The 121,896-nt window shown below is 43.2% G+C and overlaps 6 protein-coding genes and 2 non-coding genes across 14 annotated transcripts; 1 reads left to right on the top strand and 7 right to left on the bottom strand.

Annotated features, from left to right (window-relative positions):
* Positions 1–203: 203 nt before the first annotated feature.
* Positions 204–276, bottom strand: trnaf-gaa (transfer RNA phenylalanine (anticodon GAA)). Its single transcript has one exon. It is a non-coding gene; the product is annotated as a tRNA-Phe (tRNA).
* Positions 277–2,509: 2,233 nt separating this feature from the next.
* LOC135507462 (type-1 angiotensin II receptor A) lies at positions 2,510–3,616 on the bottom strand. Its single transcript, XM_064926995.1, has one exon. The coding sequence runs from the start codon at positions 3,614–3,616 to the stop codon at positions 2,510–2,512; it is 1,107 nt and encodes a 368-aa protein (XP_064783067.1).
* Positions 3,617–4,492: 876 nt separating this feature from the next.
* On the bottom strand, positions 4,493–40,080 carry mgaa (MAX dimerization protein MGA a). Of its 4 annotated transcripts, none has more exons than XM_064927797.1 (25): positions 39,998–40,080; positions 32,222–34,359; positions 30,247–32,137; positions 29,152–29,239; positions 28,962–29,072; positions 28,624–28,749; positions 28,366–28,479; positions 25,975–26,723; positions 25,491–25,767; positions 25,115–25,266; positions 24,891–25,005; positions 24,162–24,724; positions 22,156–22,459; positions 20,571–20,870; positions 15,204–16,159; positions 14,896–15,024; positions 11,805–11,916; positions 11,225–11,604; positions 11,010–11,117; positions 10,784–10,909; positions 9,673–9,784; positions 9,224–9,592; positions 8,912–9,079; positions 8,732–8,815; positions 4,493–8,618 (listed from the first exon to the last, which is right to left on the bottom strand). In XM_064927797.1, exons 2-25 carry the CDS (start codon positions 34,285–34,287, stop codon positions 7,795–7,797), a joined length of 10,224 nt encoding a protein of 3,407 aa, XP_064783869.1. In that variant the 5' UTR covers positions 34,288–34,359; positions 39,998–40,080; the 3' UTR covers positions 4,493–7,794. The 4 variants fall into 4 exon arrangements, with proteins under 4 accessions (XP_064783869.1, XP_064783868.1, XP_064783872.1 ...); XM_064927796.1 differs by having other exon boundaries at positions 39,900–40,068; XM_064927800.1 differs by having other exon boundaries at positions 20,571–20,711; positions 39,900–40,068.
* Positions 40,081–44,495: 4,415 nt separating this feature from the next.
* Positions 44,496–75,049, bottom strand: LOC135507957 (tyrosine-protein kinase receptor TYRO3-like). 2 transcript variants are annotated; one of them, XM_064927792.1, is made up of 19 exons: positions 74,525–75,049; positions 69,061–69,244; positions 65,023–65,123; positions 63,736–63,906; positions 60,879–60,965; positions 60,553–60,668; positions 59,832–60,012; positions 56,069–56,211; positions 55,188–55,326; positions 54,923–55,049; positions 54,300–54,394; positions 54,075–54,170; positions 53,715–53,795; positions 52,745–52,837; positions 52,402–52,523; positions 51,474–51,583; positions 51,092–51,251; positions 50,597–50,733; positions 44,496–50,330 (listed from the first exon to the last, which is right to left on the bottom strand). In XM_064927792.1, exons 1-19 carry the CDS (start codon positions 74,577–74,579, stop codon positions 49,904–49,906), a joined length of 2,625 nt encoding a protein of 874 aa, XP_064783864.1. In that variant the 5' UTR covers positions 74,580–75,049; the 3' UTR covers positions 44,496–49,903. The 2 variants fall into 2 exon arrangements, with proteins under 2 accessions (XP_064783864.1, XP_064783865.1); XM_064927793.1 differs by lacking the exons at positions 63,736–63,906; positions 65,023–65,123; positions 69,061–69,244; positions 74,525–75,049 and adding an exon at positions 62,445–62,524.
* A 156-nt stretch (positions 75,050–75,205) lies between these two features.
* Positions 75,206–86,349, bottom strand: LOC135507959 (leucine-rich repeat-containing protein 57-like). Of its 2 annotated transcripts, none has more exons than XM_064927794.1 (6): positions 86,127–86,349; positions 85,566–85,799; positions 85,255–85,390; positions 84,788–85,056; positions 78,855–79,040; positions 75,206–78,333 (listed from the first exon to the last, which is right to left on the bottom strand). In XM_064927794.1, exons 2-6 carry the CDS (start codon positions 85,647–85,649, stop codon positions 78,292–78,294), a joined length of 717 nt encoding a protein of 238 aa, XP_064783866.1. In that variant the 5' UTR covers positions 85,650–85,799; positions 86,127–86,349; the 3' UTR covers positions 75,206–78,291. The 2 variants fall into 2 exon arrangements, with proteins under 2 accessions (XP_064783866.1, XP_064783867.1); XM_064927795.1 differs by having other exon boundaries at positions 84,788–84,966.
* Positions 86,350–91,039: 4,690 nt separating this feature from the next.
* haus2 (HAUS augmin like complex subunit 2) lies at positions 91,040–95,359 on the top strand. Of its 2 annotated transcripts, XM_064927790.1 has the most exons (7): positions 91,040–91,148; positions 91,439–91,563; positions 93,576–93,671; positions 93,893–93,962; positions 94,129–94,261; positions 94,431–94,539; positions 94,852–95,359. In XM_064927790.1, the coding sequence occupies exons 2-7, from the start codon at positions 91,477–91,479 to the stop codon at positions 94,966–94,968; spliced, it is 612 nt and encodes a 203-aa protein (XP_064783862.1). In that variant the 5' UTR covers positions 91,040–91,148; positions 91,439–91,476; the 3' UTR covers positions 94,969–95,359. The 2 variants fall into 2 exon arrangements, with proteins under 2 accessions (XP_064783862.1, XP_064783863.1); XM_064927791.1 differs by lacking the exon at positions 91,040–91,148 and having other exon boundaries at positions 91,476–91,563; positions 93,599–93,671.
* A 2,958-nt stretch (positions 95,360–98,317) lies between these two features.
* trnat-ugu (transfer RNA threonine (anticodon UGU)) lies at positions 98,318–98,389 on the bottom strand. Its single transcript has one exon. It is a non-coding gene; the product is annotated as a tRNA-Thr (tRNA).
* Positions 98,390–106,902: 8,513 nt separating this feature from the next.
* On the bottom strand, positions 106,903–115,745 carry LOC135507955 (HHIP-like protein 1). The gene is made up of 11 exons (XM_064927789.1): positions 115,115–115,745; positions 114,335–114,721; positions 113,825–114,084; positions 113,196–113,339; positions 112,853–112,999; positions 112,461–112,642; positions 111,921–112,047; positions 109,821–109,966; positions 109,515–109,596; positions 108,214–108,296; positions 106,903–107,868 (listed from the first exon to the last, which is right to left on the bottom strand). Exons 1-11 carry the CDS (start codon positions 115,403–115,405, stop codon positions 107,249–107,251), a joined length of 2,469 nt encoding a protein of 822 aa, XP_064783861.1. The 5' UTR covers positions 115,406–115,745; the 3' UTR covers positions 106,903–107,248.
* Between the last annotated feature and the right edge of the window lie 6,151 nt (positions 115,746–121,896).

The following is a 121,896-nucleotide window of genomic DNA, read 5'->3' as shown; positions in this document are numbered from 1 at the left end:
CCTTTAAGAATAAATTATTATTTACAATGATGGCCTACCCAGGCCAAACCCGGACGACGCTGGGCCGATTGTGCGCTGCCCTATGGGACTCCCAATCACGGCTGGATGTGACACAGCCTGGATTCGAACCAGGGACCCTAGTGACACCACTTGAGATGCATGTCTTAAACCACTACGCCACTCGTGGCCCCAAAAATATTGCCTGCCGAAACCCGGGATCGAACCAGGGACCTTTAGATCTTCAGTCTAACGCTCTCCCAACTGAGCTATTTCGGCTGGTTATCAGAACGCTCATTAAACTGTGTCCATAACACGTGGAGACACGACAATATCATTTGAATTATAACAGTTAAAAACGTTGCTGTGAGATAGGAACGTTAATACGTTTAGTAGTGGGTGTATATTTAGTTTCAGAATTTAGACACGACGCGAGCTAGCCATTTTTGACAGATACTACAGTCAAAGTCAAAATGTGAAAACGGTTTCGTCTTGACAAAAATAAAACGGTTGCTGGAGAAAATAACTGACGAGTTCCAATAGTTGCGTAAGCTTTGGAATGAAGGACAGCTGCGAGGTTAATCAAATCAGATCTCATTGAGCTCTTTTTCAATCGCTTTGGTGCCATTTTCACAAGTATTCGGTGAATTTTAAAAACCTTTAGTACAAAACTCCTTGTAACACATTCGGTCTTGCATTCAAAACCTTTCATTGTGCATTAATTTTGCTTGTAGACATCTTTCACCACATACAGTAACCATTGATACAAAATATAAGTTCACTGTTGAAATATAACAAACATTGGTTTAAATCACCAAAACACAACATTATGATTTCTTCTCAATGTAGTTGGTTTTAACAACCCATTAATCCAATGAAAAAAAAAAAAATGCAAGATACATGTTTCAAAATTGTCCCTTGAAGGGCTGACAGTAATATGCTACAGTACTGTAAGTCACAGTACATTGCACTGTTTTCACTTGCACTACCCATCAAAATTGACTGAAAATCAAATGTCCATTTTTTTCTATCCCATGTGTGGGCAAACAAGGTGTGCAGACATCTTCCACAATCATATGGTAACCATGTATTGCGTTTTAAAGTATCGTAATGTTCTTGTGTGGCTCAGTTGTGAATGACACTCGTAACAACAGGGTTTGATTTTAAGCATTTACTGTAGTCACTTTGGATGAAAGAATCTGCTACATAAATGGCAGGGAACATAGTATACTCCTGGCCAATGCAATTTTACTGTAGTAAAGCAGTGTGAAAAAAACCCAACGCCATTAAGAGACTTGCTTAGGCCAAGAAACATGAGAAATAGACATTAGACCGGTGGAAATCTGTCATTTGGTATGATGAGTCCAAATGAGAATTTTTGGTTCCAACCGCAGTGTCTTTGTACGAAGCATAGTAGGTGAATGAGTGATCTCCACATGTGTGGTCCCACCGTGAAGCATGGAGGTGGTGGTGTGATGGTCTGTGATTTATTTAGAATTCAAGGCACACTTAGCCATGCTGGTTATCATTTGTTTTTCACCTCCAGACTGTGTAAGGACTATTTGGCCAAGGAAAAGCAGCCTTCAAGTACTCAGCATATGTTGGAACTCCTTCAAGACTGTTGGAAAAGCATTCCAGGTAAAGCTGGTTGAGAGAATGCCAAGAGTGTGCAAAGCAGTCATCAAGGCAAAGGGTGGCTACTTTGAAGAACCTAAAATATATTTTGATATGTTTAAAAACATTTTTGGTTACTACATGACTCCATTCCATTTACTTGCTATATTGTATTTACTTCGCCACCATGACCTTTTTTTTTGTTGCCTTTACCTCCCTTATCTCACCACATTTGCTCACATCGTATATAGACTTGTTTATACTGTATTATTGACTGTATGTTTGTTTTACTCCATGTGTAACTGTCGTTGTATGTGTCAAACTGCTTTGCTTTATCTTGGCCAGGTCGCATTTGTAAATGAGAACTTGTTCTCAACTTGCCTACCTGGTTAAATAAAGGTGAAATAAATAAAATAAAGTGTTATTTCATGACTATTATTCTACAATGTAGAAAATATTAAAAATAAAGAAAACCCTTGAATGAGTAGGGTGTGTGCAAACTTTTGACTGGTACTGTATATAAGTATGGTATATATTTGTATACTTTACAAACATACAATTCCATTCTATAGACTTCAAAATCTGTATATAGTAGACAAACCAAAATAGTTTGTCAATTGATGTTTGTTTTTTTAACTGCCTTTTTGATGATCTGTTTTGAGTCTTGTATTATGAGTTGTGAAAATGTACCACATACTTGTAAAAATGTCACCAAAACATAAATGATTGAAGAAAAAAAACAGATGTAATATGAATATTCTAAGAAAGCCCAGTCTCTGGAGTGGAATGTAATAGCTGAACAGACTGGTAACCAGGCTAAATGCATGCATCATTGCCTACATTTTCTCTGCATCACTCTAGCAGCAGACCGCAGACAAAATGCATCTAAAAGCCCATCTCAGCTCAGTTGGACTACACTGACTGAAGGAGGTCCTCCAAAATGTTTCTTTCCACTCCATGCATAATTATCCCAACAGACTCTACAACCAACAGACTCCAATGCTTTACTGACCAGCTCCCAAAGCCCCTCTTGGATGTGGAAAATAAAGGGATCCAGAATAGCATTGAGGCAGTAGAGTAACTGGGATGACTCCACTAGGAGGTTCACAACATTGGCCACCCTACACGTATTAGTGTGGTCATACAACGTGAAGAAGATGATGCATGCTATAATATGGAGCAACTGCCCTGGTACCCAGCACACAAAGAAATTGGCTATGAAAACGGCAATCAGCCAGATGGTCTTGTCCCCCCGGCCCTGCATGTTGCCTGCAGCCCACTGCTGCCGCGAATGCCTCATCCGGGCTATAATCTTCACATAGGAAGGGATGATGAGGAACAAGGGAACAGACACCTGCACAGAGTAGTAGGATAACAGATTGTAGGTGGCTGCGCTGTACCTGAACCTTGAGGTCACCACAGTTCCACAGTAGCGGATGCCGCTCTTCCGCTCCCTGTAGTTGATGTTAGGATAGCTTAGGTAAATGAGCAGGACGGTGATGGCCCATAGGAGCAGTGAGACCAGGGCAGCGTTGCGGGGGGTGCGGACCATCCGTGACTCGAGTGGGAAGACAATAGCCAGGAAGCGGTCGGTGCTGACAACACAGATAAACATGGTGCTGGAGGTCAGACCTACAAAGTGGAGTATGTTACTCAGGATGCACAGTGAACTGCCCATGCTCCAGTCATAGTTCTCACTTACATAGATAGCCCTGGGCGGTATGGAGGCCAGGTACGCTAGGTCACACAGAGCTAGGTTCAGTACTCCGATGGAGCCGATACTCCAAGGTCGAGACGGTTTGAGGCAGATCACCAGGCTACAGACGTTTCCAAAGATACCGAGCAGTGAGAGGGTATGGTAGAATGGAGGAATGATGGTTGCAGCGTAGTTGCGGGTTGAGCTGCAGTCCTCGAAGGGGACTAAGGGCAGGGAAAGGTCTTCAATAATTGACAATGTGCTGTTTCTTCGCAATAACCAGCTGGGGACGGAGTCCTTTTCAGACATATTCTTTTGAACAGAGTTCCTGTATCAACTGATAATTGAACAAATGTGTCAGATCAAACAATTACAAATTCAAATCATCAGTCAAATGTATAATAAAATGGCAATACACTGGGAAAGACATACTCTAGAGTAATATTCTAATTTCTGTTATGAAATAACACTTTTGTAACAATAACAAGCATAATAAATGTCTTCATTCTAACATTCCTAAACAACTTTGAGCAAACTTTCAGACAACATAGAAGAAATAACTGAAACATGTATGATAAAACTGAAGTAACATGGAGATAGTTCTGATCAACACTTACCCTTGAAGAACGCAGCTGTACTTGAGAGAACCTTTTAAGTGTTCTGCAACTTTGTTCCCAGCTTTTTATCACACCATGGCATCATTACTTCAGAAGATCATGGCTACGTCCCAAATCGCACCCCATTAACTTTACAGCGCACTACTTTTGACCGGGGCCCATAGGGCTTTGGTCAGAAATAGTGCACTATATAGGAAATGTGGTGCCATTTGGGATACGCATTTGCTACGAATTCAATTTCGCATGGGAAATTAAAGATATTGCCCGGTAATGAATAAGGTCATTAGTTTGCAATTAGATCCCATGGGTCAATTGGGAAAATGTCAGAGCTCTCTCTTCCCACATATTTAAAAAGGGCAAATGAAACCAACATGAGAAGATTACTTAGCGTTTTAACGATCAGCTACCCATGCATGTTATTTCACAATATTCCTGAAATACCTTTTCATATATGTTCGAAGTAATATGTACAGTTACAGTAAGTCACTCAATCTTTAGAGTAATATTACTGTTCAGATCATATAACACAATGTAACTGCGTCCGAAATGTATATCTAGGCAGCCCACATTCATTATTAGATTTTATTTCAAGGAGTCTTCATTTCTCTTATGCCAACATCCTAAACATAACGGTTATTGACACCATATAAAAATATCAGAAATACATTTACAAAAACAACTCCATTATCAGAAGAAGAAAAACAGTCTTAAAAGTGGGGGGAAAAAAGTAATTATTTACATGGCCTATTATTATAAAAACATGTATTTTATAATTTATACAGAAATTAAATCTACACTTCATGCTTCTAGCAAAAAAAAGTATTGATGCTGTTTAACAAGAGGGTTGGCTTTTAATTCTGCAAGCTTACCTCTTAGCAGCATAAAAATAATTACAGCAAATGTATTTCCCTCAATTTAACACCAAATACATTCTCCCTCAAATTGCACCCTATTCCCTATAAAGTGCACTATTTTTGACCAAAAGTAGTGCACTATATAGGGAATAGTGTGCCATTTGGGAGAGCCTTCTCTACTCCTATTATATAGTGAATGTCAGGGTCCGATTATTACATACATCACTAAACAAGTAAAGTTGCTCTTAAAAAGGTCACAAGGACTGCAGATTCAATGACCTATTCATCCTACAGGGACCTATTAGGATATTGCTTATTAAGTTTAGGTTGAGATTTGTCTGCAGTGCACACAGTGGTTAGTGTAGCAAACAGCGTGCCATACAAAAACAGATGAAAAATGTCCCTTAACCTTTAAGGCTTAATTCACTACGACCGAGAACTTTCCTTGCAACAAACACAAAGATATGGCAGACAGGGCCTACTCTACTCCAATATGGAGACAGGGCCTCTGAAACAGTCATATACACTCAACAGTACTATGAACACAAACAGCATCAGCACTATCGGCTATCTGTCTACAGATCATCTTGCTCTGATGGTAGATATATACTCTAAAACCAGAACATACTGGACACCCTTAAAATGTAGAGTTCCTGGTAGCTTAATATTATGCGAAATTCACTGCATCTCCTCTTTAAAATAAGGGGAAGAAAAGCAACAGATCGGGGTCCGATTTTAAGCTTATTCCTTATGATCTAAAAGGCTAAACTGATTCTAGATACACTATGTGACCAAAATGACAAACCTTAACCCTTATAAGTATGCATATACATGCTCTCCTACATACACAAACATACCCTCATATACTACATGACCAAAAGTATGTGGACACCTGCTCGTCGAACATCTCATTCCAAAATCATGGGCATTAATATGGAGTTGGTCCCCCCTTTGCTGCAATAACAGCCTCCACTCTTCTGAGAAAGCTTTATTTTTTATATATATATTTTTTAATGTAACCTTTATTTAGTCAATTCAGTTAAGAACAAATTCTTATTTACAATGACGGCCTACCCCAGCCAACGCTGGGCCAAATGTGTGCCGCCCTATGGGACTTCCAACCACGGCCGGATGTGATACAGCTTGGATTCGAACCAGGGACTGTAGTGACGCCTCTTGCACGGAGATGCAGTGCCTTAGACCGCTGGCCACTCGGGAGCCCAACTAGATGTTGGAACATTGCTGCAGGGACTTTCTTTCAATCAGCCACAAAAGCATTAGTGAGGTCGGGCACTGATGTTAGGTAATTAGGCCTGGCTCGCAGTCGTCGTTCCAATTCATCCCAAAGGTGTTTGATGGGGTTGAGGTCAAGGCTCTGTGCAGGCTAGTAAAGTTCTTCCACACCGATCGACAAACTTTTCTGTATGGACCTCGCTTTGTGCACGGGGGCATTGTCATGCCGAAACAGGAAAGGGCCTTCCCCAAACTGTTGCCACAAAGTTGGAAGCACAGAAGAATGTCATTGTATGCTGTAGCGATAAGATTTCCCTTCACTGGAACTAAGGGGCCTAGCCCAAATCATGAAAAACAGCCCCAGACTACTATTCCTCCTCCACCAAACTATGCAATGGGGTAGGTAGCGTTCTCCCAGCATCCGCCAAACCAGATTAGTCCGTCGGACTGCCAGATGGTGAAGCGTGATTCATCACTACAGAGAACGTGTTTCCACTGCTGCAGAGTCCAAAGCGGCAAGTTTTATACCACTCCAGCGGACACTTGGCATTGCGCATGGTGTTCTTTGGTTGGGGTGCAGCTGCTCGGCCATGAAAACTAATTTTATGAAGCTCCTAACGAACAATTATTGTGCTGATGTTGCTTTCAGAGGCCGTTTGGAACTCAGTAGTGAGTGTTGCAGCAGAGGACTGATTATATTTACACGCAACGCGCTACAGCGGTCCTGTTTGAGCTTGTGTGGCCTACCACTTCATAGCTGAGCCGTTGTTGCTCCTAGACGTTACCACTTCACAATAACAGCACTTAGTTGACTGGGGCAGCTCTGGCAGAGCAGAAATTTGACAAACTGACTTGTTGGAAAGGTGGCATCCTGTGACGGTGCCACGTTGAAAGTCACTGAGCTCTTAAGGCCATTCTACTGCCAATGTTTGTCAATGGAGATTGCATGGCTGTGTGCTCGATTTTATACATTTGCACCAACTGGTGTGGCTGAAATAGCCAAATCCACGAATTTGAAGAGAAAAACATGACTCCTGACTGTCAGAACAGTGTCATGTCAGTCTGCATTTCAAGTCAAAATAATGTATATATTGATACAAACAAACATCTTTGGATATCCAATAGGCACGTTAGGTAGTGCCGCTTATAAAACAAAACAAATGTGCAGAAGACATAAATAAAAACAGTTTTTTTACAAGGATCTCAAAAGGCCCTGTGTTTTAGATATATTTACACACTATGAGGTTGGATTAATACTGTGAAATTGTGAAAATTCTGATCATGCGCTTTTAGTGTAAGAGTGGTTTGAATATACATTTCTACCCATTTTGGTAGGATGGTGTTTTGGCCTGCCTGTTGACGTCCCCAGGAAATAAATAAGTTAATATACCAATAACCGCTCGTTTTCCCCTAGCAAATTTGCATAAGAAATTGCTCTTTGCTAAGAAACTATTTTTGACCATGTTAACTGAAAACAATCATTGTAAGCTACTTAATTGTTACCAAGAAATTATTTGACAGAGATAAAAATGGCTACATTGTACCTTTAAATGTAGTTATCCCTGATTGGTTGAGCCACATAAGGGTCATATTTATTACAGCACATCGTGGCAAAAATTTTTGCAACAGAAAAACAAAAATGAACATTTCTTATTGGACAAGTTCAGGTAAAAGTCCAACCCTGTTTCAGTCAGTTTGGTGACAAATGATTACGACCCATGCGAGTAAGGGTCTTGAGGAGAGATGGCTACAACATTGACCACGAGTTAGTTGGTGCTTAGTTCTACGTCTGAGGGTTGCTCTTTAGTCCTAGTGGGGCTAGCCTCGGCATTGGCCTCATCTGCAGTAGCGGGGGCGGGGCTAGGGCATCCCCCGGCATATCATTGGTCTCCAGCACCTTGGCCACGCCAACTTTCATCTGCAGCAGTGGAGGCGGGGTCAACGCCTTTTGAAGTACACCGTGACCTTTTGCAGTGCATGTTGGTCCTTGTGGGCTGTGCCCATTGACAATCGGAGCAGGAGCAGAACCTGTGTCTGATGGTTTCTCGTTGGATCCAGAACCCACTTTAAGGTCCTCTGCCTGTGGCACTGGCAGGCCTGGGCCTTTGGAAGCCTCATCCTGGCCTTGTCTCTCTTTCAGCCCCAGAAGGTCCTCGTCAAGTCTCAGAAACAAGGGGCTGAGGGAGCGCTCGTCATCTCCATCTCTGATGATTTCCTTCTCTGCCTGCGGTGGTGGTGGTGGTGAGGACCGGTCCGTACCAACCTCCCCAGGCTCAGTGGCTGGTTTGTGGGTGACCACTGGAAGACCACTGGGGCTGATGTTGTCTGTGGTCATCTGCTGATTGAGGAAGACGATCTCGTTGAGGAGAGACGTCAGACTCTCGTCTTCAACGTCACCTTCTTCGTTGTCTTCGTCCTCCTCATCCGAGTTCCTGTCTGCGCCGTTGATCTTTACACCGTATCCAGAGTGGTCCAGCTGCTTCCCCAGCACCTCCCCGTCCTCCAGTCCACTTCCCTTACCCTTCACTGGAGATGGCCTCCTCGGAGCTCCCCCTGACACACCTGGAGGGGCTTTGACCAGTGAAATCACATTGGCGATATGAGGAACTGAAAAATAGGAAACAAAATAAAGGTTTTTGTCTCAATGGCATAACATTCAGCTAACCTAATCAGATTCACAGATATCTACATCCAAGCGGTAAAAACGTGTCGGAAGTTACCTCCCCTGTTGAGGATATTACGAGGTGGAGTGAGAGAAATGGGTTGTGACATTGAGGGGATACAGATGGTAACTGAAGCGACACCTAAAAAAAGAAATTTAAGAAGAATCAGAATCAAAATCAACAAAAAAAGTGGTATGCACTTTGTACTTTGAGTACATTGAGTCACTGAAAGCCTACCTGGTATTAGAGACTGTTGCATTTCGATTCCAGTGACGCGTCCTACCGGCAGCAGAGAACTGGCAGGCTGCATTGTGCTCTTAGTGATCCCCTGCGGAGATGGTATCACTCCCCCCACTATAGACAGCATTTGAGGAGGGAGAAACCGAGCATGAACAGGTGGGGAATCTGTTGGGGAGGAAGAAAAACAAAATGCAAATGATTGACAGTGCTTTATTTCTTCCCATGGAAGTTCAGTTTCTAGATCTGCAGTCAGCCTGACCCATTTGGTGCAGCAAGACAGCAACACGGTCAGAGAGAGGGGTGACTTACCTAAGGGAGGTTGTGGTTTCCTACGAGACAGGATGTTAGGTCTTGTCCTTTCACCTGGAGAACGACACGTTGAGAGGGTTTTCCTGGATGGTGGGGAGATGATGGGACTTGTCTTGGGTTGTTTGGGTGCAGGCTGTGGGGGGATAGAGTGTGGGACAGGGGTGGGTACCACCTTTAACTTCAGACCGGGAGCCAGGGATTTTGGCTTAGGCTGTTGAGTGCTGCTGGGTGAGATGGCTTTATTGGGTAAAACTGATGACGAGGGGGCTGAGGACGCCGCTCTCCGCTTCCCTTTGAACATCACGTCCATGTTCTTCTGTTTGGTAGAGATGTCCTGAAGTTTCCTGAGGATGAGCTCCTCTGTCTTTCCTGTAGAGAGAGACAGCAGGCCAGTGTTACCGGAGGAAGAGACTGGAGAGGAGAGGATAGTCAAATGTAAGGCCCATTACCAGATTTCTGGGAGATTTTCTTGATATAAGCAGCTCGTTCTTCGGTCAGCGCACTCTTCAGTTTTTCCAGGCGTTCGCATTTGTCTCTCAGGTCAATGACTTGTTTTTGGGCCTGTTAAATAACAGACAATACTTGGTATCATTTAGTGAAGAGGTTACTTGCTAAATAAAACTCAATGCAGTTCTGGGAGGTACTGTATGTCACAAGGCAGCGTCAATGAATTAGTCTGCTAACTTCCCTGAATATGACAATAATTTCCTAAACAAAAGCATAAAGAAAAATTGAAATGGGCATAGCTTATTTTACTTAACACTCCCAACAATCAATATTGAAAGTCTCACTCCAGTCTCCTTTTCAGCTCATTGATCACCTAATTTACTTAACAAAAGGCACATCTTAATAAGTGGTCCAAGTATCATCATGACATGGCAGAAGAGGGGTGAGCTTTTCCTCGTTTGTTCTCTACTGCTCCTCTGTTGTTCCTCAAGCAAGGAGGGAGGCCGATGACAACACGAATCCCCATCAGACCATCTCCTTGAAGTTTGCAGTTGTGTCCCAAAAATATATAGAATTTGGCGCAAAACATTTTTTTTTCTTTACTGGAAATGTTTTTTCAACAGTAAAAGTTTTAAAAAGTAAAACATTTATTTTAAAAAATGTAAAAATAAAATTGCTGGAGGACGTATAAGTTTGATTAAAGTTGTATCATGTTTTATTGAACCTTTATTTAACAAGGCAAGTCAGTTGAGAACAAATTCTTATTTACAATGATGCCCTACACCGGCTAAACCCTCCCTTAACCAGGACTCCAAATCACGGCCATTTGTGATACGGCCCAGGATCGAACCAGTCTGGAGTGACACCTCTAGCTCTGAGATGTAGTGCCTTATACCGCAGTGCCACTTGGGAGTAATGTAATGGCATCCATGTAATGTGGATGCCTACACCACCTATTGAAATGTACCGTATGGCATGGTAAATCATGTGATACAAGATTTCTCTGGAGAGCGTAGGCAAGCTCTGAGGTGTTATGGGTCCTATGGGCACTGGTCAAAAGTAGTGCACTATATAGGGAACAGGGTGCCATTTGGGATGCATCAGTAGTCTTACCTGCCCTAGGATGAAAACATTAGTAGGTGCCGGGTTGCCAAGGTCCAAAGTCTCTATCAGGGCTTTAAAGCTCTTCCGAAACTCAACACAGCGTTGTCTCTCATATTTGTTGTGCAAGTCCCAGTGCTAATGGCAACATTGAACCAAAAACACCGCAAATTACAACCATGGACACTGAAATCACAGCATAACCATATTTGAAGGAAGGAATAAAAGGTCGTTCCACCTCTTTAGTGCGTTTTTCGTTCAATTGTGGAGTGGTGTTCTTCTTTGCATTGTCCTCCACACTCTCAATGTCCACAGGCTCATCCTCTAGCAAGCTTTCCTCCACATCCTGAAAGACAGATGAGTCGTAATGAGATAAAGAAAACGGTAAAAAAAAGACAATTCTCAAGGGAAGAGATCTAATCCACAGAAACCGAATAATCAATTATTTCTTACACCGATGGTATTGATGACATGCCCTTTAGCGTTGTAGTTTTTGTCGTCGTCAACGTCAGAATCCTCGGTCTCATCCGAGGAGTTGTCGGTTTTCTCGTCCTCCGTGTCCTCCAGAAGGTCCACCACCTCATCCCTGTCCTCCTCTGTTTCTGCTGTCACTCCTCCCATGTTCTTACCCCCCTGAGCATCTTCTGTGGTCCTCTTTGACAGGGGACCAGGCCTTGGCCTCTGCTCAGACTCACCGCAGGTGGAGACAACTGAGGAAGACGAGACAGCAGAGGAGACTTTCCCTTCTTTCTTCCAATTGATGTACAGCTTCTCGATCTTCTGCTGGGAACCGATGTACTTGATGTTCGTCAGTATCTGTTCCTCAGACTCTCCTGTGGAGGAAACACGTTGGTTGAATGTACAATCAATCAGTCAAATGCATTCATCCACAAATACCTTCTTTTTTTTTTTACATTAGTTGTCGCAAACCCACAGAATACAGAATGTTGACATGTTACAGGAGGAGAGAGGAAGTACATAAGAGGAAATGGAGAGGTGGGGGGGGGGGGTCAAATGTAATGTCCATTATTACCAGTTAACTGGGACATCTTCTTGACGTGGACTGCTCTCTCCATGGTCAGCGAACTCCTCAGCATCTCCACATTGGTGCTTTTCTTTGTCAAGACCTGGATCTCCTCCTTGGCCTGGTTAAATAACAGAGTTGACTTGTTATCTATTGAGCATGGTCGCTTCAACGAAAACAAAACTAGAGCACTGCTCTGATAGGCCACAATAACAAAATACACAAATAATACCTTTTATGAGTCCCAAATCGCAACCTATTCCATATACAGTGGGGCAAAAAAGTATTTAGTCAGCCACCAATTGTGCAAGTTCTCTCACTTAAAAAGATGAGAGGCCTGTAATTTTCACCATAGCTACACTTCAACTATGACAGACAAAATGAGATTGTAGGATTTTGTAGCACATGGTAGGATTTTTAATGAATTTATCTGCAAATTATGGTGGAAAATAAGTATTTGGTCAATAACAAAAGTTTTTCTCAATACTTTGTTATATACCCTTTGTTGGCCCATTCCTCCATTCAGATCTCCTCAAGAGCAGTGATGTTTTGGGGCTGTTGCTGGGCAACACAGACTTTCAACTCCCTCCAAAGATTTTCTATGGGGTTGAGATCTGGAGGCTGGCTAGGCCACTCCAGGACCTTGAAATGCTTCTTACGAAGCCACTCCTTCGTTGCCCGGGCCGGGCGGTGTGTTTGGGATCATTGTCATGCTGAAAGACCCAGCCACGTTTCATCTTAAATGCCCTTGCTGATGGAAGGAGGTTTTCACTCAAAATCTCACAATACATGGCCCCATTCATTCTTTCCTTTACACGGATCAGTCGTCCTGGTCCCTTTGCAGAAAAACAGCCCCAAAGCATGATGTTTCCACCCCCATGCTTCACAGTAGGTATGGTGTTCTTTGGAACTCAGTATTCTTTGTCCTCCAAACACGACGAGTTGACTTTTTACCTAAAAGTTATATTTTGGTTTCGTCTGACCATATGACATTCTCCCAATCTTCTTCTGGATCATCCAAATGCTCTCTAGCAAACTTCAGACGGGCCTGGACATGTACTGGCTTAAGCAGGGGGACACGTCTGGCACTGCAGGATTTGAGTCCCTGGCGGCGTAGTGTGTTACTGATGGTAGGCTTTGTTACTTTGGTCCCAGCTCTCTGCAGGTCATTCACTAGGTCCCCCTGTGTGGTTCTGGGATTTTTGCTCACCGTTCTTGTGATCATTTTGACCCCACGGGGTGAGATCTTGCGTGGAGCCCCAGATCGAGGGAGATCATCAGTGGTCTTATATGTCTTCCATTTCCTAATAATTGCTCCCACAATTGATTTCTTCAAACCAAGCTGCTTACCTATTGCAGATTCAGTCTTCCCAGCCTGGTGCAGGTCTACAATTTTGTTTCTGGTGTCCTTTGACAGCTCTTTTGTCTTGGCCATAGTGGAGTTTGGAGTGTGACTGTTTGAGGTTGTGGACAGGTGTCTTTTATACTGATAACAAGTTCAAACAGGTGCCATTAATACAGGTAACGAGTGGAAGACAGAGGAGCCTCTTATTAAAGAAGAATTTACAGGTCTGTGAGAGCCAGAAATCTTGCTTGTTTGTAGGTGACCAAATACTTATTTTCCACCATAATGTGAAAATAAATTCATTAAAAATCCTACAATGTGATTTTCTGGAGAAAGAAAAAATCTAATTGTGTATGTCATAGTTGAAGTGTACCTATGATGAAAATTACAGGCCTCTCATCTTTTTAAGTGGGAGAACTTGCACAATTGGTGGCTGACTAAATACTTTTTTGTCCCACTGTATAGTGCCATAGGGCTCTGGTCAAAAGTAAAGCTGGTAATTGCTAGGGACCTCACGATATGATATTAATCACAGTACTTAGGTGCTGATACTATATGTATTGTGATTCTAACTATTCTATATGTATTGCGATTTGATACTTGGATTTTATTATGATTTGATGTTCCAAACATATTGCTCACTATATGTCGGCTGCAGAGAGACAAGAGAGAGCCATCGGTCATGGAAATAAAAGTGCTGAAAACAGGTTGGCTCACTTTTTAAAAATAAGATGGAGAACAAGTTATGGGATGAAATATTACGGTACAGCTGACTATCGCCAGGTAACGCTACAAGTCGATACTTGGGGTCAAAGTATCGATATATACTGGTCCCATGTTTCATGAGCTGAAAAAAAGATCCCAGAAATGTTCCATATGCACAAAAAGCTTATTTCTCTCAAATGTTAGTGAGCATTTCTCCTTCCCCAAGATAATTCCTCCACCTGACAGGTGTGGCATATCAAGAAGCTGATTAAAACAGCATTATCATTACACAGGTGCACTTTGTGCTGGGGACAATAAAAGGCCACTAAAGTGTGCAGTTTTGTCACACAATACAATGCCACTGATGTCTCAAGTTGAGGGAGCGTGCAGTTGACATGCTGACTGCAGGAATATCCACCAGAACTGTTACCGGATAATTAAATGTTAATTTCTCTACCATAAGCCACCTCCGTCGTCATTTTAGAGAATTTGTCAGTATGTCAAACCGGCCTCAAAACCGCAGACCACATGTAACCATGTCAGCCCAGAACCTCCACATCCGACTTCTTCACCTGCGGGATTGTCTGAGACCAGCCACCCGAACAGCTGATGAAACGGAGGAGTATTTTTGTCTGTAATAAAGTCATTTTGACGGGAAAAACTTGTTCTGAATGGCCTGGGCCTAGCTTCACAGTAGGTGGGCCTGGCTCCCTAGTAGGTGGACCTGGATCCCAAATTGGTGGAGCTATGCTCTCCAAGGCCCACCAATGGCTGCTCCCCTGCCCAGTCATGTGAAATCCATAGGACCTAATGAATTTATTTCAACTGACTAATGTTCTTATATGAACGCTAACTCAGTAAAATGGTTGAAATTGTTGCATTTATAGTTTTGTTCAGTATAATATCGTCCAAAATAACATTGCGATATGCAACTGTATCAACCTCCCGCCCCCCATCACTAGTCAAAAGTAGTACACTATATAGGGAATATGGTGCCATTTGGGAAGCAGCCTTTAATTCAAGGGATTTTATTGACTTATTGGTGCTTACGTCGTTGAGGATTTTAATTTTAGCAGCTTTCTCGTCAAGTTCCAGTGTTTCCCTCAGTTGCTGGAAGCGTCCCTGGAGCTCGGAGCGTCGATGCCTCTCCAGCACATTGTGTTTGTGCTTCAGCTGCTTCTACAGGACACGACAGAAAGGAGCGCTATCATGGGGTGCAAACTGCAAACGAACATCTAAATTAGCCCGTGCCTACCCACACAAATAAGACAAACCAAGAAAGGGACAGACTACTCTACTCTTTAGGTGACGGAATATGAAAACAGATGTGTCTTGGATAAAGCTTAAAGAGTTCTTACACTGATGACGATGAGATCCTCTTCATTAACACAGGAATTAACACAATCCGTCTCGTCAGATGAGTTGTCCGTCCCCTCGTCCATGTCGTCAGAGTCGTCCTCATCTTCCACCGGATCCACAACCTCAACCTCCTTCCTCCTCTTCTTCGGTCGTCCTGTCCAGGTCTGGTGGGGTTGATTGACACAAGCCATCCTAGGAAAGAGCTTGGGGTCTACATTGGAGTCCGCTGACGAGATAGGTGTCGAAGTTGCATCTGTCTTTGGAACCAGGGTTATAGGGGGTCTGAGGATTTTGGGGGGCACTCGTCCCACCTCAGGCTGGATCTTAGGATCTGTACTGGAGTCTGTTGTGGAGATAGTGTCAGCTTTAATACATTTAAACTTCTGGCTTACAGGGTCTTTTGTGCTTTTCTGGCAAGGCAGCATCCAATTATACAGCTCAGACGTGACCTTACAGTCTACATTGGAGTCCACTGTGGTGGTGGCAGCTTGGACATCTGTTTCCATAACAGTCTTCGTGGGGAATTTGACAGTAATTACTGTGGTTTTTGGGGAAGGCTGCAGCACAGTAAAGCCACCTACTATAGGCATGACCTTGGAGGAGCCCTGGGCTGGCTGGGCTGGCACCTTGGGACACTTGATGATGATGGGCTCCTTGTTACCCGTCTGAGGAACAATCTTCAAAGTGTACGTCCCGCTATTTGTCTCAGCGGGTGAGAGATTAACTTTACTGGTGTTGAAAGATTTGGAGCCTGATATGGAGGAAGTGACTTGGGGAGGCGTGGTTTTAGGGGTGGTGGTGCTGCCTGGAGTCTTTGGGACAGTGAAAGGGACCAGGGGGACGGTGGTGATGGTGTTCTGCCATGTGGTGAGAGAGGTGGTGGAGGGGGAGCTGTTAAGGGTGGCTGTGGATCCCGAGGCCAAGCACGCAGGTGTGGTTAAGCTGATCAAACCCCCTGAAAAGAAAAAGGAGAAAAAGTTCTGCAACTTTCCAGTTATTATAATAAACAACAAAAAAATGTTATGTATTCACACAGCACTCATTCAGTGGAGATAATAACCTCACATTATACATAGACTACTATAGAACTCCCTGATCCATCTAAAATGTTCAAATCATTGTTCCATAAAATGGTTATTAATTAACTCTTTACATTGATAAGCGCCCAAATTGGAACGCAGTGGCTGTACATTAACATTATATACATGACGTCAGAGCTCAGGGTCTCCTCTTCACAGCTCTGTGTGGGTTCTGACTGACAGCCATTCTGAACTTTAGCACCGCGAGCGACAAGAAGATGCCCCATGCCTCCCGCTAATTGGGCAACTTAAAAAATAAAATTGTCTGAGTGTGGGAAATACTGTAAATTAAGAGGACTACATTTTTGAAAGATGAGACATTGAGGATTATAATAAATACCGCTTTGATGTTATACAATCAAGCCAAACAGTCTAAATGTGCACTTCACATTCCCATCCATTAAACGAATGTACTCTACAGTGTCATCGTTTATGACATGGTACCCCAACTGGCAGCCTGCGGCCAAATCTGGCCTATCAGCAATAGTATTTGGCCCCCCACTGCCCCAACATTTCATTAAAAAAAACGAATAAAACTAATCTCAGATCCGAGATGCAAAAACTCCCAAATGCGATGTCCCAAGAAGGAAGTTACCCTACCTAAATAATGCAAAAGTTACATTTTAACTTCATTCATGAAGAGAGAATGCAGGAGACAGTCAACTAATAAAGCAGGCAGCGGACCATTTTGTGGTGCTGAAACGTAAAGCTGCAACTACAGCTCAAACAATAGGTGAACAGCGCCTGGTGCTGAGAATATAGCTAACTTGTTATGCTAACTTGAATAGAGACAAGGTGATTTTATGAGCGTGATCAGATCAAAATTATTATGTTATTGTCAATTAATTTATTATGTACTAATCAGATGTGTTAAAAATTTAGTTGAATTTGTAGTGTAGGCCAATTAATTGTGCTATTATTATATACTAATTACAGTTAGTCAGAAGTTTACATACACTTAGGTTGGAGTCACTAAAACTCGTTTTTCAACCACTTCACAAATTTCTTGTTATCAAACTATAGTTTTGGAAGGTCGATTAGGACATGTACTTTGTGTATGACAAAGTCATTTTCCCAACAATTGTTTACAGACAGATTATTTCACTTATAATTCACTGTATCACAATTCCAGTGGCCCAGAAGTTTACATACACTAAGTTGACTGTGCCTTTAAACTAGAGGTCGACCGATTATTCGGAATGGCCAATTAGTTAGGGCCGATTTCAAGTTTTCATAACAATCGGAAATCTGTATTTTTGGGCGCCGATTTGCAATTTTGTTTCCCTTTTATTCATTTAATCTTTATTTAACTAGGCAAGTCAGTTAAGAACACATTCTTATTTTCAATGACTGCCTAGGAACGGTGGGTTAACTGCCTCGTTCAGGGGCAGAAAGACAGATTTTCACCTTGTCAGTTCGGGGGATCCAATCTTGCAACCTTACAAAAACAATCAATCATAATCACTAGTTAACTACACATGGTTGATGATATTACTAGATATTATCTAGCGTGTCCTGTGTTGCATATAATCTGACTGAGCATACAAGCATACAAGTATCTAAGTATCTGACTGGGCGGTGGAAGGCAGAAGCAGGCGCGTAAACATTCATTCAAACAGCACTTTCGTGCGTTTTGCCAGCAGCTCTTCGTTGTGCGTCAAGCATTGCGCTGTTTATGACTTCAAACCTATCAACTCCCAAGATGTGGCTGGTGTGATCGAAGTGAAATGGCTGGCTAGTTAGCGCGCGCTAATAGCGTTTCAAACTTCACTCGCTCCGAGCCTTGGGGTGGTTGTTTCCCTTGCTCTGCATGGGTAACGCTGTTTCGATGTAGTGGCTGTTGTCGTTGTGTTGCTGGTTCGAGCCCAGGGAGGAGCGAGGAGAGGGACGGAAGCTATACTGTTACACTGGCAATACTAAAGTGCCTATAAGAACATCCAATAGTCAAAGGTTAATGAAATACAAATGGTATATAGGGAAATAGTCCTATAATAACTACAACCTAAAACTTCTTACCTGGGAATATTGAACACTCATGTTAAAAGGAACCACTAGCTTTCATATGTTCTCATGTTCTGAGCAAGGTACTGAAACGTTAGCTTTCTTACATTGCACATATTGCACTTTTACGTTCTTCTCCAACACTTTGTTTTTGCATTATTTAAACAAAATTTAACATGTTTCATGAGTTATGTTACTTGAGGCTAAATTGATTTTATTGATGTATTATATTAAGTTAAAATAAGTGTTAATTCAGTATTGTTGTAATTGTCATTATTACAAATAAAAAATTGAAATAAATTTAAAAATCAAATCGGCCGATTAATCGGTATCGGCATTTTTGGTCTTCCAATATTCGGTATCGGTATCGGCAATGAAAAATCATAATAGGTTGACCTCTACTTTAAACAGCTTGGAAAATTCCAGAAAATTATGTCATGGCTTTAGAAGCTTCTGATAGGCTAATTGACATCATTTGAGTCAATTGGAAGGTGTACCTGTGGATGCATTTCAAGGCCTACCTTCAAACTCAGTGCCTCTTTGCTTGACATCATGGGAAAATCAGAAGCAATCAGCCAAGACCTCAGAAAAAAAATGTAGACCTCCACAAGTCTGGTTCATCCTTGGGAGCAATTTCCAAACGCCTGAAGGTACCACGTTCATCTGTACAAACAATAGTACGCAAGTATAAACACCATGGGATCACGCAGCCGTCATACAGTTTAGGAAGGAGACGCGTTCTGTCTCCTAGAGATTAACGTACTTTGGTGGGAAAAGTGCAAATCAATCCCAGAACAGCAAAGGACCTTATGAAGATGCTGGAGGAAACAGGTACAAAAGTATCTATATCCACAGTGAAACAAGTCCTATATCGGCATAACCTGAAAGGCCGCTCAGCAAGGAAGAAGCCACTGCTCAAAAACCGCCATAAAAAAAGGCCAGACTACGGTTTGCAACTGCACATGGGGACAAATATTGTACTTTTTGGAGAAATGTCCTCTGGTCTGATGAAACAAAAATATAACTGTTTGGCCATAATGACCATCGTTGTGTTTCGAGGAAAAAAGGGGACTCTTGCAAGTCGAAGAACACCATCCCAACTGTGAAGCACGGGGGTGGCAGCATCAGATGGCATCACAAGGAAGGAAAATTGTGGATATATTGAAGCAACATCTCAAGACCTCAGGAAGTTTAAGCTTGGTCGCAAATGGGTCTTCCAAATGGACAATGACCCCAAGCATACTTCCAAAGATGTGGCAAAATGGCTTAAGGACAACAAGTAAGTCAAGATATTGGAATGGCCATCACAAAGCCCTGATCTCAATCCTATAGAAAATGTGTGGGCAGAACTGAAAAAGCGAGTGCGAGCAAGGAGGCCTACAAACTTGACTCAGTTACATCAGCTATGTCAGAAGGAATGGGCCAAAATTACTGCCAAAACGTTTGACCCAGGTTAAACAATTTAAAAGGCAATGATACCAAATACTAATTGAGTGTATGTAAACTTCTGACCCACTGGGAATGTGATGAAAGAAATAAAAGCCTAAATAAATCACTCTGTACTATTATTTTGACATTTCACATTCTTAAAATAAAGTGATTCTAACTGACCTAAGGCAGGGAATTGTTACTAAGAATAAATGTCAGGAATTGTGAAAAACTGAGTTTAAATGTATTTGGCTAAGGTGTATGTAAACTTCCAACTTCAACCAAATGTTATGGACCGCTGACTATTAGCTCGTAAATAAATTGGGCCCAAGGTCAAACCTAGTTGATGAACACTGGTTTATGATCACTATGTTTGATGTACAGTAACAAAATGACGTTCTACCCTGGGTTGTCCTGAACAGAATGTGCTGATGTCTTATATTTTGAAGAAAATTTGTCGCGCACCACGCATCGGAATGCACTCGACTCCATTCAATGTGCACCAAAATTAGGATATCCTTCTCTGAATTTCCCTGTGACAGCTTAACACAGCAAGATCGTAATGTATCATTTTGCCAGTCATGTTGGCAATAAAACACACTTTCAAATTATACCCACCTGACACAGATAGCAATTAATAAATGGACCGTTCTTTGGATCGCATAAAGTAAACAGTAATTCTGTAAAGATGGGGCTGCTAACATGGTTATGCTTTCCATACTTCTTCTGCAAAAAACATTATTTAGCCCTATCCATATAAGCCAATCCCCACGAGACTAAGGGGTTAACATACTCAGTCTTGCATGTGACAGAGCAGCAGTGCCTTGGCATTAATATCGTCAACTGTCAGACACTCACCCTTGTTGCGCATGACAAGGTTGGGGTTGAGGGCCTGCAGCTGGCTGAGGGGAACCAGCTGGATTAGCTGTCCGTTGGGGTTCCGGTATAGGGTGGTCCCTGAGGCACTCCGCACCGGCTGCAGAACCATCCTCCGCCCTGCTGCGAGAGGGGTCAGGGGGATGAGAGGGGTCGGGGTCTGGGACGTAGGAGGACACGCCATTCTGACAGCGTTACTGGTCCCTGGGTCAGGGAGCACCAGCATGGAGGGACTAGTAACCACTCCGCTGCTTGGGGAGGTCTTTGGAAGAGACACATCACCTAAAAAAACAAAGCTTTCTGTTTCTCAACAACGATGGAAAACAGCATGGATAAGAAGACGCACCACAAACAACCACGCACCGCACAGAACAATCACCACATCAGAGCAACCCAGGATGAGCTCAAGCACAGATTTGGGATATGGGCAAGAAGGGTGAAGATTTTAAACAGACCTGCGCTAGCACTATGTGTATGTGTCACGAGTCACGACCACAAACAGACAATATGAAAGTGGCAGGCCATGGGACCACTTTCAATGGAAGGCTGGGGAGTAAAGATAGCAGCACAAATAGATTAGATGGGCTCTCTAATAATGGTGGCAGGACTGGGTGTACCAGTGGAGGAACCGGCATAAGAGCTACCTGAGGCTACCTCTACCAGAGAGGTAGAGGGCACGGCAAGCTGCTGAATACTGCTCAACGACTGTGGAGGATCACTAGTGAGGAGCAGCCTCTGCCGTGAGGAGCTGATTTGGTTGACCACAAACCGTGTGAAGACCTTTCCCGCTGGGGGCAGGTTCGTCACTGTGGAGATGGCGGTAGAGGTTCAGTGTCCCGCGACTTGTGTACATGTGTGAATCTGTCATGAATCTGATACTGCTAACAAAATTAAATTGCTCTGAGGGAAAACAGATTTCTGCATCAGACTGAAAAACTAATTGTAATTGAACTATTAAAATGTTCTATACAGGATGGATGCCGATTGGCTGAAACAACATTCGAGACGTGTTTATCAGACAATATATCATGCAAAAAAAATACTTGTTTACTGTTCTCTGTAGGTAACTGGTTTATAAAAGGAAAAATATTCCAGTATTCCACTGCTTTGTGTCGTGCCTAAGAACAGCCCTTAGCCGTGGTATATCTAAGCAATAAGGCCTGAGGTCAGGTATATGGCCAATATACACTACAAAGGTATGTGGACACCTGCTTGTAATTAGAGCAGTAAAAATACATGTTTTGTCATACCCGTTGTATAGAGTCTGATATACCACGGGTATGACAAAATATTTATTTTTACTGCCCTGATTAGATTGGTAACCTGTCTATAATTGCAATACGGCACCTCGGGGGTAAGTGGTATAATGCCAATATACCACGGCCAAGGGATGTGTCCAGGCACTCTGTGTTGCATCATGCGTAAGAACAACCCTTAACGGTGGTATATTGGCCATATACCAAACCCCTCCGGCCTTATTGCTTAATTATATCACACCTCTTCGGACCTTAATGCTTAAATAGTACTATTATTCAAGGTACGATTAACAACAAAAAGTAGTTCTCACCAATGGACTTGGGGCCTGCAGCAACTGAAACGACAGAGGGAACACTGGTGGTGGTATCCATGGTAAGACTGGTGGTAGGAGTGGCTGTCAACTGGGCCGGTTGTCCCGTGGAGGACCTTGCATCTTCAGGGGTTTCTGAGGGGGGTGTGATGAGTTGTGATGAGACGGAGGATGCCATAGACGGCTCTGGACCGGTAGGCCTCCGTAACTTGCCCATGAGGTAAGCAGCAAGTCGGTTGGCTGGGTGCATGGCTCCCATCATGCCCAGTTGTAGCTTGGCATTGGGGTACGACCTGCCATTCACCTACAGATACACAGGGGAAAGTGTGAGTAGCAATGGACCATGTGTATTCTCCTCAGAGCTAGATATAGTGTGAGTCCCAAATGACAGCCTATTTTCTACAGTGCCTTCAGAAAGTATTCACACCCTTTGACTTTTTACACATTTTGTTGTGTTACAGCCTGAACTTAAAATGGATTAAATGTAGATTCTTTCCCCCACTGGCCTACACACAATATGTCAAAGTGTGGAATATAAAATGCAACATGTAAAGTGTTGGTCCCATGTTCCATGAGCTGAAATAAAAGATCCCAGAAATGTTCCACACGCATAAAAATCTGCTCAGATTTTGTGCACAAATTTGTTTTACATCCCTGTTAGTGAGCATGTGGGGGGGGGGGGGGTTGTGGAGGAGTATTTCTGTCTGTAATAAAGCCCTTTTGTGGGGAAAAACTCACTCTGATTGGCTGGGCCTGGCCTCCAAGTGGGTAGCCTATGCCCTCCCAGACCAACCCATTTCCCCAGTCGTGGAATCCATAGATTAGGTCCTAATGAATTTATTTCATTGAAATTGTTGTATGTTGCGTTTATATTTTTAGTCAGTATAATAAATAATTTAAATCTGAAATAAAATGATCTGTAAGGTCCCTCAGTCAAGCAGTGGATTTTTAAACAGATTCAACCACAAAGACCAGTAAGGTTTTCCAATGCTTTCCTGAAGAAGGGAACCTATTGGTAGATGGGGGCCAATAGTGACTTTAAAACAGTTAAGAGTTGAGCCTATACAGATTTTTTTTTAAATCCAAAACATGCATCCTGTTAGCAACAAGGCACTAAAGTAATACTGCAAAAAATGTGGCTGAACAATTCACTTTTTGTCCTGAATGCAAAGTGTTGCAGGATTTGCCACCAAACACACAACACGTTACTGAGTGCCACTCTCCATATTTTCAAGCATAGTGGTGTCTGCATCATGTTATGTGTATGCTTGTAATCGTTAAGGAGTTGGTGAGTTTTTCAGGATAAAGAAATAAACGAAATGGAGCTAAGCCCAAGCAAAATCCGGGAGGAAAACCTGGTTCTGTCTGCTTTCCAGAGATGATTTCCCCTCTCAGCAAGACAATAACCTAAAACAGATGGCCAGTTGCTTACCAAGAAGACAGTGAATGTTCCTGAGTGGCCGACTTACAGTTTTGCCTTAAATCTAATTGAAAATCTATCGAAAGACCTGGAAATGGTTGTATAGCAATCATCAACAACCCATTTGACAGAGCTTTAAGAAATTTGAAAATAATAAAAATGGACAAATATTGTACAATCCAGGTGTGGAAAGCTATTAGAGACATATCCAGAAAGACTAACAGCTGTAATTACTGACAAAGGTGCTTCTACAAATTGACTCAGGGGTGTGAATACTTACATTTAAAAATACATTTGCTACAATTTCTAAAAACATGTTTTCACTTTTTCGTTATGGGGGATTGTGTGTAGACGGGAGGGAAAAAATAAATATTTAATCCATTTTGAATTCAGGGTATAACACAACAAAATGTGGAATAAGTCAAAGGATAGGAATGCTTTCTGAAGGCACTGTAGTGCACTAATTCTGACCAGCACCCTATGCATTACATAGAAAATAGGGTGTCGTTCCACATCTATAAAATAGGAAAATGAACTGATCATCAGATGTGTTTTGGGGGGAACTCTAGGTATTTAAAATGCTTACCGTGACAAGTTCCTTGTCTGAAATTTCTGTCTGCTTTAGATTGGCAGTAAGGAGGCCAGCAGGAGAAATTCCTATTAAGAAAGGCAGGCCCTTCCATTTCAGACCCTTTTTCTTCCCCACAGCCTTGTTGTCCTGCTCTCTTTGCTTCTCCTCTTCGCATTGTCCTTCCTCCACCTCCTTATCATCCCCTCTCAGCTCCTCCATCTCCCCCTCCTCTTCCTCCACCATTTCTTCATCTTCCTCTCTCATCCATTCCTCCTCACTGTTTGCCTCCTCCACTCCGTCCGGTCGCGAGACCTGAGAGATATGTACCTTGTAGTGGACAGAGCAGCTCTCGCCGTCGTTCCTCAGGGTCTGAGACACGGGTTTGATGAGGTAGCCTTTGACCCAGAAGGGGTTGGTGAGGTGGTCCTGGGCCATGTGCTCACAAACAATCCTCAGCACCAAGTTCCTGTCCGCCAGGCTCCTCCACTTACACTCAGACACGATCTCCAGACGCTTGCAGGGCTCCGTGTACTGGGAACCGTGGGAGGACGACTTCTCTGACTTCCTGGAAGGGCTCACTACATCAAGAGACAAAGTCAACAGCCATTAGAAATACATTTCAGAGCAGGCTATGATTGTTGGATGCAACTAATTATTGACGTGGTTTATGGACTGATAGATATAAATCGCAGACAGATGTTTGGAATTAAGAAAATTATGACAAATTTGATGAAGTGAACTTACCTGGTGAGGAGTCTATTGGTTTGCAGTGGTTGTCAATGTCCTCAGGTCGGTTTGTGCTCTTGCTTTGAAACACACGCACTCTGGCACATGTCATGGTCCCTTCCTCCGCTCTCACCTGCAAAGAATACACCTTTAGAAAAGGCAGGGGGGTAAGAATATACATACCACTTTTACAGTGGTGTATCTAACACCTATGGATAGATAGACTCCCTTCTACGACGCACCACTGCTGGAGACTCTTCCTGTAATGGAAGCCATGGAAGACAGACTGGTGTTGGGGCGAAGAGGGGCTCCGGGTCCATCTCTCCATCGTTGTGCTTCCACAAAGTTCTCACACGCCGAGCTGGTTCTGATACTGTCTCCGCCTCTCTCAGAGCTGAAGTTAGAAAATAATCCGGTAAATGAGCAGAAATTAATACAAAATGTAATTTAATTGCAACATTAGGATGGACACATTTTGTGACTAGTGCATCAACGTATTTCATCTAATGTAGTATAGAAAAGTTGTTTCTGTATGGAAACTATTTTTTCAACTTTATTTATTTGAACCAGTCATAGATCTTCATAACTCGGTCGTTTTTTTAACTAGAGGACACTCACTATATGCCATCCTCATCCGCTTTCTCTTCTTGCTCTTCTTGGACTGGCCCTCTTCAGACGCACTGGAATCTGGTCCTTTTAAGTTTTTGAGCACAACCACTTTCTGCCTGAGGCAGCTGCAGCCAAATATACACTCAATCTTTCCACAGTGGGTAATACGACCGTCCTGTGCCAGGCTGGCACACACACAGCCCAGCCGGCAGAACGCATTGAGGCAGGGAGGAGCACTGCGCTTTACAATCTTAATGGGAGCTGCAGGATTCTCACAAACAAAGCCCTGAAGAGAAAAGAGGAAAGTAAATGCAGACAATTAAGTGCTAGTATGGATAATTTCTCAGGGATACCATTGTAGAGCTGGTTTAACACTCACAAAATAAGATCGAAGCTATTAATGTGCTCCAAAATGTCTATGCTCCATCATGTCAGACCCCAACAAATGAGTCAAATAGCAGATGTAATGGTGTATGGGTGTAACTGATCTTACCGTTGAAGTGAAGAGCGAGGTGAGGGCGACTGTTGCCCTGTCCTCTGTGATACAGGTCTGATGCTTTCCCTCCCAGACAACCCCATCCTCCAGATCCCTCTGTCTGAGAAAGGCCTTGGTCAACCCAGGAACAACAACCTTGGTCTCAGCAGCGGCAGACTCTGGCTCTGAGTCGCCCTCCACAGGAGCCAGGTCAGGGGGGGGTGGCTCTTCTACCTCTGGCCTCGACACAACAGAGTTTTGCGCTGGTGGAGGAGTCTTGACCCTCGGCTTCCTCTTAGTCCTTTTCACAGTTTTTATTGTGTCGTCGTGGGCGATGGCCGGGGCTGCGTGATCCATCAATGGCGGTGGCGCAATTTGTAATGGTGTTGGCGCAGAAGTTGGTTTAGTTCTGCTCTGCTTTGAGCGTTGTTTCTGTTGCCTTTTTTCAGATTTCTCAGATTTTTTAGGTCCTTTGGATGCGAGGGGCAGTCTATTTTTTTTGGATGGTGGGACAAAGGTGGTAGAAGGTGTCGGTGCCTGTTTCTTCAGCACACTGTCCAGGGTTCGGACGTAGCTGGTGCTCTTGGTGGGCAGCTGGTAGGTCACAGGGGTGACTACGGTGGTCTGGGTGAAACTGGCAGCTCGCTCGTCGATGAGTTTGCCTTCGTTAGCCAGATACTCATCCAACATGTCACTGCAGAAGGCCGACAGGTTCTTCGGGACCACATCTGAACTCAGGCCATCTTTAAAGCCTATTGGGCTACATACTAGAGTAAAAACAAGAAGATGGGATATTGCAGATACTGGTTAATGTAAGGCCTTTCTCAAGACATCATAGCCAGAGTATGTGAACAGAGCGAGAAAAGGAGAGTGCCCAATTTGACTGGAGCGTGGAGCGAGATTCCCAAAGGCTGGAGAGTCGGCCTCGCCCACTCCAATTTCCCTCCAGTGGCGCTCCCGTCACAAGCTCGAGCATGCCCGCCCCAGCATGCATTTGTAGGCTACTTGTGTGCTGCTAAAAGCCCCTTGCTTTAGCTACCGTCATGGAGTTCTCTAAATATTTTCATAAAGAATCTGATAAAATACACAGGTACTAAAACAAGGAAACTTACAAAGAGAGAGGGATTATCTACTTAATTGTAATGATTGGATGTCACCTGCTATACTGTTAGGTTACAGACCGGATGCCATTGTTCTACGCACATAATATGGAAGTTGTTACACGCTGGCTACATCAAACATCCACATAAAAATAATCATTGTGGAATCTGTAAAGACACTTATCCCAAAAGTATGATGGTGTACTTATTACTACGTGCACATGCTAAAAGAAAGGAACGAGGTGGATAGATAACTAAGTGTGTCACTGTAGCAAAGTCATGATCAACTAAAATCAGATCTCTTAAACATTTGGTTCATTTCGTTATCTATCCAATAGGCCATAATTGATTTTGGACCCTTAGACCTGGCATATTCACACGTTCAATGAGCTTTCCGTTTTGATTGGGTTATTTTGCCTAAAAAAACTTTAGGCATACCTATAGAAAAAATAAAACAGCATCTCTGCCCAGCCTGGCCAAAGGGGTGTTTAGCATCCCCAGTGGCTCTGCAAGTGTGGAGAGGGTATTCTCCGCTGCTAGCCGGCTGTCCAGGCACCATCACATGAGCCTGAATCCACAGACTGGTCAAACTTGTTTCTAAAAATTAATTCAAAAGGCACTAATAAGTCATGTTTCATTTCATTTGTATTTAATTCTAAGTAAGTCACAGTCTATATGCGCAATTTATAGACTATAATGATTTAATACAACGAAATGTTGTTTAAATACTGAGCACTTTATGTCCATAGCGGCCTATTGTGTCACACTCGCAAATGCTTCACAATGTATTTCTTTGTAGGTTAGTCTTGAAATAATTGTAATAACATAGCCTTAATAATTAATTTACATTCCTTCTTCGGGTCCCTGTCTGGCTCCTGACTGATTTAGAGTGGTTACATGCTGTTTAATATGACATCTAGCCTATTTAAAAAAGAATGTTAGCTTCTTACATTCAACTTTTCATGTTTATTCAAATACTTTTCATTCAAATCCATATGGTTTGGTTTCAATAGTTAAAAACCAATTGGTAGTTCCACGTAGTCACAAAAATGGGTGTTGGTTAAATTGTGATTTTAATGAATGGGAGCAAATTTGGAGCGGGAGGTTTTTTTCTCCTGTGAGTGTGGAAAGGACATGGAGCCGCTCAACTCCACTCACATTCTCCGGTCAGAGCTAAAACGTCAAGAATAAACAGTCTCAACTGTATCCCCTCTTCTTGTTTTGTCACCATTAAAGCATCATTCAATATTTCCGACAAAGGAGTAGCTAATCGAATCAGAAAATAAGGATTCTTATGTAAATATTATACCGTCAGGCTTGGAGGATGCTGAGGAGTCTGAAGGGACAATCTTATCTCTCCAGCCTTTGATTTGGGTGAAGTCTGTTGTCTTGCCCGTCCTGGAAACAAAGGGAACTGAACCACCTGGGGGGGGGGGGGTATCACAATTAACAATGTCTCCTTTTAATATGTATTAACTTCTCCTCGTAAAACCCTAAAGCGGTTACTGAACAAATACTCTCAACCATTTGTCCAAAACAGAAACTCTAATAACAAACGACTACTAACTTGGGGATGCCAATCCTGCAGTGCTTGGTCCTAAACATAGCATGGGTGGCGGTAGAGGTAGACGGACACCTAAGTATTGCAGGTCGATGACCAGAGTGGGATCCAGTAAGCTCATCTTCAGTCCAACTTCAAGGAAGACAGATGACAGGTAAGCGATCTTCAAGCGTAGACTATGCATCATGAAAAAGCATTCTACCATCATGAGTAGCATTAAAGATGACAGGAACACTGTCATGAAAAGCAAAGTGGGAACATTACCCATGCTAGTGTGCAAGTAAGTTGTCGAAAAATAAATAGTAAATACTCTTGTCATTCACTGCCATTTATTTTGATGTTACCTTCTTGCAGCACAGGATGAATGACCTGCCGATGCTTCATAACCTTCAGATCGTCGAAAAGAACCTTCTCGAAAGCAGCTATTCTTTCCTCTGTGGTTTCAGATCCTCCAACTGAAAGACACATTAGTTTAATAGATGTCACATAACAGCAGCTTGGGAACTTGATGGATCAAATTGTTGTTTTCTGTACCATTCTCTTTCGCCTCAGGGGTTTTCTCGGGTTGTGCGGTTGTCGTCTCACAAAATGCAGGCTCTCCTAGGTGGACTTCAAGTGCTTCCTGTAATTTATAACACTTTACTTTTTACATTTTATTTCACCTTTATTTAACCAGGTAGGCCAGTTGAGATCAAGTTATCATTTACAACTGCGACCTGGACAAGATAAAGCCAAGCAGTGCCACAAAAACAACACAGTTAACCATGGGATTGACAAAAGTCGTCAATAACACAATAGAAACATCTATATACAGTGTGTGCAAATAATTAAACATGTGACACTTTACTTGAAACCAATAGATATAGTGAATGCTTTGTTACTTGTTATGAGCACGTATAAGCCCTTATGTCTTATTGTACAGCTTATAATATGCTGTATTAAATTGTATGCTGTATTATATTGTACTGTATTGCATTTTTTTAAAATAAAGTATGGACTGTTGAAAACAAATTTTAAAAACTTTCCTTTATTCACTTTATAACAAATATAACCAAAGCAAGGATTTCCTTCTTAAAGATCTACTTGCCTCGTAAACAAGAACCGAGGAAACACAGGTGGCACAACATGAAATAACGGTAACACTTTACTTGAAGGGGGTATACATAAGGAATTCATAACCCCTTTCACATAACAGGTTTGGAGTAGCAAAGGGTCAACAGTTAGTGACAGTGAGCGTTGTGCATCTTCTCTGGTGATCTCTCAATTTGGCAGGATGCCACTGGGTAAACAGCCCTTGGAATTATCCAATTTAATGACAAACTTTTCTTTGAAAATATCCGGGAGAAGGTGGATCTGGTGTAAAGAGTGTACCTGGCCTGGATCAAGTTTTGGCCAAAGCACCAATTGTAATTGTCATGTTAAGACTTACATATTGCTCTCTGACAAGATAAACCAAAAACATGTGTTCTTAGGACAACACTTGTGTATAATTGTGGTACGAAGGTTGTTATGAATGACCTGTAACACTCAACGGGGTTGTAAACAGTTTCATAAAGGTGATGTGAATGCAAGTAAAGTGTTACCAAAAATGCTGACAGATGGAAATACATTTAACAATCTATGTGTTACCTTGGAGGTGAAAGAGACGAACAGCTGCTCCTCAACTTCCTCCAGGTTGGGCTGCATGGTGACATCTGTGGGTCCCCCAATCACTGGGAGTGGATCACTCTTGGCAGATTTCACTCCTGTTCTAGATCTCTTCTTAGATCTCTTGGGTTTAATGCTCTGGGTTGGCTGACTAGAACCAACTGGTAGAGTAGAACCAACTGGTACACTAGGGGTAATTAAAGTTGGTACATGAGGACATAGGACAGGAGCCGCCTCACTGCTTGGAAAGTCTTCAGTCATCTCAAGTTCATCAGAGATTGAGAAAAAGTGAGTGAGGTCGGCAAGTGAAGGGGTTGGTGACAATGGGTCGGGACCTAACGATGAAAAAGGAGATAACTGGAATGGGAGTGGAGACGGTGTAGAAGGGCGTGTTAATGGTTCATAATTGACTTGAAATGATGAGGCGTGGTCCAGGGGAGGTGAGGATAAGCCAGGGTCCAGAGCAAGTGAGCCAGGGTGAGAGTTAGATGAAAATGAGACTGCCTCAAAGGGTAATGGGTTAAGGTGAGCGGAAGGCAACAATGGGATAAAGGGTGTTGTTAAAAAAGGATCAGGGGCAGGTAGTGCTAACAGTGATGCATGTGATGAAAGTTCAGAGGAGAGTACAAAAAGGTTTGGGGACGGTAATTGTTCAAGGGTTGGGAATGACGAGGTAGGTACAGGTACGGATGGGGCTGGGACCAGTTTCAATTGAACAGGGGAAGGTAAAGGGGGCTCAAGATCTGGTAATGATGCAGGTGATGATGGCTCAAAGCCACCTAGTGAAGGGCCATGGGATAACAACGATGGGGTACACTCAGGTATCAAAGTGGCAACACTAGCTGTTGATGACAGCGCAGGGGCATTTGAGGGATGGTCAGAGGTAAGTGATGATAGGTCAGCCGGTAGGTTCAATGTGTCAGGTACAGGGGATGGCAGATCTTGGGCATGGGATGACAAGGCAGGGGCTGGTATTAATGAGTCAGGGGCTGGTAACAATGGGTCAGTGAATGGCGACATGAGGGGTGGAGTGGGGGATGATAGTGTAATGGATAAGGTAGGTTCAGCGACAAGTAACGACTGATCAGCAGTAAGTGATACTGGGTCAGCTTCTGGTAACAATGAGTCTGTGGCAGGAACCAAAGAATCTGTGTTTGGGAGTGAAATATCGGTGGGTACACCAGCATAGTCTGTGGTTTGCCCAGTGGGGTCAGTGGCTCGAACTACAGAATCACTGGCTGGAAGAACAGCATATCCAGTGGGGACCATTGCTGGACCAGTAGGGTCAGTGGCTGGGCAAGTAGGGTCAGTAGTTAGAACAGCAGAAGATGGGGATGAAGTCGAAGGCAAAGGAGATTTTGGTTTGGTCCTAAAAGGTCTGGATTTCGACTTCAACTGTTGAAGGTAGAGTGCAAGCAGGGGCAAAGGCACAGGTTGAGGTCGTTTGTGTGGTTTAGCCTTCCCCTGCTGCTGTTCATCAGAACCTGTCCTTTTTGCTTCAGAGCTCCCTGAGGAGCTTTGGGAAGCCTTTTGACTGCTTTCAACTTCATCTGCTGAATGGTCATTGATAGACACAGGGGTCTTCACAGGTTCCTGGGACTGAGATGAACAGAGGTGGTCCTTTTCACTGTCAATCGTATTCCCATTATCCTGGAGTCCCACCTTTGTAATAGTTTTCGACAACACGTCAGGAATCTGGGAAAAATTGTAATTCACAGCTACTTCCACAACTTCGCCTTTGGCAACCATGCCCTTAGTGTCTGTTTGCTCAACATTGCAAGCTGTATTGGTTATCTCCACATTGCACCTTCTTATTTTCAGATGACACTCCCGAATCAGCTCAGTGAAGTCACTTTGGGGAGGACCTTTTGTACTGTTCAAAAGATAAATGCAAAAGATTAGAAGTGCATTTTAAAGTAAAGAGCCAACATGCAGCTTACTGAACTTGAGAACTTACCAGGAACTTTGATCAGTGGACTCTTTCTTGCAGACTGACTTTTCACTGTCTGCAACTGTAGCAGTTTGAGCATCGGGGGTAGTGAGTCCTTGATCTGCTACTGAAGTCTTCAGGAAGTTGCGTTTTCCGCGCAAAGACTTTCGGGTATTTTTCACTGGCTTGCGCACCTTGGGGGATATGGTTTCATCTTTCTTCATCTTGGAGGGACTTGATTTCTTGCAAGTGCTGGGTGCATGATCATTAACACGTGACTTGTCAGATTCTTCAAGTGTAACATTTTGAGCATGAGAGCTGAGGAGTCCTTGATCTACCGCTGAAGTGTCTTTAAAGTTGCGCTTTGCCATCAAAGACCTCAGATTATTTCTAAGAGGGTTGAATTCCTTCTGAGATGTGGTTTCTACTTTTTTCAACTCATTGGAGGGACTTGATATCAACTTTGGAGTGCAGTAGCTGTGCCCAATAGAGTTGACCCAGGACTTGTCATTGTCAGCAAGTGAAACATTTTGAGTATCTGCGCTGAGGACTCTTTGATCTAGTGAGGAAGTGTCTTTAGAGTTGTGTTTTGCCATCAAAGACTTCAGGTTATTCAGGCTTTTCACAGGCTTGAGTTCATTGTTAGATCTGGTGTGGTCTTTTTTTGACTCATTTGAGGGACTTATTTTGACCCTGGACTTGTCACTTTCTGCAAGCATAACATGTTGAGTATCGGAAGAGAAAAGTCCTTGACCTGCTGCAAAAGTATCTTTAGAAGTGCGTTTCCCCATCAAATACTTAAGATTATTCAGGCTTTTCACAGACTTGAGCTCATTGGGAGATTTGCTGGGGGTTTTCTTCATCTCATTGGAGGGACTTGATTTCAGCATGGAGCTGGGTCGATGGCTGTTGACCTCAGATTTGTCACCAAATGTAAGGGTGACATTTTGAGCATTTGGAATGAAGAGTCCTTGATCTACTGCTGAAGTGTCTTTAGAGTTGCGTTTTGCCATCAAAGCCTTCAGGCCACTGAGGCCTTTCACAGGCTTGAGCTCACTGGGAGATCTGGTTTCACTGCCTGCAGGTGTAACATTTTGAGCATCCGCGCTGGGGAGTCCTTTATCTACTGCTGAAGTGTCTTTAGAGCTGTGTTTTGCAGCCATTAAATATTTCAGGCCATTCAAGCCTTTCAAAGGCTTGAGTTCATTGGGAGAGCTGGTTTCATTCTTCTTCAAATCATTGGAGGGACTCGTTTTCAGCTTTAGAGCCCAAGAGGGTCCACTTGCAAAAGGGTTGAAGTCTGCTTTAAACTGAGACATGCGTAAGTTCTGGTAGGCTGTTACGGCAAAGAACTCAGTCTGGGGAAAGGTGAAGGTTATTACGTCATGCCCATTGAGCTGAATATCCTCCGTAGGCATTTCAGCTGAGACCACATGGAGGTGCGGTAAGTACCGGTGCATTGGGTGCAAAATGACATTACCCTCCTGGTCCATGGTGTTGTCAGTGAGCTTAAGCTTGTAGAATGAAACTGGGTTCTGCATCCATTGGTGCCCAGAAGATGGAGAGTCTGGGTGGATGAAGATCCGTCTCAGCATATGGGCTTCTGCCTTTCCACTCATTTTCCAATTTTGCCCAGTCCACTTGTAACGTTTGTTGTCCGCTGGGTTGATATCCATGAGCAGATTGTACTTCTGGAAGGGATCCAAACCAGAGATGCGAAAGCGGCAATAAGGGAACATTCTCCGGCCTTGTTTGGTTACTATCATCTCGGTTTTGCATCTGAAGAACTCATTCCACATGTTGTTGCTGTCCAACATCACCTTGATACCTCTGCGGGTGCTCTCTGCTGGTAAATTCTCTGGTTGGTTATTAGAAACAACAGTGGAGTTCATTGTAAGAGCAACACCCATTGCAGAGCCTGGAGTGGATGTTGCGGCAATATTTGCTTCCTCATTGGCTACAACTCCACTTGCCTGCCCTGTTTTTAGGGCACCATCTAGGTCAGGGGGAGAGGCAGTCGAGTGCAGTGCCATGGGCGCAGCTGCCCCCTCCTCATTAAGAACCATTATTTTCTTCTTCTTGTTGGCGGCCATGAACTTGTCACGGTCTTTTTCGAGGGCAGGACGCCCTCTTACATCTGTCTGTCCATTTCTTCATTCTGCATCCTAAAACAAAAATAAAGCGATTTAACATGATAAAGATATAATAATGAATATCTGACATCAAAAGGCCAATCCACATTAAAAATAAAAGAGGAAAACAATTAGCAAATGAGTTACTGGGCTATTACCAATTCTCTAGCTAGCCAAATCACCTCATATTGCTACCTTACATTGACAGATCTCTAGAGTATTCTGGCATGCTAGCTGTTATCAGACATCCAGTCCTTACACTAATGCTAGTTAGAGCTGGCTGGCAAAACTACCTCAAACTTCCTTCATAATGGAGGCAGAGACATACAAATGGTATCTATGAGTCCACCTGATAAACAGGTTCATTGACAAAAATCACAAAGTATCCCTTTAAGCTTTGAGAGGGAACTATAACATTCCCCAGGGCAGAAAGGAAGATGTACAGTGCCTTATGTTACGTTACAACCTTATTCGGAAATGGATTGAATACAATTGAAATCCTCAGCAATCTACACACAATACCCCATAATGACAAAGCAAAAACAGGTTTAGAAATGTTTGCAAATAAAAATAAAAAACATATTTTTTTACAAAAGTACTCTAACCCTTTGCAATGAGCCTCGAAATTGAGCTCAGGTGCATCCTGTTTCCATTGATCATCCTTGACAAGTTTCTACAACTTGATTGGAGTCCATCTTTGGTAAATTAAATTATTGGACATAATTCAGAAAGGCACGCACATCTGTCTATATAAAGGTTCCACAGTTGACAGTGCATGTCAGAGCAAAAACATAGCCATGAGTTTAAAGGAACTGTCCGTAGAGCTCCGCGACAGGACTGTGTCAAAGCACAGATCTGGGGAAGGGTACCAAAAAAATGTCTGCAGCATTGAAGGTCCGCAAGAACACAGTGGCCTCTATCATTCTTAAATGGAAGTAGTTTTGAACCACCAAGACTCTTTCTAAAGCTGACCGCACGGCCAAACTGAGTAGTCATGGGAGAAGGGCCTTGGTCAGGGAGGTGACCAAGAACCCGATGGTCACTCTGACAGAGCTCTAGAGTTCCTCTGTGGAGATGGGAGAACCTTCCAGAAGGACAATCATCTCTGCACCACCAATCAGGCCTTTATGGTAGAGTGGCCAGACGGAAGCCACTCCTCAGTAAAAAGGCACAGCCCACTTGGAGTTTGCCAAATGGCACCTAAAACAAGATTCTCTGGTCTGATGAAACCAAGATTGAACTCTTTGGTCTGAATGCCAAGCGTCACGTCTGGAGGAAACCTGGCACCATGAAACATGGTGGTGGCAGCATCATGCTGTGGGGATATTTTTCAGTGGCTGGGACTGGGAGACTAGTCAGGATTGCGGGCAAAGATTAACGGAGCAAAGTACAGAGAGATCCTTGATGAAAACCTGCTCCAGAGAGTTCAGGACTTCAGACTGGGGCGAATGCTCACCTTCCTACAGGACATGACCATAAGCACACAACCAAGACAATGCAGGAGTTGCTTCGGGAAAAGTCTCAATGACCTTGAGTGGCCCAGCCAGAGCCTGAACTTGATCGAACATTTCTGAAGAGACCTTAAAATAACTGTGCAGCAATTCTCCCCATCCAACCTGACAGAGCTTGAGAGGATCTGCAGCCTCAAGTCGACCCAAGAACACTTGAGGGTGTAATCACTGCCAAAGAGGTACTTCGACAAAGTACTGAGTAAAGGGTCTGAAAAATTATGAAAATGTCACATTTCAATTTTATTTCCCCCATGAGCAAAAAATGTATATAAACCTGTTTTTGCTTTCTCATTATGGGTTATTGTGTGTAGATTAATGAGGGGAAAACAATTTAATACATTTTAGAATAAGCCTGTAAACAAACAAAATAAAGGAATAAGTCAGGGGATCTGAATGCTTTCAGAAGGCACTGTATATCTAGATTTTTTAAATGTTCTCTCTAAATAATAAGTGTTGTTGTACAATTAAAGATAAAATACACTGCAGTACAGACAGCAATAATCTAATGAATCCAGGGATTGTGAAGTTATACCTAGGATAAATATACGACTTGGACCCAGTTCGACATCACCGAGGGATCAGCCAATGAAGTTGGAAGTCCCACCCAGTTGACTACATTAAAATGGTGGAAGCCTTCAATGGCTCAGCCCATGCTAAAACAGCCTTTTGGCCACTAGAAGTCCCACTCTATCCGTCTCTGTGGTACCGTCTAAAAAGAGTCCGGTACTTTTTTATACTTTTTAGCCAGCAGGTCTGAACGTAGCACCCACGAGCCAAAAGTGATCCCCAAAAATGGTGTACTACATCGCATATATACAGATATGTGCACGTCAATTAATCCAGGGATTGTTATACCTAGGATAAATATGAGCCTCCCACGACCAGAAAACCACCAAATAATATAATTATTTCATCAAAATTGTTTAACTTCCTTTTTTGCAATAACTGATCTGGCTTTCAGGTCTATGAAAAAGCCCTTTTTTGTTACAAATTTAACTAGACTAATGCATAATACACATTCACTAATAATGACTAACTTATTGTAGCAGGCATTAAGGCTTTAGAAAATGAACACAGGTCTCAACAACCTCAAGCCCACGTGCTAGCGATTAGCCAGCTAATCTTTACATTTCAAATTTAGCAAAATAGGATCTATTTGCTAGCTAACAAGGTTGAACCGTTTAATTGTTATGAACACACCCTTCTGTCTGCCTCCAACTATTTGAAAAGCATGTTAGCCTGTCCACTATTTTCAGGTGCTGAAATCAAGTGGCCTACCTTATTTCTCAGAATGCAGAGTTGCCAATTCCTTATATAATTGTGTTTTATGCTTATTGCACATTTATAAAAACACAGACTAGACAGCTAGTATAAGACTGACTAAAATACAGATAACGGTACGTAGTACCAATGCCGTGCGCGATAAACTGAACATTAATTTTCCAGAACCAATGTTCGTAGATACTCTCGTTTTAGTAGTGTATGATCTGCACGCAATTTGGGTAGTTGAGGCATGCTGAGGTTCTGCATAGTAATCTATGTCAGACATGTTAAGGGAACAACTCAGGACAGTTAGAGGGACCGTGAAAGGGGATGTTATGCATAACAAATGTGAAACGGTGATGCAAATGTGTACACAATACACAGTTTCACATTTGTTATGCATAACATCTCCTGTCACCGAGTTGTTCCCTTAACATGGCTGACAGACTACAATACAGAACCTCAGCATGCCAAAACTCAAATAGCGAGGTGAAACCGCTTGCCAGAGAGGAAGATGTGATCTTTCAACTTTGTTGGCGTGAGCGGCAGGGGGAGGGGCTTGGTGTGTTTGTAAACCAGACACATAGAAACAATGCGAGAGGATTCACTCCGGCTAAAAATCTGTCAAAAAGAAGACCAATGCATTTCTATGAGCATGCCTTCCCGTCTTGTGCACAATGACCCCCATTGTTAGGACGGAGATGAGACCCAAAATACAAGAGAACAAGTGGACATGAACGCTCATAAAAACAAAAAATAACAAAAACCTTTATTCTCATGCAAAAACATTAATTTGCGATATCGCCCAGCCCTATCGGCCTTTAACGGTGTGGAGGCTATTTAGGTAAAATATTAGAATGGCAAAAAAATAAACAATTCTAACCATTGAGAAATAACAGTTTTACACGCATTTCTCAAAACATTTGCTTACTTTGGAAATACGACAAATTAATTACTAATGATGACTACTAAGCTAAATTACAGCATAGTATAAAAATGCATGAGTCATAGATATTTGGACATTATGCAACTATGAATAAATACATACCAAAATCTATCAATAGATAATGAACAATAAAGTTAAACACAAAAAAAGAAGCACATCAAAAGAACTGGAGATCAGTCTTGTAATTTAATCATCAAAACGATAACACATGAACATGCATTTAATTAAACTCCCAGTTTACTACTGATAGCTAAGGAAATTGATTGGTTATAGGGCGGCAGGGTAGCCTAGTGGTGTTGGACTAGTAACCGGAAGGTTGGAAGTTCAAACCCCCTGACAAGGTACAAATCTGTCGTTCTGCCCCTGAACAGTTAATCCACAGTTCCTAGGCAGTCATTGAAAACACAAATTTGTTCTTATTAACTGACTTGACTGGTTAAATAAAAAATATGTAGGCCTATTATTGAAGTAGCCTAGGCAGCCGATCCCTAGCAGTTGAATACATTAAAATGGTGGAAGCCATCAATGGCACTGCCCATGCTAAAACGGCCTTTTGGCCACTAGAAGTACCCGGCTATCCATCTCTGTTTCATAAATACTCTTTTTTTAAATACTTTTTAGCTAGTAGTTCTGAACTCACAAGACAAAAGTGGTCCCCAAAAATTGCATACCACATCACATATGCAGATATGTGCACCACGTCATTGAGGGCTCCCCCTCTCTGCTGTGTACCTCACTGGATAACACTGGGTAGGCCTCTTACTAGCAGTCACTCAAATGCGGGAAATGTAGGGAAAATGGCATGGTACAGCTTCAAGAAAACAGTCGCATTCAAACTATGGATGTCATTGCTTATTGAGGTAAAACAGTTACTTGGTTAATAGATTATGCATGCATGACCTACACTGGCACATCCAGCCCAAAGTCGGAGGTTTAGTTGGCAAAGTACATCTTTAATAAAACACAATTATGCATCACCATTTTCAGACATCTTATGTTGCACAACCTTAGCTGAACGTCCGAAAATCCTAAAATGGTGTTTGAAAATAGTGTTTTATTAAGACAGTGCATATATGAATGGAGGATGCTTTATGTACGAGGAATCCTAGACCATAGTGCAGGTCCAGCGCCCAGCATGGCTGCCTAGGCTATTATTGAATATAATTTAGCCTCCCTCGCGTGGCCTGAAAAATAAGACAAAATCATATTGTTCACAGGAAATGTGATGTTTTGATCGAAAATGGACACACTAACAAACATGTCGTCGACTTACTTGAATAATTCGTTTCAGGGTCATGTTATGAAATAACAGTCTACTGTAGGGTACTTGAACCTTCTAATGTTATAGAGAAAACGTTTTATAGGACATCTCGAATAACTACCGTGTACGTATGCTACTGACACAGAGCGTGTCCATTTCTAAAAGACAGCGATAATATCGTGAAATCAAAGAACTCACGGCGGCCATTTTGCATTACCATACGAGACAACCCTGGTAAACAAACATGATCCTACTGTATTACCGGCGCACCGTAATCGCATACATTGTGGTGTTTGTTGACAACACCAAGTTGTGGCACGAATAGTATGTCCTCTATCCTCTACTTAGAAGTAGAAATCCTTCTTTGAAAATGGCATCGATGCCATGCACTGCGGCGACTAAAAACGTGGCTTGGGCCTGCAAGGCCTAAGCACGTAAGCCTTGCCAACAACACGATCGAATTCAATGGCGCCTGATTCCCAAGTCAACATGGTGGCCACATCCTCAGACTAGAAAGAGAAGACTTGGAGCTTGCAATATCAACATAGTCTTTCTCGACGGGATCATGTGCCTCACTAAGCACATGGATTACCTTTTGCACATTTTAATGGATCAAAATATGCGATGGTGGTCGTCGATTCCTTGTGTAATCCCTTCCTTTTCCTCAATTGAAAGCATAATATACAGTACCTCGCATCTCCCATCTGGAAGAATCATGCGTGCTGTAAAAAGACGTCACAGCTCCGCGGACGCACGTTCAGGTCATTCTGCGCAGACTCGGCGTCTTCGTGTCACATGATTCAAAACGGAGGGAGAACATGCCTGCTGAGGTGGTACGGAACGCCGCCATGTGGAGATTTGAAACTCCCCGCTTTTTGGTAGGTGGCCTTCCAACGAAGACAGAAGGTTGGGGTATAAATATAATCAAAGTTGAACATGTCGACCGTACACGTAACGACAGACAAAGCTTGTGGGTATGCTTATTCGGGGGACATGTGCTTGCCAACCAGCTCTAACCAGATTGAAACTGTCAATGCAAGAATGTACCTGCGACTTGGATGTAATTGCATTTCGACTGTGTTTTCAAATCAAAATTCATTGGTCTCATGCACATATTTAGATGTTTTGCGAGTGTAGCGAAATGCTTGTGTTCCTGGCTCCAACAGTGCAGTAACGTTAGTATCTAACAATTCACAAAAATACACACATCTACAAGTAAAATAATGGAATTAAGAAAAATAAATACTAGGACGTGCAATGTCGGGGGCATGGACTAAATACAGCAGAATATAATACAGTATATACATATGAGATGACTAAAGCAGTATGTAAACATTAAAGTGACTAGTGTTCCATTATTAAAGTGGCCAGTGATTCCATGTCTATGTATATAGGGTAGGATCCTCTAAAGTGCAGGGTTGGGGAGCCGGATAGTTAGGGGAATAATCCGGAGCTAGTCAGACGATGTATGAAGACTTGGCTGCAGTCCAAACGCAAATTAGCCATCCCTCGGTCCAAAACCTTTAGCCCTTGAATGAAGTTTTACATCATCACATACGAGTGTAGCTACCGCAAATGTACCTTGCCCAAGCGGGGGAGAGTGATGGTCGAAGAGGCAACGTCCTTGGTAGAAATCTTGAAGTTCGGTTTATAAGCAACCAACCTCAAGCTATTAATGTACCTAGCAAGCTAATGTAGCTAGCTACAGTTACACATATAGCTAGCAAGCTAGATGTATAGTTTGTCAATTATTCCAATACATTTCAGAATTCCAATACATGTTTATGAAGCTAGCTATGTGTGTTGTATAGGCTCCTCACTACGAGACTAAGACCATTTGAGCGTCGTTCCAATTTGCCAACGCTAAAGTTAATGTCATCTATATATATATATGTGTGTGTTTTAGCAAACTAGCGTTATTATGTCTTACATGCCGAAAATGCAGTCCCTGTTGATTACGTTTGACACTTCGATGCCACCGGAGTTTGATACGACTACAGTTTGCATTAAACTGGTGTGTCTTTTTAAGTGTTTGGAATGCAGTCTAAATTCTTCACTAGCTTCCTCGAGCTAAATCGAGGGCCCAGGGGCAACGTTTGTGAATTGGACCGCCACTTAAGATGGCAATCAAACTGCACCTAAAATGCAGTTATACTAAATTCGAAGCAGTTGAAATGCAGTGTTTCCCTAAGATTATTTTCATCAGCGGTAGTAATGTTAGGGGGGGGGGGGGGCAAGCTACAATTCTACATGTTTTGTCATGGGGTTGAGAGAAAATGTTACGGTTTCTACTAATTTTGCCACAGTATAAGAACAAGGCATAATCTATCTGAGTGATTCAAACATAACACAATCAGGCTGACCATGTCCTGTCCACTCTCTGTGTGTCTGGAGGGATTGGGATAAAATACAAATCTCAGTAGCTAGGTTTCCATCCAATTGGAGACAGATTTTCATGCGAAAATGTAAAATAATCCACACAAAATAAGTGCATTTTCCAACCATTGGTGTGCTTCCGCCACCGACTTGAAAAATGTGTGTTGTGCGTATTACATAATGCACACATTGTTTTACTTTTTCACTTACATTTTCATGTACCCAATAAAAATCTGTGATTCCATCACATTTAACTCTACGGATTATTTTGTGTTAAATAGCAAATGTGCCTACTCTGGTCTTGGTACGTGTGCTCTTGCCAACAGCATGAGATTATAATGGATAAAATCCTGAATATTTTTTGTCAACTGGCAGTCAAGTATCAATCAGAGTAAGACCCTCAATATTTGTTGGAAAAGGAGGATCAAGATCACCGTGGACTTTCACTACCCTGTGAAATTAATAATAATCTGTAGTCTAATACGCTACATGGATTCCCGAGTCGTAGTGGGAGGATCACACACACACACCATATCATCGCGTGACTCCCAAGTTTACTTCAATATGATGGTTATCATATCAATATTTGCGCTTAAAGTTGTTTCTACTGCTATTTCTCGCATAATTAATTTTACAGACACAAAAAGATCCCACCATGTCGAACGAACAAACAAATTTGGTCTGCATTTATGAAATTGTACCGAAACTTCCTGTTTTACAATTACTTTACTGCATGAAAACTGTATCTGAGAATTTACAATAAACTAACTAACTACATTTATCCAGATCAGCTGGGGCACATAGAAGTTAGGCTGAGGGTGAGTGTTGGAGTTCCAAGCTTTCCCGGAAGGTATAAAGACGATTCTAATCCGGGTGGTTCCAGCCCTGAATGCTGATTGGCTGAAAGACGTGGTATATCAGATCTTATACGATGGGTATGACAAAAAAATTATTTTTACTTCTCTAATTATGTTGGTAATCAGTTTATAATAGAAATAAGGCACCTCGGGGGTTTGCGATATATGGCCAATATACCCCCTCAGCCTTATTGCTTAAATATACCATACGATGATGAAACAACCAACACTTTTTATTTACAGTGCCTTGCGAAAGTATTCGGTCCCCTTGAACTTTGCGACCTTTTGCCACATTTCAGGCTTCAAACATAAAGATATAAAACTGTATTTTTTTGTGAAGAATCAACAACAAGTGGGACACAATCATGAAGTGGAACAACATTTATTGGATATTTCAACCTTTTTTAACAAATCAAAAACTGAAAAATTGCGCGAGCAAAATTATTCAGCCCCTTTACTTTCAGTGCAGCAAACTCTCTCCAGAAGTTCAGTGAGGATCTCTGCATGATCCAATGCTGACCTAAATGACTAATGATGATAAATACAATCCACCTGTGTGTAATCAAGTCTCCGTATAAATGCACCTGCACTGCGATAGTCTCAGAGGTCCGTTAAAAGCGCAGAGAGCATCATGAAGAACAAGGAACACACCAGGCAGGTCCGAGATACTGTTGTGAAGAAGTTTAAAGCCGGATTTGGATACAAAAAGATTTCCCAAGCTTTAAACATCCCAAGGAGCACTGTGCAAGCGATAATATTGAAATGGAAGGAGTATCAGACCACTGCAAATCTACCAAGACCTGGCCATCCCTCTAAACTTCCAGCTCATACAAGGAGAAGACTGATCAGAGATGCAGCCAAGAGGCCCATGATCACTCTGGATGAACTGCAGAGATTTACAGCTGAGGTGGGAGACTCTGTCCATAGGACAACAATCAATCGTATATTGCACAAATCTGGCCTTTATGGAAGAGTGGCAAGAAGAAAGCCATTTCTTAAAGATATCCATAAAAAGTGTAATTTAAAGTTTGCCACAAGCAACCTGGGAGACACACCAAACATGTGGAAGAAGGTGCTCTGGTCAGATGAAACCAAAATTGAACTTTTTGGCAACAATGCAAAACGGTTATGTTTGGCGTAAAAGCAACACAGCTCATCACCCTGAACACTCATCCCCACTGTCAAACATGGTGGTGGCAGCATCATGGTTTGGGCCTGCTTCTCTTCAGCAGGGACAGGGAAGATGGTTAAAATTGATGGGAAGATGGATGGAGCCAAATACAGGACCATTCTGGAAGAAAACCTGATGGAGTCTGCAAAAGACCTGAGACTGGGACGGAGATTTGTCTTCCAACAAGACAATGATCCAAAACATAAAGCAAAATCTACAATGGAATGGTTAAAAAATAAACATATCCAGGTGTTAGAATGGCCAAGTCAAAGTCCAGACCTGAATCCAATCGAGAATCTGTGGAAAGAACTGAAAACTGCTGTTCACAAATGCTCTCCATCCAACCTCACTGAGCTCGAGCTGTTTTGCAAGGAGGAATGGGAAATAATTTCAGTCTCTCGATGTGCAAAACTGATAGAGACATACCCCAAGCGACTTACAGCTGTAATCGCAGTAAAGGTGGCGCAACAAAGTATTAAGGGGGCTGAATAATTTTGCACGCCCAATTTTTCAGTTTTTGATTTGTTAAAAAAGTTTAAAATAGCCAATAAATGTCGTTCCACTTCATGATTGTGTCCCACTTGTTGTTGATTCTTCACAAAAAAATACAGTTTTATATCTTTATGTTTGAAGCCTGAAATGTGGCAAAAGGTCGCAAAGTTCAAGGGGGCCGAATACTTTCGCAAGGCACTGTACTTACACTTGAGGTGAGAATTACATTGTAGCTTTATGTACAAATCTAAAAACAACTAGGCACAGGCTGGTAAGGATGGACTGGTCAGTATCACAAAGCATCAAGTCTCTGTTTTTAATGATTTGGGTTGTATCTATGGAAATGATTTTATAACAATTTAAAAAATATACTAAAACATGTCCCTTGATATCCCATAGCTTATAAGCAAAATCAAAAGGTGTATCTGTGAGCATCAGTGAACAACAGACTCTCATTTTATCAGGCTAATGTCTTAACAGATCATAAAATCCATATTCAAACTGGTAAAATTAGTTCTTGAATACATACACAACGTTCTGCATATTATCCTGTTTCATAAATACTCAATGGTACTCTTCAAAATAACTAATTCACAAAAATTGTAAAGGGATACTTTGCCAAAATCCCAATGTCTTTATCTACTTTCCAGAGTCAGAGGAAGGTTGTTGATACCATTTTTATGTCTCCGTGTCCAGTATGAAGGAAGTTGGAGGCAGTTTTGTGAGCCAATGCTAACTAGCATTAGCGCAATGACTGGAAGTCTATGGGTATCTCCTATGACTTCAAGTCATTGCGCTAACACTAGTTAGAAACTTCCTTCAAACAGCATGCACCGACATAAAAATGGTATCCATGATTTCATCGGACTCTGGGGAAGTAAACTCAGCAAAAAAAGTAAACGTCTTCTCACTGTCAACTGCGTTTATTTTGTGTAAATATTTGTATGAAAATAAGATTCAACAACAGACATAAACTGAACAAGTTCCACAGACATGTGACTAACAGAAATTGAATGTGTCCCTGAACAAAAGGGGTGTCAAAATCAAAAGTAACAGTCAGTATCTGGTTTGGCCACCAGCTGCATTAAGTACTGCATTGCATCTCCTCCTCGTGGACTGTACCAGATTTGCCAGACCATGATGGACCCTCCACCTCCAAATCGTTCCCGCTCCAAAGTACAGGCCTATGTGTAACACTCATTCCTTCAACAATAAACACAAATCCACCATCACCCCTGGTGAGACCAAACCACGACTCGTCAGTGAAGAGCACTTTTTGCCAGTCCTGTCTGGTCCAGCAACGGTGTTCCCATAGGCGACATTGATGTCTGGTGAGGACCTGCCTTACAACAGGCCTATAAGCCCTCAGTCCAGCCCTGCTCAGCCTATTGCGGACAGTCTGAGCACTGATGGAGGGATTGTGTGTTCCTGGTGTAACTCGGGCAGTTGTTGCCAGCCATTCTGTACCTGTCCCGCAGGTGTGATGTTCGGATGTACCGTTCCTGTGCAGGTGTTGTTACACGTGGACTGCCACTGCGAGGACGATCAGCTGTCCGTCCTGTCTCCCTGTAGTGCCGTCTTAGGCGTCTCACAGTACAGACATTGCAATTTATTGCCCTGGCCACATCTGCAGTCCTCATGCCTCCTTGCAGCATGCCTATGACACGTTCACGCAAATGAGCAGGGTCTCTGGGCAGCTTTCTTTTGGTGTTTTTCAGAGTCAATAGAAAGGCCTCTTTAGTGTCCTTAATAAAGTTTTCATTACTGTGACTTTAATTGTCTACCGTCTGTAAGCTGTTAAGTGTCGTAACGACCGTTCCACAGGTGCATGTTCATTAATTGTTTATGGTTCATTGAACAAGCATGGAAAACAGTGTTTAAACCCTTTACAATGAAGATCTGTGAAGTTATTTGGATTTTTTCAAATTATCTTTGAAAGACAGTTCTTTTTTCAGGAACCTTTCTTTTTTTGCTGAGTTTAGATTAAAGGCCATTGCAAAAATCTCGGAGTATCCCTTTAAGGCAGTGGTCACAAACCGGTCATTGCCATGGACTGTCCGATCTCCAAGGCATTCCTCTTCGATCGTCAAACATTTCTGTAAAAAACCCAGCGATAAAGCCTTGCGTTCCTATTCAATATTTTAGTAGTGAGACGGTAGGTGCACCCCATTCAGCTGCCCTGCGTGCTGGAAGGTGAAGTGTTCCCATTTTGAATCATTTCATGTGTCTGAAGGTACTAACTCTGCTTTCCCAGCGGGCCCGGAGAGCAAATCAAGTGCTATATAGGTCTACCGCTGGCCAATCGGATGGCTCAGATAAGTGTCTGCAATAAAGTAGTGAGTGTAAAAAAATAGATATATACAGTGGAGAGAACAAGTATTTGATACAATGCCGATTTTGCAGGTTTTCCTACTTACAAAGCATGTAGAGGTCTAATTTTTATCATAGGTACACTTCAACTTTGAGAGACGGAATCTAAAACAAACATCCAGAAAATCACATTGTATGATTAAGTAATTAATTTGCATTTTATTGCATGACATAAGTATTTGATCATCTACCAACCAGTAAGAATTCCAGCTCTCACAGACCTGTTAGTTTTAATTTAAGAAGCCCGTCTGTTCTCCACTCATTACCTGTATTAACTGCACCTATCCACAAACTCAATCAAACAGACTCCAACCTCTCCACAATGGCCAAGACCAGAGAAGGTGTAGGGATAAAATGGTAGACCTGCACAAGGCTGGGATGGGCTACAGGACAATAGGCAAGCAGCTTGGTGCGAAGGCAACAACTGTTGGCGGAATTATTAGAAAATGGAAGAAGTTCAAGATGACGGTCAATCACCCTCGGTCTGGGTCTCCATGCAAGATCTCACCTCGTGGGGCATCAATGATCATGAGGAAGGTGAGGGATCAGCCCAGAACTACACGGCAGGACCTGGTCAATGACCTGAAGAGAGCTGGGACCACAGTCTCAAAGAAAACCATTAGTGTAACACTACACCGTCATGGATTAAAATCCTGCAGCGCACGCAAAGTCCCCCTGCTACAGCCAGCGCATGTCCAGGCCCGTCTGAAGTTTGCCAATCACCATCTGGATGATCCACAGGAGGAATGGGAGAAGGTCATGTGGTCTAATGAGACAAAAATATAGCTTTTTGGTCTAAACTCCACTCGTGGTGTTTGGAGGAATAGAAGGATGAGTACAACCCCAAGAACACCATCCCAACCGTGAAGCATGGAGGTGGAAACATTCTTTGGGGATGCTTTTCTGCAAAGGGGACAGGACAACTACACCGTATTTAGGGGAGGATGGGTGGGGCCATGTATCGCGAGATCTTGGCCAACAACCTCCTTCCCTCAGTAAGAGCATTGAAGATGGGTCATGGCTGAGTCTTCCAGCATGACAACGACCCGAACCACACAGCCAGGGCAACTAAGGAGTGGCAAGAAGCATCTCAAGGTCCTGGAGTGGCCTAGCCAGTCTCCAGACCTGAACCCAATTTAAAAAATCTTTGGAGGGAGCTGAAAGTCCGTATTGCCCAGTGACAGCCCCAAAACCGGAAGGATCTGGAGAAGGTCTGTATGGAGGAGTGGGCAAACCTGGTCAAGAACTACAGGAAACGAATGATCTCTGTATTTGCAAACAAAAGGTTTCTGTACCAAATATTAAGTTCTGCTTTTCTGATGTATCAAATACTTATTTCATGCAATAAAATGCAAATTACTTAAATCACATAGTGATTTTCTGGATTCTGGTTTTAGATTCCGTCTCTCACAGTTGAAGTGTACGTATGATAAAAATTAGACCTCTACATGCTTTGTAAGTAGGAAAATCGGTAGTGTATCAAATACTTGTTCTCCCCACTGTATAAAAAAAAACCTACAGCAATGTTGATACTGTAAGATTTCAAACCATGACGAGAGAGACTGTCAACGACTACAGCAAAGAGCTGCTGTTTTTGAGTGAGTTTAAGTTCTTAATAAACACCTTTTTATTCAACACTTATATGCTATTAAAATAGTTCATAGGAGTAACATGAAATTATGCGGTGCGACTCGAGTTTGGCCATCAGCTGGCAGACTGTGTCAGTGGAGGAAAGGGAGAGAAGGGAGATGTTGAGAGACAGACCCTCAGTCTGCTGCTCTCCCTCCGCTGGGCCTGACCATCAGATGCAGGCACCATCAGCCCAGATTTATTTTTTATTATTTAAAATATATGCTCACTCAGCTGTGCCTTACAAGTAATACAACTGATCAATTGCTGGTGTGATCATATAGCCTACCTCACATTTTGAAATATAAACTGAACAAAAATGAATAACTCTACATGTAAAGTGTTTGTCCCATGTTTCAGAAGCTGAAAAAAGTCACATATGCACAAAGCTTCTCTCAAATTTTGTGCACACATTTGTTTACATCCTGGTTATTGAGCATTTCTCTTTAAGCCAAGATAATCCATCCAATTTACAGGTGTGGCATATCAAGAAACTGATTAAACAGCATGATCATTACACAAGTGCACCTTGTGCTGCAGTTGTCACACAATGCCACAGTTTTGACGGAGTGTGAAAGTGGCATTCTGATTGCAGGAGTGTTGCCAGGCCTCACAACCGCAGATCACGTGTAACCACACCAGCCCGGACCTCCACTTCCAGCTTCTTCATCTGAGACCAGCTACATGGACAGCAGATGAAACTGAGGATATTTCTGTCTAATAAAACCCTTTTGTGGGGAAAAACTAATTCTGATTGACTGGGCCTGGCTCCCCAATGGGTGGGCCTATGCCCTCCCAGGCCCATCCATGGCTGCAAGCCTGCCCAGTCATGTGAAATCAGAGATTAGGGCATAATTCATTTTTCCCATTGACTGATTTCCTTACATGAACTGTAATTCAGAAAAAAATGGTGAACATTGGCAGGGCAATTGAAGCAAATACAATATGCCTATAGCCTACTGCACAGACCTCAATGCTATACTACTGTTTTTAAGCTGGTTAATGTTATGTAAGGTTACGTAAAACAAAATAAATCTGAGCGGTAGAGCTTGTCTTGCTTTTGGACTCAAAAGTCATCTCAACTCAGATTGGTGACCACTGCTTTAAAGGATTATTTCAGTTGTGGTCCATTAAAATGTTAAGTTTAAATAAGAACAAGTGTAATAGAGGCTTTTGGACTGGAGCTGCTTATTATATTGAGTTTAGGGTATGAAAGGGAGTAAGTTCGCAAAGCAGCAAATGCCAATGTTCAATACCTATAGAAGGCAGCATTTGTTAATAAATTCATTCCCTAAAACATCAAAAGGTACATATCTACAGACTAAATAATGCCTCGGTCAGTGAGTTTTCCATTGAAAAGTTAACTGTGTATCAGTCAAGATCTAAAATATACTGCGCTTTTTGTCAATGTAATAGTAAGGCTGATTGTGTGTGTGTATTGGTGTGAAGTCATAGTATAATGTACACAAAGGACAGAATAACTGGAAATAAAATGGGTAGAAAAGTTCATTGAGATATGAACTTCAATCCAATTCTGCTCCGTTAGGTCATGCTGGTGAGCATCCATTCGTTTTCAGAAACTTCACTGGAGGACAGTAGTGAGTGACCAACCCTCCACAACCAACTTGCCAGTCTGTGAAATCTGTACACAAGGTCAGCTAAGGAGGGCAGGGGAGGCAGCATGGTGGTCGAAATGTAAAATCACACATTAATGAACGCATCTTCATATTCCTCATCCCTAACGTCTGGCTGCAAGGTATCCATCGAGTCCCCCTGCCTCCCACCGTCCTCTTCAGTGCCATGACAGGTAGGACCGATGATGTAGCGGTAGTCTCCACCGACAGCCAGAGCTGCCCCAGAAGACACCACGAGCCAGTCTTTCTCATCCTCCTCCATCCCCACACACTGCCAGGGCATTCCTGACCAGAAGGGGTCCTTCCTTGGACCCAGTGCCCCTGCCCCCTGCTCCCCTTTGTCATTCTCCAGGTTAACATAGAGAAGGGCCTCCTTAATGCAGCTAGGCCCAGGGGATAGGCTGGCCCACAGCCCCTCCAGCTGGTCAATCAGGTGCAGGAAACTGGGGCGGCACTTGGGAACAGGGCTCCAGCAGCTATGCATGATCTCATAACTGGGAAAAGAGAGGGAGAGGACTTGAACTGTCAGGTCATTATTGTAAAGTAATGTGTTCTCAATGAGTTACCTGGTTAAATAGGCAGTAAAATATACAAACTACTCATGATTAAATCATTTTCATTAATTTGGCACCAATGATGATAATTCGATTGTTTTAGTCGTTTGAAAAGTATAGCACCGATCCCATCAGTTCTGATGAAGGACTTGCAGGCTGATTTTCAACGCAAGAGAATTTTCTATCAGACCCAGTGGACCACTCACATGTCGTCTCGGCAGTCAGGTGGCTGTTTGAGCCTCTCTCCCTTGATGAGGTACTCGTAGATTTCGGAATTCTCCACCCCGGGATAAGGGGTCTGTCCCCGTGCCATGATCTCCCACATGGTGACTCCAAACGCCCACTGTGGGGAAAACGGAGTCAGTCAATTAACTTCCAGGGCCACTAAAAAGGCAAAAATAAGGAATTGACAGTTCCAAAAACATAATATCTATTAAACAGAAGTGAACTTCTGTGGCCACTACATCTTTTAAAAATTCGAAAATTAAATTGATTGGTCTGGAAACAAAATCAACATCTTATCCACGATGCATTGAATTGCATTACAAAACACAAATGTAATCCTTTTCACAAAGAGGATTTCAAGATGGGGATCCCAAACTGAAATATTCCCACCCTACAGTGTCACCATCATTTAGAAAGTGAAGATAGGAGTTTGTGTGTACTGAGACCACTGAGGGTGCGTCCATCTTTGTATATACCACATCACTCTGAGTAGTGTAGACATTGTCAGCAAGGCTCTCCAGTGCTATCCACTTGACAGGCAGCTTTGAAACAGATCCTTGTCTGTAGTAGTCGCCACTGTAGATTTTCTTTGACAGCCCAAAGTCTGCCACGCAGACCGTCAAGTTTTCACTAAGCCTATGAACAAAGGAGAGGAGATGGTCACAATCTAACCCACAGGCAAGATAACGCTCTAGTAAATTCAGTGTAAACTATATCAGAGGGAGTCCCAGTTAGGAAAGAGTAAAGTGACGGGTTGCTGTCTCAAATGTTGCCATATTCCCCATTTAGTACACCAGTTTTGACCAGGGTCCTACAGGGAATAGGGTGCCATTTGGGACAAAGCTCGTAGATTCTCACATGCAGTTGCGCGCAGCCAGATCTCTGTGTATGATGCTTTTGTTGCTCAGGTACGCCATTCCACGAGCGATGTCCAACATGAACTGTATGAGCATCTGCAGTGACACGGTCTGTGTAAGGGAGAGACAGCAACATTTTGCTAAAACGTGATTTGAACCTATACAAAAAGTCTACTATGAAAATAAATAATAATTTGGGCCCACAGGTCAACCTGGTCTTTCCTCTAGTTCCATAACATGAAATACAGAATGTTTTAAATAATTTCTTTATGTAAACTGTCAAATGTAACAGTAGAAGACCTCGAGTCCTCTGGACACACATTGGGCGGAAATGTATTATAGATGGTGTTATAGGGTGAGCGTACAAAACATTAGTAACACCGGCCCTTTCCATGGCAGACTGTCCAGGTGAACGCTATGATCCCTTATTGATGTTACCTGTTAAATCCACTTCAATCAGTGTAGATGAAGGGGAGGAGACCGGTTAAAGAAGGATTTTTAAGCCTTGAGACAATTAAGACATGTATTGTGTATGTGTGCCACTCAGGGGGTGAATGGGCAAGAAAAGTTAAGAGCCTTTGAATGGGGTATGATAGTAGGTGTCAGGCCCACCGGTTTGAGTGTGTGACAAGAACTGCAACACTGCACACTCAACGGTTTACCGTGTGTATCAAGAATGGTCCACCACGCAAAGGACATCCCACCAACTGGACACAACTGTGGGACGCATTGGAGTCAACATGGGTCAACATCCCTGAGGGATGCTTTCAACACCTTGTGGAGTCCAGGCCCCGACAAATTGAGGCTGTTCTGAAGGCAAAAGGGGGTGCAACTCAATATTAAGGAATGTGTTGTTAATGTTTTGTACACTCAATGTATCCATTTTAGTATGCATACAAGTGTGTGTAAAATGTTTAGGGGGCACTCACAAAGGGCTCGTCTCCAAGGCGGGACAAGAGCAGAAATGTGTGAAGGTCACCGTGCTTCATGAATGGCAGGATAACCATGGGGATGGGCAACCGTTGCTGAGGCCGACTGTGCAAACTCACTCCTGGAGGACCAAAACATATTCAATATAATCAACTCACTGCATTGAGTTGCTGTAATGACACAGTTCCAACTCTTTCTCTGATCCTAAGTAGCCTACTTGTACCCGTTTGTAGAATATATTATCATTTGTAATCTGGCAAAGCCTTTCGTAAATAAAGTTGTCATGAATTTAATTTAAATAAAAGTCGGCCTCAGTCATGGGTTTCTTTGTTCACTACTAACCAATGAGCTGGATGACATTAGGATGATCGAAGTCCTTCATATGAGAAGCCTCCTTCAGGCACTGTTCAATATCACATGACGAGTTGATATCCGCTGATGAAGAAAAAAAAGACAAACAAAAAGTTATCACGACTTGCAAGGACATATTAGTTCACATCAGGGGTGAAAGTAAGCCGGTATGGAGTTCTGGCAAAATAAATAGTGGGGGCACGCCATAGGCCTACCGGTAAAACATGAGTCTTATCACAATAATTAAAAAGATGCCAAGAAGAACTGTAGGTTATTACGCCATTATGTATCATTACCCGACCACATGTCAGTGTCATGACAAATGTGAGACTGGACGTGTGGAAGTATGCTCCAAAATACGGTATGGTTGGACAATATAGTGTCATTTTGCCACGGCAGAGATGAGTGGCCGAGACTGAGACGCATGCAAACAGCAGTGGATGCATCAATTCAAGTTACACAAGTTCAAGTCTTTTTGACAAATCGCCAAATCGAAATCATTCATTCCACTTTCTGGTGTTTTGTAACAGCTGTCTCTATCCATTCATCAAATGGAGGGTGCACAGTGCACTGTAATGATGCTGGAATATATATATTTTTAGAGTGGACAAACGTGCGCAGGTAGCCAGGCTTATTATAGGAGCCGTTTGACGTGATTGTTTGACAATCAGATGAAAACATCATGACTGGTTGTGTTTATGCCACATTAAAACTTTTTTTTTTTAAGATAATACATTTTAAAAGTGAAACAAATTTTTACTATTAGACCTACAGCGTACCTCTGAAATGAATAGGGATTCTGTAATTCTATGATTAGGCCCAAACGTGTGCACACAAAGGAAGTTTCAGAATGGGAAGACCACTTTCACACCTACTTTCAACTGTTTCAATGTAATATCCACCGACTGTACACATTCATATAAAAAGGCAGTGAAAATGTAGTCTATAGTCGCTCACTCACTTTTGAGCACCTTCACTGCAACTTTCTGTACAGTACTGTCCTCCATCTTTAGGAAGGCCTCACGCACTGAGCCAAACTCACCTACTCAAACACAGAAAATTGAAAATCACTGGCGCATTCATCCTGGGACAATAAACACTTTGGTTACAATTCAACATATTCCAAAACATCAACACAGACATGAGGTCTGCCTTGTTATTTAGCCATACATAGGCCATGCCAGACGTTAGCAAATGTTTTCCTTTGCAGTCGCCAGCATCTACCACATTTTTTTTTCTCAACAGGTCTACTTTCAGTCAACACCTTTAAGAGTGTGAGCTAGTTTGTATAGAAACGGTACACAAGGAAGCCCTCACCAACCTTTTCCTAACATGTGTCCGAGGGTCAGTAGTCTTTCTGGGATCAGGACGTCTTGCAGTTTGGCCTTTAGATCGTTACTGATACCCAAACTGTCCACTGGTGGGAGACACTGATTTAATTAATTACTCACCACCAAGGTCCACTGACTACAAGCACAGAGTGTCAACAGAGGGCGGCACCTTTATTTGTGGAGGCCGCAAGCCAAACACGACTGACTTTACTTACAGCTGGATTCTGGGAGCTCGGGGCAGGTCCTGTTGAATGACCTGGCTGCAGTGAAGGACACCAAGCGCTCATTCCCTGGGGGATTGAAGACAGACCTGCAATGACAAGCAGAGTCCTGCATTCACATACTGTATGGGCGCCGGCAGGCCGACTGTCTGCAGTATCTACCAGAATCAGAGGCCTGGTTTGAATACTTTATGACTGCACTGTTATTCCTGCTTTGCCTTGGTTTAGTAACCTTGCAGTAAAGTTGCTCCTGTTCGAACACTTCTAAAAATGCATCCTTCCTTCCTTGGGGTAATTGGGGAAAGGAATGTAGTGGAAACCTTGCTTTCCCTCATCCAATCATGTCAGCTCAATGATAACTTTAAGGAAGGGTTGAAAGGAAGGTAGGTTGCAGTCATAAAGTATTCAAACAATGCCTCTGATTCTGGTAAATACTGCAGACCGTAGGCCTATATGTAAAGTCAGTGTACTGGGGGGGGGGACCTGGCAGCTGTTTACAGTAGGTCAGTCAATTCATTAAAATACTGCTTTCAGCCCATGCAAATTAATTTAAAAAGAAAATAATGTTTATTTGAAAGGCTTTGGCCTGGTTTAGTAAGAGAGCAATGGTAGTATACCCAAACTGTGTCTCCTTCCCTCTGCGGTGCACTAGGACTGTCAAGAGAAGCCCCACCATGGTGGCCACCAGCAGGCCCAACAGAAGACCCACCCACATATGGCCTCTCTGCATCTGGGCTGCCAATGCTGTGTGGAACACACACACACATTACAAACTGGCTTTACATACAGCACAACACCCTGTCACCTTCAAATTTGGAACATAGGTTTTAAAACAATTAGAGTGACAGGGCTTATAATGGAGAGTGAGAGGGGCTCACTGACCTGAGTCAGGCATGACCAGTACAGGCTGGCTCCAGGGCCCACAACCAGCCACTGTACACGCTGACACGTGGAAGGTGGCGTTGAAGAAACGATCGCCACCGGACAGGTGGGCCACATTCTCTTTAAAGAACAGAGCCTCCTGGAACACAACAACCAAAGTATGTCAGTGTGTATGGTCTACATAAGACATGCTTTGAGTTGAAGAAACTTTTTAGTAAAAGCTTCCACCACAAGGGAGTGCTGGGCTTTTAATTTTTTTTACACAACACACATTATGCTTTGGAACTGCTGAATACTGAGAAGGCCCTGCAATTGGGTCTCGGACCACTTGACAGGCCGCTCCCAAGTGGTGAAGGTAAGAAACAAAATTTATATGCTGATCCTTAACACAGTGGCCCCACAAGGGTGTGTGCTCAGCCCCCTCCTGTACTCCCTGTTCACCCGTGACTGCGTGGCCACGCACGCCTCCAACTCGGTCATCAAGTTAGCAGACGACACAAGTAATAGTAGGCTTGATTACCAACAATGACGAGACAGCCTACAGGTAGGAGGTGAGGGCCCTGGGAAAGTGGTGCCAAGAAAATAACCTCTCACTCAACAACAACAAAACAAAAGAGATGATCGTGGACTATATATCTGCATCGATGGGACAGTACTGGAGAAAGTGGACATTTTTAAGTTCCTCTGCATACATGTCACTGACAAACAGAAACGGTCCACCCACACAGACAGTGTGGTGAAGAAGACAACAGCGCCTCTTCAACCTCAGGAGGCTGAAGACATTTGGCTTGTCTGGTGTGTGGTAGATTTCTCCAGTGTGTACAGGTGTATGAGACTGTCTCTCCAGTGTGTACATACACTTGTATGAGGCTGTATCCTACCTGTCCTTCTCCTCCCAGGTTCCACTGGACTTTGTAGGCCATCAGTTTCCCCTGCAGCTCATCGTCCTCCAATGTTGCCCAGTTCATGGACAGCTGCTGCTCCGTTAGGTCAAATGTCAGGTTCCGGGGGGCAGCAGAGGGCACTGAGGAGGAATAACACACAGGGATGCAGTGTCAATGAAAACCTCTACATTTAACACCTTAAATTTGATCATAAAGAACATTATAAAAAAGGTAGATTTGGTATACAGTACCAGTCAAAAGTTTGGACACACCGACTCATTCAAGTTTTTTTTCCGTTTTTTTTCTACATTGTAGAATAATAGTGAAGACATCAAAACTGAAATAACACATATGGAATCATGTAGTAAGCAAAAAAAAGTGTTAAACAAATCTAAATATATTTTAGATTTGAGATTCTTCAAAGTAGCCACCCTTTGCCTTCATGACAGCTTTGCACACTCTTGGCATTCTCTCAACCAGCTTCATGAGTTGTGTTACAACCCTGTGTTAACAACCCTCCAGGCGAGCTTCAATGCCATACAACTCTCCTTCCGTGGCCTCCAATTGCTCTTAAATACAAGTACAACTTGTACATCACTACTCTGGACAGTTCTGACTTAGAATATGTGGACAACTACAAATATCTAGGTGTCTGGTTAGACTGTAAACTCTCCTTCCAGACTCACATCAAACATCTCCAATCCAAAGTTAAATCTAGAATTGGCTTACTATTTCGCAAAAGAAAACATCCTTCACTCATGCTGCCAAACATACCCTTGTAAAACTGACCATCCTACCAATCCTCGACTTCGGCGATGTCATTTACAAAATAGCCTCCAATACCCTAATCAATAAATTGGATGCAGTCGATCACAGTGCCATCCGTTTTGTCACCAAAGCCCCATACGAGATCTGTATGCTCTCGTTGGCTGGCCCTCGCTTCATACTTGTCACTAAACCCACTGGCTCCAGGTCATCTACAAGACCCTGATAGGTAAAGTCCCCCCTTATCTCAGCTCACTGATCACCATAGCAGCACCCACCTGTAGCAGGCGCTCCAGCAGGTATATCGCTCTGGTCACCCCCAAATCCAATTCTTCCTTTGGCCCCCCCTCCTTCCAGTTCTCTGCTGCCAATGACTGGAACGAACTACAAAAATCTCTGAAACTGGAAACACTTATCTCCTTCACTAGCTTTAAGCACCAACTGTCAGGGCAGCTCACAGGTTACTGCACATGTACATAGCCCATCTATAATTTAGCCCAAACTACTACCTCTTTCCCTACTTTATTTATTTTGCTCCTTTGCACCCCATTATTTCTCTCTCTACTTTGCACATTCTTCCACTGCAGATCAACCATTCCAGTGTTTTACTTGCTATATTGTATTTACTTCGCCACCATGGCTTTTTTTTGCCTTTACCTCTCTTATCTCACCTCATTTGCTCACATTGTATATAGACTTATTTTTCTACTGTATTATTGACCGTATGTTTGTTTTACTCCATGTGTAACTGTGTTGTTGTATGTGTCAAACTGCTTTGCTTTATCTTGGCCAGGTCGCAGTTGTAAATGAGAACTTGTTCTCAACTTGCCTACCTGGTTAAATAAAGGTGAAATAAAAGAGGAAGTCACCTGGAATGCATTTCAATTAACAGGTGTGCTTTGCTAAAAGTTAATCTGTGAAATCTTTCCTTAATGCGTTTGAGCCAATCAGTTGTGTTGTGACAAGGTAGGGGTGGTATATTTGGTAAAAGTCCAAGTCCATATTATGGCAAGAACAGCTCAAATAAGCAAAGAGAAACAACAGTCCATCATTACTTTAAAACATGAAAGTCAGTCAATGTGTAAAATTAAGAACTTTGAAAGTTTCTTCAAGCGCATCGCAAAAACCATCAAGCGCTATGATGAAACTGGCTCTCATGAGGACCGCCACAGGAAAGGAAGACCCCGAGTTAACTACTTCAGATTGCAACTCAAATAAATGCTTCAGTTCATGAAACAGACACATCTCAACATTAACTGTTCAGATGAGACTGTGAATCAGGCCTTCATGGTAGAATTGCTGCAAAGAAACCACTACTCAAGGACACCAATATGAAGAAGAGACTTACATGGGCCAAGAAACATGAGCAATGGACAATAGACTGGTGGAAATCTGTCCTTTAGTCTGATGTGAGATTTTTGGTCCCAACTGCCGTGTCTTTGTGAGACGCATAGTTGGTGAACAGATGATCTTGCATGTGTGGTTCCCGCCGTGAAGCACGGAGGAGGTGGTGTGATGGTGTGGGGGTGCTTTGCTGGTGACATGGTCTGTGATTTATTTAGAATTTAAGGCACACTTAACCAGCATGTCTACCGCAGCATTCTGCAGCGATATGCCATCCCACCTGATTTGCGCTTATTGGGACTGTCATTTGTTTTTCAACAGGACAATGACCCAACACACCTCCAGGATGTGTAAGGGCTATTTGACCAAGAAGGAGAGTGGAGTGCTGCATCAGATGATCTGGCCTCCACAATCACCCGACCTCAATCCAAATGAGATGGTTTGGGATGAGTTGGACCGCAGAGTGAAGGAAAAACAGCCAACAAGTGCTCTGCATATGTGGGAAATCCTTCAAGACTGTTGTAAAAGCGTTTCCAGGTGAAGCTGGTTGAGAGAATGCCAAGAGTGTGCAAAGCTGTCATCAAGGCAAAGTGTGGCTACTTTGAAGAACCTAAAATATATTTTGATTTGTTTAACACGTTTTTGTTTACTACATGATTCCATAGATGTTATTTCATAGTTTTTATTTCTTCACTATTATTCTACAATGTAGAAAATTGTATAAATAAAGAAAAACCCTTGAATGAGTAGGTGTGTCCAAACTTTTGTCTGGTACTGTATGTCAATGCAGTCATTGTAAACTTGTGCTACTGCCATCAAGCAGTTCATTATTTAAAACACCATCTGCTCTAAAACCCAGGAGAGATTTGCAAGGAGAGGGAAATCACTAATCAATCAGTATCTTTGACCTAACAGCACTCACTAAAAATTGGTTGATCTCTAAGAGTGAGAGCCCATGGTCTCCCTGTAGTGGTATTCCTGACCAGCGTGTGGGGACACTGAGGCAACAGGCCTTAGTTCAGCACTGCAACACATTGATTTGGATTGAGGGCATGCACAATGGTTCATTGTACCAACAGTACTGGAATCAACTGGCCTGTGTCCAGCACTGCCAGTTTACCATCAAGGTCACCCCCAGAAACACCAACTGCACTGCTCCCCTCATCAGACTCCCTCCCATGACCACATCCTAAACTTTGCTGCATGCATGTACCCCTTATCTCAACAACAAACCTTATTTAAAACCTATCAAATTAGACTGCATCCTATATAAAAGTTAAAGGATTTAGTTCATGTTCCAGTACTTTGACAGTGTAACAACTTTGAAAAGTCGGCTGTGAGGCACAGAGGGCCAACAAACATGAAACATTACGTTATATTCCCATTGTGATAAGGTTTCCACTTGCCATATTGTTGCATGAATCATCATGTGCTTTTGATTTCCAGCTGGTGAAGTGGTTGGTTGACCATGTGTGTATACTAACTGGCACCCTATTCCCTAAGTAGTGCACTACTTTTGACCGGGGGCCCATAAATAGTGCAATGCATAGGGAATAGGGTGACATTTGGGGCGCATCCAATGACAAAAAAAACAGTTGATGAACAAAAAGAGCTGATATGTCATTATGTATTCTATTGGCTGGATGCCCACCTGCTTCTGGTGTCTGAAAGTCCAGCCAGCCAGAGAATAGGGAGGTCCCAACCTCATTGTCACAGCACACTCTAACACTGTAGTTGGAGTAGCAGCTCAGCCCACTGAGGATCTGTTGGAATGGTGGAACCTTTACACGCTGGTCCAGAAGTTCCACCTTCCTCCCAGAGTTCTTAGACATCTGCAAGAGGAAGGAAGGAAGGAAGGAAAACATTCCATAAGGGTGAAAGTTCAAGGACAAATGTCAGAGCGTGTGGGGAAAAAAATGCATATGATATGTCATCCATCTTTTGAGGTGAAATTTTCGTGTTTTCGTCAGCAAATTCTTTAATTCGAAGAACGAAAAATAATAATACTCAAGGCGCTGCCCCCCAAAAAAGAAATAATTATTTTCATTTTCTCAGTCTTGACTAAGCATTGATCCAAGGCATGAATCTCAATTTTGATGGTTGTCATTCCCATCCTAAATTGCACTGACAGACGACTTTCAACAACCACATCTCTTAAAAATGCGTAAATATATTTAACTGCTGACTGAGTGTGTCAGTTTGCTGGCATATTCCATGACTGCTTTATTGAACATCCACATATAAGAATTCAGTCGAGGGGTTATTTGATTAAGGAATTTAGCCAAATCCACAGCACTGGCCAGCCATCTCAGTTGTGCCGGTTTAGTTCCTTTTTACCTGTGGGACTGGAGTATTAGAACATAATACTTTACCTGGATGGTGCAGGCCGACAGGTCAGAGTGTCCGGTGAAGCCTGGGCTCCAGGCCAGCGTGACATTGTTCTCCACCATGTGGACCACCTGCACACCTTTAGGGGCTGCTGGGAGGACTGCAGTCAAAGAAAAAGACAGGGATTTAGATTTACTAACATCCAACTCGGTACAGGAGCTGGACGAGGAGCAGACAAGAATAGCTAAGTGACAGCAGCGTACTGCAATGTGCATTGACTAGCCGGTCTTCATCAGGCAGCATTTTCAATTTAAAAAACAAATGCCTTAGTCACACCCATGACAGCACTGAATTTTCATGAATTAGTCACCTTTAATGTGCACAGTGCCTGTTCGCGATACTGAGATACCTCTGACATTCTTGGCTTCGCAGTAGAACTTGATGCTGTTATTCACACCTACAGGGAAAGGGAACAGAGGTGGGAGACATGTTAAGTGAGGTACGCAAACCAGGGCCATTTAAAAAGGGGAGGGTTCAGTCGATGCCAAAAGAGTGAATTAAACCAGTCCCCTGCTACTATGCCTGACCAACAGTTTGTTTCTCCCATGTAAATGAGTCATTTTCACACTGGGAACAGTATGAAATGCATACCACAGTGGGTTACCACAGTAGTAACCCACTGTGGTATGCATTTCATACTGTTCCCAGTGTGAAAATGACTCATTTACATATATATGAACGTATCATCTGGATTTCCACAACCTCAGCGGCAACCGATGGTGAAATTGCCACATCTCCAGACTTCCTAGACATCTTGTGCACTGAAAAAACCTGTTTTTTTATTCACGCCTAACTTGGATAAGGATCTAAGGGTTTTCGAAACCACCAATTTGCACAAACCAGCTACTGAAACTACAGCACGGAAACACAAGGAGTGCACAAGGAATAACTCCTAACCTAGACCGACATTGTTAAGCCTTGTATCACGTTCCTTGAGCTAATCCTTCATGACAAACAGTTACAGGAAGGCTTGTGTTGTGTGTGTGTGTGTGTGTGTGTGTGTGTGTGTGTGTGTGTGTGTGCGCATTTTACTATCCTTGCAGGGACCAGAAGTCCTCACAAGGATAGTAAAACAAGGACAATTTGGATAAGTGGGGACATTTCGCCGGTCCCCACAAGGAAAATGTTATTTTAGGCTTAGGGGTTAGGTTTAGGGTTACAAGTCGGGTAAAGGTGAGGTTCAGGGTAAGGGAAATAGAATTTTGAATGAGAATCAATTGTTAGTAAAAAACAAACATGTGTGTGTGTGTACTGTACAGTACAGTGAACAATATCAGGCAATAAGGGCCACTACCTGGTTAGTCATCCACTGACTGACAGAAAAACTTGCCAGGGTCATAACAGCTCGACTGAAACGCATCTGGTTACTCTCACATTCCAAGGAAACATCAGTCTCTGGTAGCCAGATAGGAAAACATCAGCACCTGTTAAGTGGAGTATCTGGCTACTTCATTCCTGACTCAGAGTTAGAACTCAGCAGCAAAGTCTTTGTATCCATTCCAAATGGCACCCTCTTCCCTATTTAGTGCACTACTTTTGACCAGAGCCCTGGGGCCAGTTAAATAGGACAGAGGAAATAAACCAGCTAAACATAAGCAGGAAATGAAGGAGGAGAGCCACTAAGGCGAAAGGCTTACATATCACGAGAAGGGAATGAATCAGACTTCTAATGAACAATCCACTGGCTGGTGTCTACACGTATCAAACATTTACACTTGTACGCGTTCTCAACCAATTACAGAACATTTCTACTCTCAAGTCATAACATTTGTTCTTTCTGATAAGGGGAATCATTACAGGTTTCCCTATCTATAGCCAACAAGAAAACATGTCATACAGTGCTGTGCCCCTGGACAAAAAAACACTGTGTACTTACTCGTAGACATCAGCATCGCTTAGACATAACATCGGAGTGTAAACCCTCAGAGGAAAGCGCAAGAAAGCCCTTCATTAGCGTTCCACCCACTGAGAATAACCTTTGGCTTCGTTCTGCCATTAAAACAGTTCTATTTCCAACTCATGCACAAATCTCTAAGAGCAGCTTGAAAGCCATAAAACCATGATCCCTTCCTTGCAAAGTATGACTAATGTCTGAGTTGCTCTTACAACAGACGGATGGTGGTCCACCTTATTGAACTAACAGCACTAACAGTCTGATCAGACATATGATTCATATGTCATTTTCTGGCTTAAATCAATAGAGGATATTTCTCAATCGTCTTTCATCAATTCCTGAAATCAGGAACAGCAGTGGAGAAGGTGGAATGTTTTAAGTTCCTCGTTGTACACATCACAGACAAAACTGAAATGGTCCACGCACACAGGCTGAAGAAATGTGGCTTGTCACCAAAAACCCTCACCAACTTCTACAGGTGCACAATTGAGAGCATCCTGTCGGGCTGTATCACCGCCTGGTACGGCAACTTCACCGCCCACAACCACAGGTCTCTCCAGAGGGTGCGGTCTGCACAATGCATCACCGGGGGCAAAATAGCTGCCCTCCAGGACACCTACAAACCCCGATGTCACAGGAAGGCAAACAAAAAAAATCAAGGACAATAACCAGCCGAGCCACTACCTGTTCAACCCACTTCCATGTACAGGTGCAAAGCTGGGACCGTGAGACTGAAAAATACAGCTTTTATCTCAAGGCCAGGCTGTTAAACAGCCATCACTAGCACAGAAAGGCTGCTGCCTACGTAGACTTGAAATCATTGGCCACTTTAATAAATGGAACACTAGTCACTTTAATAATTCCACTTTAATGTTTCCATATCTTGCATTACTCATCTCAAATGTATATACACTGTATCCTTCACTATCTACCCTTTACTATCTATTGTATCTAAGCTGCGCTGTCACTGCTCATCCATGTATTTTATATATTCCCATCCCATTCCTTTACTAGATTGTGTGCATTAGGTTTTGTTGTGGAATTGTTAAATATTACCTGTTAGATACTGCTGCACTGTCAGATCTAGAGGCATAAGCATTTCGCTGCACTCGCAATAACATCTGCTAATCATGTGTATGTGACCAATAAAATTGAGTGTCTGAGGGGAGGCATCTCAGATCTTCTCCTCCAATGTGTTTTGAGAAGAAGGAGAGGAGACAGGATGCACGGATTTGAGGAAAGACTAAAGAGAAACAGCCCGGTAGAGACTTACCGTTAACACGGAGTACAGATGGCGAGGAGGTGGCATCACCCTTCTGTACTCCCCCCAGCCACCAGAGCACCTCCACAGGGTCCGGGGGGCCCACAGCAGCACACGTCAGGTTAAAGGGCACCCTAGGGAACGTGGCTACATCTTGGGGCTCAAGTATAAAGTTGGGGACACCTGGAGATGGATGGGGAGAGAGCGAGAGCGAGGTAAATCCATTTGAATTCAATTACTTTTTGACAGCATCCCTTTTGACTTGAGTGAAACCTTCCATACATATTTGCCCATTGTGGAATTGCTCAGAAAGTTACTTTTTGGGCTGGAATGTCAAAACATTCAAGAGATAGAAGGTGCTTAAAAATGGTCAATTGTCAACAACCAAAAATAATTTAAAAGTGCATTTGCATATGTTGTAGATTAGACTGACCCTAATTGACATAATCTGAGGTGTTTGGGTTGTGCCCGCCATTGGTCCAATACAGGCTTCTTGTCATGTTTTGGCTGATAAATTCTATTCCCATTTTAGTACATTTAAATGTCAACTTTCAAAATGGTACCACAAAGACGGTTGGAGGTCCGCACATCAGAGAATGTCGACTTGAATGGGAATATATGTTGTTTTAAATTATGTCAACCCTCCATAGGAAACCCAGCAAAAATCATAGAAATATAGATCGAATACACATTACCATTTAAGTTGACAGATGGTGGGTGGACCAGCGGCCATCTTTGAGGTAGTAAAAAAATTCAATGGTGTACCAGATAAATTGCAGGGATAGGTCCATTCTATTAATTCTCTTTCTAGGACTAAAATGGTCACCCACCCTGTATTCAAGAGCTTGTTGTGTCTCAACCGATGGCGGGCACAACAAACACCTCAGATGTAAAGTAGGGTGTAAGCTACAACATCTGCAAATATGAAGAAAAAAAGAACTAAAAATCAGAATTTTTACTAATAACCGTTAAAAGGTAAAACAAACTTAAATGAAAATAGTTTCACAGCCCTGTTTGAAGCTTTTACATGATATCAAATTCAACCGTTTATGTTTTCCAGTGATGAAGACTTGGAAGTCTCATGGTATGAAAAACGGATCAACTTTGAGCACCTTTATCTCCTGAATTGTTCGGCGTTCAGGTGCAAAGAGTCACTTTCTGACCACTTCTTCCAAGGCAAACATGTATGGAACGTTTGGTTTAAATCAAAAGGGATGTTGTCAAAAATGTATCGAATTCAAATGGATTTACCAAGACACAGGCATACAAACAGAGGGCTAAATGTATTGATTGATTTACCCTCGACTGTTATCCAGGCGGGCTCAGAGGAGATGATCAAGCCATGGAACTCTACCTCACACCAGTACTTCCCTGCATCCTGTTGCTGGACAGACTTCACACTGAAACCACCCGGACAGACAGACTCTCAGTGATCATTACATGAGATGCTAAATAATGCACATTTCAAAATGATAGAGAAGGCGAGACCCATTAGGCCACATTTAGGTAAAAGCCCATCACATAATTGGGTAGGAGATGAAAAAGGACAACAAAACAAAGATAAATAACCCCTTGAGGATATGTTGAGAGATGGAGTAGGACCCTAACTAATTGGATCAATGAACTAGCTTGGGGCAGGAGTACACTGTGCATTTGTGTTAGGAGTCACTCAGGAAATCACTGAGCATTGACAGGTTATATTCACTCATAGGTTTGGTACATTACTTTCTAAACGTAATTCATTAGTTACCTGTCCAATTGTAATCTGATTACATTCAGTTACTTTTCGACTACTTTCCCCTTAAGAGGCATTAGAAGACAAAAACGTATGTTAGATTTATCCTGCAATACATGTCGTTCAATGTTAAAAAGTTTACATAGCTGGCCATATGGATATTCAATTTTACTTTATTTATTTTATTTATGGGTTGGTTTTTTTTTATTCCATAGGCTGTGATCTGCACTTTGCAGCTGTTGCATGAGCGCATGCCACTGACTGTCCACTGGATTCAAAAAAATAATGATTGGTAGGCAGTTTAAACTTCTTGAATTCAACCATTATTGGTTTCAAATACACATTTAGATGTGTGAACAGCCATCCACAACGACCACAATCCGTAAGGCGCACATAGCTAAATGAGAGAGCAGCAGTGTGATTCACATCAATGCGCTATGTAGATATCAATAAAAAGTGATATCAGTATCACCGTACACTACACCCCTGCTGTCATCCTTACCTCCAAGCGTTTATTTAAGTTGGATGATCTTTGGATGCCGACAGCAGTCGCACCATTTGAAGACACGGCTTGGCCTGTAGCCTACAAAAGCCTATTCCTGCTCTTTTCCCGCGATCCATCGAACACATTTGATGTGTCATCATAGTGGTCTCTGACTTGTGGTCAGACTCGCTCAGGTGGAACAAACTTAAATTTGCACCTTTTTTCAATGCTGATTTGAATGTCATTGAGAAAACAGAAGCGTAAAAAAAAAAAATCCACAAACATCCTTTCAGAATTTAAAAGAAATCTAGTTTTTCAAAAGTATCTTTAATTCGATTACAATATTTTTGATGCTAATGTAACGGATTACAGTTACCGTTTTTTTGTAATCTGTTACTCCCCAACCCTGCCCACTTCTGACACCAATCATCACCAAACTCACCACTCCAACCATTGAAGGACAAGTCACTAGACCATAGAAATATGATAGATATAAATGTAGAATGATTTATATCACATCATTCTAGTTCTTTAGACTAGACACAGCATACGGTGAATGTCCCTGGTATCTAGGACATTTGTGTCTGTGTGATGAGTAGGAAACAGGAAAAATGTTTCAGACTTTAGAGAGATCAAACTGAAGACCTTTGAGCTTCAGTGCATGAGATGAACAGAAACGGCTACCAATGGCGATGCAAGTTCACTTTACCTGCAGGTCCAGCAGTCTGCCTCCAGCTTTACGTAACTCGCAGACAGATGCAGCTGACTGCATTACAATCCCCTCTTCGGGGTCTGGTTTACGGTAAGGGTAGACCCCTTGCTGTCTCCACTCCAGCCATGTTATTTACAGTTTTTTTCTCTTTCTGACAGGGATAAAGACTCCCCAAGCCGATTATTAAACCTCCCCCAACCCCATCCAAAACCTGCTGAAAACCTGTAAGTTATATTCTGCCATATTTAGCAGACCTGCGTTAAAAAACGATCTGAAATAATTCGCTTGATTAAGCTTACCCATTGCAATTTGACCGAATAGAAATTCCCAGAAGTGCAAAACCCACCTATATGGCATTTCAGGCAGGCCAAAGCAAACACTAAGTATTTTGAAAGATTTAAAATAGTTTTTAACCCAGGTCTGATGTTGAGCCTCGTGGTGGTAAGAGTAGGTAACAACACAACCTCCACGCTGATCCTCAACACAGGTGCCCCTCAGGGATGCGTGCTCAGTCCCCTCCTGTAGTCCCTTTTTACTCATGACGGCACGGGCAGGCACGACTCCAACACCATCATTAAGTTTGCCGATGACACAACAGTGGTAGGCCTGATCACCGACAACGATGAGACAGCCTATAGGAAGGAGGTCAGAGACCTGGCCGTGTGGTGCCAGAATAACAACCTATCCCTCAACGTAACCAAGACAAAGGAGATGATTGTGGACTACAGGAAAAAGAGGACCGAGCACGCCCCAATTTTCATCGACGGGGCTGCATTGGAGCAGGTTGAGAGCTTCAAGTTCCTTGGCGTCCACATCACCAACAAACTAACCTGGTCCAAGCACACTAAGACAGTCGTGAAGAGGGCACGGCAAAACCTATTCCCCCTCAGGAGACAGAAAAGATTTGGCATGGGTCTGAAGAGTTAAAGTTGATTTTGGGGATCTTCTAAAGACCCCCACCATTGATTATGTTGTTATTAATTTGCTTACGTGCCATTATACTTATGCTCACTGTATAGCTGAATATTGAGGCCTCTGTCTGTGTCTAGCTCTCTGCCAAAACCCGTAGCCCCGCGTCTGTGAGAAAAGGTGAGAAAAGGGACGGAGGGTGATAGAGGGACAGCGTCTGTTTTTCTCTGCAACAAGGGCAGATTTGCATACTGCTGAGACAGGTTCTCAGAAACCTTGTGTTGAGAATAACTTGTTCTTTTAGCTGCACATGCAGTTTTTGACATAGGAGACATTGAGTGTTCCTTATTTGTTAAGTAAACAACAGAGCCCAGAAAAGTGGAACCAACAGGTCCTCAGATCCTCAAAAGGTTCTACAGCTGCACCATTGGTTGCATCACTGCCTGGTACGGCAACTGGCCCAGTACATAACTGGGGCAAAGCTTCATCCAGGACCTCTATACCAGGTGGTGTCAGAGGAAGGCCCAAAAAATATGTCAAAAACTCCAGCCACCCTAGTCATAGACTGTTTCTGCTGCTGCATGGCAAGTGTTTACCGGAGCGCCAAGTCTAGGTCCAAAACGCTTCTAAACAGCTTCTATCCCCAAGCCATAAGACTCCTGAACACTTTAACACCACTGCTACGCTCTGTTGTTATCATCTATGCAGTCACCTTAATAACTCCACCTACATGTACATATTACCTCAATTAACCGGTGCCCCTGCACATAGCCTCACTTGTTATTTTACTGCTGCCCTTGAATTTTTTGTTACTTTTATTTCTTATCCGTATTTTTTTTTAAATGCATTGTTGATTAGGGGCTTGTAAGTAAGCATTTCACTGTTGTATTCGGCGCATGTGACTAATACAATTTGATTTGAGTCAGATAAAGTCTGCTCGTGTAAATTCAGTACCGTTGTCAGTCTGCCTTAAATCCAGTATGTAAGGCAGACTGACAACGTTATTGAATTCACACAAGTGCAAAGACTTTTGAAGGATAAAAAAAGACATTGCTTTAAGCTACAATTAATGTTATTTGACCAGCTTTATGATTAAACTTAGAAGCACTTTCTCTGACTTTTCAACTAACTGGATATCTACTAATCTCCTGTGAAGCTGATCTGGTGATGTTGAGCTCAGTGCTTTGCAACACTCCAAGGAAAGGTTAGTTTCCTAGTGATAATGATGACGCTTTGCAAAAACAACCTCCAAATGATTTCTGGTGAAATGCACTGATTACAGCAGTGTGAAATCCAATCTCTCTCTGTGCTTAGGTACTCTACTCCATCTGGTAGAACTATCTATACCCATTTGCCTAAACAATGATTAGAAATCTAAACTGAAGCATCACTCACCAATCCTTGCTCTTCCCACAAGAGCCAGAGTGACAGATAACAAGATAAAAGTTCAACATTATGTTCTCACAATAAAGTAGGAGACTGAACCAAAGCGCTGACCTGTGGAAGGTCTCCCAGTGGTGTTGCTCGATGGGGATGTACATCTGGTCTATGCTGTACAGCTTCTCCCCATCCTTCATCCACACGATCTCCGGCTCACTCAGGCCCTCGACGCAACAACCCAGGCGAGCCGTGTTGCCCTGGGTTACTGTGAGGTTGGTGGGGTTCTTGGTGAACAGGAGTCCTAGAAGTCAAAGGTCAGGACACACCAGAGTTCAATGAGTCCCTGATTATTAGCCTAAGCTCATTGTGGTTGATTCTTTTTCACTCGGGGTCCTTCACTACTTTAAAATGGCGTGGTGTGGAAGAAAAGATCATGGATGGGATCTAAGGCTATGTCAGATTCAAGCAGTAGTGAGCGTTACAGGAAAGCTAACTGGATACCCCTGAAAAGGTAGCCGACAAAATGGTAAAGGGCAATTACATGGTAACAATTGCCGCGGCTGACTTTTCACTTAAAATCTATGCCAAACAAAAACCATTGATTTCGAAGTTTAAGAAACCACACAACTGAACATGTCACAAAACCACATTCACTGGAAGAACTGTGCAGATGTAAAAGTTTGGTCACAGAATTTCTGTCAAATCTATTTTTTTTTATGTCACCACATTTTCCAAAACCTCTTAAATATCTGCTCTGACTTACAATTCAAAGATGTCTGAAAAAATAATGGAGAGTCCGGTATGGCATGAAAGCTTGAGTTATAAAAATATATTTTGGTTATTGAACTACAGTAAGTGATGTGGATTTACACCCGGTAACAGAATTGCCGTAATAGAATTTCATCATGGATCCCTGATCTGTACTACACAGAGCTGCATAATTATGGATATGAATTTCATTTTCTTCATGGTGATGTATCATAAATACGTACACAAAAAGGTAGAAATATGCAATATCCTCTTTTGCATATTTGGGAATTATTCTATACACTGGATATTATTTTAATGAGCTCCGCCATCAAACAAGACCAAATTTGGTTGGTCCGGACCAAATCATAGGATGTTAATGTTTCACATGTACAGCACAGTAGAGTTCAGTACAGTACACTATAGTATACCGTAGTGTGCTCTACTGTGTACTGTACAACCACTCTATTCTTCTCTACTGTACAGGACTATAATCTACTTGATTTACTCTACTGAACTATACTACAGTTTTTTGCACTGTGCTGTCCAAACTTGTGAAACATAGACGTCGTATTAAGAAACGCTATAGATAGAATGAAAGTAGTGTAGAAACCTACCAAAAAAAACTATTGGGCAACAACAAATCCAATCCCTTTTAGACAAAATGTTTTACTGCAATAGCGAATGTGTAAACTTGTTAGTAGAAAGTCTAAACTATATATTTGACCTTTCAGCTTCCCTATCAAATCTAAAAATGTCAAGCAGACAACCTAAGAAAATTAACAATGACAAATGGTTTGATGAATGCAAAACCCTAAGAAACAAATTGAGAAACAGATCCAACCAAAAACACAGAAAACCTGAGCCTACGCCTTCACTTTGGTGAAACACGAAAACAATAAAGAAACACACTAAGAAAAAACAAGTGTATAATTTTAAAAGGCTAATTGATCATTAGAAAAAGCTTTTCACTTATGTTAGTACAGCTGAAAACTGTTGTTCTAATTAAAGAAGCAATAAAACTGTCCTTCATTAGGGCTAGTTGAGTATCTGGAGCATCAGCATTTGTGGGTTTGATTACAGGCTCAAAATGGCTAGAAACAAATATCTTGCTTCTGAAACTCATCAGTCTTTCTTGTTTTGAGGAATGAAGGCTATTCCATGTGAGAAATTGCCAAGAAACTGAAGATCTCGTACAACGTTGTGTACTACTCCCTTCACAGAACAGTGCAAACTGGCCCTAACCAGAATAGAAAGAGGAGTGGGAGGCCCCGGTGCACAACTGAGCAAGAGGACAAGTACATTAGAGTGTCTAGTTTGAGAAACCGACGCCTCACAAGTCCTCAACTGGCAGCTTCATTAAATAGTACCCGCAAAACACCAGTCTCAATGTCAACAGAGAAGAGACGACCCCGGGATGCTGGCCTTCTGTGTTATTTTGCCCATCTTAATCTTTTCTTTTTATTGGCCAGTCTGAGATATGGCTTTTTCTATGCAACTCTGCCTAGAAGGCCAGTATCCCGCAATCACCTCTTCACTGTTGGTATACAGTGCCTTGCGAAAGTATTCAGCCCCCTTGAACTTTGCGACCTTTTGCCACATTTCAGGCTTCAAACATAAAGATATAAAACTGTATTTTTTTGTGAAGAATCAACAAAAAGTGGGACACAATCATGAAGTGGAACGACATTTATTGGATATTTCAAACTTTTTAACAAATCAAAAACTGAAAAATTGGGTGTGCAAAATTATTCAGCCCCTTTACTTTCAGTGCAGCAAACTCTCTCCAGAAGTTCAGTGAGGATCTCTGAATGATCCAATGTTGACCTAAATGACTAATGATGATAAATACAATCCACCTGTGTGTAATCAAGTCTCCGTATAAATGCACCTGCACTGTGATAGTCTCAGAGGTCCGTTAAAAGCGCAGAGAGCATCATGAAGAACAAGGAACACACCAGGCAGGTCCGAGATACTGTTGTGAAGAAGTTTAAAGCCGGATTTGGATACAAAAAGATTTCCCAAGCTTTAAACATCCCAAGGAGCACTGTGCAAGCGATAATATTGAAATGGAAGGAGTATCAGACCACTGCAAATCTACCAAGACCTGGCCGTCCCTCTAAACTTTCAGCTCATACAAGGAGAAGACTGATCAGAGATGCAGCCAAGAGGCCCATGATCACTCTGGATGAACTGCAGAGATCTACAGCTGAGGTGGGAGACTCTGTCCATAGGACAACAATCAGTCGTATATTGCACAAATCTGGCCTTTATGGAAGAGTGGCAAGAAGAAAGCCATTTCCTAAAGATATCCATAAAAAGTGTTGTTTAAAGTTTGCCACAAGCCACCTGGGAGACACACCAAACATGTGGAAGAAGGTGCTCTGGTCAGATGAAACCAAAATTGAACTTTTTGGCAACAATGCAAAACGTTATGTTTGGCGTAAAAGCAACACAGCGCATCACCCTGAACATACCATCCCCACTGTCAAACATGGTGGTGGCAGCATCATGGTTTGGGCCGGCTTTTTTTCAGCAGGGACAGGGAAGATGGTTAAAATTGATGGGAAGATGGATGGAGCCAAATACAGGACCATTCTGGAAGAAAACCTGATGGAGTCTGCAAAAGACCTGAGACTGGGACGGAGATTTGTCTTCCAACAAGACAATGATCCAATACATAAAGCAAAATCTACAATGGAATGGTTAAAAAATAAACATATCCAGGTGTTAGAATGGCCAAGTCAAAGTCCAGACCTGAATCCAATCGAGAATCTGTGGAAAGAACTGAAAACTGCTGTTCAAATGCTCTCCATCCAACCTCACTGAGCTCGAGCTGTTTTGCAAGGAGGAATGGGTAAAAATTTCAGTCTCTCGATGTGCAAAACTGATAGACATACCCCAAGCGACTTACAGCTGTAATCGCAGCAAAAAGTGGCGCTACAAAGTATTAACTTAAGGGGGCTGAATAATTTTGCACGCCCAATTTTTCAGTTTTTGATTTGTTAAAAAAGTTTGAAATATCCAATGAATGTCGTTCCACTTCATGATTGTGTCCCACATGTTGTTGATTCTTCACAAAAAAAATACAGTTTTATATCTTTGTTTGAAGCCTGAAATGTGGCAAAAGGTTGCAAAGTTCAAGGGGGCCGAATACTTTCGCAAGGCACTGTATCTAACTTTACTTGTTACTTCTGTGAACTTTCATTATCCACCCTCCTCCTCAGAGAGAGAAATGATAAAATATCTTACAGATATGTGGGTTTTTGGTAAAGGAATTACAAGACAGGGCGCAATGTTTCTTAAATGTACAGAAGCCAGATATGTTATCCTAAAGTAAATACAGGCCCAAGTGTAGATAGTAGTTGGCAGCGGTCTTTTACCTCAACATTAATGTGTTTTGATGTATTTCTAATGCATTTTAAGACTTTATCTGGTAGATTTTTTCTAAACCCCTTTTCCATCTGCTTGACAAAAAAAATAAGCCTTTGCTTTAATAGTCCCCCACAAAATAAAAGTCCCCACAAGTTATTAAATTTGTGTCCACAAATGGCACACGTGCAGGACTTGTATTTTGACAAGAGGTAAGCCGAGAGGAAGTTGGTCTACATCAGACCCATGTTTGGAAAGTCTGTTAAATAATATGATCTTTTAGATATTTTGTCTCAAATTCCCCCCATTATAATGACCAAGCGTCCTGCCCACCTGCACAGTGAGTTGAAATGGAATTGTATTTAATTTCTGGCTTCCCGTAGACTGTTTTTGTGCAACCCTATACAATTTGGAGCAATACATTTGTGTTGCTGAAAGCAGGTAAATGAAGCACTACCTTACATTCTACAAGCAGAGTGAATGTTATCATTATATTGAATGTCCAGACCACTGATTTCACTACCATATTCATTTAAAAGTGGAGTGGGGAAAGACTTGGGCAAATAGCCTAGACAGGCCTATGGAAAATACTTGGGTCAAATGTATACTGTAGGCCAGGGCTCCCTAACTGGCGGCCGGCATTTGGCCCCCAGGTGGATTAATTTGCCCCCCCCCATGTTAAAAAAATAGATATACACACACATATTTTTTTTAACAATTGGGGAGGAGGGGGGGGGGCAATAAGACTGTAAAAACACCAGGAAATCAGCTCCAAGTGATTTTAATTTAAGTAATCTGTTACCAAGTATTCCCACTCATTAGATAGACACGTGATCTTATACAAATGTAAGCAAGGTTTGAAATGATTATGTTTTAGTCAAACATTATATCTGTTTGGTCTTTTTGCAGTCTACAAAATATTTGTAATTATGTCGACCACCCACTCCAGAAAACAAATCGACACCGCGACTGAATCTAGTTGATGATCCCTGCTAGGCCTATGTAAAAAATTGTTCCCTTGTAAACATTTGGAGCCAATATAATAGTCCCAAAACAGCAAAGCCGAAAATCGAATAAACATCTCAAATACTTGAGTATTGGTCCGAATGTTTTGGACCCAGGTCTGGATGGGGAATAAGCAAATGACCTAATTTTAGGAAGAAATATGTGCCGATCCCTGGCTATGATCACTCTTCCCTTGTTATTGTGCCCTATTTAAAAAACGTTGTTACAAGTCACACTGTAACATTTGGAAAGATTAGCCCCTACACTAGCACTCAATTGCGTGCAGAAAACCTAAGCGGTGGACTTGGTCCCTTGTTTTGGACTATCGACCACTGAAATAACATCGATCTTTGTTGACAAACATATACGCGAAACGGAGTTCAATAAACTAATCAAAGTATAACCAAATTAGACATTTGAGTAGTCGTGCAGTCAAGGGATAATTACTCAAACTTACCATGGATTGCTCTACTATTTTGTGCCAAGAGTATGATCCAAAGATAAATGGTCATCTTTTCAACATCTGGTTCACAGTTTGAGCCGCATATTCACAAATCTACGAATTCCGAAGTTTTGAACAGTCGAAGCCCTGCGCTACTACATGTCCCTTCGGGCAGGGACTCCAAAGTAGGTTTCCGCACTGGAAAGTCACTACTTTGAGATTTATAGGGAACAATTCACCCAGGCGCGCTGATACAATTCACCAAGACCGAAATACCAGTAAATTCCTGTCCGGGATGATAAACAAAGTATATGTTGTTTTCTTTCCCCTCGTTAAGTAACCGACCACACTTCTTCAGATAAGTTGACGTGGTGATTTACACGTTGTTTTTCGAGCCTCCTACTACATCAGGGTGTATTCATTACGTCGGTTGATTTGCAACATAAATCCTTCACTCCAAACGTATAACGAAAACGAGTTTCCATTGGACAAATTGAGTTAGGTCTCCCGTTTGCTTCCGTTAGAAAAACGTTTTGCAACAGAAGTATCGTAGTGAATAAGCCTCTGGACAAAACGGTCAGTGTCCTGAGGAATGTCAATGTGCATGACCGCCGCCTAGTGAGAAATCTGTTCGTGTAACACCTATTGAACCTACAGAGACAAAGGCAGTTGTAAAAGCAATTGTATTTATATTTAATGGGAGAATTTGTAATGAGTTGCAGAGTATATTAGGTTACTGCAAATAGTACACAAAAATAAGGTTGTGACAATCTAATGTGAAGTGGTCTTTTTACTGTACACTCGCACAAAGCTAGGATGGCACCAAAATCGAATCCGATTTAAGGAAACAAACTCAATTTAAATATTAAATAGAAACATTAATAAATGCAGTAAAAGGAAAGATTAAAGTTATGTAAATATGTTAATACAGTAGATTGGCATTACTCATGGAGAGTATTATGTTACAGTTCACTTCCATACATATAACTGAACATCAGGTGTATTTCTTGTTAATGACAGCCTGCTGGAGCTCCTCCTTCATAGAAAGGACCTCTGAGGTTGTCGTCAATCTAGTAATACAGGTTGAGATGCAGAGGCCCTTGTCAGACGAAATAATGTGAAGAGGATCCATTAACACGTGTTTGAGGGTCAAAATGAGACAAGTGGGAGGTGGTCATATTTTGTGTTTTTCTGATATGATCACACTTTCAAAAAACAATGACAAATTATTTACAGTTAAATTAGAAAAATTGTGAGGATGTGTTCAACAGATATACTGAAAATAATAAATAATACAAATCAAGTCCAAATAATAAGACTAGCAATAATTGAATAATAAAATAAAAGAGTATGCTTGCTAAGAGTCGAATGGATTGGTTTACATTAAACGCTGTGCTTTTCTTCATTCTTTCCCAGCATAAAAAAAATAAGCTCTGGTCCCGCGTTGTGTGCGGCTTGCCGATGCGGAACCTTCCTCAACTGAAAATAAATTACCAGGACCCTAGCACCAGAAAACCTGGGCTGCCCATTCCAGATCCACAGAATAAGCAAGCCTCTGTGCATAAAGGAGTTCTCTCATTCTGGGTCTATGTAGTGCACTGCTTTGACATTCTGTAACTCTGTACTACAGCTTTCATTCACTTGCTGCCCACCTGCACCATCTCTTATAGGCAAAAAAGTTACACTTAGGCAATCTACCCCAGCCAAACCCTCCCCCTAACCCGGACGACGCTGCACCAATTGTGCGCCGCCCTATTGTACTCCCAATCATGGCCGGTTTTGATACAGCCCATGTTCGAACCAGGGTCTGTAGGGACACCTCTAGTACCAAGATGCCGTGCCTTAGACAGCTGCACCAGTAGAGACCATTTTAGCACAATGTACAGTCGTGGCCAAAAGTTTTGAGAATGACAAATTTGAATTTTCACTAAGTCTTCTGCCTCAGTTTGTATGATGGCAATTTGCATATACTCCAGAATGTAATGAAGATAAATCAGATGAATTGCAATTAATTGCAAAGTCCCTCTTTGCCATAAAAATAAACGGAATCCCCAAAAAACATTTTCTACTGCATTTCAGCCCTGCCACAAAAGGACCAGCTGACATCATGTCAGTAATTCTCTCGTTAACGCAGGTGTGAGTGTTGACGAGGACAAGGCTGGAGATCACTCTGTCATGCTGATTAAGTTCAAATAACAGACTGGAAGCTTCAAAAGGAGGGTGGTGCTTGGAATCATTGTTCTTCCTCTGTCAACCACGGTTACCTGCAAGGAAACACGTGCCATCCTCATTGCTTTGTACAAAAAGGGCTTCACAGGCAAGGATGTTGCTGCCAGTAAGATGGCACCTAAATCGAGCATTTATCGGTTCATCAAGAACCTCAAGCAGAGCGGTTCAATTGTTGTGAAGAAGGCTTCAGGGCGCCCAAGAAAGTCCAGCAACCGCCAGGACCATCTCCTAAAGTTGATTCAGCTGCGGGATCAGGGCACCACCAGTATAGAGCTTGCTCAGGAATGGCAGCAGGCAGGTGGGAGTGCATCTGCACACACAGTGAGGTGAAGACTTTAGGAGGATGGCCTGGTGTCAAGAAGGACAGCAAAGATGCAACTTCTCTCCAGGAAAAGCATCAGGAACATACTGATATTCTATAAAAGGTACAGGGATTGGCCTGCTGAGGACTGGGGTAAAGTGATTTTCTCTGATGAATCCCCTTTCCGATTGTTTGGGGCATCCGGAAAAAAGCTTGCCCCGAGAAGACAAGGTGAGCGCTACCATCAGTCCTGTGTCATGCCAACAGTAAAGCATCCTAAAACCATTTATGTGTGGGGTTGCATCTCTGCCAAGGGAGTAGGTTCACTCACAATTTTGCCTAAGAACACAGCCATGAATAAAGAATGGTACCAACACATCCTCCGAGAGCAACTTCTCCCAACCATCCAGGAACCGTTTGGTGACGAACAATGCTTTTTCCAGCATGATGGAACACCTTACCATAAGGCAAAAATGATAACTAAGTGCCTCAGGGAACCAAACATCAATATTTTGGGTCCACAGCCAGGAAACTCCCCAGACCTTAATCCCATTGAGAACTTGTGGTCAATCCTCAAGAGGCGGGTGGACAAACAAAAACCCAACATTTCTGACAAACTCCAAGCATTGATTATGCAAGAATGGGCTGCCATCAGTCAGGATGTGGCCCATAAATTAATTGACAACATGCCAGGGCAGATTGCAGAGGTCTTGAAAAAGAAGGGTTAACACCGCAAATATTGACTCTTTGCATCAACTTCATGTAATTGTTAAAATCTTTGACACTTATGAAATGCTTGTAATTATACTTCAGTATTCCATAGTAACATCTGACAAAAATATCTAAAGACACTGAGGCAGCAGACTTTGTGAAAATAAATGTGTCATTCTCAACTTTTGGCCACGAATGTACTATAAGCATAACCTGCTTCGGTTAAATAACTAAAGACAACATTTTGGTGAGAAATTAATAGCTAAGTATTCAATATGCAATTTCTGAATATCATTAAAGTGAGTGCACTGTCAATCGTTCACATAGTTCTCTGTCACCATCATTTGTGTCCTGTTGTTTTCATACGCAGTCCTGTAGCATGCTCTCGATCAGTCCTTCTCTACAGTGGTCCTTCTCCGTTGTAACCTGTTGCCGCAGCAGTGCAGAAGCCATATTTACTGTAGTACACCACAACCACTTAGAGAGGGTGCTTGAGGGTAGATCACAAGCTGGACTCAGGGGGATGCTCTCTATCTATTGTTCAGGCAAATTTCTTTTTGGTTGCAGTGAAGCGCTCCATGTACTGTGGGGTAAACAAATTAGATGAACAAATAGGCACATCTGGGGCTGCGACACCACGGACAAAATGAGAACTATAAGATACGCCCTTTGAGTAAGAACTGAATGGTGGTCTAATTTGAGTATGATAATAGGCAGGTGGTCCTATTTAATGGTTGGGGCTATATTTGACCACAGATTATGTCAAGTGCAGGGATTATGACTAAAAAAAGAATAGCAGTCTGAACCACAACTTTCTTCAGTTGATCCTTCTCAACATTGAACAGGAAATCCCATTATTGTTTAGCTAGAACACCACTCTTTAGAAACAGTATTTGTTTCTACGCTGCTCACAAAAATTACGTCAACCATGGGGAGGAACGATATTTAAAACAGTTGAGTTTGAAAACGCATGAGCTGTTTTGTTTACAATCGATATTAAAGACAGCATAGAGCAGTAGCTTGATTGTTCCTTGCTTTAACCTTGATCATTCATTTAGCAGCGGGCTGAATGTCAAAGAAACAAGCATCTGTTTCACGACTCACCTTCTCATACCCTTCCAGGTCACGCATATTCTTCACCTCAAACAGGTTGCCCTCCACGGAGAGCAGGGACACCTGGGAGGTGGTGAGGATGGACACAGGGATGGAGGTGATCTCCAGACAGTTCTCATCCAGTCTCAGCACCTTCAGCCTCTGGCAGGTGGACACCTCTGCAGACACCACTGAAATCTGGGATCATCATTTATATAAACAGCACAAAAACGTGTTGGTCCCATCTTTCATGAGTTGAAATAAAAGATTGCAGAAATGTTCCATATGCACAAAAAGCTTACTTCCCTCAAATTGTGTTTACAAATGAAATGTTTATTTGTCACGTGCGCCGAATACAACAGGTTTAGACCTTACAGTGGAATGTTTACTTACAAGCCCTAACCAACAGTGCAATTTAAGTTAAAAAAAATAGGTATTAGATAAACAATAGATAAGAAATAAAAAATAAAAGTAAAATGACAGTGAGAATAACAGTAGCGAGGCCATATACAGGTGGTACAGGTACAGAGTCTATGTGCGAGGGCTCCGGTTAGTCAGGCTAATTGAGGTAATATGTATGTGAATGTATACTTAGTGACTACGCATAGATGATAAACAGAGTAGCAGCAGCGTAAAAGATGAGTTGGTGAGGGGGGCTGGACAACAAGCAAATAGTCCGGGTAGCCATTTGATTATCTGTTCAGGAGTTTTATGGCTTGGGGGTAAAAGCTGTTGAGAAGCGTTTTGGTACTAGACTTGGTGCTCCGGTACCGCTTGCCATGCGGTAGCAAAGAGAACAGTCTGACTGGGGTCTTTGACCATTTTTAGGGCCTTCCTCTGACATCACCTGGTGTAGAGGTCCTGGATGGCAGGCAGCTTAGCCCCTGTAATGTACTGGGCCGTACGCACTATCCCCTGTAGTGCCTTGCGGTCGGAGGCCAAGCAGTTACTGTACCAGGCAGTGATGCAACCAGTCAGGATGCTCTCGATGGTGCGCTGTATAAACTTTTGAGGATCTGAGGACCAATGCCAAATCTTTTCAGTCTCCTTAGGGAGAAAAGGTTTTGTTGTGCCCTCTCCACGACTGTCCTGGTGTGTTTGGACCATTCTAGTTTGTTGGTGATGTGGACACCAAGGAACTTGAAGCTCTCAACCTCCTCCACTACAGCTCTGTCGATGAGAATGGGGGCGTGCTCGGTCCTCCTTTTCCTGTAGTCCACAATCATCTCCTTTGTCTTGATTGCTTTGAGAGATGGGTTGTTGTCCTGGCATCACCCGGCCAGGTCTCTGACCTCCTCCCTATAGGCTGTCTCGTCGTTTTCAGTGATCAGGCCTACCGCTGTTGTGTCGTCTGCAAACTTAATGATGGTGTTGGAGTCCTGCCTGGCCATGCAGTCGTGGGTGAACAGGTAGTACATGAGGGGACTGAGCACACACCCCTGAGGTGCCCATGTGTTGAGGATCAGAGTGGCAGATGTGTTGTTACCTACCCTTACCACCTGGGGGAAGCCCGTCAGGAAGTCCAGGATCCAGTTGCAGAGAGATATTTAGTCCCAGGATCCTTAGCTTAGTGATGAGCTTTGAGGGCACTATGGTGTTGAACGCTGAGCTGTAGTCAATGAATAGCATTCTCACATAAGTGTCCCCTTTGTCCAGGTGGGAAAGGGCAGTATGGAGTGCAATAGAGTTTGCATCATCTGTGGATCTGTTTGAGCAGTATGCATATTGGAGTGGGTCCAGGGTTTCTGGGATAATGGTGTTGATGTGAGCCATTACCAGCCTTTCAAAGCACTTCATGGCTACGGATGAGAGTGCTACGGGTTTGTAGTCATTTAGGCAGGTTACCTTAGTGCTCTGGGCACAGGGAATATGGTGGTATGCTTGAAGCACGTTGGTATTACAGACTCAATCAGGGACATGTTGAAAATGTCAGTAAAGACACATGCCAGTTGGTCAGCACATTCCCGGAGCACACGTCCTGGTAATCCGTCTGGCCCAGCGGCCTTGTGAATGTTTACCTGTTTAAAAGTCTGACTCACGCCGTCTGATCACACAGTCGTCCGGAACAGCTGATGCTCTCATGCCTCAGTGTTTCTTGCCTTGAAGCAATTTAGCTCGTCTGGTAGGCTCGTGTCACTGGGCAGCTCACGGCTGTGCTTCCCTTTGCAGCCTGTAATAGTTTGCAGGCCCTGCCATATCTGACAAATTCCACAATGTGGAAAATAGTCAAAAATAAAGAAAAACCCCAGAATGAGTAGGTATGTCCAAACTTTTGACTGGTACTGTAGATTAGGTACCTGGTTAAAATTGGTGCACTCTATCTGTTAGCTGCTAAAGGCACTTTATATCACTCAAAATGTCAAGCATCTGCCTCTAACCCTAGGAAACTATTTCCCACCTTCTCCCCACACCTTAAAATCATCCACCCCCTCTCTCTACGCAGACAACTTTGTCAACCACTTTGAAAAGTAGGTAGACGACATCCGCTCCTCATTCACTCAGCCTATTGAGTCCACCAGTCCCACAGAACCTTATTCCTTGATCTCTCTCCCCTCTCTCTCCAGATGAAATCCTGCAACTTGTGAAGTCTGGCAGCCTGACAACCTGCCCACTTGGCCCCATCCCCTCCTCCAGACCATCTCTAGAGACCGTCTCCCATTCTTCATCCCTGACTACTGGCTGCGTCCCCCCTGACTTCAAAATCTTGAAAGTGCCGCCTCTGATAAAATCTCTCGGTATCCCTCTCAGAACGATCTTCTTAACCTTAACCAGTCAGGCTTCAAGACAGGTACATCAACCAAGACTGCTCTTCTCCAGGTCATGGAGGCTCTCCACACTGCCAAAGCGGACTCTCTCCGTTTGATGGTTCACAGTGCCTTTAATACTATGAACCATCAGATCCTCATCTCCACCCTCTCAGGGCTGGGCGTCTCAGGCTCTGCACACGCTTGGATTGCATCCTACCTGGCAGGCCGCGCCTACCAGGTGACATGGAGAGGATCTGTGTCTGCACAACGTACTCTCACTACTGGTGTCTCCCAGGTCTTGGTTCTAGGCACTCTCCTCTTCTTTCTATACACCAAGTCAGTCAGCTCCGTCAAATCCTCACATGGTCCTTCTTATCATTGCTATGCAGATGACACTCAACTACTTTTCTCCTTCCCCCTTCTGACACCCAAGTGGTGACACGCATCTCTGTGTGCCTGGCAGATATTTTAGCTTTGATGTCAGCCCTTCCACCCCGACAAGACAGAGCTGCTGCTCTTCCCCCCCGGTGGAAGGCCTGCCCGGTCCAAGACTTCTCCATCCCGGTTGACAACTCCACGCTGTCCCCCTCCCAGAATGCAAAGAACCTTGGCGTGACCCTGGACAACACCCTGTCATTCTCTGCAAACACCAAAGCAGTAAATCACTCCTGCAGGTTCATGCTCTACAACATCCATATAGTATAACCCTACCTCACACAGGAAGTGGCGCAGGTCTTAATCCTGGTACTTGTTATCTCCCTTCTGGACTACGGCAACTCGCTGTTGGCTGGGCTCCCAGCATGTGCCATCTAACCCCTGAAACTTATCCAGAACGCCGCAACCCACCTGGTGTTCAACCTTCCCAAGTTCTCCCGCTCCTCCGCATACTACACTGGCTTCCAGTTGAAGCTCGCATCCACTACAAGACCATGGTAATTGCCTACGGAGCAGCAAGAGGAACAGCCCCTCCCTACCTTCAGGCTATGCTCAAACCCAGAGTACTCCATTCTGCCACCTCCGATACCTTGGCCTGACAGCAGACTCACTGCCCATCTTCTGAAAACGTGAAACCCTACCTCTTCAAATAGTGTCTTAAATAATCTCAAAGCACCCCCCATCTCCTTTTGTGAACTTCGCACCTGATCCCCCCCCCCTCGTACTAGCACTGACTTTGCTGATAGCAAGTTAATTGAGGAAAAATGTACTTACTATGACTGAGATATTTGGCTGTCTTAAGATAAATACAGTAACTATAAGTCGCTCTGGATGAGTGTCTGCTAAATGACTAAAATGTAAATGTAGGGAATACACAGCTGTACATTTCGATGAAACATGGTGAAGCCCCAAAATTGCATTCCTTGGAAGCCTGTGTTTCAGACATAAGGAAGTGGATGGCTGCAAATGTTGTACTTTTAAACTCGGACAAAACAGAGATGCTAGTTCTAGGTCCCAAGAAACAAAGATCTTCTGTTGGATCTGACAATTAATATTGATGGTTGTAGTCATCTCAAATAAAACTGTGAAAGACCTCGGCATTACTCTGGACTCTGATCTCTATTTAGACGAACATATCAAGAATATTTCAAGGACAGCTTTTTTCCATCTTCGTAACATAGCAAAAATCTGAAACTTTCTGTCCAAAAATGATGCAGAAAAATTCATGCTTTTGTCACTTCTAGATTAGCTCTACCTTCCGGGCTACCCAGATAAAGCACAGAATAAACTTCAGTTAGTGCTAAACACGGCTGCTAGAATCTTGACTAGAACCAAAAAATGTGATGATATTACTCCAGTGCTAGCCTCTACACTGGCTTCCTGTTAAGGTTAGGGCTGATTTCAAGGTTTTACTGCTGACCTACAAAGCATTACATGGGCTTGCTCCTACCCATCTGTCCGATTTGATCCATACCTACACGTACGCTACAGTCACAAGATGCAGGCCTCCTTACTGTCCCTAGAATTTTTAAGCAAACAGCTGGAGGCAGGGCTTTCTCCTATAGAGATTAATTTTTATGGAATGGTCTGCCAATCCATGTGAGAGATGCAGACCCAGTCTTGACCTTTCAGTCTTTATTGAAGACTCATCTCTTCAGTAGGTCCTATGATTGAGTGTAGTCTGGCCCAGGAGTGTGAAGGTTAAGGGAAAGGCACTGGAGCAACAAACCGCCCTTGCTGTCTCTATCTGGCCGGTTCCCCTCTCTCCACTGGGATTCTCTGTCTCTAACCCTATTACGGGGGCTGAGTCACTGGCTTACTGGTGCTCTTCCATGCTGTCCCTAGGAGGGGTGCGTCACTTGAGTGGGTTGAGCCACTGAGGTGATCTTCCTGTCCGGGTTGGCGCCCCCCTCGGGTTCATGCTGTGGAGCAGATCTTCGTGGGCTATACTCTGCCTTGTCTCAGTGTAGTAAGGTTGGTGGTTGAAGATATCCCTCTAGTGGTGTGGAGGCTGTGCTTTGGCAAAGTGGGTGGGGTTATATGCTGCCTGTTTGGCCCGGTCCGGTGGTATCGTCGGGCAGGGCCACAGTGTCTCCCGACTCCTCCTGTCACAGCCTCCAATATTTATGAATTTAAGTGTATATATTTATTTATTTCTCACTCACTCACTCAGAGGAGATAAACCCTAGGACCATGCCTCAGGACAACCTGGCCTGATGACTCCTTGCTGTCCCCAGATCACCTGGTCATACTGCTGCTCCAGTTTCAACTGTTGTGCCTGTGGTTATGGAACCCTGACATGTTCACTGGACGTGCTTCCTTGTCCCAGACCTGCTGTTTTGGACTCTCTCTCCACCGCACCTGCTGTCGCTAACTCTGAATGATCGGCTATGAAAAGTCAACTGCCATTTACTCCTGAGGTGCTGACCAGTTGCACCCTCTTCAACCACTGTGATTATTATTATTATCTGACCCGGCTGGTCATCTATGAACATTTGAACATCTTGGCCATTTTCTGTTATAATCTCCACCCGGGAACAGCCAAAGAGGACTGGCTACCCCTCAGAGCCTGGTTCCTCTCTAGGTTCTGGACTTAAGGGAGTTTTTCCTAGCCACCGTGCTTCTACATCTGCATTGCTTGCTGTTTGGGGTTTTAGGATGGGTTTCTGTACAGACATTGGCTGATGTAAAAAGGGCTTTATAAATAAATGTGATTGAATAAATATGGTGCCATTTGAGATGCACCAATAAACACCTGATTACCTGGTTCTGGTTGAGATTGATCTCAATGGCCTGCAAGGCTGCCACCTCAGCAGGCACCGCCTGGATGTGGTTCTTGGACAGGTCCAGAACGTCCAGGTGTCGTAGGGAGCCAAGGCCAGCAGGAAACTCCCGGAATTTGTTCCCTGACAGGCTGAGGGTGCGCAACGCTTTCAGCTGTCCTACAGTGATAGGGAGCTGCGTCAGGTGGTTCCCGTTCAGCAAAAGAGTCTCAAGTTTCTTCAGCTTTCCAATTTCATCTGGAAGACTTGCTGTGTACACACACACACACACACACACACACACACACACAGCCTAGCTAAAGAAATTGATTGAAGCAGATGAACGCACATAAATAATCAATGCGAGTAATGGTCATTCATTATTCAGTGAAAGCAAGGTTTAGAAAATTTGTCAACAGATGCTGTCGTGTGACAGACGATAACGTTGAGGATGCAACAACCACTTACTGAGTTTATTACAGTTTAAAGTCAGACTCTTCATCTGAAGGAAGTTTCCTATGGCAGCAGGTAGCATTTCGATCTTGTTGGAGGACAGATCTACAGTCCGCAGGTTTCCAGTCAACCTCTGGAGCTCCTCTGGGAACTGAAATACATTAGTGGCAATAAAAATACATACTTTCAAACCATCCAAGACAAAAACTGAATGGAATTCAGCAAAATAAACAAAGCACCAGTTATAAGGCTGTTGTGGAGAGTGGACATTTTAACAGTCAGACTATAAGATGATAGGATGTGCTCTGTGTGTGTATGACTGTTACCTCGGGAAGACCTTTCCCTGTCAGCTGAAAGATCCCAGTCTTCTGTGAGTTCTCCAGGTGGGCTTTGATTGCATTGTTCCCCATCTTTGTTGTAGTTACATGGTGATGCGGTCCTCCTAAGTGATGGTCTTCAACTTGACAGTAAGTCACACACTTGTAATTATCTAACCTATTATTATGATGGTGGTGCCAGATAATGTGGGTCTGCCTGCTACTTGGTTTTCAGTGTGGCCCCTGTAAGAGATCACTGAATTTGTATTCATCACGGCTGTAGGCCATTAGGCATTAGCTGACAAGCAAGGAAAGGACGCATGAGGTCAGAAGTTGGTTAGCCATTGCTGCCATCTTACTACTTACTGTCCGGCAAACTGAGACGTTCATGCAAATTATTGACTTTAGAAGTATTCTGTCTATTAGCAAAGGGTAATAACGTTATCTGTACTTTCAAATACAATTTTCCGAAATTATGGTAAATATTTGGAGGATACTGTTAGCATAGCTAGCGAGTAAGACCAACTGGGATTTGTTTACAGTAGTTAGCTAACTGATAACGTTACTTACCTTGCGGGCTGATTTGAAGTCCTTCTCGTGCAGTAAATTACGTATCTGCAAATGGTAACTAACTAACATATTAGGAACATAACTATGGGGATTGTTGGACTAGTCAAACCTAAACAATTAGCTAGTCGCCTAGGACATACTGTAGCTAATCCTGCATCTCGAACAACAAACATGTCGCTGGGAAGCCAGCAGTTTGTAGTGGTGGGTCGTTCGTGAACGGATCTTTTGGATACATCCGTAAGAAAGCCGTTCATTCGACTCCTTGATTTGCATACTGGTTTTTGAGCAATTTATTTTTTGCTGCAGATAAATTACACAATAATTATCTATAAAGGGTGAATCCTGACTGCATGAACAATAAATAATGGGGAGCGCGTCAATCTGGTCCACGCTGAATTTTCTTTTTTTTTTGTATTGCGTAAAAAAATCGAATAATTTGGTCAGTAAAAAAAAGTATTTGAACGCGAATTTCACGATCTGACATACATTGGATATTTTCATTTCCTTCATGGGTCTAGAACTTCTAGGTCGATGTTTATTGTTTTTTTGAGGTCGGTTTGTATTTGACTATTAAAAAAATAATCAGATTTCAGTTGGATTATTTTATAAAATAATGACGTTACAATGATTTTAGGAATTCCTAAACCAGAAATAGTGAACATTCATTGCCAAAGCATTGAACATATTCCATTGTCTCTGGCAGGTAGACATCAATATAAAAATATGTCTCTGAAGGGGTCTTTGGCCTGGTTTGCTAACTACCTCTCTCAAAGAGCGCAGTGTATAAAGCAGGGATGCAAACTGGTGAGGGCCCAAAAAGGTGATACTTTTTTTTTTTACACTGAAACATGCAAAAAAAAATCCCTGCTATGGAGGATAACTTTTTTTTTTAAATATCAGCTTTAGAATGCTAATTTCTTATGACTTAGGCTGGATCCTTTCTTGAAATGCAGGTTTTAACTAATTAATCAACAAATTATATGATCTACATGATCAGTCTGTGTGCAAAATAAAAAGTGGTTAATGTGAACCTAACTCGCAGCTAAAAAAATTGATCAAAACCAATCCAATGTTATTTGTTGCCAAGCTTAGTGGTTAGAGCATTGGGCCAGTAACCGAAAGGTTGCTGGATCGGATCCCTGAGCTGCCATGGATCAAATCCCAGAGCTGACAAAGTAATAATCTGTTGTTCTTCCCCTGAACAAGGCAGTTAACCCACTGTTCCCCGGTAGGCTGTCATTTTTAATAAGAATTTGTTCTTAACTGACTTAGTTAAATGAAAATAGAATAGAACACTTTTGACCACACACATCTAAATATTGCACTTGGGGAAAAAACATCTGAAAGTAGAAATAGAATGAAACAGGCATTTATTTTTGCTCTATTATAGTGGGCACTATAGTAGACATTGATCAAGTGCACCAACAAAAAAAATGTTCACTGAGTAAAAAATGTAATAATCTTCCTCACTCACACACACGTGTTACTCTGTGTCAAGTTCAACACAACAAAAGCAATGTCTTATTACATTGTACACTTTCTGCCTGTGGACATCTGTTCTACAATGTGTCAGCAGCAGAGCATGAGACCCGTTGTTGGCATAATTGATCTCTTTCAGGCAGAGAGTACACCTGGCATACCCCATTTTATCCACTGTATTGAAAAAGTGAGAAAGAGGAAAAGTGCGTGGTGTTCCTTTCATCTCAAATAAAATTGTATTGTCACAAACACATGGTTATCAGATGTTATTGTGAGTGTAGTGAAATGCTTGTAGTGACATCCAGTTTAAGCTAGGCCCAGTTCCAGCTAACGTTACATTTAATCCCTGAATCCACTTGTTTAACAAGCAATGCCTCATTTTCAATTCTAATTCTCTCATTCTTAAAATTAACCACATACTGTAGAGGGAAAATATTAGTTCATAGATAGTAGTTAGTTCTTTAGCTAGTTAACATCTGATTGCCAGAGTCCAGTAAGCAACTAAAGTTCAGAACTTGAGGAAGGAGTCGTATACCAGTTAATACTATAGCGAATTGGTTAGGTTATTAATGTTAGCTCATCTGATGTTGTAATGTTAACTAGCTGCCTAACTTTATTAGCCAGCTAATTTTCACACCATAAACTCAATTATTTGATCAGCTAAATTGGCTAATGTTGCTCAACAGTTCTCTGGCTAGCTAATGGATAATTCGATCCAGCTAGCAAGATAATTAGCAATGCCAATTTCGGCGAATTCCGCCAAAAGGTGACTAGTTTGCATCCCTGAGTCAAAACATCTGCTGTCTCAACCACTGCCTGTCACCAAGGGAGTACCCCAAGGCTCAATCCTAGGCCCCACACTCTTTTCAATTTACATCAACAACATAGCTCAGGCAGTAGGAAGCTCTCTCATCCATTTATATGCAGATGATGGTCTTATACTCAGCTGGCCCCTCCCTGGATTTTATGTTAAATGCTCTACAACAACGCTTTATTAGTGTCCAACACACTTTCTCTACCTTTAACCTTGTTCTGAACACCTCCAAAACAAAGGTCATGTGGTTTGATAAGAAGAATGCCCCTCTCCCTACAGGTGTGAATACTACCTCTGAAGGTTTAGAGCTTGAGGTAGTCACTTCATAAAAGTACTTGGGAGTATGGCTAGACGGTACACTGTCCTTCTCTCAGCACATATCAAAGTGCAGACTAAAGTTAAATCTAGACTTGGTTTCCTCTATCGTAATCGCTACTCTTTCACCCCAGCTGCCAAACTAACCCTGATTCAGGTGACCATCCTACCCATGCTAGATTACGTAGATGTCATTAATAGATTGGCAGGTAAGGGTGCTCTCGAGCGGCTAGATGTTCTTTACCATTCGGCCATCAGATTTGCCACCAATGCTCCTTATAGGGCACATCACTGCACTATACTCCTCTGTAAACTGGTCATGTCTGTATACCCGTTGCAAGACCCACTGGTTGATGCTTATTTATAAAAACCCTCTTATGGTCTCACAGCCCTCATCCTCCACATACAACACCCGTTCTGACAGTCACATTCTGTTAAAGGTCCCCAAAGCACACATTCATCCCTGGGTCGCTTGTCTTTTCAGTTCGCTGCAGCTAGGTGACTGGAATGAGCTGCAACAAACACTCAAACTGGAGTCTTTTCATTCAAAGACTCAATCATGGACACTCTTACTGACAGTTGTGGCTGCTTTGGGTGATGTATTGTTTTCTCTACCTTCTTGCGGTTGTCTGTGCCCAATAATGTTTGTACCATGTTTTGTGCTGCTACCATGTTGTGCACTGCCATGTTGTGTTGCTGCCTTGCTATGTTGTCGTCTTAGGTCTCTCTTTATGTAGTGTTGTCTTTTGTCTTGATGTGCGTTTTGTCATATATTTTAGGCCTTTTGGTAGGCCGTCATTGTAAATAAGAATTTGTTCTTAATTGAATTGCCTGGTTAAATGATTAAATAAAACATGGAAATACTGTCTTTAGTCATCCTATTTAGCTAGCCTGCCTATTGTACTGCAGAGCTGTCTGACTATTTTTTGTTTTACTAGTTCTTCAAAGTAGATAAGGTATACTTTCACGAACTGTCTGTCCCTCTCGTCGTTCTGGTGTGTAGGCTAAATTCACCTCTTGTGTGTATTTTACAGAATTTAGCAGGTGTAAATGTGTATCAGTCCAGAGATCTGTGAACAATGACGAGACGATCATGTCTAACAATGGGAGTCGGTGTCCCAAAAGCGGAAGGCAGAGGCGACAAGCTCAGGTCCAAAATAAACCCATAGAAACGCATTGGGTTTAGTTTGGACTAATTTTGGCGAGTGAAACCTCTCGCTTCGCGTTGTCTAAATCTCTTTAGCAGGAAACAATGGCGCAATGGATTATGGTCATAGTGCTTAATTACTACATTTATGCGCTGAATTTGGTTGAATATTCGCTTAATGGAAACTAGAATTCCCTTCAACCCAGCGTCCCACGAAGTTCTTGACTTGATTTCTCTTTAGAGAAACGGCACGTCGGGATCACATATCAAAAAATAAATGGAATTCAAGTAATTGAACAGAAGTCGGTAAATGAGTTGTTTAATAACCAAAAAAAAGCGAAATAATGGTTAATAGCGCAGCACTAATTGTTAAGCATTTTGAACAAAGAGCCTTTTGGGAGCCAAATGTGCCGTCTCTTTTAAACGAACTGACCCACATTTGCCGGCTCTGTGTATTGGCAGCAATGTGATGGGAAGTTCGGATCTTTTCGACTCGTTCAGTCAAAACAATTAATCTTTCGACTAATTTTGTTCATTTGAGTCAGTTATGCCCAAAGCACGCATGACCCCTTGTCTGCGAACGATGAACTTAAAACTCGAGAGGCATGCTTTTACAAGCCTCTCGTTTACGTCTTTCAACATAGGTGGCTTATTGGAGCTGTCATTTGTGACAGACTTGTAAACGTGTTTAAATAATGCATATTCTTGATTGCAAGGCATACAGATACAATGTCTTCATACATTTGAAACGAGTCTTGTTGAGGCCGCAACCAGACTAGATTGTTAACGACTCTTGGCGGAAAGCATTGCTTGATGATGATAAGCAGCGCAATGGCTTTCTCGAACTGCAGGCCCACAACGATTAGTTCGAGTTCGAGGCTGTGTCCATAACATTCAATACATTAATTACATTCACTCTTGCACCATGCCCGATCAATTAGTTAAAACATGTATTTTTCTTTTCTATGTTCATTAGCTATTTTCCTGCGTGCATATGCCATAGTCGGAAGACCATCTCTGTAGCCACTGCCCGAGGTGCGTATCATCTAGCAAACTCAGGTCAAACGAACGACTAAAATGAGCGAGTCATTGAGAAAAACGAATCATGACCTGAGTCAGTAAAAGGAGTCGTTCAAAAATAACGAGTCGTTCGTGAACTGCACATCACTACAGTAACGTTAGAGCGGGAAGTCCGGAAGTAATTTCTTCACCAAAGGAACAACAACATCCGCGGGCTAAATTTGAAATAAATATTTGTCGACAATTGGTAAGACAAATGGACTTACACTGTAAAATGTTGGTGTATATGGGTAGCTATATACTAAACTAGTAGTTGTGGGAATGTGGTAAAATTAGGTTTTCTATCTTAACGTAGACAAACGTTGCTTTCTCAGTTAGCTCGCAGTAACGTTAGCTAGCACAACATTGCTCTGCGAATCCGAGTGTGTAACGTTAATGGACACGAAACTAGCCACGTACAACACTATATAACGTTAGCTTGCTAACTAAGATTCGCTTGTTATATTGAGTACGAATCTTTGCTTTTCTTTTTTACAGCTACATATTTTTCAAGGTTGACCCCACCGCTCTTACGAATGAATCCGTGGGACATTGCTCCATATTCAGTGACACCAGTTGCAAGTCTTTTGACCAGATGCGTCGCCTCGGGTGTTCTTTCCCAGGTGAGTGCATGCCGAGCAGGAGTGTTAACTAATTCATCGGGCATGGTGCAAGAGTGAATGCAATTAATTTATTATGGAATGATATCGACACAGACTCGAACTCGAGAACTAATCGTTGGGCGCCTGCAGTTCACAAAATACTTTGTGCTGCTTATCACCCTCACTGCAGTCAACAAATACATTCCGCAAAGAGTCGTTCACAATCTAGTCGGGTTACGGCCACAGCTTGACAGGTGGGTATAATTTGTGGAACATTCCAACAGGAATTTGTTCCAAAAACTTCGTTAATAACAAGGTTGCCAACAAACAACCCATACAAAGTTGTATCGCGGCGGAATAAGAAACCGGGTACGGAGTGTGCTATTTCAAAGTGTTTCACTCACCACGTTTATTCCGAAAAATGTCTGTCCTCACTCTGGTAGCCAATGGACAAACATGAAGAAGAAACTACGTGGCGAGTTTATGCCTATTCGGCAGCTAGTTAGCTAGGTGAATTGATCATGCTACTTTGTATGCGTTGTTTGTTGGCAACCTTGTACTTTACGTTTTTGGAACGGATTCCTGTTGGACCCAAAATTAATGCAATCAACTTTCACCCGGTGCAAAACACACCTACATCTTGGTATAACAGAGATTATAAACTGGGTGGTTCGAGCCCTGAATGCTGATTAGCTGACAGCAGTGGTATATCAGACCGTATACCATGTTTATGACACATGTATTTTTACTGCTCTAATTACATTGGTAACCAGTTTATAATAGTGATAAGGCACCTCAGGGGGTTGTGGTATATGGCCAAGAAGAGGGTTGTTTGGGTACCCTTGAAGAAGAGTGTATGCAGTGCATTTGGAAAATATTCAGTCTTCTTCACTTTTTCCACATTTTGTTACGTTACAGCCTTATTTTTCCTCATCAATCCACACACACTACGCCATAATGACAAAAGTGGGTTTTAGATCTTTTTTTTCACGTTTTATTACCTTATTTACACAAGTATTCAGACCCTTTGCTATGAGACTCGATAGGACTGACAGAGCTCCAGAGTTCCTCTGTGGAGACAACCATCTCTGCGGCACTCCACCAATCAATCCTTTATGGTAGAATTGCCAGATGGAAGCCACTCCAGTAAAAGGCCCATGACAGCCCACTTGGAGTTTGCCACAAGGCACCTAAAGGGCTCTCAGACCATTTTCACAGTAAAGTCTATACTTTTTGTATTTGACGCATGTGACAAATAAGGTTTGATTTGAGGAACAAGATTCTCTGGTCTTATGAAACCAAGATTGAACTCTTTGGCCTGAATGCCAAGCCTCACATCTGGAGGAAACCAGGCACCGCTCATCACCTGGCCAATACCAGGTGAAACCAGGTGAAGCATGGTGATGGCAGCATCATGCTGTAGGGATGTCTTTCAGCAGCAGGGACTGAGAGACTAGTCAGGATCAAGATGAACGAAGCAAAGTACAGAGCACTCCTCAATGAAAACCTGCTCCAGAGTGCTCAGGATCTCAGACAATGACCCAAAGCACACAGCCAAGACAATGCAGGAGTGGTATCGGGACAAGTCTTTGAATGTCCTTGAGTGGCCCAGCCAGAGCCCGGACATGAACTCGATCAAACATCTCTGGAGAGACCTGAAAATAGCTGTGCAGTAACGCTCTCCATCCAACCTGACAGAGCTTGAGAGGCTCTGCAGAGAAGAATGGGAGAAACTCCACAAATACAGGTGCACCAAGCTTGTAGCGTCATACCCAAGAAGACTCGAGGCGGCTGTAATCGCTGCCAAAGGTGCTTCAACAAAGTACTGAGTAAAGGGTCTGAATACGCATGTAAATATGCTATTTGTAAAAAATAATAATAGTAATAAAAAAACGGTATGCTTTGTCGTTATAGAATAAGGCTGTAATGCAACAAAATGTGGAAAAAGTGAAGGTCTGAATACTTTCCGAATGCACTGTAGTTGCTTTTCTACCGATATCCTAGGCCATCACACTGAGTCTCTTTCCTTACAGGAGGATGTTGATTCTGTCCCTAGAGAACCCCACGTCTTTTCCCCACATCTCCTGGAAGCTGAACAGCTCATCACTATGGAACGGGAGCTTGACAAGGTAACGTTACAAACAGGTATTCTTGTATTAATTAGTGCACATAATAGCAATACATTTAGCAAGAAAACAAGTTTATTGGACATGTTCAGGTAGTCCCTCCCCGTTCCAGTCCGTTTTCTTCCATTTGGTACCTAGTGACTACAATCCTGGTTTGGTGCCAGACACCTGTCCTGTTTGATGCAGAGATATGCATTTACCTAACTTAGTTCTATTTGTTTTAGATCAATCTAGAAATGGAGTTGTTGAAGTTGGAAAAAGAAAGCGCAGATGTCACTCACAAATTTTATTTGAGTAAGTGGGGATGTGGTACTTTTCCTTTGTGGCGTCTTGAGATTCAAAAGGTAGGTAGTATGTAGCAACATTGTCAGATACAAACATGTTTAATGTTTGGAGGGACAGCCAGACTTTGATGTAATTGTCTGGTCATAAATTAATAATTTAAATTTGTTTCTGATAGGTCAAAGGTTTACATCATTGCAGCAATTCACCTCCCATCTGCAAGATGTGCTGAGAGAACAGGCAAGCCTGCGCCGAAGACTGATGAAACCACTGTGTCAGACTAACCTGCCCGTAGAGGCAGATCTTCACAGGTGAGCTACCTTTTATTTTTGCATGCACTGACAACACTGTGTTTACAATATTCTTGAATTCTGTACACAGGAAGATGCCCTGATGTGTTTTGTGATGTTATATTGCTGAGTGTACCTTTTTGAATTGTATTCTCCCAGTTAACAGAGGAATGATGGTCCTGTTTTATAGGTATGTGGTGGAGGTCATGAGGATGGTGGTGGAATTCATTGAGAACTTGGAGGCAAAGATAAGCACTGTTCGTTCTATTCCCACCATTGATGATTCCATGAGCAATCTGGTGAGTTCTTTCAGTCAAAACCCTATCCCCAGGCCAGATGTATTGCAAGTCCTAAACTCTGCCATGGGTTGTGTTCAGTGGAATGCATGTAGCTATGTTTTGTACAGTATCTTCCTCTTGACCCCTTTTTATCCTCTATTTTACAAGCCTACTCCTTACCCCAGAATAATAACACACTTTTCAGGTTGTTGAATTTATACTAGCTAATGGTAGTAAGTAAGCATTGTCTGAGCCAGAATGGCCCATGTTATTGTTAATACTGTACTGTGATTGTTCATGTTAATTTTATACATTGTACTCTCTCTTTCTCAGAACAATGGCATAGCTCAGCTCCTAGCCCAGGTGACAGAGGTGGAAAGACTCTCTAAACAGATTCTACAGTGGAGAAGTCAAAACAGCAGCACTTCCATCAATGACATCACTACCTGAGAGCAAAGTGAGTCCCAATTCTTCACCTTTTTCCTGAAGTGTGCACTTGCCTGTCATGGATTCAACAAGGGTGGAAACTCCCTACAGCCAATGTTTACATGAATCCACTGCTTTCAAATCCATTATTTTAAATTGTAGTGTGCAAGTAAACACTTTGGGAGAAGGGTGGAGAATCGGGACGCAACCCAAGTCAAACCTTTCAGAACTCTTCAATGGACATTTGTCAGTTATACATGACGAGGATTATGTGTTCTGAAAATGTTTGACAAATGTCTCATTCAGAGAGAATGGGTGTTGTGTTACTTTACAACATTCCCCTTAATGTGCTTTTTTTATGTTAATTTTGATTCTAACTAATGGTATCTTTGTAAATAAATCTATCTTGTTAATATTTGGACTGGGCGTACCCTGCGGACAATGGAGCCGAGTAGCTATGTCACAATGAGACCTCCTGATTGGCGCAGCAGTCTAAGGCACTGCATCGCATTGCTTGAGGCGTCACTACAGACCTGTGTTTGATCCCAGGCTGTGTCACAGCCGGCCGTGACTGGGAGACCCATGAGGCGGCACACAATTGGTCCAGCGTCATCTGGGTTAGGGGAGGGTTTGGCTGGCAGGGATTTCCTTGTCCCATCGCACTCTAGCGACTCCTTGTTGTGGGTCAGGCGTCTGCAAGCTGGCGTTGGAACTTAGTCTTGTCCAATCGCTGCAACCCCTAACTACCAATTGGATATCACGAAATTGGGGAGAAAGAGGGGTAAAAGTACAACAAAATCACAATGGGGCTATCTCATCTGTGGACTCTGAATTACACTTTACTCTCTCTAACTATCAAACACACACATAATTCCATTGTTGATGGGTGTTTATGAGATGAGAATAAGGAAAAGAGAGGGAAAATACTAGTGAAGAGCCTACTTTATTGCCAAGACTTTGTGGACACAACTGAAATACAAAAATAGACTAAATCAGAGATCCATAAATTCAGACACATACACTTGTACAGTGCACATGAAAACATTATTTAAACTTCCCATCTATCATAACTACAGTCTGACTGTGAGAGCCGTAGAGCCAAAAGCAATAAAGTGAATGTAACAATCTGTTTCCTTGCTGTTCACTATGTACTGTGCCTTTGGAAAGTTCTCAGACCCCTTGAGTTTTTCCTAATTTTGTTACGTTACAGCCTTATTCTAAAATGGATTAAATATATAAAAATCCTCCGCAATCTAGACACAATTCCCCATAATGACAAAGTGTAAAGAGGTTGTTAGACATTTTTGTAAATGTATTCAAAATAAAAAACAAAAATACCTTCTTTACATAAGTAAAACCTTTTGCTATGAGACTCAATTGAGCTCAGGCGCATCCTGTTTCCATTGATCCTCCTTGATGTTTCAACAATTTGATTGGAGTCCACCTGTGATACATTTTATTGGTTGGACATGATTTGTAAAGGCACACACCTGTCTATATAAGGTCCCACAGTTGACCGTGCATGTCAGAGCAAAAACCAAGCTATGAAGTCAATGGAGATGTCCGTAGAGTTCCGAGACAGGATTGTGTCGAGGTGCAGCATTGAAGGTCCCCAAGAACACCGTGGCCTCCATAATTCTTAAATGGAAGAAGTTTGAAACCACCAAGACTCTTCCTAGAGCTGGCCACCCGGCCAAACTGAGCAAACGGGGGAGACCAAGAACCCAATGGTCACTCTGACAGAGCTCCAGAGTTTCTCTGTGGAGATGGACCACCATCTCTGCAGCACTCCAAAAATCAGGCTTCTATGGTAGAGTGGCCAGACAGAAGCCACTCCTCAGTAAAAGGCATATGACAGCCTGCTTGGAGTTTTCCAAAAGGCACCTAAAGGACCCTCAGACCATGAGAAACAAGATTCTCTGGTCTAATGAAACCAAGATTGAACTCTTTGGCTTGAATACAAAGCATCACTTCTGGAGGAAACCTGGCACCATCCCTACAATAAAGCATGGTGGTGGCAGGATCATGCTGTGGGGATGTTTTTCAGCGGCAAGGACTGGGACACTAGTCAGCATCGAGGCAAAGATGAACGGAGCAAAGTCCAGCTAGATCGTTGATGAAATCCTGCTCAGGACCTCAGACTGAGGTGAAGTTTTCCCCCTCCCAACAGGACAATGCAGGAGTGGCTTTGGGACAAGTCTCTGAATGTCCTTGAGTGGCCCAGCCAGAGCCCAGACTTGAACCTGATCGAACATCTCTGGAGAGACCTGAAAATAGCTGTGCAGCAATGTTCCCCATCCAACCTGTCTGAGCGTGAAAGGATCTGCAGAGAAGAATAGGAGAAACTTCCCAAATACAAGTGTGCCAAGCTGTTAGCGTCGTACTCAAGAACACCCGATGAGGTAATTTCTGCCAAAGGTGCTTCACCAAAATACTGAGAAAAGGGTCTGAATATTTTTATGAATGTGATATTTTTTTATTTATTTTTTGCAAAATAAATGTGACTGTTTTTGCTTTGTCATTATCTGGCATTGTGTGTAGAAAAAGTTTTAATATGTTACAATGTAACTAAATGTAGAAAAGGTCAAGGTTCTGAAGACTTTCCGAAGGCACTGTATGTGTACATACACACCATTGGCCTGGCACTAGATATGTGATTTAATGCTTGGCATATCAATGAACCTGGTCAAAGCAGATGAGAGCTCCTTCTCATGAAGACAGGCTGATTCATATGAGCAGGGTGTCATCAACTGAAGAATTTGAAACGTGGGACACTTGGGCTATTTTAGACTTTTCTTTAGTGTAATTGAATTCTGTACAGTAACCACAGCTTTTGCTATGGATATAGTGTAAGGATTTGTTTGTAAGCGACTTGCCTAGTTAAATAAAAAATAGCATTGTTAGTATTGTAAGTCAATCCAATTCAATCAAATGTATTTCTAAAGCCGTTTTTACATCACCTGCTGTCACAAAGTGCTGTACAGAAACCCAGCCTAAAACCCCAACAGCAAGCAATGCAGATGTAGAAGCACGGTGGTTAAGAAAAACTGGAGGGTGAAATTATGATTGAGCTGTGTTTATTGGCATTGTGTGTTATTAGCATTTTACAGTACTTAGACCTACAACTTATATAAAGTGTGGTTGTTATGGTAAAAACGGAGGTTGGCGTTCACGCATGTGCTATTCTGCTGCATACCACAAGTTGTCAGCTTTGCGCTATGTAGGGGGACTGTTCCCCAAACTGCAATTTTGAAAACTGTTCCAAAATGCGGCAATTGTGAAACATAACATTCAGTGAACAATAAATTCGCGATAAGGGTGGATGACTAGAAAACCTTTCTTGACCCTTACCTAAAAGCTATAATTTCCTTTCAGGCCCCAGCGAGGTTCGAACTCGCGACCCCTGGTTTACAAGACCAGTGCTCTACCACTGAGCTATGGAGCCGGTTGTCGAAGTAAGAATGTATTGGCATTTGATCACGTGATGTCATGGAGCCATTTCGAACTATTTTACTTCAAATTGGAAATAACCAACACTTCCTATGTCTAACTACACCGCACATATTCAGCTAGCAAGGCTATCTTGTGAAAACGAAAGCTGCGTGCCAATGTCGGACATTCTCGCTGTTCAGTCCGATTTTGCCACCACCGTCGTGTATTGGCTAGCAAACTAATTACAAAAGTTTATTAAAACTATAAATGGAATATATATAAAAACAAATTCTTATTTACAATGATGGCCTGGCAGAGCTCTAACTTGAGTGAAGCAGAGGTCCAAGGCACTGCATGTCAATGCAAGAGGTGTCACAAGAGGCTCTGGTTCAAATCCAGGCTGTATCACATCTGGATGTGATTGTGAGTCCCATAGGGTGGTGCACCATTTCCCCCCTGTTTTTTCCAGGTTTGGTTGGGGTACGCCGTCATTGAAAATAAGAATTTGTTCTTAACTGACTTGCCTAGATAAATAAATAAAACCCAGATGACACTGGGCCAATTGTGCACAACCCTATGGGACTTCCAATCATGGCTGCTTGTGATACAGCCTGAAATTGAACCAAGGTCTTTCAATGGTTCCTCTAGCACTGAGATGCCTTAGACTGCTGTGCCATTCAGGAGGTGCATCCAAAGTGTATTTCCCTGTAACATGCCATTGTTTATGAAATAAATATGTCTTCAACTCCCAGATCAAATCAAATCAAATTTTATTTGTTACATACACATGGTTAGCAGATGTTAATGCGAGTGTAGCGAAATGCTTGTGCTTCTAGTTCCGACAATGCAGTAATAACCAACAAGTAATCTAACTAACAATTCCAAAAATATCTTATACACAGCGTAAGGGGATAAAGAATATGTACATAAAGATATGAATGAGTGATGGTGCAGAGCAGCATAGGCAAGATACAGTAGATGGTATCGAGTACAGTATATACATATGAGATGAGTATGTAAACAAAGTGGCATAGTTAAAGTGGCTAGTGATACATGTATTACATGAGGATGCAGTAGATGATAGAGTACAGTATATACGTATACATATGAGATGAATAATGTAGGGTATGTAAACATTATATTAGGTAGCATTGTTTAAAGTGGCTAGTGATATATTTTACATCCTTTCCCATCAATTCCCATTATTGAAGAGGCTGGAGTTGAGTCAGTGTGTTGGCAGCAGCCACTCAATGTCAGTGGTTGCTGTTTAACAGTCTGATGGCCTTGAGATAGAAGCTGTTTTTCAGTCTCTCGGTCCCAGCTTTGATGCACCTGTACTGACCTCGCCTTCTGGATGATAGCGGGGTAAACAGGCAGTGGCTCGGGTGGGTGTTGTCCTTGATGATCTTTATGGCCTTGCTGTAACATCGGGTGGTGTAGGTGTCCTGGAGGGCAGGTAGTTTGCCCCCGGTGATACGTTGTGCAGACCTCACTACCCTCTGGAGAGCCTTACGGTTGTGGGCGGAGCAGTTGCCGTACCAGGCGGTGATACAGCCCGCCAGGATGCTCTCGATTGTGCATCTGTAGAAGTTTGTGAGTGTTTTTGGTGACAAGCCGAATTTCTTCAGCCTCCTGAGGTTGAATAGGCGCTGCTGCGCCTTCTTCACAATGCTGTCTGTGTGAGTGGACCAATTTAGTTTGTCTGTGATGTGTATGCCGAGGAACTTAAAACTTACTACCCTCTCCACTACTGTTCCATCGATGTGGATAGGGGGGTGTTCCCTCTGCTGTTTCCTGAAGTCCACAATCATCTCCTTAGTTTTGTTGATGTTGAGTGTGAGGTTATTGTCCTGACACCACACTCTGAGGGCCCTCACCTCCTCCCTGTAGGCCGTCTCGTCGTTGTTGGTAATCAAGCCTACCACTGTTGTGTCGTCCGTAAACTTGATGATTGAGTTGGAGGCGTGCGTTGCCGCGCAGTCGTGGGTGAACAGGGAGTACAGGAGAGGGCTCAGAACGCACCCATGTGGGGCCCCAGTGTTGAGGATCAGCGGGGTGGAGATGTTGTTGCCTACCCTCACCACCTGGGGGCGGCACGTCAGGAAGTCCAGTACCAAGGTGCACAGGGCGGGGTCGAGACCCAGGGTCTCGAGCTTGATGATGAGCTTGGAGGGTACTATGGTGTTAAATGCCGAGCTGTAGTCGATGAACAGCATTCTCCCTTAGGTATTCCTCTTGTCCAGATGGGTTAGGGCAGTGTGCAGTGTGGTTGAGATTGCGTCGTCTGTGGACCTATTTGGGCGGTAAGCAAATTGGAGTGGGTCTAGGGTGTCAGGTAGGGTGGAGGTGATATGGTCCTTGACTAGTCTCTCAAAGCACTTCATGATGACGGAAGTGAGTGCTACGGGGCGATAGTCGTTTAGCTCAGTTACCTTAGCTTTCTTGGGAACAGGAACAATGGTGGCCCTCTTGAAGCATGTGGGAACAGCAGACTGGTATAGGGATTGATTGAATATGTCCGTAAACACACCAGCCAGCTGGTCTGCGCATGCTCTGAGGGCGCGGCTGGGGATGCCGTCTGGGCCTGCAGCCTTGCGAGGGTTAACCCGTTTAAATGTTTTACTTACCTTGGCTGCAGTGAAGGAGAGACCGCATGTTTCCGTTGCAGGCCGTGTCAGTGGCACTGTATTGTCCTCAAAGCGGGCAAAAAAGTTATTTAGTCTGCCTGGGAGCAAGACATCCTGGTCCGTGACTGAGCTGGAGTTCATCTTGTAGTCCCTGATTGACTGTAGACCCTGCCACATACCTCTTGTGTCTGAGCCGTTGAATTGAGATTCTACTTTGTCTCTATACTGACGCTTAGCTTGTTTGATAGCCTTACCAGGCAAGGCAGTCATCCGAAAAACCGAGGCTACTGAGTCTGCCGATAAGAATATGGTGATTGACAGAGTCGAAAGCCTTGGCAAGGTCGATGAAGACGGCTGCACAGTACTGTCTTTTATCGATGGCGGTTATGATGTCGTTTAGTACCTTGAGTGTGGCTGAGGTGCACCCGTGACCGGCTCGGAAACCAGATTGCATAGCGGAGAAGGTACGGTGGGATTCGAGATGGTCAGTGACCTGTTTGTTGACTTGGCTTTCGAAGACCTTAGATAGGCAAGGCAGAATGGATATAGGTCTGTAACAGTTTGGGTCCAGGGTGTCTCCCCCTTTGAAGAGGGGGATGACTGCGGCAGCTTTCCAATCCTTGGGGATCTCAGACGATATGAAAGAGAGGTTGAACAGGCTGGTAATAGGGGTTGCGACAATGGCGGCGGATAGTTTCAGAAATAGAGGGTCCAGATTGTCGAGCCCAGCTGATTTATACGGGTCCAGGTTTTGCAGCTCTTTCAGAACATCTGCTATCTGGATTTGGGTAAAGGAGAACCTGGAGAGGCTTGGGCGAGGAGCTGCGGGGGGGCCGGAGCTGTTGGTCGAGGTTGGAGTAGCCAGGCGGAAAGCATGGCCAGCCGTTGAGAAATGCTTGTTCCCTAGCCTCAGTGCAGTGGGCAGCTGGGAGGAGGTGCTCTTGTTCTCCATGGACTTCACAGTGTCCCAGAACTTTTTGGAGTTGGAGCTACAGGATGCAAACTTCTGCCTGAAGAAGCTGGCCTTAGCTTTCCTGACTGACTGCGTGTATTGGTTCCGGACTTCCCTGAACTGTTGCATATCGCGGGGACTATTCGATGCTATTGCAGTCCGCCACAGGATGTTTTTGTGCTGGTCGAGGGCAGTCAGATCTGGAGTGAACCAAGGGCTATATCTGTTCTTAGTTCTGCATTTTTTGAACGGAGCATGCTTATCTAAAATGGTGAGGAAGTTACTCTTAAAGAATGACCAGGCATCCTCAACTGACGGGATGAGGTAAATGTAATGAGGTCAATGTCCTTCCAGGGTACCCGGGCCAGGTCGATTAGCAAGGCCTGCTCACAGAAGTGTTTTAGGGAGCGTTTGACAGTGATGAGGGGTGGTCGTTTGACTGCGGCTCCGTAGCGGATACAGGCAATGAGGCAGTGGTCGCTGAGATCCTGATTGAAGACAGCGGAGGTGTATTTGGAGGGCCAGTTGGTCAGGATGACGTCTATGAGGGTGCCCTTGCTTACAGAGTTAGGGTTGTACCTGGTGGGTTCCTTGATGATTTGTGTGAGATTGAGGGCATCTAGCTTAGATTGTAGGACTGCCGGGGTGTTAAGCATATCCCAGTTTAGGTCACCTAACAGAACAAACTCTGAAGCTAGATGGGGGGCAATCAATTCACAAATGGTGTCCAGGGCACAGCTGGGAGCTGAGGGGGGTCGGTAGCAGGCGGCAACAGTGAGCGACTAGCATGAGAAGGAGTCTACAACCCACACAAGTGGCTCAGGTAGTGCAGCTCATCCAGGATGGCACATCAATGCGAGCTGTGGCAAGAAGGTCTGTGGCAAGAAGGTTTGCTGTGTCTGTCAGCGTAGTGTCCAGAGCATGGAGGCGCTACCAGGAGACAGGCCAGTACATCAGGAGACGTGGAGGAGGCCATACGAGGGCAACAACCCAGCAGCAGGACCGCTACCTCCGCCTTTGTGCGAGGAGGAGCACTGCCAGAGCCCTGCAAAATAACCTCCAGCAGGCCAAAAATGTGCATGCGTCTGCTCAAACGGTCAGAAACAGACTCCATGAGGGTGGTATGAGGGCCCACCGTCCACAGGTGGGGGTTGTGCTTACAGCCCAACACCGTGCAGGACGTTTGTCATTTGCAAGAGAACACCAAGATTGGCAAATTCGCCACTGGCGCCCTGTGCTCTTCACAGATGAAAGCAGGTTCACACTGAGCACATGTGACAGACTGACAGAGTCTGGAGACGCCGTGGAGAACATTCTGCTGCCTGCAACATCCTCCAGCATGACCGGTTTGGCGGTGGATCAGTCATGGTGTGGGGTGGCATTTCTTTGAGGGGCCGCATAGCCCTCCATGTACTCGCCAGAGGTAGCCTGACTGCCATTAGGTACCGAGATGAGATCCTCAGACCCCTTGTGAGACCATATGCTGGTGCCGTTGGCCCTGGGTTCCTCCTAATGCAAGACAATGCTAGACCTCATGTGGCTGGAGTGTGTCAGCAGTTCCTGCAAGAGGAAGGCATTGATGTAATGGACTGGCCCACCCGTTCCCCAGAACTGAATCCAATTGAGCACATCTGGGACATCATGTCTCGCGCCATCTACCAACGCCACGTTGCACCACAGACTGCCCAGGAGTTGGCGGATGCTTTAGTTCAGGTCTGGGAGGAGATCTCTCAGGAGACCATCCCCCACCTCATCAGGAGCATGCCCAGGCGTTGTAGGGATACAGGCGCGTGGAGGCCACACACACTACTGAGCCTAATTTTGACTTGTTTTAAGGACATTACATCAAAGTTGGATCAGCCTGTAGTGTGGTTTTCCACTTTAATTTTGAATGTGACTCCAAATCCAGACCTCCATGGGTTGATACATTTGATTTCCATTGATATTTTTTGTGTGATTTTGTTGTCAGCACATTCAACTATGCAAAGAAAAAAAGAAAAAAGTATTTAATAAGAAAATTTCATTCAATCAGATCTAGGATGTCTTATTTTTTTGAGCAGTGTATATTCACGGCACCAAATAATTTATTAAAACATACTGTTTTGCAATGAAGGTCTACAGTAGCTTCGCAGCACTCTTTATGGTAGCACCATGGTGTAGCCGGAGAACAGCTAGTTTACGTCCTCCTCTGGGTACGTTGATTTCAATACAAAACCTAGGAGGCTCGTGTTTCTTACCCTCTTCCATAGACTTACACAGTAATTATGACAACTTCTGAGGGACATCCTCCAACCTATCAGAGCTCTTCCACCGAATTAAAGGATCAGAGATTGAATCTAGTACTGAAACATAAGCTACAACTAGCTGGCACTGCAGTGCATAACATGTGGTGAGTAGTTGACTCAAAGTGAGAGAAAGACAATATATTACATTTATTTTTACAAATTAATTTCTTCAAAAATGAAGGAGAAGCAAGAGAGAGCTAGATTTTTTTACTTTAAAAAAAAACTTGAACTTACTTAGCTAGTGAATGCAGCTAGTTAGTTTAGCCTACTCAAACACCCAGCTCAAACAGAGGGATGCTATGTTACCTAACTGGCTATGGCTCTCCAACAGTGCAACTCTTCCATGTCAAGGTAAGCTTTTGGTTTTATTAATTTATTTCCACCGGGGCCTGCCGGTGAAACTGCTAATCTGCTCGATAACTGTACACTGTACTGCACGATTGTTGTGGGTTTACCAAAGTGTTAGTTATAGTAGCTATGTTGCCTAGATGTTAGCTAATATGGTGACAACAGTGTAGGCTGTGTGTAGTGCTTAGCGGTTATGATATGAAGATTTGGTTTGTAAAGTTTTTTTTTGCCTGATCACAGACAGCTGATGTGTTGTGCATCGAAGTCCACAAGCAAAGGGAAAAGGTGAGAGGAGGAGAGTGCGTAGATGCGAGAAATAATTATCCAATGATCTAAGGGCTCATGCTCTTTGTATGTGGCTGCTTTGAAAGTGAACTGTGTTTGAGTGTGATCAATAGTGTATTCATTCTGACGATTCTGTTGAAAAACATTTCTTAAACGGAAGCAAACGGAACAAAACAGTGATAAACATACCTAAATTTGTCCAATAGAAAATCCTGTTTTTAACTGTTGGACTAATGATTACATCCTAGATCAGCTAGATGCAGGCAAGATTGTGAAAGGCGGTCTTGAATGTGTCAATGTCTGTCACCTTGATTACTAAGATGTCTCTCGACTCGATTCTGTTGAAAAACATTTCTTAAACGGAAGCAAACGGAACAAAACAGGGATAAACATACCTAAATTTGTCCAATAGAAAATCCTGTTTTTAACTGTTGGACTAATGATTACATCCTAGATCAGCTAGATGCAGGCAAGATTGTGAAAGGCGGTCTTGAATGTGTCAATGTCTGTCACCTTGATTACTAAGATGTCTCTCGACTTGGCACCTACGATGTAGACTTTCATTCATAAGCTAGGTTGTAGCAACCTTATCATGGGTAAGGGAACATTTGAGTATCGTGTAGTAGCCTAAACCTATCGATCCTACATTGAACTGAGTGAATGGAATATAAATGGCAGTCATCCAATATGCTGTAATAGAAATAAGGCCAAGCTCATAAAAACAAGAATCATCCTCCTTCGTCTTAAACGGCACCGACCACCACTGGTACAATCAATTTAGAGAGTGAGAGAGCCTCATATCACATTCAATTCTATATATCCACTGTATACATGAATCCCAGAAAAGTTTGTTCCTGTTTCAGTCATGTCTTTGGCCACGTTCACATGGGTCAAACAAAAACACCTTAATCATTGGTTGACTATAGAGCCTCCCACAATGCAGGCGATGGCTGCAGGATGAAGTTGGTGAAGAGCAACTGCAGAAACTTGATCACATGATTTATGAACGTTTATGCAGTCTACTGGTTGGTGCAAGTCTGACAATCTTTATCCCCATAATGCAACACACTTTGAAAGGCAGTGACCAATGATGGTCACCGACTTGACAAAAGTGTGGATAAAACTTTCCTTGAAGAGATTCCCTAAAAACACAACACTTCGATACAGCTATGACTTTTTCGTAGCAGGTTAGAAGAATTAACGTGGTAGGTTAGGAGAATTAGGTTAAGGTTAGGTAAAGTGTTTGGCTTAGCGGAAATGTTCACCTAACCTGCATCGAAGTGGTGTTTTTAGGGAGTCCCATCATTGAATGTGCTCATGGTAGTTGGCAAACCAAATATCCAGACAATAAAAAGAGAAATTAGTTTGATGGTTTGCAAAGCAAAGTATGTGATGAAGTGTGATTTTGCCCTCGCTTTGCCAAGAGGCAGTGCTTGACTTTGGCAGGAGTTCACCAAAGCTGAGTACGAGCACCTCGAATTTTCAACTGCTTGAGTTCCTACACCTCTTATAGAATATTATCTCAAAAGTATTGTGGAGTTCCTGCACCTAAATATAAACAGTCCCTGCACACATCATCTTTTGTGGACAGATTCATGCTTACTTCTGGGTAACCAAGATTACTGCACCCAAAATGAGTACTGGCACCTATTTCAGTCCAAGTCAAGCACTGCCAATAGGTTGATGATGATGTTGTTGGACGAATATCTTTCGGAGCATATTTTTATCCCAGTCATCAAATTAAATCAGACATATTTCCTGCCTAGTCATGACATCAGTCCTCAATGTTTCAGACACCAGAACCAAGCAGGGTTACTTGGACAAATAGGCTAGCCTGAAGTGTGGAGTCAGTCCACACCGAAGACAGAAATGGAGTGATATTCCGTTTGGATTCCAGGCTTCAAATTGGCAGTTTTTCCTTTGACTGTGACTTTCCCTGTTAATCCTCTCCTGTCATTCCACCCTATTCCCTCTTCCCCTTTCTCTCTCACTATGCTTTTTCCATGTCAAATGAGCACATAACTTGTGAGTTTATATGGAGCATTTATTTCAGTATGTGATCATGAGAGAATATTAAATAACCTGGTATTCATTCTCCTTATACAGTATATTCATTCATTTACTGTTTTAGATTAATTTCTTTTAGAGAAAGCATTGTCTTACATTAGCAAAGTCTTACATTTTAATTATAAAACCTTTAAGACACAGCAATTAAATCAGCATTACATTACCAGAATGAAAAGAGGTAGACTTATAAGTGCCAACATCGACAACAATTAGACAAAAGTTAGACAGCAATATGCCTTGGTTTTAGTTACAATCACTTAGGCCACAGTCACAAATAAATTCAATCACCTCTCAATCGACTCTCATTTCTAGGCATCAACGTAGTCTGAGTTCCCGCATATCACCCCTGCGTCCTCGTAATGGGCACAGTTATGTATTCCTATGTCTGTGTGTTGACAGTCCAGCAGGCTCTCCTCTGTGCCCTCACACTGCACATCGTCCAGAAGAATCCGGAGACTCTTCCCTTCTCCAAACTCAGAGTGCTTGGATGCCTTCAGGGCGAATCGGAACCCCAGCTGCCGACATACCACTGCCGCGTTCTTCGTATTCCACAGGTCGTCGCACACCGTACCCCATTCACCGTTGACGAAGATCTCCACCCTCCCCCGGTCGTCCCGCCCCCGCTCATCCCCCGCCAGTCTCACCGCCCCGCTCTGAGGCGCGGCTGCCGACGCCAACCCGCTCTCCGACCGGTGCTTGCCCTTCTTTCGTGGGTTTTTCCGTCGTGTGTGCCTGGGCGGTTTGGTTGTAGTTTGAGGCAGTGTGGTGGTGACGACGGCAGCCTCTTGCTCCTTTAGAATGTCCATGAGCTCCTGAAGCCAGTCCTTGTCAGACTCGCTTACTGCGGACTCAGTGGGATGGGGTCTGACGGGCTCTTCTGGCGGGGAGAGCTTTTGATGCTTTGTCGGTAGTTCAACTCCTGTTAAGGCTGTGGGATAGAAGAACAGGTCAGATTTAGGATAACTACATGGACTGTCCTAATGAATAGATTGGTGAGATGAGGTTATAATTAGCATGTACGCCTATCCACAGTATAATATGAATCGGGCAATCTCAGAGGTCTTGTGCCTAAAATCTCTCAAATGACAATAATCAGGGAATTGATGATGAAGTGAATAATCTAATCGGGCAAGCGAGATCTAGTGACAATCTAGATCGAGCAGCGAGATCTACTGACATACTGTAAGTGTTTGATTGAGCAAAGGGGGCTAAATATAATGAACAAAATAAAAGCAGACAGACTGAGATATATGTTGAAAGCCAGCATACTCACTTTCTTTTGGCCTGAACTTGATGAGCTTGCTCTTCACTCTGACAGGCAGTGGGTCATAGTGACATTGTCTTGGCGGTGCCCGTCTAAAACAGACAAAATACCAAAAGTTCTCAGCTCAGCAGGGAAGAAAACTAAATCAGAGGGTGAGAAGTCAAAGTTTCACCCCAGTTTTAGCAGCCTCTGTTGAGACTTCAACTCTCTTTTTTTGATTCGCTTTCAGCTGGTCTCCCTCCCAGAATGAGGCTGAAGGCCTATTCTTCTCTTCCCCTTTTCCAAACATTTCTGTGGTGGAGAGTAATTCATATCAGCTTCATGAGCGAGTGAGAAACAAATAACTTGACACAACAGTATAGTGCTGCAGCCAACAGAGAGCAAAAGAGAGGGTATGCAAGAAAGAGAGATATCTTGCGGCCAAGACTGTTTAGACCTAAGTCAGTGAGAGAGATATTTAGATAAAAGAGCATTCACACTGCTCCAACACCCTTTATTTTATTTTCTGTTTGTTCTTTCTCTTTCACCTAGAAATCTGGAGAAAGGGAGAGTGAGCCGACCCCGACAGAGGGTAAGAAAATCTCAATGATCACCAAAACAGAAATAGAATGCCGTTCATCAGCAGTTATGCTATAAGAACAAAGAACACACAGAGAAACAGAATGTACAATGTAAATCAGATTAAGAACTACAGACAGAAAGATTATGATGCGGCACATTCTTCTGACTTAAAATAGATCAGTAATCATGAACAGATGCTTAACATGTTTTACTGATTTTGTTTTGTCTTTGTCTCTTTTTAAAAGTGTGTCTATGACGGTAATGCTAGGCTTCTGCCATCTTCAAGAGAAAAGCAGAAGGCCACAACACTTTATTTAGCCCTCACCTTACCAAACATTGTGGCAGGGTCAGGCTATTGAAAATACAGATTGTGGCTGTAACGGTTTTCTTCTGGTGAAGGAGAGGCGGATCAAAATGCAGCATGGTTATAATTCATGTTTCTTTAATAATGAAACCATACATGAATAAACTGTAAAAACCCGAAACAGTCCCGTGTGGTACAAACACTGACACAGGAGACAACCACCCACAAAACCCAACACAAACCAGGCTACCTAAATATGGTTCCCAATCAGAGACAATGACTAACACCTGCCTCTGATTGAGAACCAGATCAGGCCAAACATAGAAATAGACAAACTAGACATGTAACATAGAATACCCACTCAGATCACACCCTGACCAAACAAAACATACAAACATACAAAGCAAACTATGGTCAGGGTGTGACAGTGGCTTTAAATCCTTACCTTGAGGGATCCACCAGTTTGTAAACAACACCGGTGGGAGATGTGGCACTGGGCACTCCAGTCGACATGAAGTACAGTTCTCCTGTTCAGACAGAAAAATGAACATTTCACATAATTTGGCAATCTAGCTGGTTTCAGTGGTGATTCTCCATTGAGCATGCTTTTTAGTCCAGGACTAAACTTAATCTTGGTTTGGGAAACTGGCCTTAAATGTGTGCAGCCTAGAGATCTGATGCTTAAAAAACCTTTTCCATTGCCTGTATGACCATGGGCAAACAAAAATAGGTTTAATGTGACTCCTCCTACCTGCCTCGTCCTCAGCGAAGGAGATAATATACTGGTAGTAGTTGTTTATGAGGCCAGGAAAGGCACAGGTCAAACCAATGCCCATACAGATCTCATGGTAGTTCCACTGACCCGTGTTCTTATTCTCCTGGAGGTTCATCATACGCCTATAGGGAGGAGACACTACATTCAATGTTATTTTGAATTTTTTTCATTTGCAGTATGCTTTCCTTATAGACCATATATAAAAACATAAAACACAACTTTCGAAACATATGAAAATACACCTGCTACAGTGCATCCGGAAAGAATTCAGACCCCTTGACTTTTCCCATATTTTGTTACGTTACAGCCTTATTCTAAAATGTATTCAATAGTTTTCCCCCTTCATCAATCTACACACAATACCCCATAATGACAAAGCAAAAAACAGATTTTTAGCAATTTTTGCAAATGTATTAAAGAAAATATTCAGACTCTTAACTCAGTACTTTGTTGAAGCACCTTTGGCAGCAATTACAGCCTTGAGTCTTCTTGGGTATGATGCGAAAAGCTTGGCACACCTGTATTTGGGGAGTTTCTCCCATTCTTCTCTGCAGATCCTCTCAAGCTCTGTCAGGTTCTTTGGGGAGCATTGCTGCACAGCTATTTTCAGGTCTCTCCGGAGATGTTCGATCGGGTTCAAGTCCGGGCTTTGGCTGGGCTACTCAAGGACATTCAGAGACTTGACCTGAAGCCACTCCTGCATTGTCTTGGCTGTGTGCTTTGGGTTGTTGTCCTGTAGGAATGTGAATCTTCGCCCTCAGTCTGAGGTCCTAAGCGCTCTGGAGGAGGTTTTTTTTATGGATCTCCCTGTACTTTGCTCCGTTCATCTTTGCCTCAATCCTGACTAGTCTCAGTCCCTGCAGCTGAAAAAAATCCCCACAGCATGAAGCTGCCACCACCATGTTTCACACTAGGGATGGTGCCAGTTTCCTCAAAACTTCACCTCAGTCTGAGGTCCTGAGCAGGAGTTCATCAACGATCTAGCTGGACTTTGCTCCGTTCATCCTTGCCTCGATGCTGACTAGTCTCCCAGTCCTTGCCGCTGAAAAACATCCCCACAGCATGATCCTGCCACCACCATGCTTTATTGTAGGGATGGTGCCAAGTTTCCTCCAGAAGTGATGCTTAGCATTCAGGCCAAAGATTTCAATCTTGTTTTCATCAGACCAGAGAATCTTCTTTCTCATGATCTGAGAGTCCTTTAGGTGCCTTTTTGCAAACTCCAAGTGGGCTGTCATATGCCTTTTACTGAGGAGTGGCTTCCGTCTGGCCACTCTACCATAAAAGCCTAATTGGTGGAGTGCTGCAGAGATGGTTGTCCTTCCGGAAGGTTCTCCCATCTCCACAGAGGAACTCTAGAGCTCTGTCAGAGTGACCATTGGGTTCTTGGTCACCTCCCTGAACAAGGCACTTCTCCCCCGTTTGCTCAGTTTAGGAAGTCTAGGAAGAGTCTTGGTGGTTCCAAACTTCTTCCATTTAAGAATGATGGAGGGCACTGTGTTCTTGGGGACCTTCAATGCTACGCACATTTTTTGGTACCCTTCCCCAGATCTGTGCCTCGGCACAATCTTGTCTCAGAGCTCTACGGACAATTCCTTCGACCTCATGGCTTGGTTTTTGCTCTGACATGCACTATCAACTGTGGGACCTTATATATACGTGTGTGCCTTTCCAAATCATGTCCAATCAATTGAATTTACCACAGGTGGACTCCAATCAAGTTGTAGAAACAGCTCAAGGATGATCAATGGAAACAGGATGCACCTGAGCTCAATTTTAAGTCTCATAGTAAAGGGTCCGAATACTTATGTAAATAATTTCAGGGTTTTAGATGTAAAAACTTAGCCACATTTTCTAAAAACCTGTTTTCGCTTTGTCATTATGGGGCATTGTGTGTAAATTGCTAAGGATTTTTTTTATTTAATCTATTTTAGAATAAGGCTATACGGTAATAACATTTTTAAAAAGTCAAGGGGTCTGAATACTTTCCGAAGGAAATGTATATGGACTCAAACATCTATAAACACTTATAGGATTGGATTGAAAACGGTGAACACGTACAGTAAGGAGCCTTACCCGCTCATGAAGTCTCCAAATATGTACATGCCGTTCAGATTGGGGTATTCACACCCTCTGTACACATATCCGCCAGTCACAGACTTGCCCATCTTGTGAGGGTATGCATAAATGGGGAGTACATCATCTGGAAGAGAACAGGAGGAAGAGATATAAGACATGTTTTTTAAATGAAGGAAATTGTGCAGAGCCTGTGGTTTTCCAGAAATCCTGGTTAAATTCACAGATTCCCTGCTTACTCCCACCTGAGCACTCCCCTTCTAAGCACATTATGACCCTGGAGGACGGCGTTCAATCCCTACATCCACCCTTCCAATCTCTTCCCACTCTGGTTCCATTACTGTCTAAGGATAAATAAAGTACAGTATTCAAGTTTTTTTTTTAAACAGGAAGATTTTTTTTTTTTTTTAAGGAAGTCACAGAACAAAACACACTGAGACCTTCATCTCCCAGTGAACCACAGGATGCCGGCATGACAATGAGCATAGGAGTTGGTTATGCAGCACAAACTGATCTTGGATCAGGCTACAGGATTCCCACCTAGAGAGCTGTTGGCGCACAGCTTCTTGTCATAACAAGAGAAGCCCTCTTTGGCCCTCCAGCCGTAGTTCCTTCCCTTCTCTATGATGTCGATCTCCTCAAACTTATTCTGGCCCACGTCCCCGCAGAAAATACGTCCCTTCCCCTCCTTCGTCAGAGGGTCCCCACGGTCCACAGAACACCTCCATGGGAGAAACAAGAACAAGTCGACCAACACAACTACTTAAGTAGCTACAACTAGATTACACTTCATTTCCAAGTTATTACTCCTTTATTCAGTGCAGTAATGTAACGTCTCGCCACACTTTTTTTGTCAAGGTATATAAAGTGTAAGGAAGTGTAATGTTTCATGAAGTAAGCATATCGTGAAAGTGTTGAAAAAAAGGGGGAACCTCCACATGTTCCGCACCCCGTAAGCGTAGACCTCAGGGCGCGCCCCGCGCTCATGCACAAACGGGTTGTCAGAAGGGATCCTGTACAGGGGACCCCTATCATTGTCATCAACATTGATACGGAGCACTTTGCCCAACAGGGCTGACCTGCAGAAGAGAGGAGTGTAAACTTGGAACATCTTTCCGCGAGTATGATTATTGTCTTTTCGGTTTACCTAGTAACTTATTATTAGCAACTGTGTTAATGGTACAGCTGTAACTAATTGTTAAAAAGTTATATGAGTCGATGCCATAAGATGACATCATGAACGAGAGGTCCACATATTTTTCCCTCTTCTCTCACTTGTTCTGAGCGTTTCCATATTTCCCAAAGGGGTCTCCGGCCATGCCCCCGTCTCCAGTGAAAATGTACAGGTATCCATCATCAGCAAACATCACCATTCCTCCGTTGTGATTGGAAGCAGGCTCATCAACCTCCAGAATGATCCTGAGAAGGTGTTTGAGACAGAGACAGATACGAGACAGAGAATTCAGTGCAGCAGCGCCCATCTCTCGGAGGTACAATAATTATGGAAAATATACTGCTTATCCAAGCACTTTGTTGGTGGCGGGAACTCATCTTATCCACCTTTAATGTGTAATATCTACCATGTGTTATGCACAACAGCAATATTTTTAGGTCTACTACTACACATTGGTGTAGATATATGTCCAGCTGTATGCAAAACCTATTGTACTGTAAATCCATTCCGCACCCTTTGAGTCTTCATAACAACAGCAAAGCCCAACTGCCTTGGTGATGGACACCACAGCAGCCATTTTGGGGCAAGAGCACAACACAGGTTTCAACCCCAAATGGCACCGTTTCCCCTATATAATGTACTACTTTTGACCAAAGCTGCACTTTTGGTCGAAAGTAGTCTTCTATATATAGGGAATAGGGTGCCATTTGGGAGTCATCGATAACTGTACCTCTCAGATGCGTGGTCCACCTCGTTCATGTCGCCGGGGGAGACGCGGAACTCGCTGACCCTGATCCTCTCGTCGAAGCCAATCTCCACGGAGTAGTACACGTACAGCTTCCCATTGTACTTATAGTTGGGGTGAAAGGTCAGGCCCAGGAAGCCCCTCTCGTCCCCCTCCCAAGGTGACGTCAGAACAGCCTTAGTGATGTTCAGGAAGGGCTTCTCCAGCTTGGAGCGGTCAGGCAGGTACGTCCACACCAGGCCCACCTACGATATGATAATAACTTTATTGTCCATTGACATGGAAATACATTTTGCGAGGTCAGCATACACATTAAAAAAAATGCCCAAAATCTATACACTATTGGCTGGTTTCCCAAACATAGATTAAGACAAGTCTCTATTCTCTATTGAAATAACTTTTTAGTTCAGGACAAGACTTAATCTGTGTCTGGGAAACCGGCACTATAATACCACAATGCAATACAACAACTCTGGAAAGTGAGCACAAACACACCTGTTCGGCTATAAAAAAGCGGTGCGTGCCATCGTTGGCGTGCACCATGGCCAGGGGGTTCCGCAGCCCGTTGGCTACTTCCTCCAGACAGAGCTGCAGGCAGCCCTCGGGGTCGGCCAGGACGTGGCCCAGGTTCTGCGTCAGCTGCTCGTTGCTGAGGAGGTGTGGGTAGCAGTAGTCTGGGTCCCCCAGCTCCAGGTGCTGGCAGAAATGGACCTGGTCCGGCTCGGCTTGGGCTAGCTGCAGGTCGTCAGAGAGCAAGGTGATGGTGGAACGGCATTTGAGCCAGAACTGAGAGCAGTAGTCAGGGCACAGGCCAGGGAGGGTTCTGATGGGGGTACTGGGGTCCTCTGCATCAAAGAGGTGAGCTGCATATGGAGAGCATTCCTGAAGGAGGGGAGAAAGAAGGAAAAGGAGGAGAGAAATGTGAGGAGTGAGGGACCAAACAAACTCTTTCATTTGTGCAGCCCCCATGTCCTGTTAGACAATCGCCTTGTTCTGTGAAGAACGTACACTTTCGATTTGAGGAGATACGTTTGTTATGACAACGTGCATTTTATCATGCAGTGATTGACATTAATTTGTTATTATGCATTCTATTACGCAATTATGCACTGTAATAATGCACGTCAGATCGGGCTATTGTATCTCATTGGATGAATGTGCGGGTGTATAACAAGTATATGCCTTTACAAACATGCCTGTGCTAGCCAATAATAGCTGGATTATGTAATTCTGAAAACAAAACCATGTATCGACCTTTACCCGTTCTTTGCTTACCTGGCAGAGAAGGTCCTGCACGTACCCAGCACAGTTGGCATATCCATAATTGTCGAAATTGTCCATGATTTTATAGAATTTTGCCATCAATTCCTGGTCCTTCGCTGAGTCGCAGCAGCCGAAGTTCCTGTACATTGCGCAGAACTGGAGGTCCTCTTGAGGCTTGAACGGGGGCTTGAAATCCAAGCATTGTGGGTGTAAGGACACAGGTGCTATCCAAAATCCCAACAAATATAACCCAATGAACTGCGAGTGCCTGACACGACCGAGGATGTCACAAAAATACCACATTCTGAGCACTCCAGTCACCCGGTGCCATCAGAAAGTTATGCAAACCAGCGAATAACGAGAATGCCTCCGGTTCGACTGTCCTGTGAACGCTTTGTCTCGTGTGTGTTTTTTTCACTGAACTTTGCTCTGAAGCTTTAATCATCAACGTTCGACGGGTTGCAGTCCGTTTTATTTGCTATTCCACCGCGCAAAGTATCTGTCTTAAAGGCTACTTTGTTGTCCTCATGCTACACCGCAAATTATCCAGTGTTAAATCAACACTGACAGAGTTACATTTAAAATGAGTCCCGAATCTATATGGGTCCACACATTTCAGTGTTAAATTGACACACTGCTCAGTTTAAAGCCTTATTTGCATATTTCCCAGAGTGTCTTGCATTTCGAGTGAAGTTTTAGAGTTTACCACCCATGACTGTATTTGTAGTGACAGAGACATTGTTGTTGCAATCATCAAAGTTCAGTCTTTTGGTCTTCACCAAGTGAGATCCTAACCAACTATGTTATTCTTCAAATAAAACTATTTAACACATCCACTAAATATTTCGTGAGGCATTACTTTGAGGGCCTTGGTTAACCCTTAGCCTACAATAATTAAAATAATTTAAAAAATCCCCATCAAAATCCGTCTGTTTAAACAGAGATATGTGTTTTTTTGCATGGGCTGCTTGTCAATCCTTCGCATCCGCCGATATCACCTTCCCGCATCTGCGATAAAAGGTGGCAAAGCTAGACTATCTGTTGTTCCATGACTGTTGTTCTGTTGTTCCATGTAGTGAATCTGTTATTCAAAACATTTCTATTGTCTAATAGCAGTAATGCCAAATTCAATGTTTCATCCAATATTTTTTTTAACATATTTTTTGATACCTTAAGGTGTCTTAAAATTCAAATAGATAAATGATCCTTGGTTTTCCCATCTTAAAACAATTCCATATGTTAGTTTAGAATGGCCCTCCCCCAGTTTAGATAGGGCTTAGACTTAGATTAATGGTTTACAGGCAACATCAGGCCTGTAAAGTAACACTATGCTGTCTTGAAAATTATATATAATTCCTGTCAGAATCCAGCCAGAATGGGGCTATTTTTATTCATCTGCATTCAGAATCACTGCCAGATTGGGAAGACTAGTACATGAGCCTACCTAAACCATCTTAATGAACTTGAACAACCATTTCAGTAATGGGTGTAAAAGTCCAAGTAACAGATTGGATTTGTTTTAAAAAATGTATGCTATTTATATTTGGGTAGAATGAGATGAATTAATCAATCATTGTATATGCAAAACATAGATATTGAACTAAACAATTCAAAAACTCTACCTGCAATAGAGCATGTTGGGAAACATGGTAATGGTGGACGTGGTTTTGGTTTAACACTGGTTGTATTAACACCAACACAGGTTACTTTACACCAATGATTGTTCATTTAACACAATCAACACTAGTCGTGTTATACTGAAAAATCAACACTTGGTGATATATCCATATGAGGGGAAAGGGGGATACCTAGTCAGTTGTACAATTGAATTAATTCAACTGAAATGTGTCTTGGGACTGCCTTTAATCAACGTCCACCTCATTGGCACCCAGGGAACAGTGGGTTAACTGTCTTGCACAGGGGCAGAACGACTGATTTTTACCTTGTCAGCTCGGGGATTTGATCCAGCAACCTTTCGGTTATCCACTAGTTCCAATATGTCCATCACAAATGTCATGGATATATTGGAACTAGTGGATATATGGAGGCTTAAATATCCTGACTTATTGAGATATATATGGTGGAGGCTCAATCTTATGTCATTTTCACTTGCACCAAAAATGTAAGAATTGTTGATAGGGGACAGAATGCGGTCGGCTCATAAAACAATTAGCTTATTACTCTTACAGAATGTCCATGTGGGCAAGGATATTGGAAATTTAGTCAAAGCCTATTGGATGATGACTTGTTTTTAACTAGGACAGAAGAATTTATAATTGACATTATCCCGACATAACATAGGTACAGCAGATCTCCTTATTATATTGGACACTTTTAAATATGCCTTTGGAGGCCATGCAATTCAGTACTCATCTCTAAAACAAAAGCAATTTTGGTCAAAAGAGTCTATATTAACAAAGGAAATGGAAAGACTAATAGTACAGATAGATAGCAATAAAAACTGTACCAAAGAGGAAAAACAAAAAAAATCGAGGAACTTATTCAAGAAAGATCAAGAGTAATGTATTATAAAAAATTAAGCAAACTGGATGGAAAATGGGGGAAAATGCACCAAATTATTTTTTTTATCTTCGACATAGAAATGCTACCAAAAATAATAATTTACTAAAACTTGATACAACTGATGGAGTCCCCCATGATTCACCAAACTATAATTTAAAAAAGAGTGCAAAGTACTTTAAGCATATGTTTTCATCTTGGTCTCCTCCATCTCCACTAACGGTTGATGATTATATGTATTTTTTTCTATTATTAATGTAAAATTAACAGCTGTACAGAAAGACTCATGTGAAGGCCAATTACAGAGGAGGAACTTCTTCATGCAAATAAAGCCTTTAAGTCTGGGAAAACTCCAGGGTTGGATGGCGTACCAGTGGAGGTACAATAGGCAGGTGTGTGCCTTTCCAAATCACGTTCAATCAATTCAATTTACCACAGGTGGACTCCAGTCAAGTTGCAAAAATGTCTAAAAACCTGTTTTAGCTTTGTCATTATGGGGCATTGTGTGTAGTTTGATGAGGAAAAAAATTAATGTAATTCATTTTAGAACAAGGCTGTAACGTAACAAAGTGTGGGAAAATCAAGGGGTCTGAATACTTTCCAAATGCGCTGTATACCAAACCTTTTTTGATATACTCAGAGGACCGTTATTAGCATGTTTTAACCACTCCTACAAAAATCGTAGATGATCAGATACTCAACAAGAAGGTCTGATTTAATTATTACTGAAACAGGATTGTAATGGGTTTCTTCTAACTCCTCCTCTGACGAAGAGGTGGAACAAGGATCGGACCAAAATGCAGCATGGTTAGTTAGATACATCTTTAATGAAGATGAAACACGAACAATACAAAACAACAAACGTGGAAAACCGAAACAGCCCTATCTGGTGCAACAAACAGAGACAGGAACAATCACCCACAAACACACAGTGAAACCCAGGCTACCTAAATATGGTTCCCAATCAGAGACAATGACTAACACCTGCCCCTGATTGAGAACCATAATCAGGCCAGACATAGAAATAGACAAACAAGACATCCAACATAGAATGCCCACTCAGATCACACCCTGACCAACCAAAACATAGAAACATACAAATAAACTATGGTCAGGGTGTGACAGTACCCCCCGTGACAGTACCCCCCGGCCGCAAAACCTGAACCTATCGGGGAGGGTCTGGGTGGGCATCTGACCACGGTGGCGGCTCCGGTGCTGGACGTGGCCCCCACTTCACGGTAGTCCTCCCCCGCCTTGTCCGCTTCCGTGACCTCCTAGCCACGGCAACCCTACTAAATAACACGGGACAGAGGGGCAGCTCGGGACAGAGGGGCAGCTCAGCACTGAGGGGAAGCTAGGGGCTGAGAGGAAGCCCAGCACTGAGGGGAAGCCCAGTACCGAGAGGCAGCCCAGTACCGAGAGGCAGCCCAGTACCGAGAGGCAGCCCAGCACTGAGAGGAAGCCCAGTACTGAGAGGAAGCTCAGCCAGGCAGTTGAATCCAGCAGATCCTGGTTGACTGGCGAATCTGGAAGAGTCCGGCTGACTGGCAGATCTGGAAGAGTCCGGCTGACTGGCAGATCTGGAAGAGTCCGGTCGACTGGCAGATCTGGAAGAGTCCGGTTGACTGGCAGATCTGGAAGAGTCCGGTTGACTGGCAGATCTGGAAGAGTCCGGTTGACTGGCAGATCTGGAAGAGTCCGGTTGACTGGCAGATCTGGAAGAGTCTGGCTGACTGGCAGATCCGGAAGAGACTGGCAGATCCGGAAGAGTCTGGCTGACTGGCAGATCCGGAAGAGTCAGGCAGATCTGGAAGAGTCTGGTTGTCTGGCAGATCTGGAAGAGTCCGACTGACTGGCAGATCTGGAAGAGTCCGGCTGACTGGCAGATCTGGAAGAGTCTGGTTGTCTGGCAGATCTGGAAGAGTCTGGTTGACTGGCAGATCTGGAAGTGTCTGGCAGATCTGGAAGAGACTGGCTGACTGGCATATCTGGAAGAGACTGGCTGACTGGCAGATCTGGAAGAGTCTGGCAGATCTGGAAAAGTCTGGCTGACTGGTGGATCCTGGCAGACTAACGGCTCTGGCTGCTCCATGCTGACTGACATCTCTGGCTGCTTCATGCTGACTGGCGGGTCTGGCTGCTCCATGCTGACTGGCAGCTCTGGCGGCTTCTTGCAGACTGGCAGCTCTGGCTGCTCCATGCAGACTAGCAGCTCCGGCAGCTCCCTGCAGACTGGCAGCTCCTTGCAGACTGACAGCTCCTTGCAGACTGGCAGCTCCTTGCAGACTGGCAGCTCCATGCAGACTGGCAGCTCCATGCAGACTGGCAGCTCCATGCTCTACTGGCAGCTCCGGCTGCTCCATGCAGACTGACAGCTCTGGCTGCTCCATGCAGACTGACAGCTCTGGCTGCTCCATGCAGACTGGCAGCTCCGGCTGCGCTAAACGGGCGGGAGACTTCGGCAGCGCAGGAGAGGAGGAAGGCTCCGGCAGCGCTGGAGTGGCGCACAGTAGGCCTGATGCGTGGTGCTGGCACTGGTGGTACTGAGCCGAGGACACGCACAGGAAGCCTGGTGCGGGGAGCTGCCACCGGAGGGCTGGGATGTGGAGGTGGTACTGGGTAGACCGGACCGTGCAGGCGCACTGGAGCTCTTGAGCACCGAGCCTGCCCAACCTTACCTGGTTGAATACTCCCGGTCGCTCTAGCCCGCACTGGGCTACGCAGGCGAAACGGGGATACCGAGCGTAAGGCTGGTGCCATGTAAGCCGGCCCAAGGAGACGCACTGGGGACCAGATGCATAGAGCCGGCTTCATGGCATTTGGCTCGACGCTCAATCTAGCCCGGCCGATACGCGGTGCTGGAATAGAACGCACCGGGCTATGCACCCGCACTGGAGACACCGTGCGCACCACAGCATAACACGGTCCCTGCCCGGTCTCTCCTGCCCTCCGGTAACCACAGGAAGTTTGCGCAGGTCTCCTACCTAGCGTCTTCATACTCCCTGTGAGCCTCCTCCCAAGAAATTTTTGGGGCTGACTCCCGGGCCTCCTATCGCGCCGCCGTGCTCGCTTCAACAACTCCATTTTTCTATACCCTTCTTCGCACTGCTCCAGCGAATCCCAGGCGGGCTCGGGCACTCCTCCTGGGTTGGCCGCCCACCTGTCTATTTCTTCCCACGTAGTGTAGTCCAGAATCTGTTCCCATGTCCTTTCCTCTCTTTGTTGCTCCTGCTGCCGCTGTTGCCTGTTACCATGCCGCTTGGTCCTGTTGTGGTGGGTGATTCTGTAACGGGTTTCTTCTAACTCCTCTGACGAAGAGGTGGAACAAGGATCGGACCAAAATGCAGCATGGTTAGTTAGATACATCTTTAATGAAGATGAAACACGAACAATACAAAACAACAAACGTGGAAAACCGAAACAGCCCTATTTTTTTTTAAATAAAAAATTATTTATTATCTTCAATACCATTCATTCTTTACAACTCATAATTTTCATACATACTCAAATAATGGTATTTTAATTAAACTAATTTAACTAAACAAAAACCCCAAACAAAACCTCAGGGGAGCATCTTCCCTCCCAATCACCCTACAAAATACCTTTCCCTATCTCCCCGTCCCTAATCTATCCCCTTACAAATCTAAATGACACCCAGCCCTAAACCCCCCTTCCACCTCTCCCGAGCAGCATGCTGCCACAAACTTCCTCTCCTCCCTCTTCATCCTCCCCCTCAAATCTCCTTCCACCCTCCTCACTATCCCTTCTACCCCCCAATCTCTCCCTGTCTTCATCATGTTCTGCCTGGCTTCCCACAGCCCCCGTTTAAAGAGACTCATGAGAAGCCAGAGCAGAAACCTGTCCCTATCCGTCCCTCTCACTCTCCCTACACCTCTCTCTAACCTGGCCCACGTCAATACAAAATCCCCCCTTACCAAACCTAACAACACCCGTGCCCTAGACCATACTACTCCGGCAAAGGCACAGTTCCAAAAGACATGGCGCACAGTCTCCTCCCTGCCACAAGAGGATCTTGGACAGGTGGGGGATTGCACCAAACTATCCCGGTACATGATGGAACGTACCGGCAAGCACTTATGGAGGCTCAACCAATTCAGGTCCTTGAGCCTGTTGTCCAGACCCCGCACCTGCACTGCCTTTCTGACCTCCTCGTACAGGTGCCTGTGATCTAAACCTACTCGGGCAACTTCAACCTCAGGGTGCGCACGCAGCCACTTGGCCGCATGACCAAAGTGCCACGGCAGCTGTTCCGC

The sequence above is a fragment of the Oncorhynchus masou genome, chromosome 21 (assembly GCF_036934945.1).
Source record: "Oncorhynchus masou masou isolate Uvic2021 chromosome 21, UVic_Omas_1.1, whole genome shotgun sequence".
Classification (NCBI taxonomy): domain Eukaryota; kingdom Metazoa; phylum Chordata; class Actinopteri; order Salmoniformes; family Salmonidae; genus Oncorhynchus; species Oncorhynchus masou.
This window is presented reverse-complemented; position numbering and strand designations above follow the sequence as displayed.

Coding starts and splice junctions, on each gene's coding strand:
- LOC135507462 (XM_064926995.1), bottom strand. CDS start 3,616: ATGTCTGAAAAGGACTCCGTCCCCAGCTGGTTATTGCGAAGAAACAGC.
- mgaa (XM_064927797.1), bottom strand. CDS start 34,287: ATGGCCGCCAACAAGAAGAAGAAAATAATGGTTCTTAATGAGGAGGGG. Junction 29,073..29,151: donor CCCTGAGGCGAAAGAGAATG/GTACAGAAAACA, acceptor TGTGTCTTTCAG/TTGGAGGATCTGAAACCACA. Junction 20,871..22,155: donor TGCAGGCCCCAAGTCCATTG/GTGAGAACTACT, acceptor TTGTTTTTTTAG/GTGATGTGTCTCTTCCAAAG.
- LOC135507957 (XM_064927792.1), bottom strand. CDS start 74,579: ATGACCATTTATCTTTGGATCATACTCTTGGCACAAAATAGTAGAGCA. Junction 60,966..63,735: donor ATCTGTACTCCGTGTTAACG/GTAAGTCTCTAC, acceptor CTTTCCCTGTAG/GTGTGAATAACAGCATCAAG. Junction 54,171..54,299: donor CGAGCTCCCAGAATCCAGCT/GTAAGTAAAGTC, acceptor GTCTCCCACCAG/TGGACAGTTTGGGTATCAGT.
- LOC135507959 (XM_064927794.1), bottom strand. CDS start 85,649: ATGGGGAACAATGCAATCAAAGCCCACCTGGAGAACTCACAGAAGACT. Junction 79,041..84,787: donor TCAATCTCAACCAGAACCAG/GTAATCAGGTGT, acceptor TGATGATCCCAG/ATTTCAGTGGTGTCTGCAGA. Junction 78,334..78,854: donor ACCTGGAAGGGTATGAGAAG/GTGAGTCGTGAA, acceptor TTTACCCCACAG/TACATGGAGCGCTTCACTGC.
- haus2 (XM_064927790.1), top strand. CDS start 91,477: ATGAATCCGTGGGACATTGCTCCATATTCAGTGACACCAGTTGCAAGT. Junction 91,564..93,575: donor CCTCGGGTGTTCTTTCCCAG/GTGAGTGCATGC, acceptor CTTTCCTTACAG/GAGGATGTTGATTCTGTCCC. Junction 93,672..93,892: donor TGGAACGGGAGCTTGACAAG/GTAACGTTACAA, acceptor TATTTGTTTTAG/ATCAATCTAGAAATGGAGTT.
- LOC135507955 (XM_064927789.1), bottom strand. CDS start 115,405: ATGTGGTATTTTTGTGACATCCTCGGTCGTGTCAGGCACTCGCAGTTC. Junction 114,085..114,334: donor GCTTTTTTATAGCCGAACAG/GTGTGTTTGTGC, acceptor ATCATATCGTAG/GTGGGCCTGGTGTGGACGTA. Junction 113,000..113,195: donor TATGGAAACGCTCAGAACAA/GTGAGAGAAGAG, acceptor TCTCTTCTGCAG/GTCAGCCCTGTTGGGCAAAG.